Here is a 102,609-nt window from a genome sequence, read left to right as displayed (position 1 = left end):
CTCATCTAATAAAACTGATTTACTCAGCTCCTCTGAAACCTCTCACAAAGGACACATACACTGGGTTACGTCAAATTTAAAGTCTAAGAGCTACAAAGACCATCATTGTATGGAACTTGTTCCTCAATATTAACTTCTCTTTGCTTCCTGAGCTCAGTTACATCTAACTGTGTTCAGAGAAGGACAAAGCTCCACTTAGACCCTGGACAGACACCAAGGGGGGAAAAATTAGTATTTCTACATATAAGCCTTTAAAATTTGCTCAAAGTAGGCAAAGAGTAAAGTCTTACATGATCTTATAATCACTTTTATCTTTACAACTGCTGCTTAAGAATAAAAACTTGAAGAAACTGAAGTTTTTACATTAATTTTTTTGCAAATAGTTGCAAAGTAATGCAAAAATAATCCCTGATGTGGTTGGAAACACATCAAGAGAACCTATTTTCCCTAAAAGCAGTTTGGTTCTCCTCCATTAAAATTTTACTCCCAACAGCATTTAATGCCTTGGCACATTCTTACTTCTGCAAGAACAATAAAGCCACGCTCAGAGCTCACACAGAATAATTTAAGTCCATCTCCTTCCTTACCCTTTTGGCTTGGAGGGTCTGTGACCATCAGAGAGGAAGAAATTGAGTCCCCAGTGTTGCAGAGCTCCCACACAGAACTGGTTTCTATAAACCTCAGTGGAAAATGGTTTAATCAAACTGGTGGTTAAAGCAATTTCTTCAGTGAATGAGCCTCTGCCACATTCATTCCACAGTGGTTTGTAATTCAGGATGCATTTCAAGCTGCATAAATATGATTCTCCCCTGAATCAGCATCAAATGTGTTTACTGGATCGATAATTTAAAAAAAATAATCTTATTATCCAGTATTATTACACTGAAGTTCAGCCTTGGGCCATACCTTAAATCCTGCCTGTTCACAGCAGCAGTGGTTGAGCCCACCTACCCAAAAATGAGGTAAAATCCCAGGGGAGTCACTCCAGGCTCTGCCAGGCAGCCACCGCCCCTCTCCACAGGTGGATTGCACCAGCACCCGTCATTCCAGTTTGCAAAGCTGCAATTACAGCAGCCGATGTTGTGCTGAAGCAGACAAAAAGAGCACGGATCACCCAGGTAATTGGCTTCAAACGAGGGCAGGCACTTCCAGTTAAAGAAGTAACTGCATTTTAAACCATTCCAGCTATTTCTGTTCCTCTCATAAAAGCACTGATGGCTCTGGGATGTGCTGCTTGTAGGGATATATCTGACTGCAGTTGTCTATTAACAACTTTTGTTCCTGAGGTATTATATGATAATAAGGCCGGGATAAATTCTTGACACTAAAATTGCTCTCAACTTGTGTTTGAATTCCTGGGAGAAGATAATATCTTAATAAAAAGTTCCAGCTGTTCTTGGCACGAGGACAATTCTATCTATAGAGCCATTCCAGCAGAGCATTCTGTATGGCACTGAGGATTTGTGCCAGGAAAAGAGAGAGATAATTACCCTGAAAGCATCTGATGTACAGATAATGTGGAATCGATGCATACAGAGAAAGAGATTATCTCCAAGGCGTGTCTTTTCCTTGTCTCCAACCCCTTCCTGCCGAGCCCAGAACACAGCAGGGTGACAGATTGCAAGGCCATTTGCATATGACATATTAAATACGCATTTAAATAAATATTCTGCCTTTTGCAGCTGCCTTGTCTCAGGGCTTGTAAACCACTTAGGCAGATGTTATTAAAATCCATCCCTCTGCAAAGGAATGATGCAACTCCCTGTCCAAGGAAGCACTTCATAAACTGACAGCAGCTTTTGATGGTGCTTGAAGGGATGCTAAGGTTCATTTGAAGTCTGACACAGATCTTTTAATGAGATCAGACCACTGATTTTTCATTTGTAAGGAAACCTTACTTCCTTAAGAGGTGCTGCAATCTGTGTGCCTTTGAAGGAAAGGCAAGGCAGATAAGGCAGTGTTGGGAAAAATGGGTTAAAAGAGGAAGACTGGGAGGGGGACTGTAAACAAGTGACTTTGCAGCTGGGAATAACCCTTGGCAAGCCTGTGATCCTCTGGCATGGACTGAGTGCCTGTTCTCTGCCCTGCACCCGTGCCCAGGTGTTGCTTCAGGGATCCCCCACTTAGCAAGGGAACAGAAATAAATTCATCTCTGTGTGTTTCTCCTGTGGGTTTGTGGCTGTCCAAAGTGCCTCCCTGCCTGTGCTGACCGACATGTGCAGCTTGAGGATCCCTCTGGACTTGGCAGGGATAAAGGTGCTGCTCCCAGGAAGGATCACCAGCTTCCACCAGTGCCAAGGCTGAATGGATATTGCCTTCAGTTCATTCCCAGCCCACAGAAGTGACACAAGTCACAAGGGCTGGCTGCTTCCTGGTCACCTGGAATGCTGGGTGCCACACCTTCCATAAATCAACACAAAGAACCTCCACACATGGAGGTTTTTTTCCAACAGATTCCAAGCAGAAGCACACTTAACCACATACTTAAACCATGAAACAGGAGAAGGCAAATAGTCTGCAGCAAAACCTTATTTTACAAAGCAGAGCAGATGAATCGTTTTTTATTCACATCCCTTATAAAGTACAAAGAGTTCACAGACAGAGCACCTTGAGAGAGTTTCATGTACTGGCAGCATGACAATATTTTCCATTTGACTGTGTCACAGAACAGGTCACAGCTTTCACTGACAGCTCTGGGAGCAACAATTCAATTTAGGTTTGCTTTTGGACTAGAAACTTAGCTACGTTCATTCCAGCAAATGTATACCTGAAATACCTTATTAGGGATTTGGAAGCAAAATCATTATGTTAAAAAGGAAAAATTACTACAAAACACTATATATTAAGAAAATAAGGTTTATAAATTTTTTCAAAATAAAAATCTCTCCTGTCAGATATAGACTGTATATATTCAGCACTTCAAAATGACCAGTAATTTCTGGGCATCACCATCATACCATGTTACAGCCCCACAGATTCAAGTACAACTTAATTGTATCCAAATCCTGTTAAAACTTTCATCCTTCATAGCTTTTACCAGCCAGTCCTTCTCGCTCTCCTCATCAGAGTCACTCGTATCACTGAAATCAGCAGCCAGGAGACGAGAATAGTTAATTTTTTTCTGCCGTGGCAGCTTAGACCGGACGATGAAGAACACGAAGATCCACAGCACCAGGCCCACACAGCAGGCCCTGAACAGCACTGCCAGGCCAAAGCGCTCCACCAGAAACCCGCCTGCCAAGCTGCCCACGCTCGCTCCTGCTCTGCAGCACAGACCCCACAGCAGGGCCTGCAGGGACTTCTCGGTGCCCGGCGTGGCAATGTCACCCACTGTCACCTCCAGGGCCCAGCACAGCACCCTGAAGGCCGACAGCGCCTGGACGGGGAGCACGGCCCAAGGAGCGCGGAGCAGGGAGCAGCACAGCAGCTGTGCCACCAGCAGGCCCACACCGACCGCGGCCAGGCCCACACCGACCACGGCCAGGCCCACACCGACTGTGGCCAGGCCCACACCGACCGCGGCCAGGCCCACACCGACCGTGGCCAGGCCCACACCGACCGCAGCCAGGCCCACACCGACCGCGGCCACGCCGCCGCTCCACAGAGCCCTCAGCAGCCTCCCGTCGAAGGGCCAGAGCAGCAGCTCAGCCAACAGCCCGACGGACACGGAGAGCCCCATGAGGAGCTCGCTGCTGCCTCGGTCCTGCATCTGCCAGAAGAGGAAGCTGTGCCCGGCAGAGCTGGCGGCGCCGGCGAGGAACACGGTGCCAGCGCACAGCAGCGCCCAGCCGTCGCTCCACAGCAGCGCCAGGGCTTTGGGAAACCACGGCTGGTTTTCTTGGGAAGGTGGATGGGAAAAAAGGCGCTGATGAGCAGTGAGAGCGTCACCAGGACGGTGTAGCCGTAGAAGTGGACGGTGAGGCGGGAGATGGAACCGCTGAGGAAGCAATTCAGCTGATCCACCAGGACGGCAACGCCGCAGGCACCAGCAGCCTCACCCAGAGAACTCCACATCCACAGCCTGCCGTACCTGTCAGTGGCATCCACAAAGTCCAGGTATTCATAGACACCCTCGTCCACTGCCCTTTCCAGAGAAGTGCCCAACAGCTCCCAAAGCATGACAGTACCCAGGACCATGAGAAAAATCTGATGCTCTCTGTCCTGCAAGATGCTTTGTGCTGCCTCAAAGTTGACATCTTGAGTGTCTGAGAGGTTTTCAGACGTACTCAACTGCAACATTGGGAAGAGCTGCTTTAATCAAAGAAGGCTCATTACTTGCAGCAACAGAAAGGCTTTCCCCAGCCAGATCAGCTGCAGCAGGACCCACACTGCTTGTTTCCTCCTTGAGTCCAGGGAAGGGAGGTCTGTAGGAAGCCAGCTTTTCTGCTTCTTGTGTCTCCCAATTAATGTCTTCCACAGCAGTTCTCCATCCAAGTAGCCACTTACCTTTGTACCACCTTCACCAACCCCTCCGCTGTTTTCCTTAAGCGCATCCCTCCTGCCAAACAACCCCTGGCAGGCTGAACCGCTCAGTGCTGGCATCCTGCTCGCCACCAACTCACCACCAGCAGTTGTTCTCAGCATTTCCTTTGACACAGCTCTCGCATTTGCCACAGCGCTGGTGCTTAGCGCTCCATAGGTGCTTGTCCCGGGGCTGGGCAAGCGGCAGCTGGTGCTGGTGGGCTCGCTGGTGGCCAGCCTGCCCGTCCCTGCGGGCTCCCGCCCTGCGCTGTCTGCTGGCCCGGGGGGGAACAGCCGTGAGCAGGCCCTTCCCGCGGGATGTGGGATCCCAGAGTGGGCCAGGATTTTGGAAAGGGTCACCGCGTTTCAGTGGTCCTGTTGGGAATGATGGAACTTTCCTAAAATTTCAAGCAATGGTAGCGGTCAGCTGCGTTCTTTTTCTTACAGACTCTCGTCGATTTCAGGACATGGAGGGGCTGGAGCAGGTCCAGAGAAGGGACACGAGGCTGGGGAAGGGTCTGGAGCACAAGTGCTGTGAGGAGCAGCTGAGGGAGCTGGGGGGGCTCAGCCTGGAGAGGAGGAGGCTCAGGGGAGACCTTCTCACTCTCTGCAACTCCCTGACAGGAGGGGGGAGCCGGGGGGTCGGGCTCTGCTGCCAGGAACCAGCAGTAGGACAAGAGGGCACAGCCTTGAGCTGTACCAGGGCAGGTTTAGGTTGGACATTGGGAAGAAGTTCTTCCCAGAGAGAGGGATCAGCCCTTGGAATGGGCTGGCCAGGGAGGGAGTGCAGTCACTGACCCTGGAGGTGTTTGAGCAGAGCCTGGATGTGGCATCAGTGCCATGGTCTGGGTGACAAGGTGGGGTTGGGTCATGGGTTGGACTGGATGATCTTAGAGGTCTTTTCCAATCTCCTTGATTCTGTGGTTCTGTGATCTTTAAACCACCAAAGTTTTGAGTTTTCTGGACTGGCTCTGATGAGCTTCAGTAAACAAAGCTTGAGGGAGTTGAGGATTGAGCATCTGGGATCTTAAATTTATGGTCCTTCAAAGACATGTTGGAGTAATCATAAGATACAGAGGAGAATAACAAAAACATTACAGCCTGAAAGTGGGAGACTCTTTGTCTAAGGAAGAATGATAAGAGAACCAAAGAACGCGGACCAAAATAGAAAACAGATTTACATCCTAATCCTGCAGCAAGCATCAAACCCTTTTTGCATCACTCTTGGCTTTCAACTTCTCTGGAGTGCTCCCAAGGGAGCTTCAAAGGCCCAGGATCACCTGAGTTTTGGATGGCCATGGAGGGCTCAGTGAGTTCAGGCAAGGGGAGGGAAGAGCTGCCTGAGCAGGGAGCTACTGAACTCACCCTGACGGGATATGAAATATGGATGGGGCTGGGAACACTGCTGTTAGAGCTGAGTTATTCCTGGCATCTTGCAGTGGTGCTGCTGGGGAGGTTGTGTTACAGACTCATTGATCCCCCATTAATGATGCATTAATGTTTAACGGTGTCCTCCCCCTCCATCAGTCCGTAGCTTTTCACGTGGAGCTGGTGGGAGATGAATTTTCATTGTATGTAAAACTGATCTATACCAGGATTTCTTACCACTGGCTTCATTCTGCCTCTCTAACTTTGGTAGAGCCCCCTGGAAAACTGGTGATTCATATAAAATTTTTCACAAAGTGTTTAATAATTTACGGCTTTGGGTGTTTTCAGGTTGTCCAAGGCACTGTTTCAGGAGAGGTCATGGGAGAAGGAGGTTGTCCATAATGCAGAGCTCCCAAGCAGCTGGCTGGGGATCAGCTGAACTCCCTGCAAGTGCCAAGGTGCTGTTTGCTGCCTGGGCTGGGATGGGTTTGTGCAGGAGTTGGCACTGACTCATCCTGGGAGCCAGACTTGTCATGACACAGCTGGGCCTGTGGGGTGACACAGCAAAACACCACACAGGGACACCCATGGACTCTGGCCAAGTCAGTTTGGCATCAGCAGCAGATGGAAAGGCCACCAAGATGATCAGAGGGATGGAGCAGCTCTGCTATGAGGGAAGTCTGAGAGAATTGGGATTGTTCAGCCTGGAGAAGAGAAGGGTTTGGGGTGACCTAATTGTGGCCTTCCAGGACCTGAAGGAGCCGACAAGAAAGATGGAGAGAGATTATTTATAAGAGCCTGGAATGACAGGATGAAGGGGAATGGCTTCAAACTCACAGAGAGCAGGGTTAGATGGGATATTGGGAAGGAATTCTTCCCTATGAGGGTGAGGAGGCCCTGGCACAGGTTGCCCAGAGAAGCTGTGGCTGCCCCATCCCTGGAAGTGTCCAAGGCCAGGCTGGACAGGGCTTGGAGCAACCTGGGCTAGTGGAAGGTGTCCCTGCCCATGGCAGGGGGAGTTGGAACAAGATGATGTTTAAGGTCCCTTCCAACCCAAGCCATTCTATGATAACAATATAAATAAAGGTATTCAGTAGGGACTTTGAAGGGCCGGGAGGCTCCAATGAGATGAGGAATCCTGCCAGGTAAAACCCCTCACACAGCTGTGCCAGCAGGGTTTGTGTCTGCAAGCCCTGCTCCGGGCTCTGCTGTTTATGAATGCACCCTGCACTCAGGTTTCTGTCCTCTCCCAGTCTCCAGGCAACCATGTCCACCCTCATCCCTTGAGATCCACCTGCCGTGTTCCTCCAGGCTTTTGACCTGGTGCAGAAGATGAAGCTGCTCCAAAACCAGCAACTTTTGGGTACAGGGTACACCTGAACACTGTCCCTGTGCTACGGCTGCTCTGGGATCTGCATTTCCTGCCTGCAGTTTCCAGGAGTAAATGAAACAACCCATGAAATTCTTCTCACAACTGTGCTAATTCATTAGCACAAGTTTGTGAGCTGTTTCTGCTCAACTGATGAGCAGTTCCTGTGGTCAGTAGGGTCAGTGGGATTTAGGGGATCCTTGCAGAAAGCCAGTGGTTCACCCCTTTCCAGAGGTTCACCCCTTTCCCACCCTCAGGTGACGAGCCCCACTAAGGGAATGGGTTGCTTTGAAGTGACAGACTGTGAGGGGAACAGGCTGTGGGGACAGAGTGTCTCAGCACAGAGGGGGATCAAGGGGCAGCCAACATGGGGGTTATAGAGCCACAGAGCACTGCTTCCAAATTTCTTCAATTCACCCATTTTTGCCCATCCCTTCACAAATGACCTCTTTGGCCATGAGGTCTCTCTCTGTGTAACACAACCTGGAGCCCCAAGGTGGGGAGGTGGCACCAGCCAAGAGGGCCAAAGGACACTGGTGACTTTCTGGTCCTGCCAGCTCATTCCCCACCCACCCCAGGCACAGGGAAACATAAAACCACAACCAAATGGATAGTTTCTGCTGGTTTTTTTCACCTAATTTCTTTTAACTGGCATTAAAAGGATTGCACCTTCTGATACAGATCATTCATATATATATACAAATAATTTATACTCCATCTACATCATTTACAACTGTACAGAGTAAACTCTGGATGCCACAGACCACACTCCAACCCAACTCACAGTCTCATGGCTTTTTAAGCATTTCCCTTGTGTGCTGGGGTGCACAAAACCCCCAGTGAAGCCCCAAAGAGGCAAATGTGTGCAGAGCCACTGGTCACTCCTCAAATCCCATATTATCCCAGCTCACACAGAACAGCTGGTGCAAGCAGGCTGTTCCTGACTTGTTTGTGAGCCTCCTGTCTACCTTCAGCTTCCTTCAGGACCAGAATGTTTCCTGCCTAAGTCTGGCACAGGTGAGCATCAACAATTTTTGTTTTATGAGGTGAAAAACAGTACTGAAGGACCAGATGCTGTGGCTGAGACCTTGCAGCCTTGTCACTCCTGTGGGGGACGTTAAGGCTTGAGGACTGTGCTTGGCTCTGCCAGGAGCAAAGGGCTACATCTGCCAGCATTCCAAGGTAGCTTCCTTTGGAAATGGTCATGCTGCTGTTGCCCAGTATGATCTTCCAACTGTTGGTGCAGGTTCAGGATTAAATATTTCTTGGGACCTGGTGGCTTTTTACACTGTTAAATAACCTGTCGCCTGCTGACAGCTCTGGAGCTGCTGTGCCCCCAGGATTGTGTTTCAGCAGTTGTTTTGGGTGGCATGACACACTCAAAGTGAGAGCAAATCAACCTTTAGCTTGAGAACAGGAAGGGGCAATGCCTGCTGTGCCAGGCGACAGGAGAGGGAACACAGCTGCCCTGTGCTTGCTGGCACAGAGAGGGACCAGGGAGGGTTGAACCCCTAACCCTGATGCATGTGGTAAGAAATAGAGGTAAGATTTCCATGGGGCCTAACCAGCCAAGACAACCCACAAGCTGAGAGCAGTTCTGCTGAAGGGAAACTCCTCTCCAGTCCCCCAGACTGGGATATCTGGAGGTGGGCTCCTTGTTCCAGGTGTGGGTGGTTAAACAGAAGTGACTTTCCAGAGGTGCAGCTCCCTGAGGCTGGGCAGACCTGGCACAGACAGGCCAGAGGGGTGGATTTGTCCCATCTGTTGGGGCTAAATAAGGATTTGCCAGTGTCACTGCAGCTGGTTGGCATCACCGTGGAGCACGGAGCTGGCTCCAGGGATTCCCCAGCAGTGTCAGCCAGAGATGACTGGGGAGAGCTGTTATGTACATCTACAAAGCTAAAGGACACTTTCTTTGGACTGGTGATCCAAGCAAGCACCCCTGAGTGAAGGCAGGCCAGGTAACGAGTTTTTGGGAGCCAAGAGAACAAAGAAATGATAGTTTCATAGAAGGAATGCCCTGAAATTCCTCCAGTGTGAATTTAGGGGGGAGTCCCTGGACTCCAGAAACCACAGATCACATTCAGAAAGTCAATAAACACACACGGTATTTCATCCATTATTTCACTCAGCCAAAAACTGGAATGAAGATGAGGTCCTCCTCCAGGATCATCCTGAACACTGGGTCACTCTGACTCCCGGTCACTCTGACTCACTCCACAACTCCTGGTGGAAGCAGGAGCTGTGCTGTCACTGCTCAGCCTGGCCCAGCAGCAAACCAGGGGAGGGTTTCTACACCACGGGAGCAGCAAGAGAAAGGAACAAAGAAGTCTTTCAGGCATCCTGCCCATCCATCAATCCCAGGAGCACTCCTCTGCACAACGCAGCAGGCACAGACCAAACCAGGACTGCAAGGCAGGCTGGGACACTGAGACATTGCTGGCTGACCTCATGGGAGAGGTCCAGTCCTGCTGGGACTGTAGGAGGTTGTTCCCAGGATGTACAACTGGAGGAACACACCCAGCACTCGTGAGGTTCCAGACAAGATGCAGAGAGGGTGTATAGTGAAACCACAGAGAAATCCCAGGTGGACTCCAAGGTGCAGCCTCCATATCTGCTCAATGAAGGTCTCTGCTTCGAGCAGAGCCAAACATATCCTACAGCACTTCCTGGGCAGCACAAGCAGTTCTTGCCCTGTTCATCACTGTCAAATATTGCACCAGATTTCCATGTCCCTGTTTCACACCATTCATTGTTATCCCATGTAGCCCTTTGAAACAACAGCGGGTTTTCCACTGACTTCCAGAGAAGCCTCATTGAACACACATTGTGGCCAGGCTTTCCTAAATCAGGCTTTTCCTAAATCATTGCTGGTTTGCCCAAATACATCACCCTGTGCCAGAATGAAGAGTTTGCTGTGCAGAACCCGGCAGTCAGGCCCTGATCCCGTGCTGGGCTGTGAGACATCATCACAATAAATATTACTGCCAGCAACTGCCCTGGGATGCACAGCATAGAGAGCACCAACACCACAGCCAGGTTTTCTACCCAGTCTTCCTGAAATGAAGCAGCTCAGAGGTTTCCCTTGACTTGTGCAAAAGGTTAAAACTCAGTTCTGCAGCAAGACTCTGCCCCTTGGCAGGGGGCTGTTAGCCGTGGTCACACTGTCACCCAGCAGGGCATGGCTGTCACCCCGAGCCCTATCCACCCCTGCTCTCGCAGCTTTTCACACCATTACCATTGTAAAATCACCATGGGTGCCTTTTAGTGTGTTTTCTTTTTCCGTGTCCTCTGTGATGACCCAATGTCACATCTCCCACACCAGCTTTCTCCCGTTTTCTTCACTGTGTGACGCCTGCAAACGTGTTGATAGGCAGGAGCAGAGACTTGGGCATGTATTTCACAAGCCCCACGTCTTCTGTTTCGTGAAGGCTGAATTTCATGGTCCTTGTCTTCTGCAAGCAGTAGCTGGGCTCTAGGCAAGGAGACACTTCCAGGCTGCAAGAGCACAAGAACACATTTGCTGCATGCACAGATCTGCCCTTGAGGGCCAGAGCCTCATCTCAGACCAAACACCAGGTCTCTGCACTGACTGTTGAGGGAGGATGGTCACACTGAAATGTGCAGCTGCTTTTGTGCTTTTTTGCAACTGTTTTTGGCTGGAAAGATGAGCTGATGTGTGTCAGTTTGACCACACCACCAGTGTCCATAGCCCGGCCCAGCCTGATTCTCAGGAATTCAGTTTATGTGTGTTACATGAGGCCCACAGACCTTGAACTACCTGCTTGTTTCCAACATATCATACAGGCACATTCTACAGGCACATTAATCCCTGCTACTTTCACAGGGCTGGATTCTCTACCCCTTGAGACTCCCTGGTGAGAGGTACAGTCAGTGGAGAGAGCATCAGCCTCAGGAGATAATTCAGGAGATCCAGGATCTGTTTGCCCCTGGAAGTACCTATTCTTCTACTGTCTTAATGACAGCACCTCATGTACAATGAAAAACCATTTTGTTTCTCACACCATCACCCAAAAGCACAAAGCACCCCTCTGCCCTACATTCCCTGCATTCTTTTGTCCTGCATGAGGATGAGGACTAGGACTCCCTGGGAAACAGCCCTTCCAGGGAGATGGGCAGAGCCTGGCACACGTGGCACTCTCACCTGATCACGTTCCTGTAGGTTCTTCTGCTGTCCTTGTCCAGACACACCGTGAAGGGTCTCTGCTCTGTGCTCCTGATTGTGATATTTCGTGTTTTCAACCTGTTTGCCACAGCCTGGATGGAGAGAGGAGGAGGAGCCCAGTGAGTGTGTCCCTCCCCTCCCTTGGCTGCACGGTGGTGGGTGGTGTGTGCATGCTGGGTATGAAAGGGACAGATGAGGACATTCCTCTGGTTTTTATTTTTTAACCTCAGATGTGACACAAGGCAAAGCCTTTTCCTGTAATCACAACCTGGTCAAGTTTTGTAAGGGCAGGCTTTCCAAACTGGCGATGCTTGCACAGGCTACAAGGTCTGGGATGTCTGATGTGGGGCACGGCCTGTTCTCCACGGCTGTGGGGTATCTTTGTGGGCAGTGTGGGCTGCAGCACCTTGCTGTTCCCAAAAGCCAGGTGAAAATAAGCAAAACTGTGCTGACTACTTAAAAACACCAACTGAGAGACTGGAGACTCTGGGGCCTAAATGACCAAGGCACACCAACACTTAATGCCACCCAAACTGCAGGGACAGGTTCCCGTGAGGCAGGGTCGCCTCTGGGGTCTACCTGAACTCTCACGCAAAACAAAAAGGACAGAAACCCAAGATTTCAGTCCCTTCTCTTACATCTCCAGCTTTCTGAGCTGATAAATAGATTAACTGAATTTCCTGCTTCATGTTTGTGCTTTGTTAAATTATTTTTTGGGATCTCTGTGGGGAATAACATGCAGGGTCTGCAGCTGAAGGTGTGGAGTAAATGGAGTTGGTAGCAAAACTACAGACCCTCTCCTGCACCCAAGTGGAGCCACAAGGACTGGGGCTAAGCTTTATTTCTCTGCCTTGTCCTGTGGACACAGTTCAGTCATTTATGGTCTTCTGTGACAGAATTCCACGTTGCATTGACCAGCAGGGGCTTTGGCTCAAAAATCTGGACTTTTCCATGGAACGTAACTACAAAACACCCTCTAAGCACAGTGGTCCCAAAGCCTTCCCCTCCCCACAGTGTTTCCCCTTTCACTGCTGTTGCAAGGGATTTCCAGGCAGTGACCAACCCCTCCAGGGCTGTGAGGATCCCACAGGTACTTACTGAGAACGACCGTCCTGACAAGTTGCTGGTCCTGATGATTTCAGTGATGGTCACGTTCAGACACACCAGGTCTGCAACAGAACCAGCATGTTAATCTCAGGCCATGGGAGGATCTCAGCTCAGCTTGCAGTGGGTCTGGTGCCATACCCCACATTTGGGTGCACTGCCTGTGGGATACATAGGGCAGCAGAAAAGGAGGACTCTGGCAAGCTCCATGGGCTAGGGATTCATGTAGGATCATGCTCAGGCTGGGAAGCTCACAGGGCAAGGTGAAAGAGGAAGGCTGGAGCAAAAGGAAGATGCTGCCAAGCTGAGATCATGTCTGAGCCTCAGACACATCATTCATGAGAAAAGACACCACCAGACTGTGGTGACACCGTCAGATTCAACACCACAGCCCAAGCACAACTGGCACTAAGGGTTGTGCTCAGACTTACTCTGTTGAGCACTTGAAAACTCAGCAAACCCTCCTCACGTGGTTCCAAGCAGGAAGAACCCACCTTCAGCCTCCTGGGAAGGGATGGCTTTCATCACCAGACCTGTGGAGCGCAGGGACATGTCCAGCTCCTTCTCCCGGTCGCTCACCACAACCTGCAGGCAAAGCTCTGTTAGTTCCTCCTGGCAGAGAGGTTGGACATGGAGAGGTCTGGGGCGGGTTTTCACAAACACAGGGTTAGCTACCAGGCTTTTAAAGCTCACCACAACCTCTCTGTCCTCTCCTGGAGTGCAATTCCAGAGGAAAGAAGGAGGGCCAGAGTCCTCCTTTTAGGAGATCTGTGCCATGCTGGGTATCCCTGCGAGCAGAGACATTTTGGGCTGCTGAGAGCCCTGCTTACCTTTCTGTATGTTACTGTGAGATCTATGCCAGGGCCATCCAGAGTTGTTTTCTTCTTGGTCATGCTTAACTCTGCAAGGAGGGAACCGAGTGAGATTGAGGTTTCACTCGTGCCACCCGTCTGTGGTGAGCAGAGGGGAGTCCTCCCATGGGATGAGCCACCCCCTCCATCACAGGGTGGTGTGGCACATCAGCCCTTCTCTCCTTGCCTACGGGGGCTGAGGCTCCGTGCACTCAGCACCTCCAGTGAGATGGACTCACTCGAGGGTCTGTGCCCAACCTCAGTGGCAGACATCCATTGAATTGAACACCACAGTGCACTGATGGAAGGGCTGGGTGTGCCTTCTGTAATGGCCCAGCCTTCAAGCACTCTTGTTCCATAACTGGCACCTCGAGAAAGCTGGATTTCTAACAGGGAAAACACCTGACAAAGGGGATAGCTGTAAAGCCCAGCTTATTTCCTCAACAAAATTAGGGCACTGATCCAACTCCAGAGGGTCCTGGAGCCAACCAAAGGCACAGTCTACAAAAGCTGGTTGAGACCAGGAGCCAAGTGACCGCAAGGTCTCCCATTTAGCCTGGTTTTGTGTGTGTGAGAGGGAGATGGAGGTGTTTAGGGAAGCCTCCTGCTTGTCCCATAACATGGCTTTGGCTGCTGCAGGCTGAGGGACAGGGTGAGTGGGGTCTGGGGGTGGCAGGACCCCTGCCCAGGGTGGCAGTCCCTGCTGCACGGCTCAGCTTGGTGGGACACACCCACCTCTGTGGGAGATGCTGTCCTGCCCCTGGGTGCACAGCTCCGTGAGGAACACGTCCTCAGCCGGCTCCTGTGCCGGGTTGTTGAAGAAAATCTGAAAGAGAGGAAAATCTCTTAAGAATGTCTCCTCTGTCACCTGTGGCCTCACCATGGCAGCCAGGGCACCTATGGGACGGGGAGAACTGCTTTGGCTCTGCTTCCTGAAGCCCAGGAGTGTGGCAGACCTCGGCCATGGTCAGCAGAGCCACGGGCAGTGTCCCCTGCCACTGGATGTCACTGTGCACTCATCATGAGTCAGCTCCCAGCCATCCACCCCCTGCTCACAGGGAGCAGCTTCCCAGGCCTGGCTGAGATGCTGGCTGAGCTTCAAGGTGCCTAATTTCTATCTGATTCACTTAAATCATCAGGTCACTCCATCCCTATGAATTATTTTCTTTTTGTGGTCTTGTACTGAGCAAAATGTGAGGAGAAGGTCTTGGAGAACCTCTCCTAGCCCTACATCCAGCTCCTGTGGGACTTGAGTCACACCTCTAGGAAGCTTTCAGCAGCCAAAGGGGAACAGTGGGCTCTTAACCAAAAAGGCAAAACAGGGTCAAGTGTTTCCAGATGAAGCAATATCACACTCTGTATGGCAAGAGATTAGTTTAGGTGCATCTATCTGAAAACCACATCTGGAATCAGTTCCTCTTCCCCTGCTTGAATCACCCACTCTCTCAGTTGCTGTTGGTTTTTGTCTTGGAGGAGAATTGAGTGGAGTAAAAATTCACCAAAAAAATCAAAATCCCCAGCCACACAAGCTGAGGACCAGGTGCTCCAAGTCTTTACAGGATACATGTTATTAGTTCAAGTCCTGGTGATGCTACACCAGGAATTACCAAAGTTCTTCCAGCTCTTTGCATGTGCCAATTTGCTCATCCAAAGGCTGCTCCTGTGCTGTTGTCACAGTGGCTACAAGTAGATTAAAAGGAGATCTGTGCATCAGTGCCAGCCTAAGCTTTGAAGGGGGGAACTGCCAGAGGAGCAGAGCAGGGGATTGATGTTACGTGCCCAAAGACAGTTTGTCTTGGCTCTCAGATCTGGCATATCAGGTGCCAGGTCTCACTCTGACACCTTTTCAGAGAAAAGCTGAGAGGAAATAAATAAAATAGTGTTTCAGGAAACCCTGCAAAGCCCCTGTGAGGTACAGAAAGGTTTTGGCAAAGCTGCTCAGAAAAGTCCTGTTTGCTTAAAGAACAAGCAGCAGGAGGTACCAGGGCTCCTGTTCAACCCCGAATCCAGCAGAGCAGGTAATCTGTGTCCCTTCAAGGCTCACTTTTCTGACCTGTGTGATCCTGAAATAGCCTTTCCAGGATCACTGACTCCGTGAGAGTCCGTGAGCTGTGCTACACGGACTCATTGAATCTGGGAGCCTGGCAAGGAGGGGACAGGCTGGGGGGCACAGGGATCCAGGCTCAGATCTGCTGGAAGTCCCCAGGCCCTGCTGACTCTGCACAGCTCCACAAGCCCTTGCAGGGCCATGTGAAGGCTCAGGAGATGTGACACCCACCTTCACAGCATAGACCTGGAAGCAGATGGGCTGGAGGCCCATGCGGACGTAGTAAGCGATGACGTCTGTGATGAACAGGTCAGTCACGAGGTGTTTGCTCGGCGAGGGAGGCTGGGCAGGGGGGCAAATCACATCATGGATCAGTCCACAGTCACTTCTCAGAAACCCTGCCACAAACCCTCACACCTTCCCAGACAAACAGTGAGTGATGAGCTGTGGCTCTGCCCTCACTGGTCAAAGCAAACGGGAGAAGCCAAAGCTGTGCCCACCCGACAGCCTTTTCTTGTAGGCTGTCAGTGATGGCTCAAACTGCCGGGAAATGAGAGCCAGGGGTATTTCAGCAAACACCTCATCTACCTTTTCTTTCTTGAAATCTGCCATTTCCTGTCCCTTGGCCAAAAAACCCCACCACAGCAAGCGGGCCTTGTGGGCTGAGGCAGTATCAGCCACAGACACCTTCCAGCTGCCGGGCCCAGGGGAGGGTTTGCAGGAGAAAAGCTCTGCCTGGGGCACAGAGGAGCCCTGCAGGGGCACAAACTCATCCTCAGGTGTCTTTGGGAAATGGGCCAGGCTGGGGAGGTGGGAAGGTTCTCCTCATACCATGGTGGCCAGCTTGGGAATCACGTGGCACAGGGTGCTGATGTTGCTCTCGTACCACGGGTCAGCTCTGCCCAGGTACCCAGCCACCTCACAGAGCTCCTCGTGGCCACTGGAAGGGTGGTCCTGTGGGAGAAACACAGCTCAGAGGATATACCAGGAGCCAGAGAGAAGCCAGAGGGAGCTGTGCCCTTCCCTGCTTGGTCCAGAGAAGATGGCAAACTCACTTAGGGGGTGCTATAGGGCAAAAATTAAGTGAAGAATGAAAAGAAGAAATAATCATTTTTATAAGAGCACATTTGTCAGGGTTCACAGCCAGCTCTGGGCCAGCTTAACATATTATGAGAAGTGCAAGTGTTTATTTGTCACTGTCTCGAGGCTGTCAGAGGGGAAAAGACATGTCCAAGATAAACTGTAAGGTAGTGACTTACAGATCTAGAACTGGGGCCGTGACCAAGGAGGCAAAGCCCTCTGTGAGCAGCAACTACTTCCCCTAAGCATTTAGGAGGTGGGAAAAGCACAAGTCCTTTGCTAAACCTCATCAGTCCTCCTATAGGTGGGTCACAGAAGCAGGACTGCATGAGTTGCCACCCATCAGGGAGGCTGGAGCAACCTGAAGGGTTCCCAAAACCAGTCTGCAAACAGAGCCCAACCACCCTGACTTGGCTCCCACCCTCCTTGTTCTAGGAACAGGGCATGAGCGGATGGGAATTCCTGTATCCCCCCTGCTCTCCCTCCAAAAACACCGTCATCACTTGCTGGCAGTTGGCAGCAGCACCCGGAGCTGCCGTGCTCAGACTCACCACAACAGCCGAGGTGTTTGGCTGCCCTGCCACCACCGGGATGTAGTAGAACTGCAGGTTCAGCCTGGGAGTCAGGAAAACCCGCCGTGTTTCCCGCTTCCTTGAAATGGAAAAAGAAACAATCGTGTCCCAAGGGGAAGAGGGAAGAACATGGTTCGTGGCCAAGGCTGGGCAGTGCCAGGAGATTGCAGGTGCTCTGCAACAGGAGCATGTGCCCTCCTCGTGTGCCTCCCTTTGCCCTGTGTGACAGGATGGCAGTAATGCCTCTGGGTTCCCAGAGACAGAATTTTTTTCTTGGACTGGTGGTCCCTCTGCACCCAGCTCTGACCCCCAGGCTGCTGCCTGCACCACAGCCTAGACCCACCCCATGCTGCTCTCCTGGCCCAGGTGAACCAGCTGGGAAGAGCCAGCTGGAAAACAGCTTTTCTTTAGAATTTTTCCCTTTTCCACAGGAAAACATCTTGCCTCGATTATTCTTTATTAGCCCACTCCGTGGACAGAGAGAAGAACTCGCTGTGTGCATCGTTTGGGCCAACAAAGCCAAAAGATGCCGTGCAGCCAGTGAAGTCCGTGGAGTGCCAAACACCAGAGTCCCACCCTGTTCCAGGTAACGCTGGAGTCCAACCCCATCCCCAGCCATCCTGGCTGCTTCCAAAGGCTGAGGAGCACAGCCCCCACTCTGTCCTGCCCTTCCCCGAGCCCCCAGAGCCCAGGAGGCTGTGGCCACCAGTTACCTCAGAGAGTGGTAGGCCTGGGCCAGGCGCCCCAGGATCCGGTCGTCCCCCAGCAGCACAATGCGGGCAGTGTGCAGCTTCTGGACCGGGGCTGCAGCATCCTGGGGGACTCCTGATCTCTTCTGCAGCTTCACTGGGGGCTTCACCCCGGCACTGCAGCAGCCAGCCTGCAGGAAGGCCACGCTCTCCAGCGGTGACGGCTTTTTTTTAATGCCACCCCTCCTGTGCAGCCGGGATTGCTCCGTTTCGGCACCGCAAGGGGCCAAGGGCTCCTCCAGGGCCACAGGCAGGTCTCGTTCAATCCCACTGTCAGTGGAGAGGACAGAGAAGCGGGTCTGCTCACAGCATTCACAGTCTGAGACGATGTCCTGGATCTCGAAGGTGTCCAGGTCCTGGCCAAGGCAGTCGGGCTCGCAGCTCTGTGACAGCGGGCGGATGAACAGCACCAATTCCTTCCCTGCGGGCAGAGAGGGGCGTGAGGAGGGAAATCCAACCAACTCCAGGCTGAGCCCTTGCCCTGTCCTGGCTTCCCTCTTCTCAGGCAAACTATAAAGCAAATATCTCCACCAGTGGGCCCAAGGGGAGTCTGTCTTTCAGTCCCATTTCACATTGCACCGTGAAGAGAGCTCAGTATCACCCAAATCATAGAATTACAGGCTCACAGAATCGTTTGGGTTGGAAGGGACCTTGAAGATCATCTCATTCCAATGCCCTGCCATGGGCAGGGACACCTTCCACTAGACCAGGTTGCTCAGAGCTCCATCCAACCCAGCCTTGAACACTTCCAGGGATGGGGCAGCCACAACAAAATCAGGTACTCTGGACACATCCTGCTGCAGCCTGTTCCTCTCCTCACTCCTTCAGCCCATTGCACCCCTAATCCCCTGATCTGTGACCAGCAGCCCACAAGAAGGAAGGCTGCTGCATTCAGCACAAAACTCCATGAGCTTGGGTGATGGTTACAAGAATCACTGCTCAGGAGTCAGGGCTAAATGACAAGTTTTGCACAGGATCCCCACCCTCAGGCACCACCCCAGTTCCCCAGAGCCCCCCTGGGACACTCACAGAGCTGGTTATCTTCTGTCCAGAGGTGAAAGCTGATGGTGGGGTGGGGCAGAGGTGTGTCCTGCAGCCCTCCCAGAGGAGCATTGCCTGGGGGAAACGAGGTTGCTTGTAACACACAGGAGCATTTTCCCCACCCAGGTTCATGAACCTCCCCAGTGCTGAGCACCAGACACTGGCTGAGAGACCCTCTGCTGAGTCCCAGGGGCTCTCCCACCCTGGTTGCTTCTGGCCAGATGTGAGGCTGTAATCGCAGGGCCTCTGCTCTCACAAATCAGCTGTAAGAAGATGCCTACACCCTGAGTGGAAGGGAGGAGTGAAAATGGGGAGGCTGAACCGTGGGCAAGTGAAGGACCTTGCTTTGCGGAGAGCAGAGGGGTTGCAGAACAAATCAAACAATAAATCTTCACAAGGGAGACCTCTGGTCCCACCATCACCATCTCTTTTTAACCCATTATGGTTCTGGGAAAAGCAGTGACACACTTTAATAGCTCACTGCCTCCAAAAGGTGGAGATGGTCCCACTCCTGTCCCTGCACCACTGGCTGCTCTTCCTCATACCTTGCACTGGGACAGTATCCAGTATTTTTGGGGAGGGGATTGGGATACAGGGAGTAGCCAGGAGAGGAACCATGAACCTCATTTCCCTCTGGCCTATCCCAGATTTGTGTGAGGAGCTGTAATGACTGGAGACCTTTTTTATAATCTATGTAGCCCCAGTGGCACCAGGATGGAAAAGAGCACTGCCAGGGATGGGAGGAGATGGCAGTGCCACAGTCCACCACGTCTGCCATGGGCAGGGACACCTTCCACTGTCCCAGGTTGCTCCAAGCCCCATCCAACCTGGCCTTGAACATTTCCAGGGATGGGGCAGCCACAGCTTCTCTGGGAAACTTTGTACATCAGTACAAGGAGGTTTCAGGGAGGGGTGCACAGTGTCCCCCCTGTCCAGGCCATGGTAGGATGTTCCTTGCACCAGCAAGGTGCTCCTCAGAGCCTGTCCAATCTCCCCCAGCTGCCATCTCTGACACTCTTTGCAAACAACAGAGACAGCTGAATCAGGAGCAGAGATTGCCACAGTCCCTTTCCTCAGGTGACAAATCTGCCTTCCACTGCCAGTTTTCCATCCTGGCCATCAGGTCACTGGAAGGACCTGATCCTGGTCCTGCTGCTAAAGCAGAGGCAGAGGGAAGGTGGGGATGGACACCTGTGGGAGGGCATGGCAGAGACACAGCAGGGAAGCAAGGGCCTGCCAGCTGCTCCTCTATCCCACTGGCTGGAGCTCACCTGCTTGCGAGGAGCTGAGGAGGGTCCGGTAGATCTCCTCCAGCCTGGCTGTGTGCTGGCCACGGGCTGTGCTCCCCTCGCTTCCTGCACACTCCACTGCCACCACCACCTGCTGGAACCAGTGCTCCACCTCGCTCCTGGGCATATCCTGCCGTGGGAAGCAGCTGTTAACACCCAGAGGTGTGAAAAGAGGGGATGCTCCACGGGCAGAGCCATGGGAGTGGGCAGAAAGAGGGCAAATGAGTCCTGCAAAAACTGTTTCATAGCAGAGGACACAAAGGTCCTCCTGTCCCCAGGGAAGGCTGGCTGTGCCGTCTGCTTAAAGCTTTTTTCTGGCAGGTTTGCAGCTGATGGACATTGTGTCCCCTGGGGAGTCAGCAGCAGTGCTGGCACTTCAAATGACTCTGAGGAAACGGGGACAGCAGGCACACAAAGGCGTCCTTGGAGTGGAAATTGCGGAGAGCCCCTCCAAAGGTGCCTTTCTGAACCAGGCATTTGTGTTCCTGTGGCCCCACAGCTCTTTCAAGGAGAAAACTCACTGAAACTGTTCCACTGAGATGTTTCTGCAATGCCCAGGGGCTCACAGGGGAGCTGTGTTTCAGTGGCAGAGCCCTGCTCTGCTGGGCAAAACTGACAACTCAAACTGAAGATTCAAAACCTCTGGCTATTTATAAAACCTGTTTTATATTTGAAGACTGTTTTAGTTTTACACCAGCTCTGCCAGTAACGCTGGGGCTGCCAGGGATGGAGACCAGCGGTGAGGGGCTGGGTGGGGGTGATCTCTCCACTTGACAAAACACCTTTTTCTTCTTCAAGGTGTCCCAACAAGAGCAGGACGATTGGAAAACCATTGGTGGTGCTGCAGGGGTGCTGCTGTTACCTGGAGTCTGCCCTTCAGGGCGCTGAGGTCGCAGCCCTCGCCCAGGGCCGCCTGCATGGCGTGGGTGATCACGTAGCACATGCACACCCGGGGGCTCTGGGACACCTGAGCTGCCTCGGTGTCGGTGAGCAGAGCATTGCAGATGGCTTCAGAGAGCAGCTCGGGGTCAGCAAAGATGAAAATCCTGTGTGGGGCAGGAGGGTGGAGAAAAGAGAAGAGAGGAGAGTAGAGGAGAGTATGCCCTGTTACTGACATTACAGAATCACAGAATGTGTTGAGTTGGAAGTGACCCACAAGGGTCATCGAGTCCAACTCCTGGCCCTGCAGAGGCCCATCCCCAAGAGTCACCCCCTGTGTCCCAGAGGATCAGCCAAACCCTCCTGGAGCTCTGGCAGCCTTGGGGCTGTGCCCACTGCCCTGGGCAGCCTGGGCAGTGCCCAACCAGCCTCTGGGGGAAGAACCTTTGGCTGAGATCCAACCTGAGCCTGCCCTGACACAGCTCCAGCCATTCCCTGGCTGCTGTCCCTGGTCACCCCAGAGCAGAGCTCAGTGACTACCCCTCCTCTGCCCCTTCTGAGGAAGTTATAGATTGAGCAGCTCACATTTTCCTTATTGGGTGTAGAGAAAAAGTATTGCTGTTGATATTCCCCTTCTCCACCCTGTCTCCCCACCAAGGGAAGCTCCCTGCCTCCCAGGACCACAGAAATAAATTGGGACACACAAGAGGAATATGCTCCTCCCAAAGCAAAGCTCATTTTAACAAGGTACTGGATGCCACCAAATTGTGTCCCCCAAGACCACGTACTGCCATTGGGTTGAGGTCCAGATTGTCTGTTCCATCCAAGACTAATTTAGACCACTGGGAAAGGACAGATTTCATTAAGAGACTGCAAAATAAAAGTATCAACACATTCAAGGAGGCACTACTCACTTTTCCTGGTAAGGGTACGGGTCGCTTTTGAGGCTTTGTTCAGAAATGACCATTCTTTGGTACAAGGTACCTGGCAAGTGCAAGGAGCAAAACACGTGGGAGTCAGAGCACAAGAAATAACACAACTCCTTGGAGCAGCTCAGTGCTATTCCCAGTTGTAGAGGCTGGTGGTGGGCCTGCCAAGTCCCATTGCTGGGGAGATGATGTAAAGGAGCCAAGAATCAGGCCCAGAGTTAAAAATACTCAAAGGCAAAGATAGGTCATGCTACATAAAAAGAAAACCCCTTCTATTCAGGGATGATTTCCTGTGTTTCCCTTCCTTTGTTTAGTGGATTATGAGCTCGGGAGGAAGCAGGAGGAAGAGCCCTGCTCCTGGCCTCCCTCCCCAGGGCCACACAGGGGGACAATGTCTGAGGGGATATGAAGAGCACAAGGGGCTTCTGAATCAGGAGAGATGTATTTTACCCTCACCCATCTCTGGGGAGGGGAAGATACATCCACCTGGCACTGCTCAGGTACAATCATCTTGGGAACCTTGTGGTGCTCTGAGGGAAGCCCCACTGGAGATCCCCATCTCTCCACGCTGAATCATTCCTTTACCAGAAATCGGGTGAGATAAAGGTGGACCTTGGAGCTCCAGACAAAGCAGTGCTGGGGAAGGGTGGTTGAGGTGATGGGGGTGAGCTGAGAATACCTAAAATGGCATTTTTTAATTTCCCACCATGTTTCTCATGTTTTACCTCCCCCTCACAGGGTGTCTGCACCCTGCACTGTTCTAAAGGATTACTTTTAAAGACTCCTACTAAGGAAAACTGTAAAAAGAAGAACTTTAAAAAGCAATGTGGAGAAAAAGGGAAACAAAGTTGTCCCTTAGCTTGCTTTTTGGAAGGGACAGTTCTCTGCAGACACTACTGGCATTTTAGTGTCTACAACCTGATGCACTGGTACATGGAGGTACTGGAGGGACAGCCCATGCTGGGCAGCTGCAACTCAGACAGAAAATTCACTTCGCAAAAAGGAGACCTCCACAAAACATATTGAGATGCCCAGGCTGGGAGCAGAAACAACCTGTTTCCCATACAGAATCATAGAATCTGCTGAGCTGGAAGGGACCCACAAGGATCATGGAGTCCAACTCCTGGTCCTGCACAGGCCCATCCCCAGGAGTCACCCCCTGTGCCCCAGAGGATCAGCCAAACCCTCCTGCAGCTCTGGCAGCCTTGGGGCTGTGCCCACTGCCCTGGGGAGCCTGGGCAGTGCCCAACCAGCCTGTGGGGGAAGAACCTTTGGCTGAGATCCAACCTGAGCCTGCCCTGACACAGCTCCAGCCATTCCCTGGCTGCTGTCCCTGGTCCCCCCAGAGCAGAGCTCAGGGCCTGCCCCTCCTCTGCCCCTGCCCAGGCAGGTGGAATTGCAGTGAGGTCTCCCCTCAGTCTCCTCTTCTCCAGCTGAACACACCAAGTGACTTCAGCCACTCCTCAGAATGCAGAGGGTGTGTATCTATCTATCTATATCTATATCTATATCTATATCTGTATCTATCTATATCTATATTTATATCTATATCTATACCTATATCTATATCTATCTATATCTATATCTATATCTATATCTATATCTATATCTATATATCTATATCTATATCTCTCTATCTATCTATCTATCTATATTTTTATATATATAGCTGGCCTTAGATGGGCTGGCCTGGACTCTGGTGTGCCTGTACTGATGGCAGGATGACCCCAAAGTTTTCTGCTAGTAACTAAGGCTCAGCAGCCTGAGGTCAGGAGAGGGGAACCCTCCCACCCAAATGCATGCCTAAGACCCCCAAGCATTTGACCATCTCCCTGCCATGGCTCACTACACTGGGTAAAGGCCAGCTCAGGCATGGAAATCCCCCAGAGCCCCCATGAGCTGGTTTTGGCTGGGGTAGAGTTGATTTTCTTCGTGACACCCCAGTCCCATTGCCTCAGGGGCCCAGCCATGCCCAGTGCCATGCAGGGACAGAGCAGGGCACCATCATACCTGGTGCTGTCCTCTCCACCTTCAGCCTGGTGGCATAGTCCAGCCCAATGGTGCAGAAAGGCTTGGGCAGGGTCAGCAGCTTCTTGCAGAAGTCATAGACTCTGTCACAGAGCTCCTCAGAGATGCAGGGAGCCTGGAGAGAGATAAGGAGATGCCACGGGCAGGGATCTCTAATGCTACTTTCCCCACAGATCCCAGAACTACACCAAATTCTGTCTGGATTTAAATGCAAAATGCAGCAGAATGTTGGGAAACCTCCAGCAATAACCGCTGAAGGATGTGGGCACTTTTTTTACCAGATTGTGGCTTCCTGCACCACCAGGCACCTAAACACCTCCAGCAAAGCAGGTCAGCTGAAAGGACCTGTCACTCCTGTGCGTGTCACAGGTGACAGAGTCTCAGCCACCAAACAGCACCCTGGGAAATGCCCAACTGAGTCCACTCATGGCAGTCCCAGGGCTTTGCTGGGCAGGGCTATTCCAGCACAGGAACAGGTCATGAGTGACTTCAAGTGGCCCCTCCTGTGGCCTCTGATTTCCCTGGCTCTTGCCCCAGCAAGGCCCACGGTAGGTTACCTTGATCAAGGTGTACATCAGGGTGTGCAGCAAGGGGATGATGTAATGCCTGAAGTCACCCCGCTCTGCCTGTGGAAGCAGAAGGAACAGTCGGTGCCCGCAGGATCCCGGGCTGGGCACCAGCACTGGGAATGAGCTCCCAGAGCCCCCAGGATGTGCTGGGTTCTGTCTCTCAGCAGCTCAGATGCCCAAGGTACTCATCCTGGCTTAGGGGATATGATCCCTGGCCCAAGGTGGGGTTTGGGATCCCCTCACAGGCTTTTAGGGCGGGTAGGATGTCTCTGGAGGGTGCATGGACCACACAGCCACGGTGGGAGAGGGAGAGCAAAGGTTTCCAACAGACCTCCTCCTTTCTGTTGCAGAAGCTCATATGGAAAACCAAAACCTCTGGGAAAAGTCTGTCTTACATTTGGTGGATGTGGGACCAGAGTGAACAGGGAGGAGAGCTGTTCTTGCATCCCCATCCTGGCCCATGGGGAACCAGATGGATGCTCCAGCTGACACAGCTCCAACCCTCCCTGCAGCCTGGTCTGGCTCTAACAACAGCTCCAGCAACAGGAATGCCCAGGGATAAACTTGGGAAAGGTATTTCCACTCCAAAGATATTTCTAGCACCTTTCTTCAGGGCTGATGGATCTGAGTTAAATGGAACTGATGGCAGCAAAGCTTTAGAAATGATCAATGAAATGAATAACACTGAATTGCTGAGCTCAGTTGATATTTGCCCTGGAGAAACTCAAGCGTGAAATTGCTAAATTATCATCTCTGGTCGGTATTGGTGGCTCAGAGCTGCTGCAGTGCCAGAGGAGTGAAAAAATAATAAAACCCAAACGAGTGACACAGATTTCCAGGAAGAGCTTCAGGGAGATGAAGGGAATTACAAACCAGGAGCACTGACACCCCTTCTGGGCAAGGAAAGATAAGAACTGCAGAGTGATAGTAGGTATGAGGAGGACTGACATGGCTTTAGCAGAGGAAAGCAGCCCTCAAGTCTCTGGGGGAAATCCCTGGATCCACAGCCAAGGGTGATGTGGGTGTTCCTGTCTATCTGGATTTGCAAAAGCTGCTGGATAAAATCCCTTCCCAAGGCACTGAAGGAAGTTGAACTGCCATAACATGAGACAGACAGCCTGTAAGTAGCCTCAGAGCTGCTACAAGGTAGAAATCTGGGATTGGGAATAACTGGTGGATGTGTGCACAGGGATCTGCACTGAGCTGGCATGGCCCGTGTGTGTGGCACGTGCTGAGGGAGGGAGGTGGCAGCCTCGGCAGGGCTGCTCCATCCTCCCAGATCAGAAGGAGAAATTAGTAAAAATGCAGAGAAAACGGTGCAGGGAGGTTTGTGCACACAGGATGAGGAGTGTGGGCTCATCAGTGGGGTGAGGAGGAGGAGGAGGAGGAGGAGGAGGAGGAGGAGGAGGAGGAGGAGGAGGAGGAGGAGGAGGAGGAGGAGGAGGAGGGGAACAGGGACTGATCCTCCCTGCACTGGAATGAGGGCACTGGATAAAATGAGGCAGGCTCATAAGAGAGAAAAAGTGCTTCTTCTACACATGACACCTCAGCAAACCACAAACCAGGTCATGCCAGGATGCTGAGGGTGCTAAAGGTTTATACAAGACCAGAAAATGACAAAGTAAATCAATGAAACCAAAAAGCCATCACAGGTTTCCACTTGTGCTCCCGGGACAGGACACTGAGTAGGGTCTTTCATCACAATGGCTGATGTGGAGGAGTATTTTCCACTCTACCTGTGACCACAGCTGGTGGGGTGGGATGAGGGAGATTTGGGGTGGTTGGAGGTGTTTGTCACTATTTGCAGACTGTGAGGGCTTTGGCTGCTGTGACACTGAGGAGCCTGGGGAGGTTCCTGGCTCTGCCCACGGCTCATCGTCACTTTTGGGACAAACCCTGGCCCCTGCAGACATCAGCTGGGGACAAGCTACAGCTCTACCCTAGTGTCCCACAGAGTTTTCCACTGTAAGCCACAGTCCCCAGCCAGGCTCAAGGCCCCTGAAAACTCCTGTTTGAGGTGGAGTTGAGTCCCCATCCCTCTGCCCACCCAGCAGGGCACATGCCACGGAGGGGCCAAGCCTGGCACTCAGGGGACATCTCTGAGGTGGCACTTACCCTTTCCAGCTCCTTCACCAGGATCCTGACCAGGACAGAGCTGTTACTGGGATTCTGGTCGATTTTTTTATGCAGGGTCCATCGCAGCATCCCTGAGAAGTGAAAGCCAGGAAAGGTCAGGTTGCCAAGCAGAGCAGTGAGGGATCAGGGTGTTCCACAGAGGAACCAGGAGACATGGGCGCTGCTGGTGCAAAAAACACCCCCTGGGATGCTGCACTGACATCTCTATCAGAGCTAAACCAGATTTGTCTTCCCTCTGCTTCAATCATTGTCCCTCTGCAAGGGACAAGACAGGCTGCTGCCCTGATTCTGGATGCAGAATTGAAGTGTTGTATCTCTAGTACTGGCAAACCTTTGGAAAAAGGTCTCCAGCACTGTGGGGGCTGGAGAACAGCAAGGCAGGGCAATGGACATGAAGTTTGTTTCCTGTTGCCTCTGTTGCTCTGTGCATCACTGCCTGTTTCCACAGCCTGCCCCAAGGAATTTGGGTTCCTGCTGGTCCCCAGCACACAGCACCTGAACACTGCCTGCCAACAGCACTCAGAGCAAGGACTGCAAAGCATCTCAGCCCTGAGGATGTCAAGGCTCATTCCAGACAAAATTTGACTTAATTAACTGTAAAATATTCCGCATGCTTGAAGAAAAATCAATTTTTCAAAATTAATTAGGTTTCCTAAGGCTGTGACAGTCCAGTGGCTGGCTCAGGTAGAGTCTCATTCTCCAAATCCGTAACACAGAGAAATCAAGTGACTCTTCAGTGAGGAGCTGAGCAGTGCGTGGCAAAACAGTGTCCCCATGGAGAGAGGCAGGGAGACTCCAGTTCACAGGTGCTGAGTGAGTTGGACAGGCATGTACCAGGAGTCACTGTCAGATCTGGGAGCTCTGCATTTATGTCCCAGCTTAATGCTGGACCCCCTGGGCGAGTGTAAGGTGGGAAGGATGTAAAAGCCACGCAGAGGATGATGAAAAGGGCTGGGGCTGGTGCACGGCAGTCACAGAACAACAGTACCAGAGGATATTCCGAGTTGGAAAGGACCCACAAGGGTCACTGAGTCCAACTTTTGAGTGAATGGCCTGTGAGGGGATCAAACCCACAACCTTGGTGTTTTAGCGCCATGCTCTGAGCAGCTGAGCTGATCTCAGGGTCACCAGGAGCAAAGATTTGGCACCTCCAAGAGCAGCTTAGGGAGGTCAGAGCAGCACCAGGGGGGAAGCCACCGTGTCCCCCCACCCTGGCACTGCCTGAGAGAGGGGAGCAGGGGATGCTGGGGCCAAGCAAGCCCCAGCAAGGCGGGCACTGACCCCGGGGGCGGTGCCAGGGCTGTGTCTCACCTCGGTCACACTGGCAGGCCGGGTGGTGCCCGTCCAGCTCTCGCAGCAGCGTCCGGACCCGGCGCAGGATGTCCGACTCCACCTCTGCGGGGACAAAGAGGACGTGAGCAGCCAGGCCAGCACCCCTGGGAGACTGGGACAACCCCGGGGGAGGAGACGCTGGTTTGGGTGAGCACAGGGACTGCACCCACCACACAGCCCTCAGGGTGGCTCTCCCAGCAGGTTTCAATCCTGAATGAACCTCTATGGAAACAGAGCAGAGCTGCTGCAGCCAGGTGGGAATGCCAACCCATGGAGTGGTGGTCCCTGGATCCATACCGGAGAGCAGAGTGCTCCTGCAGGGACGTGGTGGTAGAGGGGCTTTGCAGAGGAATGCTCGTACATGAGCTCTGCAGAGCCTTCCTCTCCCCCTGTTTGCTAAAAAATCACACATTAAATATAGAACTAACAAAATTAAACCACAACTTGGCACCAGGAACGAGCAGAAACACCTCTGCATTTTGGCACTGCACGGATTCAGCCTCAACCTCACACCCATCACAAGGAGCACTCTTGCAACAAGGTCTGCTGCCCACACCAGCAGCTCACCCCTCATGGGAAACACATGCAGAGCCACCAGGCTGGCATGTCCCCTCCTGCCTTCACCTGTGACCCCTCACAGCCTCCCCCTGACGTGCAACCACCCACCCCTGGGCCTGGAGCACCTTCTGCTTCCTCAGGGAGGGACTCTGGGTCAGTAACTCTGCCTGGTAACCACCACATGCACGTTGTACTCGTCAAAACCAAACTGCATCCTGCTCTTGGCCAAAAATAAGTTCTATAACCTCAGCCCCAGTTTGGGGCATGACTCACAGTGGGCTGAGGGCTCATGAGCATGAGCTCACTGGGTGACAGCAGATTGGCCACACACAAAAATCAGCCCTGAAAGCACGTGGGTGAAGGACAGGAAGGCTGCAAGGTCCCTGTACCCCACCACGGTCCTGCCTTTGTGTCCCTCCTTACACTGGGCTGCTCTTTCCCTATCAGCAAAATGATTCTTGCTCCCTTGTAATGAAAAAAAGCATTATATAAAGTTGGATATTATCAGGTGATGTTCTCCTGATGTAGGAAATTCTGGCTGGAGCAGCCAGAACATGCCTGGTCCAGGGGAGGATCACAGGATGGTTTGGGTTGGAAGGGACCTTAAAGATCATCTCGTTCCACCCCCTGCCATGGGCAGGGACACCTTCTGCTAGATCAGGTTGCTCAAAGCCCCATCCAATCTGGGCTTAAACACTTCCAGGGACCTCAGATGTTTGTGGCAACTGTGTCCCAGGGCCCTTTCCTGGGGCAGGTTCCTGTCTCCACGTTCACTGGTGGGATCCCAGTTATTGCCAGCAGTGACCAAGTGGGTCTTGCCTGCTTGGCAAGGATGCAAGGAGCAATTTATCCAGTTCCTAAGGGAACTCCAGACAAATACTGCTTGGTCAGAGTTGTCTCATCCACATGGGATTGCCTTTTGGGATGGGTGTCATTACCACCACATTTCCTGCCCAGTTTTGCTGCTGTATTTTCTCATTCCCTCTGCACCCTCTTCTGCCACATTTCCTTTTTCCCTGACATCAGAGCAAGAACAGAAGGGTACTCAGTTCACTGCAGGATCCAGAGCTGTACTCAAGGACCACAGCCTCCAAACCTCCTCCCTTGGCTCCTGAAGGAGAGGGTTGAGTTGCTGGAACAGGCTTTGGGCTTTGTGAGGAACAGTGACTGGGGAAGTGTGTTGGGAGCTGGTGTTGGTAGCTATGGGAAGGAAACCAGGAAAATACTGAGGGAATTTTACAGCTCAGCTGAAGGTTCAGACTAGCAGGGGCATCTCTCAGGCTTCCCAGGGCAGTGGTCACAGCCCCAAAGCTGACAGAGCTCAAGGAGCGTTTGGACAACGCTCTCAGGGACAGGGTGGGATTGTTGGGGTGTCTGTGCAGGGCCAGGGGTTGGATTGGATGATCCTTGTGGATCCCTTCCAGCTCAGGATATTCTGTGATTCTGTGGTTCTGTGATCTCCACTGAGTGCTCCTGTGGGCAGAGGACCATCCAGATCTCATCACACAGGCAATGGGGCAGCTCTGATTATCTGGCCGCTTGTCCCATGCACCATCTCAGGAGGGGTTTGAAGCAAAAACTAGATGTTTTTTTGCCCTTCTACTGTGTCTTTTAGTGGTGGCTGAGGGTCATCAGGCAGGAGAGAGGATGTGGCACCCCATTATTCCCACTGGCAATGTCCACCAGGGAGCAGGAGCAATTTGCCCCTCACAGCATCTCTGGTGCTGCCTCGTGCCCAGCTCTCAGGGGAACATCACAGCCAGTGATGAGCCACTCTTTCCCTCTCCAAGTCCAAGCCTGCAGTGCCAAAGGTCCAGAGAGATGGTGATGAGGGAATAGGGGCAGCAGACACAAGCTCTGCATAAGACAGCTGGGAAATGCAAAATTTAAAATATTTGGGATGGCCTATTCCTGAGTACACCCCAACAGCCAAAACAGTTCTCCTATTTAGTGACCCCAGGGGAGTGCATCCCTTAAGGTGCTTGTAGGGAGGATTCATTCAATCCAGGCTTCTGCAGAGGAGCATTTATTGCTGGGGCTTCAGTCAAGGCTGTGTCAGGAAACAGCCACACTCAGGGTCACAGTTATTCACACATGCTGATGAAGCTCTCTGTGTGCACAAGGGGAGCACAGTTCATGTCATAATACCCACACAGGGAGAAACTACAGTGCAAAAATGTCCTTTGAAACGGGATTTTCCTCATTTTGGAAGTGTCATTTGGGGAAATGTCTTGGAAACTTGTATTTTCCTTCCTTTTTGTTTTGTCTCCGGTGATTTTGTGAAGCTCCTCAGTTTCACTATTCTGTTTATTGGTTTTGCACTCAGGGATTATGCAATAATGGACTATTTGAAATTTCCTGTTCTTTTCATTTGTATATGTTTGTAATTACCAGGGGAAGCTTTTCCTGGGCATTGATATAAATACTGTCCTCTCCTTCTAAATCAAAGCAACCTCAGCCGAGATGCGCTGAGGTTTCTTCACGGGGAGCAGAGCGTCAAAGAGATTGTTCCAACACAAACAAGAGGAGCTTTGATCTAAAAACAGGCTCAACCTACCAGCAACAAACAGTGGCTCAGAAATTAGATAAAATGTTTCAGCAGTAACATCCTGACCTCGGGGTGCCAGGAGATCAGCACCATCTTGTCAAACAGCATGAAAATAAAATAGGGGGGGGGGCGGGGAATGGACACCAAAAAATACAACAAAACATAAAACTGCTTTAAAACTCAAATGAGAAACATTGCAGTCCTGAGGCTTTCGAAGTGCCCCACTACAGAAATCTTTTGGCTGCCCCTCCACTGCTTTGTGCCTCATTCCCACCCATCCAGCAGCATCTGCCAACTCCTCGCAAGGAGCGAGGTCTGCCCAGTTTAGGGGCCTGTGTGTTTTCCTGGAGGGTGATTGAGGCAGAAGAAGGTGGCTGAGGGTTCATTCACGGGGATCCCCCCAGCCCAGCACCCTGGGGGGCTCAGCATCACCCACCTGTGCTGTCCATGGCCGAGCTGGGGCTGCAGCACGGGGCGGGCACGGCGGCCGTGGGGCGTCTGCGCGGGGGGGGATGCACAGCTGCTCCTCACTCCACTCGGGCATGGCCTTGGGCCCGGGGGCTTGCCTGCAAAACATTAGGGCACACATGGCTCAGGCTTCTTTTGGAGACCAGGCTCAGCCTGAAACTTGGGAGGGAGCACAAAGTCATCAGGACACTGTGGGTGTGGGACCCCGGCGTGGAGGGTGTCCAGGAGGGAGGCCTAGAGTGAGCACAGGCTTTGCTGGAGAAACCCTCAGCTCAAAGCTAAACCCATCTGAATATTTGGCCCCCAAAGCCTCCCACAGCAAGGAGATCCCCAGGGATGAGCATCAGCATCACTGAGAAGGGCAGGATCAGGAACCTCACCCTCCCCAAGATTTAAGGAGAGATGTTCAACTTAAGTCAAACCGAGTCTGAAATGCTAAGTCCAACTAAAAAAAAAAAAAAAATAAATAAATAAATCTGAAAAAAGCCTACATTTCCATGAGTTTTTTATGCTTGATGCTGATCCACTGCCATCCTGATCCAGCATCCCAGAGAAAGAAACCCTGAGGAAAGCTCAGGGGACAGTTACACTGCAGAGGGAAGCCAGCCTGGAGCCAGACAGCTTCCCTTGCCCTCCAGTATTGTTCTCTCCTAAGAAAGGAAAAAAAAATAAGCCTAAGAGCTGAGGAGGAAGGAAGGGAGATTTGCCTGTGACACAGCTACAACCAGGCTGTGGAGCTGGCATGGGGCAGCCACAGGGGAGCAGAGGAGACATCAGTGTCTTCTGTGCAAAATATCCCCTCAGAGGTGCTCAGCTGCAGCCATGTACAGCCATGTACCCCCAACTGGGTCCTCCTGGCACCTCGTGGTCCTGCCCCCCTCGTGCCCACTGCAAAGCATCATCTCCCCCAGTGCATGTCCCTCTCCCATCTCCCCATCCAAGGGCACAGCAACACCCTCAGGACTGTGGTGCCTGTATTTGCAGCCAGGGTGAGCTGCAACACGGCTTCCAGCATCTCTAGATTGAGGCTCTTCCAGCCTGCAGGTTTTGTCTTCTCTTCTTGCCTTTAGGAGTGAAAAAAAAAAACCCAAAAAAAAACAAACGAAAAACCCAGGCCATAGGTCTGACTTCTGTGATTTCCCTGACATGCCCACTTTATGGCTGGTAACAGGGAGCCCCCCTCCATCATGCCCCAAAGCAGCACAGGCATCAACAACAGTGCAGTGCCATCAGCCCTCAGAATCCCTCCAAGCACAGGCAGACCATCAGCCCACACTTGTCTTTGTTCCATCTAGGATCTGCTCTATTTAATTTGTAGGTTTAAAACCTAACTCTAGCCAGGTAGTTCCTAAATCTGCAAATATCCATGACCAAATCCAACAGCTCTGCAGCTGCAGGAGGAGGTGGATGGGCACATGGAGGAGTGCCATGGCCACACACCACTCGGGGCCCGAGAGCATCCTGCTCACAGCAGCTTCCAGAAGCCCTTTAAAGGTTTCCTGCAGCACATGAAGTCTTCAGATCCCATCCCAGCCCCTTGTGGCCTCTGTTCCTGACCCTGAGGATGGATAAAGGGTCTGGCACTGAGCCACTCCACAGGATTTCCACTGCCTGCCAAGCAGCACCACGGGGGCAACTCCTGGCCATGGCTGACAGCAAGGACAGGGGTCCATCTGCAGGCCAGGGGCTTGTTATAGCCACTTCCCTGCCTCTACCTGCACAGCTGGTAGGCAGCTTGGTCCAGGGCTGGGGGCAGGGAGCAGATCTAAGTCTCCTCCAGCTCAGCTTTATGCCTTATACCTCAGAATTGCATCTCTGTGGCACGTGGGTACTGCTGCAGTGATGGATGTGCCCTTTCCCCCAAGGTGACCATGCTGTGGGGCAGCAGAGATGCAGAGCAGGGCAGAGGGCATCTGTTAAAGTCAGGAAACCATTTCTCCCTCTGCACCCCATGCTGATGCTGCCCACAGGCTGTTCCTGTCTGTGACACAGTCACCTGCCTTCCCTGGCACCCACACTGCCCAGCTCAGGCACCAGCTGGTTTCCTGGAGGTGCTGAGCAGAGCAGTGAGCACGGGAAGGATGCCCTCACACCCTGGCCACCACTGACCACAGCACTGACAGCCCACACTGAGCACCAGCCACGTGTCTGGGGCAAATGGGGCTCTGCTTCTGCAGGCAGAACTGGGATGTGCCCCCTGGTATGCTAGGATCTGGGCCGGAGGAGAAGAACATCAATTAATCCTCCTCATTTCAAAACTTGCAGATCACCCCCCCGAATCACTGGCTACAGAAGGAAAGGGAATGGTTGTCCTGATCCCTTGCCTGCATAAGAGCACCAAAAACCACCCAGCAGCTTCACACAGAGGACGAGCTGGTTGGCACTGCCATGCTCAAAATTAAATTTCCTGCTGGGTGGAGAGCCGTGGGAGACCTGAAGCCGTGGGAGACCCGAAGCCTCTGTGCCGAGTGGTGGAGCCGGTGCCGCGCTCCGGGCTCCTCTGCCCCCTGCCTGCCGCAGGAAACAGCCCGTGCTAAATGTGTCCGTGGTTTTCCACATCCGCATCCTACCTGCCTGAGCGTGGGAGGGGAGCTGCTGGCCAAACATGAGACCTCCGTGACAACACTCCGTTTCTAAATTTAGCAAAAGGTTCAATGGGACCAGATCGACGTGAGCTCCTCCTGCCTGAGAAACTTTGGTTCTCTCTTCACCTGTCTGCTTAAAAAGTGCTCGTTTTCCTCACTCTCAGCAAAGAGCAGCTGAGACTGAATCCACAGTCCACATGCTCAGTCTGAGTGCTTGGGTCTCCTAAGAAAATTCAACATAAAATGAGAAAAACTGGTCCTGAGCATGTTCAGAGTGCAGTCACACTGCCTGTGGGAGAATGGGTAAATGTCATACGAGAGGAGGCATGAAAGGACATACATAGAAAAAGGCTGGTGAGGAAGACTGGGCTCAGTCTGGTTCCTGCCAGGTTCCAGCCACTGTTTGTCACTTGGCCTGGCACAGGAGAACGAGCAGAAAATCACCCCTTTTCACTGGGGTTGTTTTCTGCCTGCTTTGCTCCCAAGGGTGAGGGTACCAGGGCTACCAAAGGAGGAGGAGGGATGAGGATGGGAAGGGTTGGACCACATCAGGCCCAGTTTGGAGCAGTTTGTACAGCAGGGCCACATTTGCCCTCCCCAGCCACGACAGACAGGGCTGCCTGCCCTTCCCTCCTGACTTCATCCAGACTCTCCTGACAGCCACTGGCCCTGCAGTCACCCCAACACAAATTCAACCCCAGTCACATGGAAGGGGAGAATTTGAAGCCTGTTGTTTAGCCAAGGACTAAATTCTGCCTTTGTGCAGAGCGTTTCCAGACAGTTGCCTCCTGTGGACATGGAGTCTGCTCCCCAGCCAAGGTCCCTGGGGAGTTTTTGGGTGACATTAATGAAGCCAGGCTGGTGTGTGTCCAATGACCTGATCTTGGCAGCTCTTGTGCTGAGCAGAGAGTGTCAGAGAGCAAAGACCCAACCTAGGCCCCTCTGGGAAGGCTGACCATGGGGGATGAAGCCCATCACCTGGCAGGGGGCATTCCTTGAACGTGACCTAGGAGCCACGTGCCACTGCAGGGACACAACAACACTCTGGAGCTCCAAAGACACACTTAGAGCTGCTGATTTGGGTGAAAATCCATTTTAGCAGAGGATATGTGGAACTACAGGCACAGTTCCACAGGGAGACCACAGTGCTGGTGTCAGAGCCCTGGGAGATGTCACCCACTGACACCCAGAAACCTGGGGTGTGGCAGGATCCCCATCACTGCACCAGGAGGTTTCTTGGCTTGCCAAGACAAGATCAATCCCCACTCCCACCCTGTGTGCTGCCTGCCCCACTGTTCCCAGGACACAGCTGCCATAAATCCCTGGGAGACCAGACATGGCACATTGGCACATCATTGCTGTGATGCTTTGACAACTCCTTCCCTGGAGATGTCCCTTCATCCTCTTCCTCCAGGGACAAGTCCCTTCCTGATGGATCCTTTGCTGTTGCCACCCCTTCTGGTTACAGACCACAGGGCTAAAGACCTGGTTACAGACACCTCTGTGCTTTGTGCCCCTGAGCCCTGACCCCACACTTGCCAGACAAGCCCCCCATGCCCAGGGCTTGCACAGGAGCTGTGTGGGGATGGATGGCAGGTACAGAGAAGTGTCTGAGCTGCACTGCAGACCCCCTGCCTCATCAAGGCAAGCCAGGTCCCCCTCTCTCAGGTTTGAATTGCTGCCCTGGGGTCTCATGCAGGGACACTCAGCCAAGGGTTCTTCACTGAGTCCCTGGACCAGACCTTCAGCATTAACTGTGCCTGGTCCCGAGATCCCAATGCAGCAGACAGGACTTGCTGCCGACCCAGAGGAGGGGGAGCACCAGACATCAGAACCCCCCACTACAGACAGCCCTCTCTGCCTTCCACACCTCTCCCAAAATGACTGATCCCTGGCAAAAGTAAGGAGAATTGTCCCTATTTCTGGGGATGGAATCTCTGCTGGTCCTTGTGGACTAACTCAGACCTTTCACCTGCCCAGATGGTTGGGGTGGGACCCCCCCCCAGCCTGGCCCTGGAACCAAAGGAGGGACCCTGTCCCAAAGCAGTTTGGATCCGCGCTGCACTCACCTTCCCTTGTGACCTTCCAGCTCCCGGGAACACCGCTCCTTTTAGGGCAGGGGACCTTCCCGGCAGGCACATTGTGAGGAGGAGGAGGAGGAGGGAGGAGGAGGAGGCAGTGGCAGGTCAGGCCCAGCTGAGTGCAGTAGGTGAGATCTGGACGCAGCGCTTCCTACTGATCCCTACAGCAAATCCCTACAGCGGATCCCTACAGCAGATCCCTGCGGCATCCGCACCGGAGCTCGCACACGATGCTGCCGAACTCGGGGCTCGCTCCTGCTCCTCGTGCCTGTGCCTGATCCGAGCAGGGAGCACAGCCTGGTTCCCCGGCACAGGAAAGCTCCCGGTGCCAGCCCTCACATGCCCGCGGGGCGGTGGTAGATGAGCTGAGGGGAAATAGGGCGGTGCAGGGTGTAAAACAAAGCCGGCAAGAGGCAGCAGCCTCTCAGTTCCCCGATCACACCCGTGGGGGTTTCTCTGCTTTCTGTCCCCCTCCTCCCCACTTGGATCTCTTCCCTTCCCTGCAGCAGACACATTTCATCCCATAACTGGTTATTTTGCTGTCTGCCAGCTCAGCAAGACCAGAGACTTCTCTGCATTCATCCCACTACTTTGCAGAGCTGCAAATCTCCACTTCCTCTGTGCAATTCTTAAAATACCCATGGCATCAGCTGGATTTTATTCCATTTGCAGGGAAAAAAAAATTAAAAGGGGAGTGAGAGAAGTTACATTTCTCCCTTCGGGTTTCAATAACTATGAGATTTATAGTGAAAAAAACCTTAGTGACTCAAAAGCCACCTTCCCCAAGAGTTTGGGGCAGTTATGAGAACCATCTGGTTAAATTCTTAAAAATGAAGAACTTTGCACTGAAATTATCCTGGAAACTGGCTGATAAACCCATGGATTGAAGGGCTTTGCAGCCTCATCCTCCTTTTCCAGACTACCAGGGGGCTGGAGGCAGCGTGAGCAGGACCTGGCTGATCACCAATCCCTCCTCAGGGCCCTCCTCTGCAGGGCAGCAGTCGTGGGGACCCAGAGGTGGGGAGCCCCTGTTTTTTGAATCAGGGTGTTTTTTTATTTTAATAGAGCAGTTTCCTACTCTATTTCATCTGAGTTGATACAAGATGAAGTGCTGTCCCCTTTCAGGGTCATGTCACTGGGGCTGGGATCTTCCAGCGTCTGCCTCCCTCCTCACCTCTCCATCCTTCCCCTGCTCATCCCACTGAACCTCCTTCCTCCTAAGCACAGGGTCTCCATTTGCTCTGGCCCAGATGTGCACAAAGAAACAGACACCTTCCTCCAGGGCTGTCCTCTCCTCTGTCCTCACAGCCAGGGATGGTGGGGACACCACACTAATGCCCTCTCCTTTCTCTGTCATTGGCAGGGCAGACACCAAAGACCTTGCTGTGAGGTGGGTCTCAGCAGATCACACATTAACCTCTTTGCTTTTTGGATGTGTCTGGAGGGTCCTGTCTATGGCTGGCTGGGCACCACCAGGTTGTACAGACAGCAGATCACTGGCCCCTGTAGGATCATCAGTCCCTACTGCACAAAGAACTGAGCTGGGCTTCTTGACCTCCCTGAAGGAGGAGCCATGTTCACTCAGCCCTTGTTAGATTGCTTTAAATATATCATGGGCTGGCACCCTTACTGAAGTTGGACTTCATCCCCTGCACTCCCAAAGGTCCCTGGATCAGGCTCAGGACTATGTGGTCCCATGTCCTGCCCCAGGGAGGGCTCACCTGACCACGTGCCTCCCAGCACCCTGAGCAGCTGCAGCCCAGGCAGAGACAGCCAGAGCCAGGCATGGCACAGCCACAGCCTCCCCACCCACGGGGATGGGGCATTTTTGGAAGAGCTGCCAACACATTGCCAGCAAACACCCAAAAGCCTTCACAGGTTGCAGGCAAATCCAGCCTGACCAGCATCAGAGCTGAGACATAGGAGGCCACCTGAGCCATGTCCCAGCCCTCCAGCAGCCCACCTCCCCCTCCTGTTCCATTCTGCTGACATGACAACAAGCACAGCCAGGCACAGCCATGGGGTTGCCTCTGCTGGAGGAACAATCCATCTCTGCAGGAAAGCACATCCCCATCCCAAGAAAAGGGTGTTTCCCCCTTAGCTCCGTGGCAGGAGTTGAAGCTCAGCCCTTTGTGAGGCCACTGGGGTGAGACTGAAAGTCCAACACAGAGGAACAGAGACGTGTCCATCCAGGTGAGTCACTTCAACCCATCCTACTCAGTGGGGGGAAGTGACTCAGGCTGTCCCCTGCAGGCAGTCAACGAGGGGATGCACAGCCCCTCAAGAAGATGTGCTGCTCTGTCTCATGGGCTTTAAAAAGCTGTGGAAATCACCAAAAACCAGACCCCCTAGACTAAGTGAAACACATGAGACACAGACTCAACGATTCAGAAATATCTGAAGCCGTGAAAAAAAACCTAAAGCCAAACCTTTCAGCAGTGCAAGCAGGGCTAGCAGCAAACAACAGGCTCCCTTGGGAGCTTGGCTGCACTATCCTGCCCCGTTCTCCAATGTGTCCAGGCATCCTCTGCTGCCTGGCACACCCTGCCTTGGATCCTCGATGCCATTACCTGGAGCTCTGCTGACCACAGCCAGCCCTGGGGGATGTCCCCTCTCCCACCTTTGCCCAAGGACAGCAGTGACACAGCAGGGCAGTCCCAGCCCATGGAGCACACACGTTTGCTTTCTTTGAGTTATATTTAGTCCCGCTCTGAAGCCAGGCTCTCCACGCCTCCTGCAGCCCTGTGTTTAGTTACAAATTCACTACACAGGCACATCTAAGGTTTCCTGTGGTTGTTTATCAGCTCCACTACAAGTGCCTGAAAAGAAAAGCCGGTGCCTTGCCCAGGCACGGAGCGTGCAAAGCTGCTCCCCTGGCCGTGCTCTCCCCTCTCCCCCATCCCACCACCAGTAACTTCCCCGATCCCAACTCTTCCCATCCCAAAGCAGACCCCCTGGCTGGCTCCCAGTGCAAGGAAGGATGGTACCAATACCATTGTCAGCGAGGAGTGAGCTGTTCAGCGCTGGACCGTCCTGAAGGGAGCCGTGGTGAGTGCTCAGCCTCAGGGCACACACACCAGCACAGCCTTTCGTCACCGGGTGACAGATGTCCCGTGGAGCAGCCCAGAATTCACCACCCCCTCGTGCCTGCCCTCCCCCTGCATCGCCTTTGGGTGAGACTGGTTATGAAAGTAGCACATCACAGGCTCTGTCTAACGTTACACAGCTCGGCAGTGGCCGCCCAGCCTGTGCTTCCTTCTGGATCCGGCAGCACTGGCTGGAGCACAGGTTTCAGCTGGGAGCCAAAGGGGGATGTGTGGGCTCAAGGGCTGCTTCTCCCAGGTGAACCTGAGGGTCTGGCAGTGCATCCTCTGGGCAGCTCCCAGAACGCTGAGCAGCTACTCCTGTGGAGCCAGAATCATCCCTGGCAGCAGGACAGGCTGATGCTGCAGGGGAGCCCATCAGAGGTAGGTCTGACATCCTGTTTGCACCCTCCTCTTAAACCATATCCATCTGCCAGCGGAGCAAATGCTATTTCTGGCCCTCATCCCGACCTCCAGCCCAGCTGCACAGCTCAGGTAGGAAAGCAAGACAAATGCAGCTTTCCAGCCTCCAGCCCTCCTTATTGTCCAGCAACAGCAGCTCCAGGCTCCCCTGAGGACCTGAGCCTTGGCCAAGGATAAACACCAAGGGCAAGGATGCTCCACCTCCCCTTCCATCAGTCTCCCAGAGTGAGGGGTCTCAGTTCAAATGAAAACTCAGCAAAACTTTGGTTCTGAAACTCAAACCCCACAGAAGGATCACGTGTCTCCCTTCTGTCCCCATTCAGACACACTGCACGAGCGGAGGGGACCTGCAGCAGAGGTGGAGGGACCATGTGTGCTGTGGCCCAGCCCAGAGTCCCCCTTCTGGTCTGATTTTCAGATTTAGCTCAAAACCTGGCAGGGCCTGTGGTTTCAGACAGCTCTGACATGAAACCAGATGCTCTCCCTTGGGCTCTTACTGCCAAGGAAAAGCATCTTGAGCTCAGACTCTGCTTTCCAGCATCTCTTTGCGGCGCCGCTTTCCTGCGGGTTGCTCTGGCAAGACATGGCCCTGCCAGGAGACTCGTGCCCATGGAGGGACAAATAAAGGATGGATCTTGGAGCCATTTCACTAATGAAACACCTTTGCAGCTCAGGCTGCAGAGGACTGTTCATCAGCCCATCAGGACTGAATGAGCCCCAGGGCCCTTTGCTAAAGCTGGCGTGGAAGTCGAGCAGCTTCCTGGACACTAACGGCCCTTCGGAGACTTCCTTGCCAACGTCACATTTCATTCTTTCTAAGGAAAGGAACGAGTTTTCCGGAAACATCAGCTTTTTAGATTTAGCATCTCTTTCCATTCCCAGAGACGGCTTTGGAAAAAACAATCAGAGGGAAAAAATATGTGTGATTTGAAAACCACTGCCAGGTTTGTGCGCGCAAACAGCCCAGAGCTGCCCGACTGAGGGGGAAATAAAAGCAGGCAGAGCTCAGGTTCCCAAACGTGGCCAGCCTGGGAGAGGCCTGGCTGCTTTCCTGGGGTGGAAGAGGCTGTAGGATGGCAGAGCTATTCCCTGCCTCCATACAGACCCATTCCCTGAGCAATACCTCCCTCATACCTTCACCAGCAGAGTCGCTGGTGGTACAGTCCCTGCAGCCTTAGACATGCTCTGTGTCACCAGCTGGGAGACAAGAGTTCTGAGTAACAGCAAATCCTTATAGAACCATGGAATAGTTTGGGTTGGAAGGGGCCTTAAAGCTCATCTCATTCCATCCCCTGTCATGGGCAGGGACACCTTCCACCAGCCCAGGTTGCTCCAAGCCCCGTCCAACCTGGCCTTGGACACTTCCAGGGATGGGGCAGCCACAGCTTCTCTGGGCAGCCTGTGCCAGGGCCTCACAGCCCTCACAGTAAGGAATATTTCCTAATATCCAATCTAAATCTACTGTTTTTCAGGTTGAAGCCATTCCCCCTTGTTCTGTCACTCCAGATCCTTGGAAATAGTCTCTGTCCATCTTTCTTGTTGGCTCCCTTCAGGTACTAAAAGGCTGCAATTAGGTCACCCCAAAGCCTTCTCTTCTCCAGGCTGAACAAACTCATTTCCCTCAGCCTTTCCTTGCAGGAGAGATGCTCCATCCCTCTGATCACCTTGGTTTACCCCTCACGAAGAAATCTGGGGTTCAGAAACATCAGTTTCAGGGTGTGCTCAGGATTGTTTGCTGCAGAGCCAGCAGTTCCCCCCTGGCTGCAGGAGACCCTGAGCAGGGCAGGGCTGGTGCTGCAGCACTGGGGGGCTGTTCCTTGCAAACTCTGAGAGCATGGCCACTGGTAAGACACAGGTACCAACCTGCTTCACCTGACCACAGGTCCAACCTGGCCACCAGACCATAAGAGACCTCCATAGGGGCACCCGTATTCAGAAGCCTCAGTGGTGAATCCAGCACTTTTTATGACTTAAGCCCTTTGTCCCCAGATGATGTGACGGTGTCTCAGTGCCCAGCTCTGTGCAGGGACACAGGATTGTTCTCTCCACAGTGGAGGAGCTTCACCCAACCTCTGCTGGAAGCTGCACTCAGGTGGCCACATCTGCCTGACAATGGAATGGAGGTCACTGGGACTCAGGGAGGGCACAGGGTGATTACCCATGGCCTTGGGGGGTCACATAAGGAGTGTGACCAGAGTCAGAGTGACCAAAGCAAGTTGTGTGTGGCACCTACCCCTGCTGTCAGCAGATACAGCAGGCTGGTGGTGCTCTCTTGGCACTGCTCTGGCAGTGGGGATAGAATGATGTGACAGCTGCTGACAGGGCTAACACAGAGAAGATTAGCAAGGAGAGGATGGGTATATGGTGTTGTACCAGGAAGGCAAGGTCAGTAATGAGATTTGATTACATGGTACAGGCAACAACAGAAACCTCAGCTTTCAGTAGGACCACAAGCACCCCTGTAACTCCAGTCTGGCCTGGAGAAACACAGCAGAGATTCACTCACAAGCAAAACCCTTCCCAGCACAGATCACTCACGACAGCAGCTCCCTTGGAGAGCTCCTGCCCAAATCACATCTGATGAACGGGGCTGTTTTCAAGGCATGTCACACCTCAAAACAGAAAGACGTGACTCAGCCAACACAGCATCTGCCTTCAGAACAGCCATTGACACCAGCAAAGCTCACCAAAGCAAGAAAGAAACTGGGAAAGCAGCTCCTGAGAGCTGAGTAGGAGATGTGTCAGCATTAGGAAGGCTGGGCACAACTACAGTGAGAGTTCTCTTGGGTCAGTGCTCTCCCAAACATTTGGAGCAGAGGAGCTCCAAGTGAAAACAGGAGTTTGGGTGCTGGGGAGTGGTGCTGCTCCTGCCCACACCCCAACAGGCAGCTGCCACTGAAAAAGGGTGGTTATGGCCTGTCATAAGTGCAGCTGTGCCCACCCCACGTATCACAAGGTGATGGGGTGGGGGCAGTTCTGAAGGCACCAGTGAGATGGTGCACAGGGCAACCCCTGCTAAAGGGGCCACACACAGGTTGTACATCAAGACTCTTGTCACCTGTGGAGTGAGTCCAAGCAGGACAGCTCTGAGACAGCTCACAGGATCCCAGGGGAAACCATCTGAACCAAAAGAGAGAATGTGGAAGCTGTTCCAGTGGGGATGTTCAGGTTGGTGCCTGGCAATGAGGAACAGTGGCCAGTCTCCTTCCCCACAGCTCCTCCATGAGCAGAGATAATCTTATTTTTGAGACAAAAAGGAAAGCAGTGTTCCTGTCACAGTACAACCTGAACACTTGGTCCAGGACACTCCTGTAAAACCACTGGTAGTTGCCCTGATCCATCTCACTCAGGGCCAAGAAGTCTGATTTGAGGCCAGTCAGTCAGGAATATGGACAGGCAACAAATAGTGATGCCTCATAGCTCTGTTTCTTTAGGAAGTAGGGCTAAACCCCAAAATATATGGCAAATTATTTTAAGGTAGAAACACCATCCCAGCTCATATTACAGCAGCCCTCCAATACCTGCTGTCAGGGCAATCCTGTGGAGCCCCATCTCAGGGCCAGCAGGGAGAGCCCCTAGGACAGAGCTCTGCAAAGGCCCAGGTCAGAACAGCTGGAGGCTTTGAGGACTCAAACTATTTCCTCAGGTCAAATTAACATTTGGGGGAAAGCTGTGCAGCTTGAACAGCTTCATGTGACAGGCTGCTCATGGATTTCACCAAACTGACCCATGTTTCCTTCCATTGCAAATGCAGGATGTACCTTTAGCTGTAAAGGCTGAATTAATGTCTTGTTGATTTGGGCTGCCAACAGAGGGACTCAGAAACATTGGGAAAGCCTTGGGAGCCACATACTCATTCTGTAACCCCAGTACCAAACAAGTGCACACCTAAAAGTTTGTGTAATACTCAGAGGTGATAAATCAACCCTTGAAGCCCAGAGGAATTTGTTTCTGTGTTCAGCCTTGGTCATGAAACAGAAAGAAAAAGTGCTGCTAAGTTGCACAGACACTGGGAGAGCTCCCGTGGGAGTCAAGAATATCCCAGGGAGCAGTCAGGGTGCAATGGCTCAGTGCCTCTGGTGCAGACAGAGAGTGCAGAGGAAAGCACTCAGGGGAGGAGGACTAAAACGTGCCTGTTGCACAGAGTTGGCTTATCTACATTTTTTTGCAGTTTTGTGCTTCCTTTCTGGACGGGGCTCTGCGCTCTCCTCGTTATCGCCGCTGCCATCGCTCTTTATTGCCCGTCACTGCTGCAGCGCCCGGGGCCCCGAGGGACAGCTGAGGCACCGGGCCAAGGGGAGGGGAAGTCGGGCAGCCACAGCACTGCACAGACAGCCAGCTCTGGAGTGTGCACCACGCCAAAATCCCGAGCACAGGGCTCCCTCCGGCTGGGTGTAGGAGTGCTGCCTGCACTACAGGACAAGGAGCTGGGAAGGAGGAGCCCCCGGGTGATGGCCGGGAGTGGCACTGGGCAGGTGACTCTCTTCCCTGCAGCTGGGAGTTGTTTCACACAGAGCAAAATGAACAAGCATGAGCTAGTGCTGAACCAGCCCCAAGTCAGTGATGTAACTCACCCATCTGGGCTGTCTGTGCAGGGGATGGGCGAGCAGCGAGTGCCCGGGGGCCTGGAACGATGGCCAGAGCAGTAACAACATCAAAACTACCCGTGTCTTCTCCGGGGCTCTGGCAGCAAAGTTCCCACACTCCTCCCTGGGACAGGCTCCAGAGCAAACCCCGTTTCCCCCCAGGATCCTGCTCTCTGGAAAGGTGGAGCAGGAGAAGCTTTCACAGATATTCCTTTCTCGTGGAGAAGCAGCACATTCCTCATCTCCAGCACCATCGGTGCCCCCTCCCCTAATTCTTCCTGAGAAAAGGAATCAAACTGCCCCTGTCTGTGGCTTTCCAGGTTCTTTGGTCCACCGGGAATGCAGCACTCATGCACAGCCTCAAAGACATGAAGCATTCCCCAGTCGCAGGGGACCATCAGAGCAGCAGGTGCCGCTCCAGGGAACAGGGAGAAGACAAGGCAGAGGAGGAGCAACACAATTCCCGTGCACAGACCCAGGAGCAACGCGTCCCCCGGAACTCTTACCTGCTTCTTCAGGGCAGGCACCGGGACCCCAGAGAGTCACACACACTCCAGAGGTCCCGTCCAGCGCGGGGGGCACGGGAGGGTCCTGGGGGGGTCACCGCAGGGGCTGCTCTGCCCGGTGAGGAGGTCGGTGGGGGCCGGCAGAGCGTCGGGGCGGCTGCTGAGCTCTGCAGCCACTTCAAAGTCTGCACGGCAGAAAGGGAAGCGACGAGTTATTTCAAGACAACTTCCTCTTTCATAGAGAAGTCCCCCAAGGAGAAATCTGTCCCCGCGCAGGTCGCGCTCGCCCGGCGCTCTCCGGACGCGCAGGAGCAGGAGACAGAGGGCTCAGTCCTGCCCTGCCTCTGATCCCCACAGACCAGCCGTGCGGGTCGGGCTGCTCTGGGACGAGCCCGTCCCGGGACAGCCGTGGGGAGCCCTGGCGCCCGCACAGCCCCCGCCGTGCCACCGAACACCCCATGCCAGGGCAAACCCGGCACTGCCGCCTCCCAGCTGCACACCCAGGACCTTGGAATAAACAGCGTTGCTACGAGACACGAGGAGGAGTCCATCCAAGAGAACACTTTTCCAGCTCCCCGTTCCAGACACAGTGTTCTGTGCCTCTGCCAGCACCTCCCGCCCGCAGCATCTGGGGCACATCTGCCTTTGCTCAGTGCCAGCCCCTGCCTGCTGCCAGCTGCGGGATGCAGCCTGGGCAGGGGGTGCCCGGCCCCTTCTGGAATGTGTTCATGGAGAAGTTTGGCTTTGCAGTGACAGAGGTGTTGGCTGGAGCAGTCTGGCTGTGCTCAGCAGGGCGTCACGTTGTCACCACTTGTGACTCGGTGACAGGAGTGCAGCTCCCGGGATGAGTCCGAATAGGGCCCTGGATGAGGCTGCTCAGGGCTGCTGAGGTCTGCCGATGTCCTGGTGCTCAGTTAAGACTGGGATGTGTTGGCATGAGCCCAGGCTGGTATATGGGAGGAATGCATGGATGCAGCAGACAGCCCAAAGCAGGAGATAAATGTTGATCCCTATGGGATGTGGGTGCAGGGCTGGAATGAGCCTGACAGCTCTGTTGTCCCAGAGAGCTGCTGGAACACAAGTGTGTGTGTGTCCCATGCTCTGCTGCACAAAGTGCTCGGGACAGACCAATGCATGGGCCAACCCCTCTGGCCAGTGACTGCCACCAGCAGGACCATTCCCATTTGTGGCCAGGGACCTGCTAGGTCAGCTCCTCACCCCAGTTCTTACCCAGAGCAGGGTTTGAAGTGCTGAGCTTTGCTGAGGTGAGTTGGGGGGAGAAAGTATTTATGGAGGGAGTGTGGGAACTGCAGCTGATGCTGCATCACTTCCCATCTTCTTCTACATGAGCAAAAGCATTAGGTACAGTTACATACCTGGGTCCCATATTTAAAAATAACCTGCTTCCTTCCTGACTGGAGAGAAAGGCAGGAGGAGGCAGTTAAACTGGCTGTCAGCGTTACTCACATTCAATTCCCGTTCCCTGCGGCGGTGCCAAGTTGCCGCGCGGAGCAGCATCCCCATTCCCATCCCCATCCCCATCCCCATTCCCATTCCCATCCCCATCCCCTTCCCCCGCCCGCCCCAGCAGCCGCCCCGCGGGCAGGAAGGCTCCGTGAAAACAACAACAGCAGCACACACCAGCACACGATAACATCCTCGTTTCCCCTGTCTTGTTTTCATTCACAATCGCTCCCATTCATGAAGGACACACACACACACACACACACACACACACACACACACACACACACACACACACACACACGTGTCCTGGCCCCGGGACAGAACCGCTGCAGAGCCTGGCCACTGCAGGCACTGTGGCTGTGGGATGTACACCTGGAGTCCTGTTTGCAAAGCTTTGTCCCTGCTGGAGTCAGAATTAGCACCTTCAACGTGCCCGGGCTGCATCATTCTTCAATTGTCCTGTGCCTGTCCATCCATCCTCATGCCATGTTTGTCTGTCCTTCCTCTGCAGGAGTTACCCAGCGTGCAGGAGCTCTGGCCACATGCAGAAGTTGCCATGCTATCCTGTTCCCTGTGCAAATGCCAGAGGAAAGCCAGTGCACTCACGGGAGTGGGGGGATGAGCCCCACATGTTGCAAAGTAGGGGGAAGGAAGGAGTGACTCTGGTCCATGACACCCCCTTGTCAGATGTGCTCTCACTTTGCTGGGGCTTCACAATCATCTTTCAAGGCCGGGATCTCCCACATGCTGCTGGATATTTTCACTCCTCCCCTCTCAGCTGGTCACTGCAGGCCCCAAACCTTCACCATTGCCCTTATTTTCACCAGAATTGGACTCTCTCCCAGTGCACAGCTATGGAAGGAGGAGGCCAGAGACCTTCCTTGGACCGTCCCCATAGCACACATCCAGCACCTCCCTCATTGCCACCAGCTTTGGGATTCCAACCCAAAAATTCATTTAGCTAAAGGGTCCTTCTGGAGACCTTCCCCCCTTGCCTTTTCCATACATGCCATCTCTAGTCACAGCAGCAGCATCAGCCCTCCTGGTGCAGGGCCTCATTCTCTTGTGGCAACACATGGAAGGGGGAGAAAGGGGTTGGTTCTCCGTGTTTTCTGCAGCTGATGTCATTAAACACCGAAACACAGCCAAGGGGCATCCTGAGAACAGGACAGGGAACTGCCAAAAAACCCCAGATAACATCACACTGCTGGCCATGGAGAGAGGAAGAGCCAGGTATGACCCTGCTCAAACAAAGGCTTCATTCAGAAGACTAAAAAAAAAGTAGAAAAGAACCAACATGAAGTAGAGAAAGAATCTCTTGTGTGGCAAAACATCTCTTTCTCCCTGCAAACACTGTCCTCTCTGATTTGAAGTTATTGTGGGAGCCTTTCTTCTTCACTTCTGTGCATGAGAGGGGTACACAAGAATTTTGAAGCAGTCTGAATCTCTCTCAAGTGGAAAAAGTCTGTCCCCTGAAATGATCTTCTGATACTCCAAGGGCTGGAGCCCCTCTGCTCTGGATCCAGGCTGAGAGAGCTGGGGATGTGCAGCCCGGAGAAGGGAAGGCTCTGGCAAGACCTTAGAGCCCCTTTCAGTGCCTAAAAGGGCTCCAGGAGAGCTGGAGAGGGATTTGGGACAAGGGTATGGAGGGACAGGACAAGGGAGAATGGCTTTAGCTGAAAGAGGGTAGATTTAGATGAGATATTAGGAAAGAAATTTTGACAGTGAGGGTGGGGAGGCCCTGGCACAGGTTGCCCAGAGAAGCTGTGGCTGCCCCATCCCTGGAAGTGTCCAAGGCCAGGCTGGATGGGGCTTGGAGCAACCTGGGCTGGTGGAAGGTGTCCCTGCCCATGGCAGGGAGGTGGGATGAGACAACCTTTAAGATTTCTTCCAACCCAAACCATTCTGTGATTCTGTGAAACAGAAAAAGCTCACCTGAAGTGCCAATTCAGGAGATGAGGTTTCCAGCCTGGAGAGGAACTTGCTGCCCAGAAAGGGACTTTCCTGCCACGGGAAGCACACAGCTCTCTGTGCTCTTGAGGTCCCACCGCTGCCTGAACTCGCGCCGGCAGCAGCAGCTCCCCACCGAGACCAGCAGCGACTCATCAGGTCCGGGTCCCTCCCGGTGGTCACAGCCCGGCCCCTCACAGCCCCTCTCTTGGCACTGGCACTGACAGGGCTGGCAGAGCAGCGGTGGCAGTGCCAGCCCTGGCATCAAGTGGGGCCGGCAGAGGCGGGGCTGTTTCTCCTCCCCATCGCAGCGCTGACGTTCCGTTCCTATTTTGGCCACTGCTCCACACCCTCCCCGTGAAAGGGGAGCTCTGGACAACTCTCCTCCTGCCCTGGTTTCTATTCGTGGATGCTTTACTTCTCCCTGCTTCAATTTTCCGTCATTACGTGGCTGCTTCAATAACATACCTCCCGGGTCATCTGAGTTTCTGAGGGAAGCAAAGGTATTTGCTTGGTGCTGTCTGAGCTCCACTCCCATCCTGCAGGGAAACCTCCTCCTGGCACATGTCCAAACCCCCAGCACTTCTGTCCGTGGATGATTTCCTTACAGTTTAAAAGGGAACAGGTCACAAACCAAGCAATATTTTGATGCTGCATCTCTATTTTCCACCCTGGCACTCAGGCCTGTTCTATTTTTATTCCGGCTTCAGCAAACATAGATGATGGGTGGATTTGGGGAGAGGGAAAGCCAAGCAAACAGCCAGTTTGATGGTATTTAAGTTGCCTTTTTCATTTCTCTAAACTGAGTCATCTCCAACTCTTTTTATTTGTCTTGAAAAAAATCATAATAAGGAGAGAGCAGCAGAAAAAGATAATGATAATGATAATGATAATGATAATGATAATAATAATAATAATAATAATAATAATAATAATAATAATAATAATAAACCACAGACTGTTCAAGTCTCAGTTTGTCCTGCAAAGGTGGAAAATATCATTGAATTGACAAATATTGTACAGGTACCAGCACCAGGAGGTGCAGTTTCTTACCTACAGATTGATCAATCACAGGTTACCCACTTGTGAGCAGGAAACTTTGAGGCACCTGGAGGAAAGGGATCCATGGTGGGTGCTGGAACTGCCTGGTGCTGATGAGCTGGGCATGTCTGTGCTCACAGGGGTTGTCAGTGACTTGCCAGTGCTGAGGAAGAGATCAGCCTCTTGAAACGGGGACAGATTGCTTTTTGCCCAAAACCTGAAGTGCTGCACACGTGTACCCCGAGGGTTATGTGCCTGCTGCTCACACTCCCAGGATCTTCCTCCCAGAATTTACGGCTCTCCCCCGTGGGTACCAATGTGACGCTTTTGGAAAGAGCCCAATTCCTTGAGCTTATCGGTTCTGCCAAAGTGCAACAGGAAACAGCTCATTTTAATCACAGTCACTGCAGCACTCGCTGAGCTGATAAGCTGAGTGGAGAAGCTGTTTCTACAGTTGTTGTTCAGGATGAACAGAGCAGGGCTTTTGAAATGCTGATTAAGCTTGCAAGGCAGAGAAAGGAGCAGGTTGTTTCTGGATCTCAAGGTTTGCTTATTTGGATAAGCCCAGGAGAGGGCTGGACTCAGAAACCAGCCCCTAGTACATGCCCGGGGGGGACCATCGAGCAGCTCGTGCTGCACTGCCTGCTCACCCTGCCTACCCCGAATGTGTCCTGCAACATCCTCTGTCATCAGCCTTCTCCACTCTTGCAACCTCACTTCTTCTTCACCTATTTCCAAAAGTGCCTGCAAGAGGGAGCCCCTTGCTGAGTCCCAAAGCAGGGATCTCCCAGCAGACCCTCCCTGGAGGACCCAGGTCCTGGGTAACCTGACAGACCCTCCCCAGATTTCCAGTTACAGGGGCAACATCTCAACCTGCGTTTACAGGTGTCTCCTGGAAAGACACTGCAATCACCAGCACACAAAGGCAGCCAAGCCCATCCACAGCTCACTACCACTGGACACTGTTTGCACTCTCCCTGGTCACAGCCACGCCGTTGCTTTGGCCACAGAGTGGTCGCACAGGAGCCCTGATGCAAGAGGAGCCACAGCCAGAAGCAAGACTTGCCCTTGTGAGGACAGAGAGTGTTCATCTGACTGAGCCACCCTGCTCCAGGCCCTCCCTGTGGCTGGAAACACCAGCTAAACACACAGCATTACACTGGCCCATTGCTGCCCAGAGAGTTTTATGCAGCCAAAGCCAAGTCCAGGTTATCCTAGAGATGGGTAAACACCACAGAATATTTTTCATGCTTGCTTCGACTTGGATTTCAGTTTTAGGATGTGCTTTCCAACCTCTTAACCTTTGCATGTCTTTCTGTGAGTGAAGGTGCCTGTGGAGAGGAGAGGGGATTCTGAGGGCACAGAGAGTACTGGAAGAAGGTGAGTTGGGGACTGGGACAGAAAAGCCCCCCATTCCTCATGCAGTCATCTGTCTGCACAGACTCACAGCCAGACAGGCATCGGAACAGACTGGTAATTAGGCAACTTTGCACCACTAGCACACCATTACTGCTCTCCAGTGACTTTTCCCTGCCAGGAAAACTCTGTTCCTCATGCAGGCACAGGGAGCCTTATTAACTTTTAATTGATCATTGATTAGCACCGGTAAGACAAGGGCAGTGGAGCAGAGGCACTGCCAGGAGAGGTGAACAGCTGCCTGGAGCCCAGGAAAGTTCCACTTGTCCAGCTTCACTCCCGTTAGTCCTGAGCAAAGGTCAGTCCTGAAACAACCAGGGATGCCCTTTTCAGTCACAGGTGCTGGACAGAACCCTTCAGAAATCAGTAAAATTCACAGAAGTTTCCAACTTTTACTTTACAACTGCCTGTAAAAGCAGCTAAAACGTGCACATGGGAAGCAGCTGGATCTACCAGCCCAGAAACCTGCAGCCACAAGAGGGAACCAGGGCAGGGAATTTGGCAGAAGACATTCTCTGGATTTCTTTTGCTTCTCCCTTTTCTTCTGGAAGTGCTGTATTATTGGTGTGTCTCTGGACAAACCCCTCTGGGTCAGGCAGATCCTGTCCCTGGCACAGGGGAGAATTTGGGCACTGTAGCTGGCTTAGCCCATCCCTGACTCAGGCAAGGAGCCCAGCTCAGGGCTCGCTGCCAGCAGGACCTGAGCTGGCCCCAGGTGCCCCTGCCTTGGCTGAAGGAAATTTGAGCTGCAGGGATGGGAGCAGACAGGCAGCACAGAGACAGAAAGGAAGGGATGATGCTATGGGGCTGGGACCCAGGAGACATCCCAGGCATGCTAATCCTGGCCCTGTAATGGAACACAGGGACTGAGCACTGCTGGGAAGCTGACTCTGCTCTCTGCTACTTCTTGCTACAGCTGAGAGAGCAGATGAGCACCTTTGACATGCCTCCTGTAAGAGATCTCCAGGAAATAATTCAGGTCTTAATTCAGCCTAACTGAGGTCCCCAAAACCCCAGGTCTTTGTGGGCTTCCACACCTGGTGTCATCCCCCCATCTGCTGGTCTCTTGCTGTGGGACACCTAGAAATGACACCCATGGGACCACACGTGTGTCTGCCAGGAAACAGAAGGACAAGAGCAAGGTTTGCCCCACAGTTGCAACAACCAACCAGTTCAACACATGCAGTGCTGAGCTGCAGGAGCCCACGGCCATGCCAACTCATTCCTGTCCTTTGATGCTAATTAATTCTGTATTTCTAATTAACCACTTAAGTGGCCACTTAAGAACCCCTTCTCTGGATGAGCACTGGCTCATGACGTTCTTCACCTCACGCACTAGAACGTTCCAGCTCTGCCAAGTCCAGCTGAGGTGGCTGTGGATGACCAGCCCTGAGAGAGCAGGGCACCTGAAACTGCCACTTCACCTCAGCTGTGCAGGACTTCAGGGATCAGACCTGAACCCTGATCCCAAACTTCTTGACATGCACATTTTTAGAACAAAGTGCTTTCTTACTGCTTCGGATTTAATCATACCTGTTCCTCTTTCCACTTACCTCTATAAAAGAAAAGAACAGAGAGGGGGGGAATTGGTGGTTTAGGGGTGTTTTTGAGAACAAACAAAAACAGATTATCACTCCAGCTTAGAAAATATTCCTTATCTGCCTTTTCAAAAGACCTTTTTAGTTAAAATACGCTTTTTGTTATTGTTTAATCAGCGTGAAAAAAGACAGCTAATACATGACAAAGTGCTGATTAACAGAAGTTATTCTCATCTGGTTGCTGGCTTGTCTGAGCTCAAATGACTTTTCCCGTGTTGTTTATTTGATCATGACACACTGGCCCTCACACCTACCAACTGAGCCTCTTTCCTTGAATATCCACAGGTGACAGTGGAGGGAGTTTAATGTTTCCAAGTGTCATTTCATATTTCAGAGCACTTTCAGCAGCAACAGCTCCAGCTGCCAATCTGCATCCCCAGAGAAGCAGAAGGGATTTTTCCAAGTCAGAAATCCCTCAGTATCAGCATATTCTGTCATTCTGTAATATCCACCTGCTGACCCTGAGCAGGGACCCTTCACACCAGAGCTCTGCTCTCCCCCCAGGCTGGACCTTGTCCCTGGCCCCAGGAGCAAATCAACACAGCAAAGGTCAGGGAGCCCCAGAGAAGGGAAGGGCACGCACAGATCTCACCTTGCACACACAGGCTCTGCTCGTTTCTTTTCTCCTTAATCCAGCACGAAGCCAATTTGGGATTTACAACACCAAACCTGCTTTTTCACTCACAGAACAGAAGCAGCTCAATTAACCTCCGGAGGTCTCCGTGTCGTGCCCTCTGGGACCGAGCTCATGACTATAATGGCCTTTATAAGCTTTTTCCTGCTCCCAGAGCAGCTCCTCTGTGAGGGACCTGCGTGTCCTCCTCGTGGAGATTCCTCCCCTGCCTCCCCCCCTGCTCAGGAATTACTTGACCCAAACTTGTACTCGAAATAAATCAACATTTAATACTTTACAATTCCTTTAAAAGTTCTTCGACCAGTATTTTACAGATCAGCACAGACTTTACACAGATTTGGTGAGGCTGCACATATGTACAAAGATGACCTGAAAGAACCCCGCAATTCTTTTGTTTCCAGAAAGCATCAGAGGTCAAAACCTCAGCCAGGATTATGAGTCCTTAGAGTTTGTGCTTGTTTTTCCTCTATAGGTTGGAAATTCTCTTCTCCAGTATTCCTGGAGGGCCAGCTGAAACCAGAGTGGTTTATACCATACCAGTGGCAGGGATATATTTAGCCACGGATATCAAGATCACAAACAGCAATGTTTTGACAGGATAAGGTGCTATTTTAAAGTATTGAACAACAATAACCAGCTGTCAAATTTCAGCCCCATTGGAGAAAACACACACAAACCTGCCTGGGAAATGAAAAGTCAGTGAAGAAAACTTATTCCAAGTGCATGGAAAGAGCCATTAAAATCTGTTTCTGATCCCTTGAGCCTGTTGGATTTACAATAGTGATGCAGAGAAGTGCACAGCAGTGACCTCAGTGGTCCTGTCTCACCCTGCAGGCAGCCTGTGAGGGAGGAGACAGCCCAGCCCGACCTGCCAAGCCTGTGCTGAGAACAAGGGATGGACACTGCTCCATGCAGGAAGAGATGGTGCTCCTGGAGTTGGTGCATGGCTGGGGAAGGTGGGTCCTTGCTGGGAGTCTAAGCTGGCTCTGCATCCTGGTGGAGCCAGAGCTGTTCAATGTTCATGTTCAATGGATCCTTCACCCCACATGAGGGTTTTTTCTTGGAGTCCCCAAGGCAACACCATCCTTGAGATGGTTGATTCAAGTGGAAGGATGGAGCACAGAGGCCTCAGGAGCGTGTTCATGTCTCGTATTTGCTCATCTCTGGCCACTGGCAGAAGTTACACACAACTGCTGAGGACACCAGAGCCAGCAAGGACCATGATGTCACCCCTGGGGTGTCCCCAAGGGTGTGACTCCCCCCCCCAAAGTGTCACCAAGCTGTCCCCAGCCACACAGTGGGAGCAGAAAGCAGGACCAGCAGCCAGCAGGGCCAGGACCAGAGTTGATGGCACAGGAGGGATTCCCCAAACACATCCAGGAGATATGGGGGAATCCACACACACCTGACCCATCACACTCTGGGTGAACCCTGCAGCCCCCCAGCAGTACTGGGGGCCCCTTTCAGACCTTTCCAGGGAGCACATGTCCTTGGCATCAAGATCCTGAAGCAGGGAGCTGCCTCTTTATCTCTAATACAACACCCAAAAACTACCAAGAAACACCTCAAGGGCTCTGAAACCTGGAAAGGCTTTTCCAGTCTTATTTTTTTGCTCGTTGGGTCAGAATACCTCTAAATACCCCCAAATATTGCACCTTTCTGTACCTAAAGCCCTGCAGAGAGAAGGAAGAGGGAAGAATGCCTTTTGCCAGGGAGAGGGATCTCAAATCCTATTGTCCCTTGCAAGTGTCATTAGTGGTTCTGGTGCTGGGTCTTTCTCTATCAAAGGTACCTCTTCAGGTGAACTTAAGGCAATCCTAATGGTTTCCCCAGTGCTTCCCTCCCTCCCTGAGTTCAGCATGGTTCCTGATGTATTTCAAGTAGCTATTGAGGATTCAGACTCTGGGGCGTCTCCAGCAAACAGTGCTGGGAGCAGGAAGCAAGACCAGGGGCTGAACAGGGAATATTCACAGGTGAATGCTGAAATTCTGCAGAAATTGGAAACTCCTCTCCTGCAGGTCCTGGCTGTCCATTAAATACACGGATACACGACATGCTGTCCATGCCCTGGAATGGCCTATGGCACTCAGTTCACTGGAACACACAGCAGTTTACAGCCCATGCTGGGGACTTGCTGGGCTGCAGTTGGGTTGCTCTGCTTGTCTACAAGACACCCAACCTTCAGAATTTAAAGGTAACCTTGAGAAAGCCCATCCCCATCCCCATCCCCAAGGAACTGCCCTGAGCATCCTCGGCCTGTTACAGGTGAAATGGCACCGGCTGGGTGATCTGTAACTGCACACACATTGCAGGACACCTACCACCACTCAGCCAAGGACATTCATTGGCCAGAATATCCCCCCATGAGCTCACTGTCCCCACCCCAGATCCCACTGGCCTTGCAGTCACTGTCAAACACAGCCACAGCACCTTTTGCTGGCAGGAAAATCCCCCGGCCTTGCCTTGCCTTCTTCACCCAGGTGTTGCCAGTTGGCTGAACCAGGTGGAGATCTCAAGGAAAGCACTTTCCTCCCATTGCTGAGGAACCCTGAGAGATACCAGAGCACACCACCAACGTTCCCATTTCCCAAGGATGGGCCAAGCCCAGACCAGGAGCAGCTCAGCCACCACAATAACACTTCAGCTACAGGACATCTTGGACGAGCACAGCTGGGTATCCAAAGAAGGACAGTCAGCTTCCTTTTCCTGAGCCTGGATTGGTGTGGGGTGGGAGCCTGGTCTGGAAGGACACAGGGATCTTCAAGGCAGTGCTCCACTGAAGGTGGCAATGGGTAAACACAGGAGAGAGTGGAACTCAGAGGGGTCCTGGGCAGGCAGAGAGCACCCTCTCAGTGCAAAGGGATCACTGTCTCTGGGTTTGTAGCACACAGAGATCTCACACCTGCAGGGGAACAAAGAGAAAACAACATCTAAGTATACTCTAATATTAGAGTATAGTATATTCTGATAATATAGAATATTCTGTGTATATCCTGGTATTCCTCAGGTGCAGCAGGAATATCTAAAACCAAACAAGAATCAGTGCAGCCTTTAACAGGACTGGAGTCTGAGTGCTGGGAGTTCAGGTCTTTCAGCTGGCTCAGACTGGGACCAAGAGCAGAACCATCCATAAAGAGTATTTGCTGAAACTCATTGGAAAAACAACAACTTTTGCACCCCTCAGGTTTTGGGGAGATGGAAAGAGCTCCTTTACCATTTCATGCACTGAACTCCACTATCCCCTGAGTTTCATGATAAACAACTTTAGGAGAAACACTTCTCTTTGGGGTTATTTAAGACATAAGATCCCCAATATTTCTCTGTTAGAGGCAGCATAACCTTGCAGAGTTCTGCTCAGTCTGAGGGAGAAATTACAATGTCTGTACATCAACTGGTTTGATCTCCTGTGCTCATGGAAGTATCTTGTCTACACTGAGATTTCAAATTTCACCACCTGGGGAGCCACTCTGGTGCCCTGAGGAGACAACAGAGAAGAACAGTCCAGTGAAGAATTCCTGCTCTACCCCAGACTCTCCTATGAACGTCATGGATTCCTTCTGCAGTGGGGATGCCAAAGGCAGGGAAGGACCCAAATGAGGTCTAAAAGTTGAAGGCTCTGCTCATGTACCCAGTGCTCTTCAAACTCCTCATTATCTCACATAGCCTCTGGTTTATTGCTGAAAAACATGTCTTCAGGTTTGAAGAGTTGACTGGGGCCTTCATGAAGGTAAACTCCTGCTGAGACATGAGCAGGACCACCCATCCCAGCTGAGCTCAGCTGCCCTGCAGAGCTTGGGGTTGTATCACCCAGCTTGGGCAGCTGGCACAGACCCACCACGATGCTCAGGACCTCATCCCCCCCCCTTCACAGGCAAGCCCTGGACACAGGATGCACCATCCCAGGAGTGCAGTTGGCCCCATTTCAGTTCCCACCTGGTTACACTCTGCAGGATCTTCTGCTCATCCTGGTCCAGGCACACGGCAAAGGAGGACTGGACACCGATAATCTGGACCTTGTCTACTTTTATCTGGGACACACTGATCTGCTGAGAGAATGAGAGCTGGGGTGAGGGAGCTGGGGGGCTCAGTGCACTGCCCTGTGCGGGGAAGGGGAGCTGGGCACCCCTAAGGCAGGTCTGGGGGCCACCAGCAAACAGATCCCCAAGGAGCTGCTCTCTCCAGCTGGGTCAGGCCAACCTCACCTTACCAAGTGTAAAAGCACCATGATTAGAGTTACCTGATTGAAACTTTTTTTGGATTTGGAGTTTTGCCTTTTGACCACCTCTGTCATGGTTAAGTTCAGACACTCTGTCTTTGAGGCTGTAACAAAACAAAACTGCATCAACTGGGGTTTCTAGACCACTGGTGAGAACCCAAGTGGTCCCTCCACCCCTCAAAGCACCCCAGGGCCAGTGGCTCCAGCAGGACCCCATTGCTGGGGGAAATGCAGTACAGGTCCAGCCTTCCTTCCCTCAGGCTAATCCACATGGAAAACAAGCAACAGGGACACAGAGGGAAGAGGACATTTAACTGTCTTAGGACCCCAACAGGAGAAAAAACACTGCCCCATCATCATGAGGAAATTTTAACTCTCCCAGCATGTCCACTTGGAGATGCTTCTTCGTGCCTGGAATCACAGTGACATCCTGTGGTCAAACTGCTGAATGTGAAAACCAATGGAGATCATCCAGGGGACCAGATTTCTCTTGGAAGGAGGGAGATTCATGAAGCTTCTCCTCAGAGTGGAGCTGAGGACACCTCCTGATACAAAGCCACAGCACTGGCAGCACAGGTGAACTAGAGCAGAAACAACCAACTCGAAGTATAGAGGAGGTGAGAAACTAATTCCTGCTGGTTTTTCTCCCAGAGTTGTCTACATGGCTTCATGGATGGGGCAGCAAGAGGAGAGAGAGGAGGGATGGAGGTTTAGGTGGAGCTCCATGGAGCATGTAGGGGATGTCTATCTATCTGCCTATTTAGCAGATCAGCCATTTGCCCTGAGTATTCTGTTCACAAACCCCACATCTGCCAGGAACAAAGTACTAAAGGAAAAAGGAACTAAAAATCCCTCAGTTTATTTAGAATTGGATGTGTGAATGCCAAACCAGCAGTTCTTAAGCAAGAACAAACAGATCACTTCACTCTCGTGACCAGTGAGGGCACTTGAGGAAACGGCTGGAGCTGAGTCAGGGGAGATGTAGGCTGGATCTCAGAAAAAGGTTTTTCACCCAAAGGGTGGTTGAGCACTGGAATCACAGCACCAAGCCTGTCTGAGTTCAAGCAGCATTTGGACAATGCTCTCAGGCACACGGTGTGACACATTCTGTGATTCTATTGCTTCTAAACACACACACGGACTAAAAGTCTTGGTGCTTTTAAAGGGCTCAAAGCTTTATTAATTGGAAACCTGACTAGAAAAAGAGACTTATGGAGCCAACCCACATGGCAGGCAGCTCTCTCTGAGCTGCAGGAAGGGGACCAGGCTGAAGCACCAGGTTAGCAAGAGCTGCTGAAAGCTGGCTGTGGATGCAGGACAAGCACCTTGCCCTGGTCCTGCTTCATCTAACAACACTGGTACCTCCTTACTAAACAAGTGTTGCTCTGGAAAGCACTTCCCTCCAGTGACCATCCTGCTGTTTGGACCATCCCAGCCCCATCCCTAATGGATATTCCATTTTCCAGCTGGAAGCTTTAGGACAGTGGGACATGAAATTCCCTTTGTCCCTGATGTGATGCCAAGGACAGCCAAGGACTAGGGAACACCAGGCACCTCCCATGTATCTCCTGCGTTCACACAGCCCTCATTTGCCCCAGCCAGAAGATCCACACTGTCCTGTCGCTCCACCAGTCCCTCCCACTGTTCCCTAGGCACAGCCACCTCTACTCACCAAGCTCTTCATACTTCTTGCAGGCTTTGCTAAGGTTGACAGACGTGCAGACCTTCTCAACATCATTCCAGTGACTTCTTCCACTGACAGCTGTCTGCAGGGACCAAGCAGAACCCAGGAGAGAGAATCACAGAATCATTTAGCTTGAAAAAGGCCTTTAAGATCACTGAGTCCAACCCTAAATCTGGCACTGCCAAGCCCACCACTAAACCATGTCCTTAAGCACCACATCTACATGTTTCTGAAGTACCCCCAGGGATGGTGAGTCAAACACTGCTTTAAGAAGCATGTGCCAGGGCTTGACAACCCTTTTGGTGGAGAAATATATCCTAAGATCCAACCTGAACCTGCATTTCCTTTTGTCCTGTCCCTTGTTCCCTGGGAGCAGAGCCCGACCCCCCCCCCGGCTCCCCCCTCCTGTCAGGGGGTTGCAGAGCCAGAAGGTCCCCCCTGAGCCTCCTTTGCTCCAGGCTGAGCCCCCCCAGCTCCCTCAGCTGCTCCTGCTGCTCCAGCCCCTTCCCAGCTCCGTTCCCTTCCCTGCACACGCTCCAGCCCCTCAGTGTCTCTCTTGTCTGAGGGGCCCAGAGCTGCCCCAGCACTGGAGGTGCCCCAGCAGTGCCAGCACAGGGACAGTCCCTGCCCTGGGGCTGTGACACACCAGGGCTGGCACAGCCCAGGGGCCATTGGCCTCTTGCCCCCCTGGGCTCACCTGGGCTCACGTCCAGCCCCTGTCACCAGCACCCCCAGGGCCTTTCCCACCAGCAGCTTTCCAGCTGCTCTGCTCCCAGCCCAGAGCTGTGACCCCACCACAAATGCCACACTCCAGGCTGGTGTCACTCTACCTTCCACCCCACACCATCCAGTGTGGGCTGGCTCACATCTGGATTCACTTGGAGCTGCACAAAGTTCGAGTAGGCATAAAAATTCATTTAATCTTGGATTCACAAAAAAATTGCCCAGGCAAAACCACTAAATGACTGCAGAGGAACCAATAAAACAGGAATACTGCTGTGCCCAGCACAAGATTGCTCCCTGGAGGCAAAGTCTACCTGTGTAAAGTGGCACTGAGAGCACAAACAGCCTGTGGAAGATGGCTACACATTCCATTTTACTGGGCTGAACAGGAGTGGAAAGCCACCTCCAATTAGCCACTAAATGGACAATTAGCCTGAATTTGGCTTGGATTCGAGCTCCTCCAGCAGACTGTCAGCCTTGCCTCTCTCAGCCCCCAGATGAGACTTGCCTACCCAGCACAGAGGTGGATTCTGCCCCGTTTGTCTGTGTGAGTCCCACACACTCACCTTGCTGTAGGCAATCTGTAGTGTTAGTGGGATTGCTTCCCTGTCTCCATCTATGCCCAGCCTTTTGCTGCCTGGACCTGCACAAAACAAGGAGCAAATGTCACACAGTGGCTTTTTATGCCCATCCTTCACTGGCTACTGATAGAGCAGCACAATCAGTACCTACAGAAAGGGGGGGAAATGGTTTGCTGAACACGGCTGTGGAGCAAAAAGGCAAAAAAAAGAAAAGGTGGCTTCAAAGCTGCCAGAAAGCAATTAATCCCGTGCAGAAATTCCAACACAAAGCACCACAAGCTGCTCTGCAGAACTGAAAGAGGTGCTGGCTAAGCTGGTGCAGAGGGGTCAGTGCTCCAGGGAAAACACAAAGCAATAAAAGGCCACATTGCTAACCCGGCTCCTGTTTTTCCAGGCATATTTCTGCCCACATTAAATTAGCCTTGAAATACAGTGCCCAACACTTCCTAAGTCTTCCCCCCCCCCCCCCCCCCGGATAATTTTTTGCAGATGTGGTGTTTCGTCACACAACCCAAGGGAAAACCATCCGAGTCAGGATTGGTGGTTTCACGAGTTAGTGGGAAGAGGTCTTGCCCAAGCCTGGATTTTGGGGGACTGGGGTGGTGACACTTCACGTGGGGGATGTTTTACGAGCTCTGTTTAGAAAGACAAGGCGAGATCACAGAAAAGCAGTTGGTTAAGGACACGAAGCCGCGTGTTTATGTGCAGTACTGTGGGTTGGCCACGAGAGGTCTGTGTGCTCTGCACCAGAGCACGAGGTCCCGGGTACCGGGACGAGCTGGAGACCACGCTGCAGGCGGATAGATGTTCCTGCCATTGCTCCTCCTCTCTAATACTATTAATTTTTACAAATTCCTAACATAAATGTACATTCAGGAAGGCTCCAAGTGTGCACACACACAAACCTTGCTTTGCTAAGGAAACGGAAATATGGGTTTTATAAATGCCATTTCTGGAGAAAGCACAAACAGCAGCAAAAAGAAAAGATGTAAAGCTGCATTTGACCAGGTGCTGATGAAGGGAAGGAAATGGGCTTGAATCTGTTTTGTTGTAAATCCATTCTAGAGTTAACAGCAGCAAAAACAACAAGGCTTTGCCATGTCTTGGCTCCTGAAGAGGAGCGCGCGAATTAGGATATTTCTCTTCCAAATTAGCAAAGAGCTGTCTGAACCTTTGCTCAGGCTGGGTCAGACATGTCCCACAGCCCATGCTCCCTCCAGCCCCTCTTTCCCTTCGCCTCCCAGCCCCATGGTTTGCAGACCCCCACAGTGGGTGGGTGGGTGCAGCAGCAGGTACAGACCTGATGCCTTGATGGCCCGTGTGGCTGCTGAGTGGCCCAGCTCGAGGGAATGGATGAAGACTTCAGTCATCTTTTCTCCCCCGATGAAGGTGAGCTGCCAGGGGAGAACAGTGAAGATGTGGTGGTGAGACCACCCAGCCTGTGCCAGGCAGTGTTCATCCCTCTTAACTCCTTTTCACAGAAAACAGGTCAGTTTGGGAAAATCCTTTCATGTTCTCAAAACACACCTTTCAACAGCTGCTCTGGGTGACACTTGTCTTTAGCTGTACTTCAGGCTGCTCTAACAGACCACCAGCAAGTCAAACAACCCAAACCCTAACTTTCACTTTAAGAAAACTCCACAGCCCACTGGAAAGAAACTCCATGATGAGTCTGGGCATTGCTTTTTGGGAGCACAAATTCCACGAAAAGCAGCAGCTGGGCTCACGACAGCCCCGCTGCATCTGGTCCCGAGCCACAGCACCAAAACAGTTGTTGTAGCCCCACATTCAACCTTCCCCACCACATCTGCCACAGGCACACAGCTGGGTGTAGAAGACAGGTTCACGGAGGGGCTTGGTTTGGGACACAGAGCACTGGAGAGACTTCCAGCAATGTGAATAACCTGCCAGCACTGACAGGCATTGATTTGTGTCATGAGGAAAGGAATTATGATGGAAAACTGCTTGTGTGACTTCAGGATTGTCTGAGCAGGACCTGCATGCTCTCAGCTCCTGAGCCAGGAGCATCAGCAAAGCAACGTAGACACTCTGAGACCGAGCTCTGCCTCAGCAGCACGTGGTGGCTGCGACACACCCACATCGCTTCACAGGCAGGTCCCAACCTGGTGGCACAGGCAGAAGACCCTCCCTTTCCCCTCAGAAGATGGGGCTGAGCCCCTTTGCCTACCTCTGTCTGGTAGAGCTGCAGCAGGACGGGGCGTGCGGCGAAGCGGCAATAGTAGAGGATCATGTCTGCCAGGATGGGCAGCTGCTCCTGGGAGTCCTCCTGGGGCTCAGCCTCCGGCTTGGCAGACTGTGGTGGGAGAATAAGTCAGCAACATGATGGGGTATGTGGTACTTACATCCAGAACTGTCCATCCCACCCCACTGGGGACAGAAACCCTCCTTCTGACCACCAGGAACGCCCCATCTCCATCCTGTGTCCATGTAGCACAGGCTCTTGTAGAGGATCGTGGTGGCCCAGTGCTAAGCGGAAGTTTCTCTGATCAGGTCCCCAGTTCCTCTGGGAAGAAGGATGAGCCCTACCAGCTGGCACACACACACCTGACACAGGACGTCCATGGGCAGGTTCATCAGCCCAAGAACGTTGCGCTCGTACCACGGGTCCAACACGCCGATGTAGTGGGAGATGTCGTTAGTGCTGCTCTCCGTCCCAGCCGAGGTGGGATCCTGAAACCACACGCCCTGGGGTCACTCCGAGGGCCCCCCAGGCTCCCCTCAGCCTGCCCTGCCAGCCCTGGTACCACAAGCCCCGTGGTGAGCAGGACACCTACCTGTGCCCGGAGCTGCGGGTCCCCCAGGGCTGGGGAGGGATGATGCATCAGGGGGGTCGAGGGAGCCAAGCAGCTCCTCTTCACCGGGACGTAGAAAAACTGCAGCTTGAAGTACCTTGTCAGTGAGGGGCAGGTGCTCTCCTTGAGCCTGGGAGAAGGTGGAGAGGGCTGGGTGAGCAGAGCAGCGCGGGATGTCCCAGCAGAGCCAGGTCCCCGCAGTCAGACCCCGCACCTCCCGGCTCACCTGAGGTTGCTGTAGGCTCGGGCCACCTTCCCCGAGATGCGGTCGGAGCCGAACACCACGACACGCAGGGTGGACACCTTGGTGTCCTCGTCGTAGCTGAGGAAGGGCCGCCGGGGCAGGCTGAGGTGCCGGGGGGCCAGCGGGGCCGGCAGGCGCTGGCTCAGCACGTGCTGCGGCAGCGAGTGCGCGCGCCGGGAGCGCGCCGGGACGCGCAGCCGGGCCTGCGACGCGCACAGGCTCTCGGCACGGCGCAGCGGCAGCGAGCCCCTGTCCGGGCAGTCCTTCAGCTCCCTCCTCAGCACCAGCTGGCTTTTGCTCTTGAACAGTCTGTAGATCTTGGTGGTCAGTGTTTGCCTGTATTTGTGGTGGGTCTTCTCCGCCTTCAGCTCCGTCCTCCCCACCATGTCCAGGGAGCTCTCGTCGCTGTCCTCTGCGTACCCGCTGTCCATGCAGTCCTTCAGGCTGGAGACAAACGACTTCAGGGACTTTCTGGAGACCACTGTCAGCTCCGAGATAGAGTCCTTGGAGGAGGTGAAGAGGGACATTCGTGAGGGCTTAGATCCCTCCTCTGACAGCACAGAGTACACGGAGTCACTGGAAATGGCACAGAGGGGGGAAAGCAGCGAGTCTCGCTCAGGGGAGCAGCCGTCGGTTTCCACATCCTCCTCCTCTTCGTCCTCCTCCTCGTTCTCCGAGGCCATGGGCTCAACAACGCTGCACTCCTTGCTGAGGACATCATTGAGGATATCTGAAAGGCAACCAGAGGCAGATCACGTCCACCCTGGGCTCCAGTAGAACCACTGCATTTGTGATGGCCCCAGATGTGATGGCCCCAGACAACACCACCACTACATCATGGCCAGTACTCTCTTTGATCCTGCACGGCTTCAAAGAAGGAGCTGGAAACCTCCTCCTGAATGTTTTCAGATTTCCCTAAAGTGCTCAGTTGCAATGCAAAACAAAACGTATTTCTCTCCCTAAGGTCACACTCTGTTTGGGTTCTCAAAAGGCAAACACCACTTGGGCTTCTGCTTCCTTCCTATACAGCTTTCACAATGCACTCCAGGTTTAACCAGAGGGCAGGAGGAAAGCCAGGTATTCGGCTGATCAAACCCCAAATTGAACCCACTGTGGCTTCCTGGCAAGGCTGGACTCACTGCAAAGCCTGAGCCAGAGCTCTACTCCAGCTTGCTGGGGCCAGCAGGCAATGACCACTGAACATTCACAGGAACACACAAGGTCTTCCAGGAATGGGGAAGCTGGAGAGACCAGCTTGGCAGAAGGGGAACCCACTGCTTCCCCTCCAAAACTGCTGTGGCCGGGCTGAGAGCACAGCAAAGGCACCCATTCCTTGGCCATCCCTGCTGAAGGGGCGAAGAGCTGTCATGTCTGACCAGTTTCAATTCCACAGAGTCTCAGTATCCCAGTCAGGCTTTCCCAGCAACAATTATTTCTAGGGCATAAGCAAGGTTTCCTCCTTGCAGAGGAGCTTCCTACCAAACAACATCTTGTCCTACCAATACTCCCATGGACTTGGGTGCAATGAATTTATTCCAGCTTAATGCAAGGTATAACCCTGCCCAGGAGATTAAGCCCTGCATGATTTGTCTCTGGAAAAACGTGATTTGGGGCCACCAGTGTCCTGTGCCCTCTGCTTGGGATCACAGCAGGCATCACACCTGAGCTGTCACCCACATCCTGTCCCATCTAGGGGACACTGGCACCCACTGGGTCATTTCTCCCTCCAGCACCAACAATGTGTTATCAGCTCTTTCACCCAGTTGGATGTGGCAGCCCCAGCCAAGCTGAGACGTTGCTCAGTCACCCCTGGAATGGGGAACAGAGGGCTGTGGTCTCACTGGGATGACTGGGGGACCCCCTCCACTTACCAAAGTTATCCTGGTCCCAGCTGTACGTGTAGCAGCGGGCGGCAGGGATGGGGATGGTGTGGAGCTTGTGGGGCTGAGCCTCACCTGGGAAGAGAGGAGGGAGAGGACTTAAGTTTCCAAGGACCCCCAACACCAGCCCTGCCAGCCTCTCCTGGCCAGTGGGAGTTGCCATCCACCCCATGCACACATTTTGGGCAGCCCAAGTCATGCTGAACACCAACGATGTCAGTCACATGCAAAGGGGATGAGGGGACATTTCACACCCCTAAGAGCCATCAGACATCACAGCTACCAGCAGTTTCTGATTTAATGTTTTCATCTCACCCATACAGGCTGGACAGTTTGTTTTGTTGCTGTTTTAATGAAACCCTTTCTGGCTCATTGTGTGGTTACGAAGCAGGACCTGGGTTGGTGCTTTTTTTGTTGCAGTTTTTTCACTCGGTCAAAACTTTGTGCAAAATGCTCGCTGCTGCTGCTGCTGCTGCTGCAGGGGCTGAGCCTGCAGAACACCCCGGAGAAAAGAGGGGCCTGGGGGGGTTTCTCACCCGTGATGGCAGGAAAGGAGGCGGCCCCAGCGATGTCCCTGAGCACAGCCTGGAGCCGCTCCCGGGCCAGCCCGGGGTCGCTGCTGGCAGCCGCGATCTCCTGCGCGTCGGCAGCACTGGAGTAGATCTCCAACAGCTCTTCCAGCGTCTTGGACTGGGGGAGCAGAGCCAAGGTGAGAGATTGAGGGGTTCCCTCCACACAGGCAACACACAGGTCCTTGGGCAGGATCACGAACTGGGGGACTCTCTCCCTCCACCGCCCTCTACCCCCTTTCAAGTCGCCCAAAACTTTAGCGAAGAAAATAAAAGCATGTTTGAAAACACCCAAGGGGTTTTCTTCAAAATTTTTTGCCTCTCCTCCAAGCATTTCTCCGGTCAAACAAACGCTTTTGCTACACTTCAAATCTGAGGGCCCTTCCCCTCTACACTTAGGGATTGAGAAAGGAGGAATAGCATAAAAGGCAAGTGACCCCGCCACGCACACTTCACAAAACCCAAGTGCAGACCTCAGGTCTGACCTGAGAAGTGAAAGACACATATCTCTCCTACAAGAAGTGTTATCAAAACTTCTTTTCTTTTGCCAATTATGTACTATTTTGGTCAGGAAATCCAGCAGCCAACTGCACGAAACTGTTCTCAGTGGCATCCCCAAAGCCCAGGCTGTCCCAGCCCACCTTCAGGAGGTGGTGCAGGCTGTCCAGGTCGCAGCAGGTGCCAAAGTTGGCCTGGTAGAGGTGCTCGAGGAGCAGGACGAGCGTGGCGTGCTGGGGGTGCTCACTGGCACTCAGCTTCTCGGCGATGGAGAGGAACTCGCTCTGCACCTCGGAGCGGTTGAGCAGCAGCACCGTCCTGGGGACAGGGGGACACCAGTTAGGCCAGGCTTGGACACTGGTGGTGAACCCCAGGCAGGGCTCCAGCCCAGCAGTCCAGCATTAAGTGGACATGGGATGAAGTGAGACATGAGAGTGGCCCCCAAACTATCTTTCTCCTCCAAGATGCAGGTCAGAGAAGAAGCTTTAAGGAGAAGAGCCACGTTCTTCAGCTGCATTTTTGCTCCAGACCACAACACGAACATCCACAGGCTTTGAATTCCCAAACCTGCAGCCCAGACAGCATGTGCTTCTGTTCATGGGCAACAGCACTCAGTGTCCACTGAGCAAAACTGGCTCTGAATTAAGGATGTGCTAGGGTGTGCTTGGATCTAGAAAGCTCAGGCAACGGGCACGAGCTTCCAGTAAGCCCAGAGTTCAGGAACTGGACTTGATGATCCTTGTGGGTCCCTTCCAACACAGGATATTTTAGGATTCTATGACCAGTGCCAGGTTTTCAGGGCTCTTTATGAAAATACAGCCAATACACCAATGCTGCTGGGTGAGATAAGGGTGCAGATCCAGGGCTGCACAGCATGAGTGGACAAGCCAAAAGAGAAGGACACTCCTCCTGCACAGAGTGGCTGTGCCTGAAGGACTGTCCCTGGGGCTGGGGCTGAGCCAGGACAGCAGACACCACCCAGGCTCATTTCCCTATTTACAAATGAGGTGCCCTGGTAGGGAAAAAGGTTCAGCCCTCAAACAAGGAGCAAAGTCTGACTTGTGCTCAGAGCTGCAAGGCTTTCCTTCAGCGCTGCACTGGGACTGGGATGGACTTGCTTCTGACCCCTGTTGGGGTGGTGGCTCCCAAACTCACAGATCACAGCATTTCCCAGCTGTTCTCCAGTGTGTGCTGAGATCAGCAGCTCCCTGTGGAGGAGACTGTGCCTTCCCCAGCTGTTGTCACCCAGATCTGCAGCCCTAGAGCTAAGCAGTCCTGCAGGATAACTGGCTTGGGGAGTCCACAGACCTAGTCCCACAGCTGTGGAAATGCCACAGCCACTCTCCTCATCCCTTCCCACAGCTCAGCCCGACTATCCAGCCCTTCTCCCCAGCACCCACCACGACCCCTTTGAGATGCTGCTCAGTGTCAGAGCGTGGGGGTGCCACAGAGGGGACCAGCAGTGCCCATGGCCACACTCACACAGTGGAGCTCTGGTAGTTCTTCACAGGCAGCCCCTGCTCTGTCCTCACCAGCCTCTGGAAAGTGATCCCTGGGGAGAGAGCACAGGACATGAGGAATGGAACCACTGCAGACTGTTCTGCCTCAACAGCACATTGACTTTGCCTCCCAGTGTAGTGCAGACATGGCTGAGTTGCTGCTTGGCATTGGAATGGTCCCACCAGAAGTCCTCACAGAGACAAGACACAGCCATAGTGTAAAGGGACCAGCCCAGAAACAAGGAAGCTTGGGAGGTAAAGGGTAAAAGCCCAGAGTGATGGGAAAACAACAGATGAGACAGGAGAACTGCTCCACCTCCAGTCCCTTCTGCTCCACTGCTGATGTGGGATGGGAATTCCATGGATTTGGCAGCTTTTCCCCCTTGCTTTAGCCACCCAGGCCCTTGATGTCACTTATGGACAGGAGGTCACTGCCACCTTCCCTCCCACAGGTGGAGCCCAGACTGGCCCCAGCAGAAGAGAGGCTGGTTTGGGCAGCCACAGCCCTGGATGCCTCCCTGGGATTGTCCCCAGGATGCCACTGGGAACCCAAACCAGGTGACATCAGATGGATCTGCACTGGGTGGGAACAGCAAAGCCAGTGTCACCCCCAAACAGCAGGATTGGGGCACATCTTGGGAAAGATCTTATGGCATCAACAAGATCCTGCCCCCTTATCAGTGCAGGCAGCCACATCCCAATCCAGTTCAGCAGCCTGGGAGCAGCACCCAGGGGGGCTCAGGTCGATCACACAGGCCCCCCTGATGACAGCAGCATTCACCCTTCTTGCAGAGGCACCAGCCCCAGTGAGCAGATCAAAGCTATTGCATTCTTGGCAAATATTGACAACAGCTTGTTCTCAGTTAATATTTACCCTCATCTCAATAAAAAGCTTTTGCTTCAGCCTCACAGCAGGTCACAGAGGCCATGCAACAAGCCTGGAAGAGCCTGTAAGGCCCTGGCCAGCTTACCAGGACAGGACATGCTCTTGCTGGCTCTGGGTCCAGCTGAGGGGAGAGGCCACGGTGAGGGGCAGCACTGGGCTCCCCAGCCACTGCAGCCAATGCCTCCCACATGGCATCTTGGGCAGGGCTGGGGGGATCCATTATGCTCACAGGAGGGGAAAGTTTTTGGACCAAAGCTCACACAGCACTGGGCACCAGTGATGGTGGTGATAGCACAAGAGCAGGGTGTAGCAGCCCCCCTCCCCAGCACTGGAGCTTTCCAGCAGTGCGTAAAACACCCCTGACTCAGCCAGACCCTGCCTGGTGGCCATGGCCATTTATGCTGGGGGTAAAGCAGCCATCCCAGCACTCACAATGCACAGGGTTTGGGAGTTTTTTCATCCTTTCGTTCCTTTGAAAGTACATTTAATCCCACCTAGATCTACAAGCTCCCATCTCACAGGATGCTGCTGCCATGACAGAGACCCTGCATTTCACATCCTCACCAGGGCTCTCTGAAGCAGCTTCCCAGTCTGAGGAGGTGGGGAGCACCCCCAGCCTCAGCCACAGCCCACACCCCCCTCCAAGGCCTCTCAAACCCTCCTCAGAGTCAGTCTTGCTGCCATGGCCCTGCACAGGATTAAACATGGGCTGGAATCTGCTCTGTGTGATAACAGCTCTTCAAAAGCCACCAAAAGACTGGGAGATTAGGAAAAAGGGCCTTTTAGAAATAATTGGAAGAGCTGCTCCATTGGGAACAACAGGACATCTAGGAGGAGTCCTTAATTAAGGGGAGCACTGCTGCTGCTGCTGGATGTGGCCAGGGCTGTATCACAAGGTAGTGTCTGGGCTGTAAAGAACGAGCCAGGGAGTCCCTCAGCCCTATGGAAATCTCCACGCAAGGGCAGGCCCAGAGGCTCCAGCCACCTTGATGCCAGTGAATGGACTCACTGTTATCATCCCAGTTGCACCACTGAGCATCTCAAACAAAGGCCAGGGCTGGGAGGGAGCAGCCAGCACGTGCTCTGCCATAGAAAAGACTCACCAGACTGAAAGGCAGCCTGGAAATAGTTACCCATTTTGCTAATTCCCTGAGTTGGGAGTCCCCAGGATGCTCCCACCACCTTGGCAGCCACCAAAAACACCACCCTGCCCTGCTCCTCCTGGGGAGTCTGGTCTCACCCTGTGCTGGACCATATCTCAAGGATGCAGGGCAGAGTCCTCACCTCCAGGGAAAACTGAGGTTTGGGATGCCCAAGGTAACTGTGGATACCACACTCACAGGATTCATGAAGCAAGTGGGGAATGAGACAGCAACACCAGGGGAGCAAACACGGGCAGTGCAGGCAGGGGGTGTTTTTGGGGAAGCACTGGCAGCAGCACGTGCAGGGCAGGAGCGCTCACCAGGGGCCCTCAGCTCATTGCTGATGAAGGTGAGCAGCTCACGGAAGATGTCACAGTAGGGCACAGGCCAGGTCAGGAAGCTGTGGTACACACTGGCAGCTTTCAGGAGCAGGTCGGAGCCCGGCGGGAAGTGAGGAGCCTGCGGGGGACAGGGAGACACGGTCAGAAAGGGAGCAAGGACACAAACTGCAAGTGCTGTGTAAAAACTCGAGGGGTTAGGCTGGAAGTGGGAGGAGGAGAAGCAAAGCAGAGGTTCACCCTGTGACACCCCATCTTCTCCCAAGGAAGGGCACAGCTCCAAGAAGGCTCCTTCCGCTCTGCACCTTCCCAACCTCCCGACTGTGGCTCACGTGCCAAAGCCTATATATAAATTCCTTTTTAACCACCACAGACACATACAGATGAATTGCATTACAGCCTGTGCTTTTGCAGGATCTGGCAGCAATGATTTCCTTGAGATAATGATGCATTGTGCTAGTAATAATAATAATAGAAAAAAGTACTTCCTGTGAAGGCTCCACTCCTTCTTTTCATTCACACTGCCAATGTATTTTGCACAAGTATAAAGGGTAATGAAAAAATTTCCCTCCTCTGCACAGAGATATTGTCCATCTCCCTTTCTGATTAGCCCACCCTTTAAAAAATAGCTTAAACATCCTGAAGCTCATTTTTTTTTTCACTCAGCTTGTGCAATGGTTGTTTGATCCTGATCCCTATAGACTCGTACGGAATCTTTTTGTGAGATGAACTGATCAAAGCAGGCTGTGGTGTTTCAGACAAAGCCACCCTGATTTCAGTGACTGCTCCATGTGGCTCCATGGCCTCCCTGGGGCTGGGATCCAGCTCCATGCAGCAGCCTCAGCACTTACAGAGAGGACGGCAGAGTAGAAGAGCAGAGCCAAGGGTGTCACCAGGTCGTAGTCGCACTTCTCCTGCACCTGTAGGAAACAGCCCGAGGGCGGGAGGATGAGCTGGGCTGTTTGCCATGAGCACCACCCAAAAGGATCCTTGGAGGTACCAGGGGACTCCCCAGCAGTGCAGCCAAGAACCCAACCTGCACCACCACACCACCGTGCCCAGCAAATTCCCTCATCCCGACGGGAAAACAACCCCTAAAGCCCCACTAATCCACACCAATGGGACAGAGAGATAAGCACAACCTCCTGCTCTGCCTTTGCTCAGATCTGGCCAAGCTCCCAGCCCTTTGATGTTCCTGATCCTTGCATGAAATTCCATGGAAGTGCCTCAAAGCAGGCAGCCAGGAGAGGCAAGGAGGCAGCCCAGCCCCCGCAAACAGCTTGCAAAGCTCACCAGCACAGTGAAATCCATGTATTTCCATCCCAGGCTTTGCCAGGGAATACCCAGCAGAACTATTTCACTGAGGGACACAGTGATAGCTCAAGGATACACTTGCAGACAGTCTCCCCTCCTTCATGAGCACAGCACAAAGTGCAATAAACCTCTACAATAAACCCTAATGTAACAAACCTCTCTCTGCAACAAGATCAATTCCAACCATTACAAAAATACATAAATGAATGTAACCAAACTGTGCTAAACTTAACTGCTATCAGCTCTGCAGCCTTTCTTCCCCCAAAAATGAAAGGCAGCATTTATCCCATCACATGAATACCAGTGCTGGGGATTTAGGAAACACATCACTGTTTCCTGCCACATCAAGGGATTCCTCCAAGGCCTTCCCTGCCACAGTCTGGGATGACCCTGCTCAGCCAGCAATGCCTTGAGGTTCTCTGGCACATGATGGGACCACAGCAGGTCAACAGATTGGCCCCACTGCCACTTCACCTCCCTGCTGTGCCTCACCCCACTGTCACCTGCTGGGCTGCAAACCCCATCCATGGTCCTCAGTGTCACAGCTCCACAGGAGGCCTGGCAGGGATAGAGAGAAGTTTCCACCCAAAACAACAGGAACCTTTCAATTTGCTCTGCTCTGGACCAGCAGCTCCCAGCTGATGGCTGGGGAAGGCCTGGGGAAGGCTGGCTCCATCCATGCAGCCCCATGGTGCCCCAAGCAGCAATTTGGGGAGTCAAAACCCACCCCTGTGGATCTGCAGTGCTACCCAAAGAACAGATATCATAGCTGGGCTTTTCCCTTGTAGTTCTCATGTGGGAGACACAGCATTACTCCCACCAGAGTTCTGTACCTGCTGCCATAGCACCACCTGACCCCAAGCCCTGGGGCTCCAGCAACACCTTACCACAACCCAAAATCACCCCCAAGCTCAGCAAAACTCCATTTTGGGCAAACCACAGAGTTGACCATGTCTCAAAGCCCGCAGCCCTCCCTGACAGCCCCCCCAGCTCACCTCTTTGGTCTTGCCAAGGATCTTCTCCACGAGGATGAGGTAGTTGCCAGCGTCTCGGCTCACCAGCTCCTGCAGGCTCCAGCAGTTCAGGCACAGCCCTGCTGTGGGGGACACAGAGCCACTGTCACAGCCCCCATTCAAGGAGGTCCCGAGAGGGAGGAACAATGGGAAGGGGTCAGGGAGGAAGGTGTTGACCACAGGCATCAGATTACAGCAGAAGAAAAAACCTCACGCCCTGGTTCTAGACAGACCTGACCTCAAACAACGGTGCTCGTCTCAGCAGCACCGCCTCGTACCTGAGCACCTGTGTGTTCTCACAGCCCAACACATCCAGCCTGGCTGGATGCCTCTCCCCAGGTGCCAGCAGGGTAGCTGACATGCCAGAGCTGCCATGTGCATGTGCAGAGGCCAGAGGGATGTGCCTGGCATGGGTGGAACCCACGTTCCCTCTGCCCAGGCACAGATGACCCACCAGTGCGACCCCTTGCCCTGCTGCCCCCTGCCTCAAACGCCCCAGATGCACAATCCCAACTATAAACTCACTCAAATCTTGCCAAATTCAGCTTCCTGTCAGCAGACATTCAATCCCCTCCAGCTGCATCACACCCGTCCAGCTTCCCCGGGCCCTGGAGATGCACTAACACAGCAGCACCACAGCAGTCAGCAGATATGAATCTGCACTGCTGTCAAGCCTGCCCAGCATTTAGTCCACCTCTTGGCACCTTCAAATTTTCATTAAATCTCTTAAAACCCCACCAGAAGATTAGCCAGACTGAAAGAATTGCCATGCAAAGGGATGGTGGGTCCTTCACCCCAGTGGATTGAAACCCCCCAACCTCCTTCCCCCAGACATCTGCTGGGATCCGACTGGTGACAATGGCCCAAGGTGTTTCCCGACGTTCTTCTCAGCGGTCAGGGCCACCTCCCAGAGGGCCTTAGAGGAAATGATCTGTGTGAAGGCTGTCAGGCCGCCTCCATTCATCCCAGCCCCACGTCCCAGGGGAGGAGGAGGTGCTTGCTGGCTGCCGGCAGTCCAGGAGCTGCAGAGCAAGGAGGGAGCAGCACCCCCTGCTCCCCTTCTTCCTCCTCCTTCCCAGGGACCTGGGTACCCCACACAGCCCCAGGGAGAAATGTTGCGGGGAAACTTCAAGCAACCAGCCTAACAAACACCTGGGAAAGGCCCACATTGGCATCTCCCCCATCCTGCATTGCTATGGATTTTTCCAGCAGAAGGGGATGCAGGGTGGACACTACACAGCTCACCTGCAGCCCACAGCACGGTTCAGGGGGTGCTGGAACTGGGGCTCTCCCAGCTTAAAAGAGAAAGTAAGATTAAGAGAGCATCTCTCACTGCAGAGAAGAGGTGCTAAAGATCAGAGAGGAAAAATAAATCAGACAGATTTCACTCACACGGTCTATTAAGTGGCACAGGACATAAACACCAACCCAAGCTGGAGCAGGGAAGAGAACACAACGAGCTGGCACAGGACAGCAGTTCAGCACAAACCTACAGATCACATTGTCTGGCTCTCAAACATTATTCCCAACTGCAGAGGCTACAGATTCATCAAACACAGACATGTCATAAAAATATCTTTACACATCTTCTAGGTGCTAAGCAAGAGCAATTTAAACCAGGGGAGAGGGTGACATGGCCCAGTGGGAGAAGACCAATGTCAAGACAAGCAAAACTAGTGCTGAGGTTGCAAAACCAGACTTGTAGACAAGTGTTTGCTCACCAGGACATGCACTATTTCTGTGGCTCTATGCCAGGCTTGTAGCTGAATTAACAGGGCAGGAGACTTCCCCCGGGGAAATCCCCTGGGCTGCCACACAACTTTTTACTTTCAATGAATCAACATTTTCCAGTGGAGGAAAGATCCCTCTGGAAAGTTTCCAAGCAGCTCAGATGCACTTTCTAATTTGCCTCCGCTACTCACAGTATCTTACTGGGTTTGCTGACACCCACCAAGATACTGTGGTATCCTGTCAGTGAGGGAACAGCCCCAGTAACCCAGGAATTCAGCAATGCTCCAGTTTTCCTTTGAGCCACTTCCATAAACCAGCGGATGCCACAAAGCCACAGATCAGCTGGGATGACTCCAGCAGGTTGCCCAAATAAATCAATATTGTCCCAGAGTGTGGCATCCTCCAGGGAAAGCTCCTGCACCTGGGAGATAGGCAAGTAAGCAACTGGCCCAGCAGAAGTGGTCAGAGCTGCCAGGAGCTTTGCTGACCTCGGCAAGAAGTCTCTGGGCTCACGTGGTGCCTTGAAAAAACCCCTCCTGCTCCAGCTGGGAGGATTACTTATCTTAGAGCCCCTTCCAGTGCCTAAAGGGGCTCCAAGAGAGCTGGAGAGGGACTTGGGACAAGGGCCTGAAGCAACAGGACAAGGGGAATGGCTTCCCACTGCCAGAGGACAGGGTTAGATGGGATACTGGGAAGAAATTCTTCCCTGTGAGGATGGTGAGGCCCTGGCACAGGTTGCCCAGAGAAGCTGTGGCTGCCCCATCCCTGGAAGTGTCCAAGGCCAGGTTGGACAGGGCTTGGAGCAACCTGGGCTAGTGGAAGGTGTCCCTGCCCGTGGCAGGGAGTGGAATGAGATGAGCTTTAAGGTCCCTCCCAACGCAAACCATTCCATGATTGTTTCACCTGTGAGACTCTGGCCCTGCTACACTACCAAGGGCAAAGCCTGGCCATGGGGAGCATCTCCCAGCGAGGAGAACACCGCATCCTGCACAACCATAACCACAAACACCAACAGCCCAGCACGACGTGGGCTCTTTCCTTCCTCTCACTTGTAGCGAGGGAGGAGGAAACTGCGGTGGCAGCGGCTCACGGCGTCATTTGTGCTGAATGGGGCAGAGGGAGAGGCACTGGGCTACTTCCCCTGGGGGAAACTGGGGCAAACCCACCATGGAGAGGCTGGGAGGATGGGCAGGGAGCAGGGGCAAGGGCAAAGCTCAGTGCATAGCATAAAGGAACAAACATAAGAGGGAGCAGCTGGAGCTGTGTCTGGGCAGTGTTAGGCTGCGTATTAGGAAAAGGTTCTTCCCCCACAGGGTGGTTGGGCACTGAACAGGCTCCCCAGGGCAGTGGTCATGGCTCAAAGGCTCCCAAAGCTCAAGGAATGTTTGGACAAGACTGTTGGGGTGTCCTGCACAGGGCCAGGAGCTGGACTCAATCCTTGTGGGTCCCTTCCAACTCAGCATATTCTGTGATTCAGACCTGAGGTCTTCTCACCCATTTTTGGGTCTTTACAGGAACTATGAGCTGAAGCTCCAGGACACAATCAGGTATATTTGAATGATATCGCTATAATCAAATTTCTATTTAACTCATGGACATAACAAGGCTCTGGGATTAAGCTACTCGGTGCTGGGAAGCAGCAGGCTGCCAGGATCTGAGCTCCTAAATCTGGCACAGCTGCATTAACCAGAGACACACCAAAACAGCTGTACCCTTGCAAAAATAGTCTCAAGTACAAAATGCAGCTCGGAAATCCTGCACACAATAAACAAAGACCACACAGTAAAGCAAAGTGTCCAGCACTGACAGGCATCAGTCAGGACAGGGGTCCAGATCTGGGTGGGAATTCCCTTCCCTCCTCTCACAGTGCAGGTCACAACCACCCACTTTCCCACCACTGGGAACAGAGTTAGTCCCTGTAACCACATCCCCTGCACCCAGACCAAAAAGATTATTGGGCAGGGAAGGTGATGCTCATAATGTGCCCAGGTTAGGCACAAAAGCCCAAGGTAACTTTAACAGCCGTAAGAAGTTCTCTCTGTCCCTCTGTAGATGTCCTGTGTCCCTGTGGGTGGCACCCGGGTGGCTGTGGTGGCACCCGGGGACTTCATGAACTGCAGAGCAGCACTTGGCTTATTCCCAGGCCAGGGAGAGGCTGCAGCCAGGTGAGAAAGTTTCCAGGCAGGTTTATTTGCAGCCATCCCTCACCTCAACACGCCCCAGCAGATGTTACACTGCTGCTCTGCTGCAACACTGAACTGTGTCACCACAAAGGACCAGGCACAACAACCACAGGGACAACTCAGCAGTGATGTTTTACACCAGGCCAGAGCAGCACCAGCACAAAGACAAGCTGTGTCCATTCCACTGTGCCAGGTGTGCTCAAACCCAGCAGCACCAGACCATGCTGGGCACCCTCCCTGTCCCGGGATGGACAAGGGTAGATGTGCACCAAGGGCATGTGGGAAGCTGGAACCAGCCTTTCCCCTGAATTTTGCACTTGCTCTTTAATTACCAAAAAACATTTTTCACTAGGAGATGCAAGGGAGGCCCCGAGTCTGTGTGGAGGGTGCAAGGTCGGGGATGCCCTGGAGAGTCCCCAAGGCGAGTGCAGGGATGCTCCCTGCCATCACTGCAAGCAGGGGCTGAGCTCCCTATCACCCCCAGTCTGTTGAGCTGTGCCAGGTCCAGGAAGTTCTGTTTTGGAGGGAAACACTTCACCTCACCCACCCAAGCCCATGGCAAGGCAGGGTTTGCAGAGAAAGGAGCCTCTTGGCTGAGGGAAGTGGGAAGTAAAATCATGCTCACAAATCCCTCAAGGCCTCAAAGGAGAGCAGTCCTTTGAGACCGGCTCCAGAGGTGTTCAGATCAGCATTATAGACGCCCTTTGTACAGGCAGCACAAGCCCGAACTCCACCTTCCAGCCCCTAAATCCAATGAATTTGTCTCAAGAGGCACAGGAGACCTCCCAGTAGGGCAATGGGAAGCCCCACAGCTAAAAAACTGCTGACATCCACCCTGCCCTCATGCTCATCCGTCCGGTTTTGCTTCACTAAACCAGTGACCCAGCACTATTTATTTTTTTCTTAAAACATGGAAAATGAGTCAGATTTATCTGCCAGCTACACAGGCAGCCCAGAACACATCATGTCCCCAGCTGGGAGAACCTGAGGCTGCAGCACGTGGAGCCGCAGCAAAAGCAGGACTAAGCCGTGCTTATCCCAGCATCCAACAGAGCACGATTCCACTGAGCCCAGCATGACACAGACCCGAAGGAAAACCTCCCTTTGGGAGAGCAAAGACCACAGCAAAGCTGCCAAGCAGGGATGGGGTGCTGAGCAGGGGCTGTACCGAGCCCCTGGTGCCGGGAGGGAGCCTGGGCACAGCACCTGCTCACGCTTTGATCGCTATCGGTGCCAACAGCCCGGGCAGCAGCGGCCCCGTGGGCGGCCTCGGAAGGATGAGGCTTTGCCATTTCTTTTCTGAGAAGTGCACCGAGATGCCCTCTTCCTCCTCCTCCTCCTCCTCCTCCTCCCAGAGTAGCTCCTTCCTGGCCTCGTGGAGGGGGTGGCATTTCCCCTCCGCTGCTCTTTGTAGTGGGCAACCGTCAAGTCAGCAAAGGAGAGAAATAAAGCAGAAATACCACGTTGTGCCCAAGCTGCCCACGGTGCCTGGGCTGGGCATCGGGTGCTGGTGCTGTCCAAAGTGACACAGCTGGAGGGGTGAAAAGCAAACAGCCCCATTCCCTCCCTCCCCCAGGCCCTCTCCCACCATTTCCCCTACGTCCTTCCCCAGAAGGCGGCTCCTCCAAGGGACTGCCCAGATGAAGGGCCGACTCGCAGCAGTTTGTAAGGAGGGGCAGGAGGTGCCCGAAGGTCCAAGCCTCTCAGCCACAGCATCCCCTTGGGATACATCCTGCACTGCACATCAATCTAACCCACAGCTTCCATATCCAAGCAGCTGCTTAGATATGGAATATGGATATCCAGCAGCAGGGTACAGGGGCACCTCCCAGGGCTGGAGCCACTCCAAGCACTTCCACCCTGGGCAGTGATTTTGGCAAGAAAACCCATGACAAGCCTGGAGAAATCAGCTCAAAGGTTAAAGTTTGCCAGGTTTAGTAACCAGTAACCATAATTCTGCACCCCGAGCTGCATTCAGACACTGCATTTCACCACTCAGTAACAAAGCTGGAGGAGCCCCACACCAGACTGGTCCTTCCCCATGAGGGTATTTAGATGCAATGGAACAGGATCTTAAGTTTCTCTTTTTTAGAGCTGAGCACACTGAATTTCTGGGCACCACGTGAGACACTGTCCAGCTCACTAGTGACATTCTTCCACTTTCCCTCACCAGCATCCATCATCCCCTCTGACCCATGTGGAGCCCGTGGTAGATACACAACAGCTCCTTCCCAGCAGATCCCAGTGCTCCTTCCAGGCACTGGGCTGCCCTCCAGACTTTTCAGCAACTCCCATCCACCACAATCCTCTGGCCTCTCTCCCACCTCTGATTTCCAGCATGGCATTCCCAGCAGTGCCAGCAGCCAGACCCAAGACCAGGGCTTTCCTTCACCAAAAGATCCCTGTTTCTCTGCTCACCAGCAAGAAGTAAAATATGTTTCTTCCTTTATCACACTCTAATTTGTCAACAGTCTTTCTCCAGCAACACGAACCAGGCAAACCCTGAATGGAGTCTCCATGAGGAAAAGGGGGTTGTCCTTCCAAGCACTTTTCTAACAGGGATTTTTATGAGTCACAGACAACTCATTTTAATTTGGTCCTTCCAATAAACTCTACAGAAAGATCTTCTATTTAGACCCCAGAGTTGGTCATGGGCTCACCCAGAGTATAAATCTGGGATGGCCAAAGCCTCACAACTTCTCCTCTTTGCTGACTTCACACACCTCAGCTATTCAGTCACACAGGGGGGAAACAACGCCTTGGAAACAATTACTCACCCACTCTGGGGCAACCTCCTATAGAATTTTCAGATAAACCATTAAATAATGAACAAAACCCTAGCAAGGCCTCAGCCCAAAGAGCTGCAATGTGGTGTGTGCTATTTTGGTGTACGGAAATGGTAAAAAGGAGGGGAAAGCAAATAAATTGGGAAATAGAAGTGACGCAAGAGGTTAAAAATGAAAGAGGAGAAGGTTACAGCCCAGCTAGGAACAAGACAGAAGTTCACTGACTACATGAGGAACAACCCTGCCACAAATAACAGTCTGGATCTGACATAGAACAGGGATAATGAAACTGTTGCTTGTAACATGGGGAAGTCAGAAGGATGTGAAAACATTTCTGCTCTGTTTTTGAGAAGCAATAGGATGCCCTGCTATGGGGTGTGGGTGCACCGTGCTCTGTTTTCCCTAAATTGTACATGTTACTGCAAATACTTCCTACTCCGACTGCAAAGGCGTAGGATGTGAAAGAGCAGCACGTTAAAACGAGGGACAGCCCCCATGGGAAGGCACTGGAGGGGTTGCCCTGGGGGCTCCCCAGCAGCAGAACCTGGGCCAGGGCACAGCAGAGCCACTAACACCCACCCAGCGCCGGTGCGGAAACGGGGAGCGCTGGTCACGCTGGAGAGTGTTGGCAAGAGCACAAACCCTTGGATGAAAGGGGACTTTCTGATGCGTAACACGCCTGAGATTGTCCCAGGAATGCCAGGTCATTCTGCCAAACCCCACGAAACCCACATGAAGAGGACTGAGAACCAGCAGGCGGAGAGATGGGGGGAAATCATTAGGAATGAGGACTCCCTGGGCAGCACAGCTGCCTCCAGCAGAGCCCACCACCCCCAGTCCCTGCCCTGTACAGTCTGGTCTTCGCTAATGAGCCGGAAAAATTACAAAGTCGTTGTTTAAAGGCTTCCCTAACTCAAACACCAGCTCTGAGGGGGCTGGGATTAGGAGCTTGTGAGTGACACAGGAATTGATTAATCGTAATTACAGGAAGAGGTGAGTTCTGCAGAGCACAATGACTCGCTGGGCGAGATGGGGCTCCTTTGGACACGCGCTGTCACGGTGCCAAGCGCGAGGTCGCGCTTCCAGGAACCAGGAACGTAGGTCACGCCTCAGGGCCTGGTTCCCAGAGCATGGGGAGATGAAAAGGACACAGGAGTCTTGGTCATAACTGCACAAACCAAGACCCCAGTTGATGCTACAGCTACAGCATCACCTGGCACTGCTACAGTAGGTGTGAGGAAATGGGCATGGCAAAAGGGATTACTCTGGTATTTGGCAGCAGGTGGGACATTATTTGCATCTCTTTGTCAACTTATAGCTAAAAAGAAAAGCAGAAAGGGTTGAAAGAACTGCAAAGACAAAAAGGAATCTGAATTTGACAGCCCCTCAAATTCATTTCAATTCTTTCATCCGTAAGAGGATTTAGGAGTGATTTAATTGCATCTCACAAACACGAGCATGAGGAAGGAAGGTCAAAATGACATTCAAAAATTACTTCTGCTCGTTGCTGCTCTGCCCTCACCACCGTCATCCCAAATCCCTTCGCAGCCCTCTGAACATGGCTCACCTCTTTATGGTCACCACAGTGTCTGACCCAGGTTTAAATGAAGTCAGTAACAATATCTCTGTGCTTGCTTCTGACAATGCAGCAGAGACCACACCCATGGGTTTGGGGTCTATGAGCATCAAAGCAAGGCTGGCTGATTGCACAAAGGAATCCTTCCCCGTGATGAGCAAAGACTCCTCCTCCCTCCGCTCACGCATGGACAGCTGGCAACACGCACGACTTCTCTGCTGAGCCTTTACACAGGTAAGACCTAACGTGACTTGTTCAGTGTCTTGGAACATCATCCTACCACAGCAAAAGGCCTGGGAAGACTGACTAGGTTGGATCCCGCATATAACTTGGAACACTGGAAGGGAAAAAGGTCTCCAAGCCCCCAGCAGCACCAGCAGCTCTCTCTTACCCAGCTGCCCGGGTAGGTCAGCAGATCACACAGAAGAACAAGCTCATGGTTAACAGGTCACCTACCAGCCCATCTGCTGGAGACAGCATCTCTGCTAAGCCCGTGTAGACATCTTTCCAGTGCGTGGTAGATCCTGTCCTCTGTGCACGTGGTGTGCTGCATTTTAATTCATCTCCTAAAGGGGAAGAAGCAGGGAGGTTAGTATTGTATACAATGTCCTTACTGAAGTGTGAGGAAGGGAGCACTGCCATGCTTCTGCTGCAGTGCAGACAAGGTGCTCCTGGTGAATCACCACTCTGTTACTGCCTGGTGTCACCCCTGCCAACCCCAAAGCCAACAACACACCCCACTCTGCTGGCTGTCACCTTCCCTCTGCTCCCCAGTTCCTCCCAACCCTGGCAAAGAAAAGGAGGCACACATGTCCACGACTCAATCAGGAGAGGCAGTGGGGCCAAGGCACCCCAAACCTACTGCAGACATCTCTGCCTTCTCACAGCTTTCATCTGCGGGGCAGAACGGGTCTCGCTTACGTGCCTGTGGTGAGGAGGTAATCGTGGGTTAACCTCCTTCAAAGATAAGACTGCAAGAGATTACAGCACAGATGGGAATCCTGGAACAGCCCAGGCTGGGAGTGATCTCAAAAGATCATCTGGTCCAACCTGGGAAAGGTGGCAGCAGAGTCCACACTTCTACTCCTTGCATTAGGCATGGATTGTCCTTGATGCCTCTAATGTCCACTGACAATGGTCACAAACCCATTCCAAGCGGCCAGGAAAGCCACCAGCACTGTCACCTTGCTGCCACATGGCCAACGTGAAGAAAAGGTCCACGTGCCTTTGTGGCAATGCAGGAAAACCCAGAGGGGACCTCAGCCCCAACATCCGAGGACATTGTGAAACAGCGATTGCAGACCGTGGGGCTGCAGCCCTGTCACATCCCGCCTCTCCCCCACAGCCCAGGCTGCAACCTGAAACCCTGGGCTGGGGGAGGAAGATTTTATCCCACCCAGTTCATATGCATCTGTCTGAGAGGTCTTGAACATACAAGCCATTTGCCCAGAGGATTTACTGCTCAGATCTGCCTGGCTGTGAGCAGTCAAAGAGGTGACCAGGCTGAGATTCCCTCCTCCCCTGCAGTGCCAGCCCTGGAGTCCAGAGGGACCCTGGTGCTCAGTATTCAGTGATGGCTGCACACATCACAGCCCCCCATCTCTGCCCTGGAAGGAACCAAAGTCACTGTGATCTCAGGAAAGGCTCCATGGTCCTCCCTGCTTGGTGCACTCAGCATGGCCACCTCCACCACACTTAATTCCCAGCAAATCCCCCAAAAAGGCTCAGGAAAGCTGTACCTGGCTGTTGGGGTTCCCCAAGAGCCCAGGCACTGGGGAAGGTTGGCTCCAGCCTTGTCCCTTGGTCCTTCCTGCACTGGAGAGAATCCACCAACAGCTCCAAACAGGTGAAAGGAAACACACAAGAACAACCACTGACCTGCCAAATACAAGTTCTCTTTTTCACCCCAAAGAGGCTCATGGGCTCCTGCCTCTTGTGTCCCACTGCCACAGCCTGTTCTTATGGTCTTCACCATAAGCTTTGTCCATCCACAGTGCACTCGTGAGGAACGCCGAGGAACGCGGTGCCGTGGCTGAATGAGCGGGGAATCACACACCAGCACCTCAGTCACAGCCTGTGGCAAGAGGAAAACGGTGACTACGAGCACTGTGTGACTCACAGGCACCCCTTACAACACCCAGCTCACAAAAAACACACCTCCCTGCTCATCAGCTTGTTTCAGGGCACAGCTTGGGCCCCGGAGAGGAACCCGCTCCTCACCCCACACCAGCCCAGCCATCCCTTCCCACTGCCTCTCGTGTGCCAGCACACAACAGGGAGGGGATTCAAGGACAAAATATAACCAAAGTATTACCACAACTTTCAAAACAGAGTCTTTGGGGTTTTTTTTCCTGGTGTGCTACAGACCACACACAAATCTAAACCTCCTCTCCCAGGGCAGTGCTTATGGAAGCATTTTTCGTGGGAGAGGACTCCATTTGTCCACCACAACCAAGCAGGAACTTTGCAACCTTTTCTGCTGTGTATTCCCTCGACTCTCCCTTCCTTCCCACCCACACTGAATGAGATGACAAGGCAAGGGGCAGTTCTGGAGGACACAATCTGACTTTCCAAGGAGCCCTGTTAAGCATCTCAAGAACACTCAGAAAAACGAGTGTTGAAGTCAAGGTTTTGGATCAATGCTTTGCTTTTCACAAGGGTGTTGAGCAACTCTGCAGGGAAAAAAAAAAAAAATCTGTTCCTTCATCCTCTTCTCCCAGCTGGACTCCCAGTAGAAGAGCACAACCACCACCCAGGGAAGGGAGAAGGGATGGATCAACTGAGACAAAACACCAAGGAGAGACCTTCTGACATCAGATTGTCACAACTCTCCTGCCAGCAGCTCTGTCAGCAGCACAGCCTGGTGCCCACACATCTGCCCAGCCCCTGTGTGAAACACCTGGAAACACTGCTCCCAGGAGAAGGAAAAGAGGAGACACCAAAGCAGCTGTGGGAAACATCCTCAGGCAATGACTGAGCATCACCCTTAGACAAGGCATTAACCACGAGCACATCAGACTGGACATCAGGAAGAATTTCCTCAAGGAAAGGGTGGTCAGGCATTGGAAGGGGCTGCTCAGGGAGGTGGTGGAATTCCCATCCCTGGAGTGTTCAAGAAACAATGGGATGTGGCACTCAATGTTCTGGTCTAGTGGACCACGTAGTGATTGGTCAAAGGTTGGATTCAATAATCTTGGAGGTCTTTTCCATCCTGAATGATTCTGTGATACTGCATATGGAAGTGTGCCCAGGTCGAGTGCCTCTCCTGCTCTGCACAGTGTTGGTAAGAGCTGAGCAAAGTAAGCAAAAGGGCTTTATCCCACCACACATCATTCATGCATCAGACCCCAGCCCTGCAAAATCAAGCTTGGGATTTCAAGCCTTGAATGTTCTCCAGTATGAGGTTGGTTTATGTTCTCCAGCAACTGCACCTTAAAAGCAGCCTCCAAACACTGTGCAAACCATACAGTCACCATTGAAGAAGCAGAGAAGCCAATGTTTGGATGAGTTAAGCAGTCTTTCTGCTGTCCCACAGTGACTTGTGGCACAGCTGGGAGCAGAAGGTAAATCTCCAGCTCTCCACACACATTCCTTATGCCCCATGCCATCCTTCTGCCACTTACAGGATCAGCATGGTCAGAAAGGACTGGACTCCTCACAAGAACCAGGTCAGATCTCACCTAGACAGAGTCCCCATTGCCTCACACTGCTCTGGTCCAAACACAGCTGACCAACCAAGCTAAACACACCACTGCACATCCCAAGAGTCCCCTCTCTGTCTCTCCTACACAGGACAGCCACCCACCAGCAGCAAGGTGCATCTGCAGCCCGCCCTGATGGAGGAGCTGACAGTGACTGAGAGGGGAATCAGGAACCCAGGAACCACAACGGCCCCGATCCGGGCACAGGGAAGCAGCCACACCACAAACAGCTCAGGGTGAGGCAGGCAGAGAGCAAGGCTTGCTCTCCTTCATATCACATCATGCCAGTGATGTTACAGCCTCCTCAGCCACAGAAGGGACAACATTTAAGTCCCCTGGTTTTAACAGCCCCACGTCCTGAGAGAAACCAATTTATCTCTCAACGTTCTGCCCTGTTTTCACCACGTGGCCAACAATTCACCACGTTGTGGGCATGGGGCAAAGATGAATCCACGCCCTCCTCTGAAGGCCTGAGTGCCCAAAAAGCACCTGAAAAATTTCTAAGCAGATAAAAACCCCGCTGATTAAAGTGAGTGAGAAAAGGTACAGCACACGAAAGCTCAGTTTGGAAAGTATCTTAAGAGTATTTGTGAAATTGTCCTTGCATGGATGCAAGATTTTTGGGAGATTCCATCCCAGATTGTTTAGTTAAGAGGCCTCCTTCATCTCTGTCCCAGTTACAAAGGTGAACAGGTAAATCAGAGTATTCCTGTTGACTAGCACCAAACAGGTAAACATTTACCCCTTGGTGGGAAGCAGGAACTTGCTGATCATTGCTTTTAGATTTTCACTTATCCCACTTTGAGGCCCAAGGTTTGAAGAAATGCTGAAGTTTTTAAAAACTATGAAAAATTACCAACAATATAGAATGTATTTTCCTGCTGAGGTCATGGGAATCCCTCAGGGCGTCATAGCTCCATCACAGGGACTTTCCACTTAGCTGGGACACACTGGTTCCCCCACTTGCCTTCACTGTCCTGGGACCTTTCCCTTCCATGGCTTTTCTCCAGCTCAGTATCAGAGCAGAGAACACATCACCTTCTTCTTGCCCAGAAGGTCCCTCTGGGCAGCCAAGTCATGCAGATGACATCAGCAGCCCCCACACAGCTGGGACATGGCCTGTGACAGCCTTTTCAGCAGGGAGAAACACTTTCCTTGCATTAAGGTCCACACAAGTCTTATCTTCACTATCCAAAGGACGTGGAGGCAGTGGAGCCCAGGACAACCACCATCAGATGGGAATAGAAGGAAAGAGCTCCAAGATCAAGTCCAACGTTGGTGTTCCCAAATAAAGTAGTGAAGATGATTAGACCAATACCTTCTGGGACACCAGCCACCTCCAATCCAACCAGCAGGGCAAACCCCTGCCCACCCACCTTGGATGGTTCCATCACGACACCCCAGGGGGGCACCACCCCAGCCAGAAAACTGCCCTGCTTTAATCCACCCTCCAAGACAGCAAACCCAGGCAGCCATGGAGCAAGCTGACATTTGCCCTTCCACAATGGCAAATCCCAGCAGCATCTCCTTGAGATGCCTGTGAGCAGGAAAGGACCTGGCTGAAAGTTCTGTACCTTCCCAGAGGGAACCTTGCAGTAAGGAAGCAAGGCACTGCTCCACCAGCACCAGAGGAAGGCCCCAGGTACCTTCACGGCAGGATAACACTCCTTCCTGCCCCAGTTGTTCTGAGGCTGAGCATCCCATGCAGGAAACACGAGAGGACAAACAAGCCCTTCACCATCAGGATCAGCTTGTGAACACACTGCCCAGGTTTGCTGGCCCTGACAACTGGTGGAGGGACACAAACTGTCTCACAGAGACACCAACTCCTGGGTTGGTGCCAGGACATGACTCAGCACTTGGCCTGATGCTGCCAAAGAGCTTAGGGCACTGGGGAGACAAGGGTAAGAGGCTAAAGAAAAGAGAAGCTTGGGCTGATGCTACAACAGAAGGAAAACCACTTAATTTGGAATCAAAGCAAAGGGATTCTAAGCTGAGCTTTTTTCAGGACGAGATCCTCCTACAAGCTCCACAGCAAGGTCATCTCCTTTGAGCTACACCTCAGCTTTCTGCCTCCTCCATTTCATCCTCCAAAGGGGCAGTGGGCAACAGGCAGGAAGGGAGCTTTAGGAGATGAATCCTCACTGTTGTGGAGGAGCTGGATACGCAGCTATGCCACACAGTGGAGAAAGGGCACGTGTGGTACCTGCTCCTCCAGCGAAAGTGGCTGTTTTTCTTAGATTACAGAAGAAATCTTGGTTTTCAACTACCCTTTACTTGCAAGATTTTACTGCCTCCTCTACACCCCACAGGGGAGCCAAAGATAGAAACTCTGAGCCGAGGGAGGGAGCAGCTGGAGGAAGCCTTTGTAGAAATTGGGGCAACGAGGGGAGGAACCTGAGATTTTCAAGATTCAAGCTTCAGCCTGTGTGTGTTTACCACCAAGTAAGTGCTCTGCAAAGAGCAGGGAGATGAAGGTGATAAGATGTTCCTTCAAACCACACAAAGGCAGCATGTCAAAAGATCCAGGAGGCAACTGGTTTGACAAACATCCTTTGAGGGTGCTCGCAAAGGAGCGTGTACCATCCAAACACCCCGGCTGCCTTACAGGGCCTCGGGTTCCTGTCCCGCTGAGCAAGGACAGGAGCTGCTCTCACCCTGAGGATAAGAGCACACTGAGCCATGGCAGGGACCATGAGTGACCTGCACTCCTTGGACTGCAAAATCTTGGGGAGTCTCCCTCCCCCAACCAACAGGGGAACAGGGAACAGAGAAGGAACGTGGAGAATCTTTTCCAAAACCCAGATCAAGCCCTTACTGAATTCTGGTCATGGACAAACTGACCAAAACCAACACTGATGAGGCCACAGAGGGGGAACGTGAGAGAAATCCACTTATGTGTCACCACATGTGTCACCACTCATATCTCCCATACACCTACTCACCCACCCAAGCTGTGTGAGAGCATCACCACCATTGCCCCTAGGTGCTGGTAGAGGCTTGAGAGGACTTAAAAAGTTATCATGAGGTCTGATTTCTTGAGAAGTCAGTCATAGCAATGTCTGGGCACTCTGTGGGATCACCCCCTTGTCCAAAGAGCGAGGAGCCAAATGACTTGAAACAGGACAGATTACAAATGTGAACCACAGCAGGGTCCCCATGATGCTCCCTGCTGTATTACACAGAGAAAAATACAACCAACAAAACCAGGAAAAAAAATACACTATCCACCTGTGTTATCCTCTTCCTTTTCTAGGAGTGCAGATGAAGCAAAGGAAGAGGACACCAGAAATGAAGGGTCTTCCAGGACACAAGTCAACTCTAAAAGAAAGAGTGCTGTCTGCACAAGCCTGGCTCAGGTACCTTGAGAGATGTACAGGAACCTGGACAGCCCATTCCTGCTCTACTCCCAGGGGGGACACGAAGACCTCAGTAACTGGTCCCTGAGCAAGCCACATCCAGAGCAGGATTTAGGGGGAAAGAAATGACACAGGCTGTTGGAAAGGGGCAACAGGACAGGTTCACCCAGCACGGGGTTGGAAAGGGGTAAACAAATGCAACTGGGGCAGTGCTGGGAGCATTTGCTGCTATCAGGGTACCACTGAAAGAACCAGAGCAGAAACAGCTCCAAGGAGCAGTGCACACTCGGGGGTTGGGTGGTGAGGATCCAGGAAGCAGCACGAGCCAAGGAGAATTCATCCACACAAAAAGGCATTGGTGATAGAGACATTGAGACCAAGGTGGCTTTTCAGAAGACCAAAACCACCAAAAGGTCAACTGGGCATTGGTTTGAACAGGGAACACAGGAAAGCATTTGGCCTCCTGGACACACGGTGCGTCTGGAGGGTTCACCAACCACACTGATATGAAAAACTGCAGCCAGGAATGAGCTGCCCTGAAAACTGGCAAACTCCACATTCCAGCCATCCAGCTGCAGGGTTGTATCTCTGCTGGGAAGGACAGGACTTGGAGATCCCACAAGCAACAGATACAACCTATTTCTTGAAGGACTCTGGAAGGAAGATTTTCACAGCAACTAGTCCCCAGTCTGGGATGCCTGGAACAGCACATGTAGGAAGTCTTGATGTAATAAATGAGCAACAAGCCATTATATGAACCATCAACCTTAAAACTGCTGTGGGATTGACACATTAATGCAGAATTCTGAGCAAACTGCAACGTTTGGAAGTGAAGTGGGAAAGAGAGGTTTAGACAGTGATTTTGTCTTCAAGTGGAGGATAAAATTCATGGTACAAGAAGAAAACAGGACAACAGTGCTGAGAGGCAGGAATGGCACAGGACATCCCTACATGCTCACAGTAGGAAATCAAGATCTGATTTATTAGCGGTAAATGCTGTTTTGGGAAGAAGAGAGATACAACGAGCCTGGCAGCTCCCGGGAGATAAAGAACACTACAGGACCAAGCCCTCCTTGAGCAGCTGGGAAACATCGTTGCTTTCCTGAACTGCAGTGCCTCATTTACACCAGAAAACGTGAGAACTGGAAAGCTCACTAAGACACAGAGATCACTCCTTGTTCTCACTGTGTCTGAGAACTGGGCTGAATGAGAGACTCCCAGCACAGAGCAGGGAAAGCACCTAACGTGCAAAAGCAGTTTCAGAGTCCTTTTAGTATCAAACAGCACCCACAGAAGGTAACGCAAAATGGGTAAAACAGCACCCAGGTTTTACACCCAGGTTTGGCTGCCTGTTCCCCCCCCCCCGCCCCGAGGGCTGGTCGGGCACACACATTGGGCACCGTGGGGCTGGGGGTGTTCTTGGCAGCAGTGCAGGAAGGGGGGCTCAGCCCAGCCCAAGAAATTGAAACGTGAGGTGTGATTCATCTCAGCAAACTGCCAGCAGCTAAATTCAGACACCCCTCTGTGAGATGCTTACCTGGGGCTCCTCAGTTTGCACCAAGATGGTCCTCCGTGTCCTGCCAGGACATTTCTGTCCCTCTCCACTAAATGCAATGTGAATTAGCTCCAAGGCAGTCACCCAACTCTATGCAGAGCTGGAGTGGATTAACCCAGCCACGGACTTAGGTCATGAGATGCTTCTTTGCAGAAGGAAGTCCAAATTAATTCCCAATACACATTCCTATAAGAAAATGGGAAGGCACAGTGGTGGCCATCCTTAGTCCACAGCCAGGGCACAAAGAGCATCTTGGTAAGACAGTTTGAAAGTCAAGTCTGACCTAACAACTGAACGTCTGTGCAGTCAGTTCTGCTGCTGTTCTGTCAGGCTGCTGACCATGGACACAATGTACCAGAATGAAGCAGAAAGAAATGCCTGCAGTCAGAGGAGAAAGGGCTCCAGCTTAGGAAAGACCTTAAAAACACACTGCAGCTGAAGGATGGACCATCATCCAAGCAAGGAAAAGATAACATCCAGGAGAGGCAGAAATAAGGGAACTGCTCTGCTATCTTCCTGAAATAAGCAGCCTCAGGTCATCAGTTTTGTGTCTAATACTTTGCCTTCAACAAACCCACATCTAAGGTGTCATACAACAGCTAAAACCTGGAGATACAGAGCACTGTGTACCCCAGGGCCACGCTGCCGGGAAGGGGAGGCAAGGGGGGGATAGAAATTACAAATCCAGACGGAATTTGCCTAATACCAGGCAGGATTGACTTTTTATTGCTCAACGTGCCTTTCCCAGCCTGGCACCACGGTTCACAGCGGTGCTGGGCTCTCGGGGAAGGGCAAACACAGCGGGTCACGAGGCAGCAAGACCTGGGGGAGGGCGACAAAGGGACAGAACAACCACGAAGCTCCTCCGCGCTCGCACGGGCGATGTCGGAGCCAGCAGTGCTCAGCATCACGTAGCCCCGAGTGACACCAACAAAAAAAAAAAAAAACCAAAATACAACACCCTGTGCATCGACAGCAGGGCTGCAGGGGCTGGGGAAGCGGGTGACCCGGGGTGGGGGTCTGCACGGCCGCCCTGAGCTGCATCTCTGTGCAGAGCCACAGGAGGGGAGAGGCTTCCGGGGCGGCTGGGGAGAAACACTTCGAACCTCAGCGAAGTCGTGCGGCTGCTGTAGATCCCGTAGTACCCGTGCTGCTCACGGCAATCACAAGTGGTTTATCGGCCCAGCCCCTCCCGGTACAGCTTTGCTCTGCTCAGCTGGCACCGAGTGCCCCCAGCTCAGCCGATCAGAGGAGAAAGCCAACAGGAAGCTGAGAAATGCCTAAGACAAGTCAGCTCCACACAAACACCTCCATCCAAGCCATTTGCGTTGCTGCAAAGGGCGATTATTTAACGGGATTTCCCAAATTCCATCCCTAAGATTACCTGCGTTAGCAGCCAGAGCTTAAGGCTGGTGCCTGGGAGATGAAGACACTGTGAACTCCAAAAAAAATATAAAACCAAGAGGTGCAAACAAACAGCAATAACTCCAAAGTGTAACTGCTTTTTCTTTTGGAGATAAAGCTGCACAGAAAGAAAGAAAAAATAAGAAGCAGAGCCCTAGAGCTGCCCACCTTAGCTGTCCTTTGCTCTGGGATCCGCTATCCTTGAGCTGATAAAGTTGCAGAGATGTTTTACAGCATCAGGAGCAGGACTCACACCTCTCACTGGTGTGAAGCGAGTCCATACGTGCTCCCAGCATCAAGTACCAGCTGCCAAGGACAAAGCTTTGCCATGTCTCAGCTGCAGGTCAGCACATGAGGTGGTCTTAGGACCGGCCCTGATGATAATGGAGATGCTTGACCCTGACTTTAGGGTCAAGTTTTCCCAAGGGCGTGCAACCAAAGCAGCAAACTAAATCACAGTAAGAGCAGAAACAGGGTTGCAAGAAACCCAGCAAAAAGAACAAAATAATCAGAGAAACTGTCTTGAGGTGAGTGGCTTCCTCAGTGGACAGGATTTAAAATAAAATGCATCTGCTCTGGAGGGTGCACAAGGTGAGATGCAGAGAGGGGGTCCTCGAGGACTCAGAATGAAACTTTGCAACTCATCATTTCGAAACAGTGTTTGCACTCATCTGACCATGATTCAAAAAGTAAAAATCAAACCAGAAAAAAAAAAAAGAAACTTCTCATTTCTGATTAAATGAGACAGTCTCCTCCACACACCAGAGTTTAGACCAAGTCCCACCAAGCTGGCTCTCCCTGGAATCAGCATCACACCAGTTTTCCATGACACCAGCTGGGAAAAGTGGTACCCAGGCAGCAATCTACCAAAGATGCTCCTCTCCTGGTTTGCCCTCCTCCAGCATCCCTGAGGCAGCCAAACCACTGAGCACTGACTGTGTTCCTGCTTCTCAAGAGCTCACCAGTCACTGCCACTCAGTTCTTCACTCCCTGTGGAAACATTTGGGTCTTCCTGGGATCAGGAGCAAGGCATTAACCCCATGGCATAGACAGGCAAAAATTCTTGCCTGGGTCAGAGTGGTAAACTCAGGGCATCCTGGCTGAGGACACCCAGGTGCTCAGCTCACACAAATTTTTTTACAAATGGAAAAGCTTTTCAATCATTTCCCAGCTGGTTTCCCTGCTGGAAAGATTTGACCAGGAGAGCTGAGCTCCCTCAAGCCTTGGTGCTGACTCTCCAGATGGTTGAGGGCAGGAAAGAGCCCAGCTCAGCTCCAGCAGCACCCGAGTATTGTTTATCTGCTGGTTCCTGTTTTTAGTTTTGTCTCTGCTTTTTTTCTTTGTTCTATAATTGTGCTGCAGTGGCAATACCTGCTCTGAATGGCCTGGGGATCTCTTTGAACTAAGAACCAGTCCAGTGCTTCACCACATTGAATTTTCTTATCTAATAAAAAAAAAAAAAAAAAAAAAAAAAAATAAAAAAAAAAGAGGCCCCAGCCCCAAAGCAAACCATGATCAGATTAACTCCTCCAATCTTGTTTTTAAGCTGAACTGGAGCAGATATTAATGGCACTTGGGAGCCCCTGGTATGAAGACAAACCCTGTCCATGCCTGATTCTCCCAAATCTGGGGCTGCCAGGAGGGACAGATTTCCAGGGATGAAGCAGGGCTGTCACCAGCTCTCCCTACTGGAAGACCAGTTCAAGTGTTGATGGGACCTGTCCCCAGTGCCTATTTGGGGGCAGGGAGCCAACCAGCAAAATGTCATCCAAGTGCATCCTCACTGCAAAAGGTGCCAACCACAGGGGTGGTGCTGGAGCTGAGCACCCAAATCCTGCTGTGCTCCCACCTGCCAGGGTTTCCTCCAAGACTCGAGCATGAGGCAGATGTGGATGGGCTTCATCAGGAGGAGGATGCTAGAGAAGATCTTCTGGCCATGTCCCCCATGGGCTCATCACCAGGGTCCTTCTCCTCTCACCGTAAAAAAGGGACAACCAGTGGTAAAAGAGGTAGCCTGTGGGCAACTTGGGGATTTGATGCTCCTTGGGTTTGGGTCCCAGCAGGTCAAAAAAGCCCTTTAGTCCCCAGAGACAGGAGCATTGAGGGACATGGGGACACTGATGCAACAGGCTCCTCCTGCATTCCCATCAAAGCACTGATACCCTTGGGCAGAGCCATCCACATCCCACTCCACAGGGGTCTGGAGGAGGGCTCAGAGCACCCTGGGCATTCCTGGTGCAGCTCCTGACATCCTGGGCTCTCACAGCCCCAGGACACAAACCCCAAGCACAGATGGGGGTGTGTTACACCCCAACTGCAGCTCCCAAACACCCATCCTTCCCAGGAGGGGCTGGGCTATGACAAGCTGTATTTAGATCACACCCCAACTGAGCCCCAAAACCCCAAAATGCCTCAATCATACTCCTCTCCACACAGTCTCTGCCTGGCTCAGAAGGCACTGGCCTTGGTTTCAAGCCTTCAGGCCCCCACTGCCATCCTGCATCACCACAGTATGGATGCCAATCTTAAACTTCTCTGTTCCCATCACTTTTTCCTCTGTTCCCAACCCTGTGCCTGGAAGTCCCCACAGTCCTGCTCACCACAGTCACCTCCTGGAGCAGCCCCTGATCAGGGTGGTGCATCAGTGCCCTGTGAGGGGCACAGGTATGGATAGAGCCCCTCCAGTGGGGGCATTGGACACATCCTGTTTTATTACAGAGCTGCAGAAAGAGAACAGCCCCAGTGCCTGCAGAGCTTTGAGAGTTTAAACAATTTGCAGGCTGTGTTGGAGAAACGATGTGTCACAGGCTGAAATATTTGATTCCCAAAGCCCAGATTAGCACCAGCTCCCCCCGGGAGCCACAGCCTTTGGGAATTATTCACCTCCTATTCCCTCAGCACCAGACTTGGGCATTATTTAATGCCTTTATCCTTAAATCACTCCTCCAAGGAAGAAAACAGCTCTACTATCCGTGCAGTGACAGGGAACTGAGGCTGCTGGGAAAGGCAAAGTGGCTCTGGCCAGGTCACCCGGGAAGCCTGTGGCAGGACAAGGGTCACACCAGTGTCCTACATCCATCAGCATCTGCAGGGAGGGGGCAGAGGATGGACCAGGCTCTGCTCAGGGGTGCCCAGCAATGGAACAAGAGGCAACAGGCACAACTGATGCCCAGGAAGTTCCACCTGAACATGAGGAAGAACTTCTTTACTATGCAGTGACCAAGCACTGGAACAGAGACCAGAGAGGATGTGGAGTCTCGCTCACTGGAGATATTCCAGACCCATCTGGCCACAATCCTGTGCCATGTGCTCTGGGATGGCCCTGCTGGAGCAGGGAGGTGGGACCAGATGACCCACTGTGGTCCCTTCTAACCTGACCTATGCTGTGAGTCTGTGACCCCGACAGCACCTTAAACCCAGAGCATTTCATCCTCACAGCTGCTATAAAATCCAGTCACCACATTTTTTTCTGTGCTTTTCTCGGCTTTTCCACCCTTTCCATGTCATCTGCAACACTCACAACTCAGGTCACACCTGAATTCAGCTGGTTGCTTTGGGGACTGTTTCTGAGAAGTGCCTAAACGGTATTTTTTTTTAATTTAATTTTCTTTAGAAAAGACACAGCCCAGGTTCAGCCAAGTGAGGTCACTCTGCCAGCACAGGGGGATGCTCGACCCAGATCTGGACTTCCCACCCCAGCAGCAACCTATTCCCCTTCTCACTTACCTCCAGGGAGACGTCAAGTTGTTTCCTTGCTTTTAACTTCAAAATGTTAACTCGAGATAACGCGAGGTTATTTTGACAAGAGTTCAGGCTTGTGTCTCACAGCTGCACAATCCCGGCTCGCCCCCGGCAGGGATCAAAAGACCCAGCGAGCCGATGGGGTCACCTCCCTGGGAGTCCACCTCCCTCCGGGAATATCCTCCACTCTCCAAATTAACAGGGGAGGCGTAAAGATCAGTCTAATTAGCCAGCCTGGCCCCTCCGCCTTTAGCAGAGCCAATTAGCAGGCAATTCGCCTCTCCCAGCGGCGGGTCCCCGGTAGATAAACCCTTGCTGCTTCGCTGGGAGGGCAACTCTCAAGTGGGTTAAGTGCGAATTGCGTTTGGTCACAGCTTTGTGACACTTCGCAGCTATTTCTGCTCTCCTCCCCCAGCTCTTTGCCTGCAAAACTCCTTCCAGGAACTGCGGCAGTTCTTCCTCTCTACACACTGTGATGGTTTTCACAAGCACAAGCGGTGCCAGCCCCAAATCACCGGCGGGCTTTGCACTTCGGATCAGCCAAGGCACCACCCAGCCCGGTCTGGAGTGATTTAGCAGGCAGGGTAAGGGATCAGACAGGGCAAGGAGCATCCCTGCTTGGCTGTGCCTGCAGCCACAGCAGCAAAGCAGTTCCAGGAGCCCAGGGATGCAGCCACAAAGCCAGCCCTTCCTCGAGGCAGCCTTTTTTGGGTCTGTCTGTTGAAGCTGGTACCAACCCTGGCTTTTAAAAATTGCTGAACACCCTCTTCCCTTTAGAGCTTTCAGTTGTCTCCCGTTGGACATGACACACTAAAATTTAACAGGGATCATCACTTTGGGAAACCTGTGCTAAAGGCACTTAACTCTGCATGAACCCAGGCTTGGCAGTGCTTCCCCTGACTGCTCCCACCCAGCAACGACCAGGAAAGCAGGACCAGACCCTCTCACGTCCAGTAACACCAGGTGATGGGGCAGAGCCTGCTCTGGGCTCTGGGCATGGTCAGAGCCTCAATCCCTGCGGGCTGTGCCCAGGGGAGGAGCAGGATCACCCTCCCGAGATGCCATCTCACAGCACACAAATCTACCTGGGTCCACTGCTCCACTGAGAACAGGCAACGGGACTCCGAGTCTCCTCCTGGATGTCCCTTTTTACACAGAAAGCCTCAGCAATCTTGAGCAATGGGAGACCACAGCAGTGCCCCTCCCTGTGGATCAGGGAGGACAAGCCAGCAAGACACGTCTGTCAGTCTTCTGCATCACCCCATCGAGTCATGGGCAGGTCAGCAATTTTAGTTTTGGAGGTTTATACCAACAAATGAAGTGCCCTACACATGAGGAGCTTAAATACTGCCCAGGACCTTCCTCCCCTTGTCCCCAACACAGGCTGAGTGACCCCAGTTTGTAAACAGGATCACAGCAACAGCAGCACATCAGCACCACAAGCATCCCTCAGCCTCCACAGGGTGCCCCAGCACCCTGGCACTGGGTTCCCAGGTTGCAATGGATGACAAGACCCCAACATTCACCTTCCTCCCAGACTGCTCAAGCTGAGAAGACAACAGTGTTGTCAAGTGGTTACGGAGGGAACCGAAAGTCTGCAATAAAACCCCAAGTTCTGGTGCCATGGCAGGGGGAGAGACCTCTCTGTGCCTCGATTTCCCCCTCCAAAAGTAGCAGCAGAGGCTCCTGCTGCACCACACTCCCTCAGCCACCGGCTGGAAAACAGTGGCAGGTGAAGGAGAAAGCATAATTTTCTTTCATCCTGTCATTTTTATTTCCTACTGTAGCCTTCCCAATCCCATTTATAACCCTGGCAGGCAAAGCTGGCAGAGCAGGACATGTCAAACAGCATTTTTATAATACATAAAAACATACTAATATTTCACAGAGGTTATTTCTAACCCACAAGAACCACTTGCCTTAACCATCACATCCTGCCACGAGCGCCCAGCACAGTACCCAGGTACACATCTTCAAACTTCTTGAGCAGTAAAATTGTGACACACAACCAGAACTGCTCATGCAGCAGCAAATTGCAGAAATAAAGCTACACATGGGAAAAACACGTGTTCTCAACAGCAGTGCACGCAGGGGAACCATGGATTCAACCACTAGTACCAGAACTGCTTTGGAACTCCGTTTTTTTTAAACCCCAAATTTCTAAGAAACAAAATACAGAACTGCCTTGTGCAGACTCTTAGCAGCAGCAGCAGCAGCAGCAACCACTCAGCTCAGTAAATCTAATTAATGAGCCAGGAAAAGTGTCATTCGTTTGCTAACTACTTCGCCCAGGGTTGCCAAATAGACAGATAAAGGATTTAACTGGGGCCTATTCCAGCCAAAGGAGCTGGGAACCTGGCAGAGAGCACAGAAGATTAGAGAGGGCTGAAAAGAAAAAGAGAGGGGAGGTGGGGGGGGAAGAGGGGGGAGAAAAAAAAAAAATCAAAACAGATTAGCACTTTCCAAATGCAAGCATGTAAATCAGCTTACATTTTAGATAATGCCACCCTTGTGAGCATCTGGCCACGGGGCGGGTACGGCCCCGCACGGCAGCACACGAGAGGTCCCGGCTGAGCAGAGTTTTATTTGGGCTCAGGAATCTCACGCCACCAACTCCCCCCCAGAAAAAAAACCAGCAGTTTTGGTTTTACCAGCTTTGTAAATTCTCACAGGAAGCCAATTAGGGGAAACCTGGGAACAGAGGAAGATTCATAATTGCAGTTAAGGCTTCAAAGTGCTCGTCCCCAAGCGCGGCCGTTAAAGTTAGAGCCGGGGAAGGGGGAAAAATAAAAATCTTTTGAAGCATCGGGCTTTCAGGTACACACCAGGCTGGAAGAGCTTCTCACTCCCACAACAACCCATCACCTGGAAGGGAGGGAGTTCATCTCAGAGGAACTCAAACAGGACCAGCCCCCGGGTGCCACCCTGCTCAGGGGCTGGAGGAGGCAGGCACAGAGTCTGCGTGCATTTACCTCCTGCCTTCAGTTTTGGGAAAAAGGTTCAGTCCTGTACACATGAAACTTTACCCCATCGAAGATTTTGGTGGCAAACAAAGCCTTTGCTTCATCTACTTCACAGAATCACAGAATATCCTGAGTTGGACTGGATGATCCTTGTGGGCCCCATCCAACTCCTGGCCCTGCACAGACACCCCAACATCCCACCATATGCCTGAGAGTGTTGTCCAAACACTCCTTGAGCTCTGTCAGCCTTAGTGCTGTGCCCACTGCCCTGGGGAGCCTGGTCAGTGCCCCACTACTCTCTGGGGGAAGCACCTTTTCCTAATATCCAGCCTAAACGTCCACTGACACAGCTCCAGCCATTCCCTGGGGTCCTGTCACTGGTCACCAGAGAGACTTGATGTTCTTCACTCCCGTGACCACTCCTAAAGCAGTGCAGCATCCCTGGCAAGGGCAGAACGGCTTTGCAGACTGGGCTGCCTGCAAGGACACAAGAGATCTGGGCTTAAATCTACTGTCACAGGGATCCAACATTCGTCCCTTAGTGCTACAGACCATCCTATCCCAAATAGAGAGTCCTCTTAGAAGTTCAGCAGTTTCAGCAGCAACCTGGATACCAAGAAACAGAGTCCAAACAGTGCAGAGAACTGTGTGTGCATCGTGGCAGAGCTGCTGTGGCTGTTTGTGATCAAATGTGCACCACAGCAGCTCCAGAGCCCAGCAGGGACAGTGCTGGGGTGACCCCAGGAGCTGGGAGATGTGGCCCTGCAGCCACCCCTTCAGCAGCACTCCCACAGGCTTCACCCTCACGGGGGATGGAGGTGGCTCTTCTGGGATTGCTTTGACTTTCAAAGACAAAATCCCCAGTCTGAGGTGAAGTGTCACCAGGCAGGTGCTCCCCATGCTGCAGGTGACCTCAGACACAAAGCTGCAGCCGTTTGTCTTGGCTTCAGACTCACAACCCAACCGAGCAACAGAGGCTGAACCACAACTTCTCACATCAGTGAGAAAGGCAAACCTGAAAATACTCTATAATCCACCCAAATCAAACATGTCTTAGCCCAGACCCTGGGCTTGGCCATTTCAGCTTGGAATAGAGCAGAACAGCCCTACCTGTAGAAGCTCAGTCCTCCAGCAGATCTAGGTCACAGTCTTGTGCATGTTGGAAGATGTCAGTGACACACACAGGACTGGACAGACCCTTCTAACCAGGGCTACAAACTTCTTACCTCTGGGGTTGTATACATGTAAATATTCCATTATCTGCTACCAAATTCCATAATCTTATGTCTAGTTCTCTGGCAGGGGAGCTCAAGTAGGAGAAGCAAAATTCACAGGAACGACACCTCTGCACCAGGACACCTGGCAGCGCAGCACTGTCAGTCGTTGATCCCCCTTCACTGGCAGAATCGGGGGTGGCAGCCTGTGCTGTGGCCCCAAACACGTGGACTCGCTGCTCCAACATGCCCTTGGCAGGAGAAAGGGTTGAGGAAAGCCAAGAGGAGAAAAGGTAACTCACCCAAGGTGCCAGGGCAAACCCCTGGTAGGTCTGGGAAGAGCACTGAGGTCCTGCACCAGCTGTTGTGCCATTCACAGCCACTCTGCTCTGCCTGTTCTCAGTGCCAATGCTCACAGACACTTCCCTCATGATGGCACCTCCTCTCCACACAACACTCCCAACAACAGCTTTCCTTCCAGCCCCTCCCAACCTCACCCTCTCTCTGAACAGCCAGAGAACACCCTGCTCCAGCAGAAGCAAAGTTGGGCTGAAAGGTGCACAGGCTGCTCTCCTTGGTGGGGATGCTCCTTCTTCCTTCCACCAGACACCCCAAAGCCCCAGCAGCTGCAGCAGAAATCTTGTGCCCAGCAGAGTCTGGAAGAGGAAAGATCTGCTGTGGACGGCTGTGGGACCATGACAGTCATCTTCATCCATGGCATGCCCTTAACTGCTTTTGCTTTTCCCCCTGGGTCCACTCCTACCACCCCCACAGCCCCTCACACCCTCTCGGCTGCCTTGTGCCACGGCCAAGTCGTTCTCAGGCTCAAGGTCTACTGCAGAATCTGTTGTGTGACCTTGGAAAGTCATTTGTGTCTCTGGAAATGTATTGGCTGTAGGTGTTTTTGCACAAGCTACTTTCCCTGTGGTGTTTTTTCCCCTACTGTTGAGCACCCAGGACTCAGTAGTCAAATGAGGTCAAAGAAAATTCCAGCCAAAACCCCGGCAGCCTTGATCCCTCCCCAGCAGCACCCCCTGGGAACAGCCAACAGCATCCACACAAGCACAGCTCGGGCTTGGATGAGGGCTCTCCCTCTCTCCAGCACAAGATAGATCATCACAGAAAGTGGGATCTGTGGGATTAGTGTTCCATGAGCAGGGCTGACATCTGAGATAACGCACGGGCAAGGGAGGACATGGACTGCTGGTTCCCAAGGGCAGAACAGGAGAAGGCAACTGTCCAGAGCGAGGACTGCAGAGCCTGCAGCCCACCCACCCTCTGCCTCTCCTTACACACCGAGCAGACTTCCCGTCTGAAGAGGAAGCCACAACCCACACGGCCCAATCCATCCCCACAAAAACATCCCCCTCCTCACCGGCCGGAGCCGAGGGCTTTGCCCATGGAGATGGTTTCCAAGAGCAACCTGCACTTCTGCATTTTCAACAGAGATCTTCTTACTTCACCTTCCCCCCTGCTGGTGCCAAAAGGAGAAGTGCTTTGGAGCCGGGGGAGAGGAAGTTGTGCCACCATTTCCTATTCTGGACGATGATTTCACCCTCCTGCCGCGTCCGAGAGCCACCGGCGGCACCCGCCACGCTGCGCAACGTAACATGCAAAGGGCTCGGGTTTGGGGCAAGCAAGTTCCAGGAAACTCAACAGTCGTGTTCAAGAAAATACAAAAATAAAGACCACACACAAACGATCGGGTCAGAAATAACTGCGGTGTCCCCTGGCACTCACCAGGCTGTGAGATACCACAGCAGGGCACCTGGGCAGCGACGGAGGGGCTGGGGAAGGAAAGACACGTGAAAGCAGCTGCCCAGGTCCAAGCAATGACTTTCTGTGCTCCCCTAAATGATGACAGACGTGGCTAAGTCGGGCTCAAGCAATCCTGGGGCCTTCTCTCCTTGTTTGAAGGGGTCAGTTCCCTTGGCCCCTTCCCAGGGCCGTGCAGCACCATCCTGTGATGGGGAGGAGCAGACCCAGAGGAGCCAAGATATCCACTCCTCCCTGCATGTCCATGGAGCTGGACTCTCCCCACATTGATGCTAAAGGAGCCAAACTCAACCACTGAAAAATTCTGAAGGAAATATTCTTTCTGCTCATTTCCACCATGGTTTAGTTGGCATGGTGGTATTCATTCAAAGGTCAAACTTCAAGATCTTGGAGATCTTTTCCAATCCTAATGATTTTAATATTTATCCAGAGTTTCCCCTCATTTGCTCAGTGTGGGCATGAGGGCCAGGATTTACACCGGCCCCAGGCAGCTTGGGTCTGTTTTCCAGTCTGGTTGGCAGACTCAAGCATCACTCCAAACACAGAAGGCTTTCCTTACAGCCACAGTAGCCTGGGTTTCTGCTGACATCCATGGAAATCTCACTCCCATTTAGAGGGCAAAATCTCCTTCATCCCTTCCCCAAGGGGGTTTGATAAGCCCCATTACCAGAAGCTTTCTACAGCGCAGCTAAAGAATGGATCAGGTCTTAAAGCATTCCGTAGCCTTCTCACCAGAAAGGCACCTCTAGGTATTTTTAGAGGTAGTATCTCTTAGCACCGGAATTACAGTGCATTAATTAGCAGGGAGACGCATAGGAACAGTCACAAGGTCAGAACACAACATCCATAATTTACACCTCCCCGGGAGTTACTGCAAAACAACACACAGAGCCATCACAAGATGTGCCATCTTTAAGGGCTCCCATTTCCCAGAGCAAAGGGGGAAAATTCACAGTCTCAGATGGACCAAATCCTCACAGCAAAACTCAGAGGGGGTTCTGTGGGTATGTTGAGTCAGTCCTCAGAGGGAAACTCATGGGTTTGAAGGGCCTTTGTCCAGCAGTCTGATGGCTTGGGGAAAAAAGAAATAAGGGGAGGTCAACATTTGCTCTTCTGGGATGAACTACTAAGAAAATTTGTCAGCATTCTGGTGTCAGTGGCCATTCATACTCCTCAACAGACACCTGCAGCTTCAGCCTTTCAAGGCAGGGTACCTTCAATCTGAGGGATGGAGCTGCCTGTTTTCATGGCTTGTTATGACTAGAGAAAGTCTTAAGTTCACTGGTCATGCAGATGGGCAGATTCACTTTCCTGAGCCATTCAGGTCATTCATCAAGTAGTTCATAACCTGGCCCCACCCTAACCAGCCTCTCTTCTCCCAGAGCTTCCTCCACTGGGCACAAGTTATTGGTAAGGAAGTGTCAGAGTAAGTCAGGCTGGGACAGGACTTCCCACACTTCCCACTGCACACACAGACAGCATCAGCAGCAAGAAACAGCTGCAGCCTCAGAGCAGGGGCCCAAGAGAAGGTATCAGCAGGTCTAACACTGCTGAGCAGGACAGACCTGCCACATGAGTGGATTAAGCAGCTCCCCTCCAAAGAATCCCCAAAGTGCAGCTCCTCAGAGAGGGAGAGAGAACCACTGTGGATGCAAGACCAACAGCAAGTTGACACTCGCCACCATCTAAAGAAGAAAACTGCCATTACTTGCCTACAAAATGCTTGATCTTGTTGATTCAGCTGCAGCTGAGCTCTCCAGAGCTGGCTGTGGATGATCAGGTGCATTGTGCTGTGGTCCAGGAGGAGCTTATTCACAGAAACACAGAATCAGAGAATGGTTTAGGTTGGAAGAGACCTTAAAGCCCATCTCATTCCACCCCCTACCAGAGGCAGGGACACCTTCCACTAGCCCAGGTTGCTCCAAGCCCTGTCCAGCCTGGGATGGGGCAGCTACAGCTTCTCTGGGAAACCTGTTCCAGGGCCTCCCCACCCTCACAGGGAACAATTTCTTCCTAATATCTAATCTAATTCTACTCTCTTTCAGTTTGAAGCCATGTCCCCTTGTCCAGTCTCTTTCCATCTGGAAGGCCTCAATTAGGTCACCCCAAAGCTTCTCTTCTCCAGGCTGAACAATCTCAACTCTCCCAGCCTTTCTTCCCAGCAGAGCTGCTCCATCCCTCTGATCCTCTTGGTGCCTCTTCTGGACTTGCTCCAGCAGCTCCATGTCCTTGCTGAGCTGGGCCCCCAGAGCTGGAGGCAGCTCTCCTACTGACATGCACAATGAC

General features: G+C 52.6%; 3 protein-coding genes across 3 annotated transcripts; all 3 read right to left on the bottom strand.

The window, feature by feature from the left end:
• Positions 1 to 2,569: 2,569 nt before the first annotated feature.
• Positions 2,570 to 5,760, bottom strand: MFSD6L (major facilitator superfamily domain containing 6 like). The gene is given in 6 exon segments (XM_032707068.1): positions 2,570 to 3,427; positions 3,554 to 3,825; positions 3,828 to 4,222; positions 4,224 to 4,425; positions 4,428 to 4,736; positions 5,742 to 5,760. Coding segments are annotated over 6 exon segments (1,647 nt in total). The 3' UTR covers positions 2,570 to 2,977.
• Positions 5,761 to 7,868: 2,108 nt separating this feature from the next.
• On the bottom strand, positions 7,869 to 45,054 carry PIK3R6 (phosphoinositide-3-kinase regulatory subunit 6). The gene is made up of 20 exons (XM_032706932.1): positions 44,829 to 45,054; positions 31,533 to 31,662; positions 27,970 to 28,053; positions 26,638 to 26,729; positions 24,511 to 24,579; positions 23,936 to 24,068; positions 21,911 to 21,980; positions 20,980 to 21,163; positions 20,100 to 20,247; positions 18,817 to 18,903; positions 17,752 to 18,208; positions 17,018 to 17,117; positions 16,218 to 16,340; positions 15,618 to 15,728; positions 14,075 to 14,165; positions 13,319 to 13,389; positions 12,983 to 13,073; positions 12,483 to 12,553; positions 11,364 to 11,476; positions 7,869 to 10,696 (listed from the first exon to the last, which is right to left on the bottom strand). Exons 2-20 carry the CDS (start codon positions 31,543 to 31,545, stop codon positions 10,540 to 10,542), a joined length of 2,265 nt encoding a protein of 754 aa, XP_032562823.1. The 5' UTR covers positions 31,546 to 31,662; positions 44,829 to 45,054; the 3' UTR covers positions 7,869 to 10,539.
• An 8,126-nt stretch (positions 45,055 to 53,180) lies between these two features.
• Positions 53,181 to 82,573, bottom strand: PIK3R5 (phosphoinositide-3-kinase regulatory subunit 5). The gene is made up of 19 exons (XM_032706931.1): positions 82,489 to 82,573; positions 81,067 to 81,176; positions 72,317 to 72,417; positions 70,859 to 70,927; positions 69,990 to 70,128; positions 67,625 to 67,694; positions 66,286 to 66,460; positions 65,612 to 65,765; positions 65,067 to 65,150; positions 63,178 to 63,925; positions 62,934 to 63,081; positions 62,704 to 62,829; positions 62,327 to 62,452; positions 61,439 to 61,532; positions 60,124 to 60,200; positions 58,823 to 58,916; positions 57,172 to 57,254; positions 56,868 to 56,977; positions 53,181 to 55,836 (listed from the first exon to the last, which is right to left on the bottom strand). Exons 2-19 carry the CDS (start codon positions 81,161 to 81,163, stop codon positions 55,695 to 55,697), a joined length of 2,637 nt encoding a protein of 878 aa, XP_032562822.1. The 5' UTR covers positions 81,164 to 81,176; positions 82,489 to 82,573; the 3' UTR covers positions 53,181 to 55,694.
• Positions 82,574 to 102,609: the final 20,036 nt, after the last annotated feature.

This window comes from Chiroxiphia lanceolata, chromosome 19, assembly GCF_009829145.1.
Source record: "Chiroxiphia lanceolata isolate bChiLan1 chromosome 19, bChiLan1.pri, whole genome shotgun sequence".
NCBI lineage: Eukaryota > Metazoa > Chordata > Aves > Passeriformes > Pipridae > Chiroxiphia > Chiroxiphia lanceolata.
The sequence above is the reverse complement of the archived record's forward strand: the minus strand, read 5'-3'. Positions and strand labels throughout refer to the sequence as shown.

What these genes read in the sequence shown, in the direction of transcription:
- PIK3R6 (XM_032706932.1), bottom strand. An exon ending in CCCTGAAGGGCAGACTCCAG is followed by an intron (nt 20,248 to 20,979) that starts GTAACAGCAGCA and finishes TTCCCACGGCAG; the next exon opens with GATATGCCCAGGAGCGAGGT. An exon ending in GGACAGCATCTCCCACAGAG is followed by an intron (nt 13,390 to 14,074) that starts GTGGGTGTGTCC and finishes CCCTCCTTGCAG; the next exon opens with AGTTAAGCATGACCAAGAAG.
- PIK3R5 (XM_032706931.1), bottom strand. Translation starts at nt 81,163, where the DNA reads ATGCAGCACACCACGTGCACAGAGGACAGGATCTACCACGCACTGGAA. An exon ending in ACGGGCCATCAAGGCATCAG is followed by an intron (nt 60,201 to 61,438) that starts GTCTGTACCTGC and finishes TGTTTTGTGCAG; the next exon opens with GTCCAGGCAGCAAAAGGCTG. An exon ending in CAAGAAGTATGAAGAGCTTG is followed by an intron (nt 57,255 to 58,822) that starts GTGAGTAGAGGT and finishes GTTTTGTTACAG; the next exon opens with CCTCAAAGACAGAGTGTCTG.